Genomic DNA, 126,023 nt, shown 5'->3' on the forward strand with positions numbered 1-126,023 from the left:
CTGATAAGGATCCTTTGGCCCAGAGACGGTGAGTAACTTGCCCAAGATTATCCAGCTAGTAATTGACTGAAGGGCTTCCCTTGTGGCTCAGCTGGTAAAGAATCTGCCCACAATGAGGGAGACCTGGGTTCGATCCCTGGGTTAGGAAGACCTCCTGGAGAAGGAAAAGGCTACCCACTCCGGTATTCTGGCCTGGAGAATTTCATGGACTATAGAGTCCATGGGGTAGCAAAGAGTTGGACACAACTGAGCGATTTTCACTTTCACTTTAATTGACTGGATTAGGATTTGAACTCGGGTCTGTCTGTCTTTGTGGCTCATTCTTTGTCAGCTGAGCCATCTTGCGTCTCTGGAATGACACTCCTCAACATTAGGACTGCTGTAACTTCTCCTAGGGGAAAAAAAAAATCCTTGCTAAACAAATGGAACCGTGTCCCAGGAGTGGTGCTTTCTCAGCTTGTCTCTTCCTTTCTAGGACAACACAGATCTGGAGCACAGAAGTTAAGAGCAGACATTATGGCTTTGGGCTACGGAGAGTAAGCAAACCAGTCAGGCAGTGTTCCTGGGTCCATAGCTTTCCCTGGAAAGAGAACTATTTTCCTTATAGGAGTATTTTTTATCTTGAAGGATGGGTCAGCAGTAGTGTTGCTCCATGGAGAAGAAAGGGCAATGTCTGCTGGTGGTGCTCTGCAGAAGACCCACTCTCTCGGTGCTCAAGCAGTGAAGGGTGATGAGTGGGTGGATGAACTGCTCACAGTCCACCTCTGAGATCTGAATATCAGTGCATCCCCACTGAGAACCTGATACTTCCCTACGCTGGCCAGGGCTCCACAGCCATCGTGGTCCCACCCTCTCCTGCCCCAAGTGGGCACACTCATATTTTTTTTTTTTTTCTTTTTGAAAAGTGTGTGAAAATTCTCAGAAAGAGAATATTTTAAACCAGATTTACATTTATATATTTAAAATAACCAAGCTGCAAATACAAAATAAAAATAATAGCCTAGTCTTATTGAGAGGCTTTGTAGCCCAAGCTTTACATGTATTATTAACCCATTGAAGGCTCACCATAACCCTGTGAGGTACTGATCTAATCTTTCAGCTGAGGAGACTACAGCCCAGAGAGGTTAAATAATTGCCAGGTGAATTCTGTGGTTGATTTCTGGTATCTATCAGATCCCAGCAGTAAATAGAAGAGATACTAAATTGGGTAAATCAGGAAGAGTTTAATATTGGAACTAGATATGCTAGCTGGGCTTCCCAGGTGGCACTAGTGGTAACGAACAGATGTGCCTATGCAGAAAAACTCAGTCCCTGGGTTGGGAAGATCCCCTGGAGGAGGGTATAGCAACCCACTCCAGTATTCTTGCCTGGAGAATCCCATGGACAGAGGAACCTGGTGGGCTATAGTCCATAGGGTCACAAAGAGCTGGACATGACTAAAGCAGCTTAGCACATACATACACTCTAGATAGAGTGGACAGGGTATAAGGAAACTGAGAAAGCATAGGCAATACCTTGGCCCCAGACATAAAAGGAAAGAGCTCTGCCAGGAGCTATGACTTTGAGTGGGGGGAGGTACCAAATACCCACAGTTACTCTCCTCCCTTCTATCTCCCTCCAGTCTCCCACAGTGCTTTCCATCAGCCGAACCCAACTGCAAGTAAGAGGACAAGAGACCCGTGATTCAGTCCATACAGGTTGACCTCCCTGGGGCATGGGAGAGGATGGAGGAGAATAGAGAATGGATCTGGAAAAGAAAACAGAAAACATTCAGCGCACGTGTTATCTCAGTTTGGACAATTAGCTCTTCTTGCTCTAGAACTTGAAATTGAAAACAGAGAGACAGAGAAATTGTCATTAAAAATGAATACCGTTAATGGTGCATGACAGAATGTCCACCAGTTTCTGCTGCCGAAGAATCTTGACCTTTTCTGCTTCCATTTCTTCTACAAATTGGTTGCTCAGCGATCCAGGATGTTTCCAATATGTCTCTTACTTCTGCCTAATACGATGGAAGTCATTTACTGTCACTTATAACTGAAAGGTCCCTAATGAAGCAATGCCCAAATTTTTAGTATTGGCATTTAGATCACTGCATTTATGGCTACATTCCCAACTGTACTCAAGAAAAGGACTTATGTAGAAGAAGAGGAAGCGGAGGAGAAAGGGGAGGAAAGAGAGGAGATCGGGGAAAGAAGGAGAAAGGAAGGAGGAGGAAGGGTGGGAAAGGGAATAGAAAGAGAACAAGAACACAAATGATTATAAATACTTGGAAAGTAGGAACTTCTTCAATATGATCCTGCTGAGAACCACTGTCCCATCACCCACATTCTCAGATGGCTCTTTTGGAGAAAAACTTAATTATTGGATTGTAATTTTTTAGAGTTAGCTATTTTGCTTAATTGAATTTGCTAGTTAACTGTCCATAACCTTTGAATTTTAATCTAAGCCATATTACCTGAAATCTTATATAGATCTGCAGCAGTTGCTTGAGATCCCTAAAGGGCAGATTGGAGAGAAAGAACTCAGTTGGATTTCTTGCCTCTCATTGAGAGAAATCAACCAGGCAATCATTTAGTTTGCAAACATTTGTCAATTACCTTGTTGTATGTGCGTGGAGGGTTCCAATCAGGACATATAAAAATGAAATGACAATGTCTTTTCATGGGAGGTGACTTACAGCCTTAGCTTTTAGTACCCTCTGCCTGGCGATATCTATTTTATACTTAGTGTTTTAATAAAGAGCTCTTTTTCCAAATTATTTTAAGATATGTCTGAACAGAAAAACATTTGTGTGTGTGTGTGTGCATTTCACTTTCTCTTAATTGCACCTGTGGAGACACCTTGGCTCTTTAAACTCCAGGTTTCTGACCAAGACCTTTCTGACCACCTGGGGGCAGCATAACCTTACACAGAAAAGCACCTTGAAGGAACCAACTGGCTTTCTGAACTCCTGGCTTTCAAACACAAGCCTTTTAAGTAATGTTTCCCAAATGATTGACTCGAGAAGTACTATATTTGAAGAAATGGTTCTACAATTAAACAAGTTTAGGCAACTCTGGTTTAATCAAAGTTAACATCTGAGATTTTACCAGAAAAGCGTATGAAATGTTCTGAGAAGTCTTGCAGGGAAGACATCTTCTAACTCGGATGGGAAGTTAATTTGATGAGAAGGCTCTTGTCATTTAATCTGTTCTCAAAGTTAATACTACTCAACCAAGACTAAAGCGTATATTTAAAGTATATCTCATGTTGATGTTTGATAGAAAACAACAAAATTCAGTAAAGCAATTATCCTTCAATTTAAAAATAAATTAATTTTTTAAAAAAGTATATCAAGTACCAGTCAGAACTGAGTTTTCTCTAGAAGAAAAGGAAAGGTAGAGAGGTAAAACTAGAAATTCACAGGCTTCAGCAGGGAAGCTAAACAGAAAATCGAGTGTTCTGAGAAAATGGGGAAATACCTCTTCATGGGAATCCAAAAATAAGACTGAGATTCTAAATAATGTTGGAGAATTAAAGCTGGAATAAGACTGGTACCTCTGACCAACACAAGGCCTTTTTAGAATAAAGTTACAACATCTGCAAAACAAAAAGTATTGCTCACCATCCAATTATACAAGGATCAAGTCATTAGCCACTGTAGTCGCTGACCAACAGTGCACCCTGAGAGGCGTGAGCATATGTGCTCAGTTGCTCAGTTGTGTATGACTCTATGTGACCCCATAGACTGTAGCCCACCAGGCTACTCTGTCCATGGGATTTCCCAGGCAAGAATACTGGAGTGGGTTGTCATTCCCTTCTCCAGAGGATCTTCCCAACCCAGGGATTAAACCCAGGTCTCTTGAGTCTCATGCATTGGCAGGCGGATTCTTCACCACTGGGCCACCTGGGAATCCCTGAGAGGAATTCAGGACAAAAAGCCAGATGAGGCATTCTGTGTTTTGGGAAAACAGGCCCCCTAGATAGTTGATATATATCTCAGGAAGAAGTTTAATGAGACGAGATTCTTGCATCTTTCCAAACATAGAAATACTCTAAAATGGTTAACTAATATATCTATCTTTATCACTAACAGTTATCTTTACTTAGATGTGTGTTTGAATGCAGGTATTCCCCAGCCGAAAATCATATATATGATGGCTTCTCCCGCTCCTGGGGACAGTTTGCTCAGAGCTATTGAGAGACTGTTTCCCAGGCTATAGTCTTCAGTAAAGTCTCTGAGTCCCTTGGACTGCAAGAAGATCAAATCAGTCCATCCTAAAGGAATCAATCCTGAATATTCTTTGGAAGGACTGTTGCTAAGCTGAAGTTCCAATACTTTGGCCACCTGATACAAAGAACTGACTCATTGGAAAAGACCCTGATGTTGGGAAAGATTGAAGGTGGAAGGAGAAGGGGATGACAGAGGATGAGATGGTTGGATGGGATCACTGACTCAACGGACATGGGTTTGAGCAAGCTCCAAGAGTTGGTGATGGACAGTGAAGCCTGAGGTGCTGCAGTCCACAGGGTTGCAAAGAGTCGGACACGACTGAGTGACTGAACTGAACTGAACTGAAAGTCTCTGAATAAAACACCAAAACCCACAACTCTTACATTGTGCATTTTATTTTTTTCAGTCAAAAGTTTTGGGTGACCATAAAAGAACCCAGAGCAGATTTCTCTTCTTCTCCACAACTCTATGAGGGTCCAGAGCCATGGTACCAGCAAGGGACCCTTATGTCCATCTGCCTCCTCGTCAAGTCCAAGTAACTCAGTAAGTCTTTCCTGTCTCAGATCTTCCATCTTGGTTGATCCTGAGTTTTATTCTGTGATGGTCAAAGAGGTACCTGAATCTGATCTCTCTAGAATTTGAAACTCTTAGTGAGTATTCTTATTTTTGTGACCATATTGTTATTTGCATTAAGTTCAATAAGAATCTGTTCTTCCTAGGACATAATTGGAAACATTGTATCACCAAGGTTTTGAATGCAATGATATATTTGAGAATATATGCAAAACCAAGTATGACCAGTTAAAGAACTAAGGTAGACTTTGGGAACCAAAAAGCCCCTTTGGCAAAACAACCTGGTAACTTGCTCACAGGATTCTCTGCATCCTTACAAGGTGAATAATGAAGGTCACTTCTTGGCAAATGTAAGAACCTCAAAATAGTTGGGGAACCTCAAGAAGAGAAGAATTCACCTAAATATGCAGGCACTGTAAGCAAAATCTGATGGCAAGTATTTGTCATAGCTTTCCTTGCCTTGAGAGGCCTTTTAAGTTCAATTTGAGATTCCTGATGAAAAGTTCCAGTGAAGACAATTTAAAAGAGCTTATATGATCAATTACACTTGTGTAGTAATCAAACCAAATTTATTGAAACCAGAATTACTTTGACAACAAATAGTCTTAATCTGGCTATATTTGATGGAAATAAGGGTCAATTTTAGAGAAAAAAAATGTTTCAGTGAATATTAAGTTCCACTGTTGTTCAGTTCAGTTCAATTCAGTTGCTCAGTCATGTCCGACTCTTTGCAACCCCATGAATCACAGCACGCCAGGCCTTCCTGTCCATCACCAGCTCCCAGAGTTTACCCAAACTCATGTGCATCGAGTCAGTGATGCCATCCAGCCATCTCATCCTCTGTAATCCCCTTTTCCTGCCCCCAATCCCTCCCAGCTTCAGAGTCTTATCCAATAAGTCAACTCTTCGCATGAGGTGGCCAAAGTATTGGAGTTTCAGCTTTAGCATCATTCCTTCCAATGAACACCCAGGACTGATCTCCTTTAGGATGCACTGGTTGGATCTCCTTGCAGTCCAAGGCACTCTCAAGAGTCTTCTCCAACACCACAGTTCAAAAGCATCAATTCTTCGGCGCTCAGCTTTCTTCACAGTCCAACTCTCGCATCCATATATGACCACTGAAAAAACCATAGCCTTGACTAGATGGAACTTTGTTGGCAAAGTAATGTCTCTGCTTTTTAATATCTAGGTTGGTCATAACTTTCCTTCCAAGGAGTAAGAGTCTTTTTTAATTTCATGGTTGCAATCACCATCTGCAGTGATTTTGGAGCCCCCAAAATAAAGTCTGACACTGTTTCCACTGTTTCCCCATATATTTCCCCTGAAGTGATGGGACCAGATGCCATGATTTTCATTTTCTGAATGTTGAACTTTAAGCCAACTTTTTCATTCTCCTCTTTTACTTTCATCAAGAGGCTTTTTAGTTCCTCTTCACTTTCTGCCTTAAGGGTGGTGTCATCTGCATATCTGAGGTTATTGATATTTCTCCTGGCAATCTTGATTACAGCTTGTGCTTCTTTCAACCCAGCGTTTCTCATGATGTACTCTGCATATAAGTTAAATAAGCAGGGTGACAATATACAGCCTTGACGTACTCCTTTTCCTATTTGGAAGCAGTCTGTTGTTCCATGTCCAGTTCTAACTGTTGCTTCCTGACCTGCATATAGGTTTCTCAAGAGCCAGGTCAGGTGGTCTGGTATTCCCATCTCATGAAGAATTTTCCACAGTTTATTGTGATCCACACAGTCAAAGGCTTTGGCATAGTCAATAAAGCAGAAATACATGTTTTTCTGGAACTTTCTTGCTTTTTTTCATGATTCAGTGAATGTTGGCAATTTGATCTCTGGTTCCTCTGCCTTTTCTAAAACCAGCTTGAACACCTGGAAGTTCACAGTTCACGTACTGCTGAAGCCTGGCTTGGAGAATTTTGAGCATTACTTTACTAGCGTGTGAGATGAGTGCAATTGTCCATTGTTGTTAACTGCCTTTTAATTGTCTTTGAGTTTTGTATTTAGAGGCTAAGACTTATTTCCATGAAATTAAAAGCCGCTTACTCCTTGGAAGGAAAGTTATGACCAACCTAGACAGCATATTCAAAAGCAGAGGCATTACTTTGCCAACAAAGTTCTGTCTAGTCAAGGCTATGGTTTTTCCAGTAGTCATGTATGGATGGGAGAGTTGAACTGTGAAGAAGGCTGAGTGCCAAAGAATTGATGCTTTTGAACTGTGGTGTTGGAGAAGACTCTTGAGAGTGCCTTGGACTGCAAGAAGATCCAACCAGTCCATTCTGAAGGAGATAAGCCCTGGGATTTCTTTGGAAGGACTGATGCTGAAGCTGAAACTCCAGTACTTTGGCCACCTCATTCGAAGAGTTGACTCATTGGAAAAGACTCTGATGCTGGGAGGGATTGGGGGCAAAAGGAGAAGGGGACAACAGAGGATGAGATGGCTGGATGGCATCACTGACTCAATGGATGTGAGTCTGAGTGAACTCTGGGAGTTTGTGAAGGACAGGGAGGCCTGGCATGCTGAGATTCATGGGGTCACAAAGAGTCGGACACGACTGAGCGACTGAACTGAACTGATTTCCTAAGTGACTCCTTGTAACTATGTTGCATTATTGTAAAGTTTAATTGAATTATTAAAAGCACATTCTAAGCTTGTTTTTGAAGCTTATCTTTTTTTAAAAAAAGTATCTATCTTTAGATGAGGATTAGATGCCCATGACCTGCAACCAGGAGAGTATATATACTGGAACAGATACCATGTAAAGAACTCCCTTTGAAAGGTCCTTAGCAAGTACTTTTAACTAGCTCAAGTGCAGTGGGGAAACATGAAAGAAACTGACACCTAGGTTTCTATTTTCCCAATTTAAAGGGGACCCTGCACTGGACTAGTCTATAGCAAGGATGTGCATGCATGCTAAGTTGCTTCAGTTGTGGTTGACTCTTTGAGACCCTATGGGCTGTAGTCCATCAGGCTCCTCTGTCCATGGGACTCTCCAGGCAAGAATACTGGAGTGGGTTGCCATGCCTTCCTCTAGGGGATCTTCCCAACCCAGGGATCGAACCTGTGTCTCTTATGTCTCCTGCATTCTTTACCACTAGCGCCACCTGGGAAGCCCATAGAACCACATAGGCGGGTTCTTTACCACTAGCGCCACCTGGGAAGCCCATAGAGAGGACTGTTGACCTCAAAATCACCTTAAAACAATGTTCATATAGAGGAGAAATGACACTTATGCCAGGACCAGAAGATGACACCAGAAGTAGACAGTTATCCCAAGGTGCTAGACTTGACCCATACAATTATTTACACTATTTTCTTGATTTCTCGAACATCTTGCATATGAATCGAATGTTTTTCTATCATGGGCATGACCCTATGCAGAGCTTAAAAATGAATCCAGTTGTTGACTTCATAGTAAATTACCTACGTCTAGTATTTCTGGTTTACCTTGGTGGATTTCTCTTCTCCAAGGCTCTGATTAGATGGTTGTCAGAAAGTTATTTTAGAAATAAGAAGTTATACTTCTTTTCAGGCCACTATTGATATTACTAGATAAGATCCTGTTATTTGGCTAGTCAATCATGCTTGCTATGACTCTGGCCATATATGTGACTTTTCTTTAAAAGTTACTGAAACTAAATTAGAGCAATGAGCTAAATTTCAGTCAAAAATCATAACCACCCACTTATTATGAGGGACTCCCCCTAAGTTATGGGATGGATTTGTATGGGTAAGACCAGGTTATAGTATTTAGGTTTAAAGGCCCCATTACATCAGGGTAATTAGATCATACAAAGGATAATCAGCCTAATAACCCTAGGAAACTGGGCTGGATGCCTTATAAACAATGCAAATATATCATTATCTTTAAAAATAGCAATGGGTACAGAACAGACTGGATCAGACAACTGGGATTATACTGGACTGCATCTAATGAAAACTCTTGGCTTAAATTCTTGTGTGTGACCTAATTTGTGCTACTAGCTATATTATATATTGTATTTTGCCAATTTTATAATATCGTTGTTTTACGTATTACCTAATGCATGACCAAGTCTCTGACAAAAATAATGATGACTAAGATACTTAAAATGATTGCCCCAAAACATAGTTCCATTTACAATTAAGATTATTGTAATAGTATAACTCTAAGTTATACTTATAAATTTATACTTATAAATATGGGAAGAAGCAACTAGGGAGAATCATTTCCTGGACCATAACAGGCTAGTAAAGACAGGTGGTCCAGAGATTTTTATGGCTACTACTAACAGAGTCCAGTCCCATTGTAGCACATTGAATAACCTATCAAAGAAACCCTTACCTGATTTATGAAGTAGCCTTCCTAGCACTATGAGACAAATTGGTCATGAAGTGCCTTCCATATGCATTTATGACCAATAGGGAGGACTGTAAAATGAAGACCGTTGCTCTCCATCCTGTTCTACAAAGACTAAGTCATGAGCCAGTGCAGCTGCAGACCTACAGTGCACCCTGAAAGGAACTCACGCCCGAAAAAATCCCAGATGAAGCACTCTGTGTTTTGGAAAAATAGGTCCCTTAGATGTATATCTCAGGGAGAATTTTAATGAACTCAGGTTCTTGCATCTTCCCATACACAGAAACACTCTAAAATCATTAACTGAGATATCTATTCTCTGTGCCCAGCAGTAATCTTTTACCCAAATGTCTGCTTGACTGTAGGTATTCCCTAGCTAAAAACCATATATATGCTGCTTTCTCCCCTCCCTCTTGGAGAAGTCCCCTCAGAGCTACTAAGAGGTTGTTTCCCAGGCTATAGTCTTCAGTAAAGTTCCTACATAAAACCAAACCCCACAACTTTTACATTGTGTGTTTTTCTTCCAGTCATCACATGTAAGGGACAGTCTGATAGACTGTATTTTCTAAGAGTAGTATTTTCTAAACCGTAGTCATTCATAAACATACTAACTTCCTGGTTTTTTTCTATCAAGATTTATCCAGTATTTTTCATAAATTGTCTTATACTTTTGTATAAATTATTTTTAAAAAACTTAATATCTGAAAATTCATTGTTTTGGAGGAATAATTATTTTTCTAATGTGTAAATTTAAAAATAAATAATTGTCTATGTTCCATCTAAAGTAATATGTATACCATTATTTTGGAAATGCTTTTCTAAAGGATAAAAACTTTCCAGTGCTGTGAATAATGAAAAGGGTACAGTTGAGACTGAGTTGTAAAAGGTTAAAACAAACCTGAAGAATGAGACTATTGGTGAGAGATGAAATAATACACACACACACACACACACACACACACACTCTGAGGTATAATTTTAAATTCCTTTCTAATGTTCTAAAAATACTAGTTATACTTTTGCTTATATTTTAATATTGTAGTTGAATAAGCAGATTATCTACTTTGATAAACAGATTATTTTTCTTAGTTCTAATAACTACAATGAAAATATAAACTGTCAAGTCAAAAGAATGACCATTATATGGAATATTTTATATATGACAATGCTGGGCTGGAGGAAGCACAAGCTGGAATCAAGATTGCTGGAAGAAATATCAATAACCTCAGATATGCAGATGACACCACCCTTATGGCAGAAAGTGAGGAAGAACTAAAGGGCCTCTTGATGAAAGTGAAAGAGGAGAGTGAAAAAGTTGGCTTAAAGCTCAATATTCAGAAAACTAAGGTCACGGCATCTGGTCCCATCACTTCATGGCAAATAGATGGGGAAACAGGAGAAACAGTGTCAGACTTTATTTCTGGGGGGTCCAAAATCACTGCAGATAGTGATTGCAGCCATGAAATTAAGAGATGCTTACTCCTTGGAAGGAAAGTTATGACCAACCTAGACAGCATATTAAAAAGCAGAGATATTACTTTGCCAACAAAGTTCCGTCTAGTAAAGGCTATGGTTTTTCCAGTGGTCATGTATGGATGTGAGTGTTGGACTATAAAAAAAGCTGAGTGCTGAAGAATTGATGCTTTTGAACTGTAGTGTTGGAGAAGACTCTTGAGATCCCTTGGACTACCAGAAGATCCAACCAGACCATCCTAAAGGAGATCAGTCCTGGGTGTTCTTTGGAAGGACTGATGTTGAAGCTGAAACTTCAATACTTTGGCCACCTGATAAGAAGAGGTGACTCATTGGAAAAGACCCTGATGCTGGGAAAGATTGAGGGCAGGAGAAGAAGGGGATGACAGAGGATGAGATGGTTGGATGGCATCACCAACTCAATGGACATGGGTTTTGGTGGACTCTGGGAGTTGGTGATGGACAGGGAGACCTGGCATGCTGCGGTTCATGGGGTCGCAAAGAGTCGGACATGACTGAGCAACTGAACTGATATTTCAGCTTTGTGTCAATTTTAGCTTTATGGTTTTTCAGAAATCAGTTTTCAGTTTTTAAAAACATCTTTTGCTTCTAACAAGTACAATGTGTATTCATATACTACAAAGCTCACTTTACCAAGCAGCGTTTCTTCTATCCATAGATTAATCTTGGTGCTAAATAGTCTTCCATATTGTTATTTCACCCAGAAATTGAGATACAGATAATTAAACCTGTTCCAACAATATCAACCAGAAGATTATTTGATAAAAAAAACAAGACATTCCCTGTAAGAATATTATCCAATAGAACTTTCTTTGATGATGGAAAAGTTTGACATCTCCATGTGAAACAGGTAGCTATTGAAATGGAATTGGTATAATGCGATGTAGCCCAGGATCTAAGCATGAGCAATAACTGTTGTTGTTGATGTTCAGTTGCTAAGTCCTGTCCAACTTTTGCGACCCCATGTACTGCAGCATGCCAGGCTCCTCTATCCTCCACTATCTCCTGGAGTTTGCTCAAATGACTATTGAGTCTGTGATGCTGTCTAATCATCTCAGCCTCTGCTGCCCCCTTCTTCTTTTGCCTTCAATCTTTCCTAGCATCAGGGTTTTTCCAATGAGTCATCTCTTCGCATTAAGTGGCCAAAGTATTGGAGATCAGTTTCAGCATCAGGCCTTCCAATTAATATTCAGGTTGACTTCCTTTAGGATTGACTGGTTGATCTTCTTGCAGTCCAAAGGATGCTCAAGACTCTTCTCCAGTACTGCAATTCAAAAACAATTCTTTGGTTCTTAGCCTTCCTTATGGTCCAACTCTCACATCCTAACATATGGAAAAACCATAGCTTTGACTGTATGGACCTTTGCTAGCGAAGTGATGTCTCTGCTTTTTAGCATGCTGTCTAGGAGATGCAGGAGACGTGGGTTCAGTCCCTGAGCTGGGAAGATCATCTGGAGGAGGAAATGGCAACCCACTCCAGGATTCTTGCCTGTGGGATTCCATGGACAGAGGAGCCTGATGGGCTAGAGTCCATGGGGTCACAAAGAGTCAGACACAAGTTAGTGACGGAGGACACATACACACAGATGTTTGTCATAGCTTTCCTTCCAAGGAGCAAGCATCTTTTAATTTTATGGGTAGTCACTGTCTACAGTAATCTTGGAGCCCAAGAAAACAGTTTGTCACTGTTTCCAATTTTTCCCCTTATATTTGCCATGAAGTGATGTGACTAGATGCCATGATCTTAGTTTTTTTTCTTTTTTTAATATTGAGTTTCAAGCCAGCTTTTTCACTCTCCTCTTTTACCCTCATTAAGAGGCTCTTTAGTTCCTCTATACTTTCTGCTATTAGAGTGGTATCCTCTGCACATCTGAGGTTGTTATTTCTCCCGGCAATGTTGATTCCAACTTGAGATTCATCCATCCTGGTATTTCGCATGTTGTACCCTGCCTACAGGTTATATAAGCAAGATGACAACATACAGCCTTGTTGTACTCCTTTCCCAATTTGGACCAGTCTGTTGTTCCATGTCTGGTTCAAGCTGTTGCTTCTTGATCCACATATAGGTTTCTCAGTGGGCTGGTACTCCTATCTCTTCAAGAATTTTCCACAGCTTGTGATTCACACAGTCAAAGGCTTTAGCCTAGTCAGTGAAGCAGAAATAAGTTTTTTTCTGGAATTCCCTTGCTTTCTCCATCATCTGATGAATACTGGCAATTTGATCTCTGGTTCCTCTGCCTTTTCAAAACCCAGCTTGTACATTTAGAAGTTATTAGTTCATGTACTGCTGAAGCCTAACTTGAAGGATTTTGAATATAACCTTGCTAGTATGTGAAATGAGTGCAACTGAACAGTAGTTTGAACATTCTTTGGCATTGTTATTCTTTGGGATTGGAATGAAAATGGACACTTTCCAGTCCTGTGGCCATGCTGAGTTTTCCAAATTTGCTGACATATTGAATGCAGCACTTTAACAGCATCATCTTTTAGGATTTTAGGATTTTGCTAGAATTCTGTCACCTCCACTAGCTTTGTTTGTATTAATAGTAATGGTTCCTAAGGCCCATTTGACTTCACATTTCAGGATGTCTGGCTTGAGGTGAGTGACCACAGAATCCTAGTTATCTGGGTTACGAAGATCTTTATTGTATAGTTTGTCTGTGCATTCTTGCCGTCTCTTCTTACTCTCTTCTGCTTCTGTTAGGTCCTTATCATTTCTGTACTTTATCATGCCCATCCTTGCATGAAACATTCCATTGATGTCTCCAACATGATAGTCACATACAAATCACACAATTGCATAACCAAAAATTAACCTGAATAACCAATGAATTTTTCACTATTTCTGTCTGAACCTCAGATTGGTAGAACAAATTCTAACCTATTTAATTGGAGTCATACATCTGTCTCTTGTGGTAATGTTATTTTCAGGTTCTCTAACAGCAGTTAAGTTCTACTCATTTTCTTTACTACCACTTGATTGTAGTATAAAAATTGCAAATGCAACTTGAGTTCAATCACTTGATAAACATTTATTGCAAGCCTATTCTTGGCAAGATCCTGGAGATGCAGTACTAAACAAGAAAGAAATGGTTTTTGCCTTCATAGAACTTAAAGTCTAGCTGGGTGAGGCATGGTGGTATTAAGTTTCATCAATGAGAAAATGACCTTGTGAAAGCAGTGCCCCAATAATTCAGAAACTAAGGTGCCCAGAACTCCTCAGACATGTATGCTTAACTCTTGTACCCATGTAAGAGGAAACTAATCTGAAAGTCAGAATCTATTTACAATCTATTTACAAATGTGTTTTCTCTTTTCCCTACGTTTCAAGTGATGATCCCTTTCCAAGAGCTAATTATACACCCCAGAAGATTTCAACCTAGTGAACATACTCCATTTTTTAACATTTTAAAATTTTCTTTTCTTTTTTCCTTCCTTTCTTTCTTCATTCCTCACTCCCTTGCTTCTTCCCTCCCTCCCTTCATTCCTTCATACATATTGAGTTTATATTTTGTGAAGAGAGTTTATGAATATATTATATATATGAGTATATTCTTATATATATTATGAATATATTCTTTGTATAACTTTTTGATGGCTCCAGCATGCAGGCTTAGAGAGTTTGTTGCTCTATGTGTCAATCCCCTTGGCATTTTAAAGCAAGTGAATAGAGAGGTTAAGGCTCGGATCTAGCCAAGCATGTCCTTTGTATCACCAATGGATAATCTTATATGGCAGAATAGAGCCAAATTGTGCACCTCAGATATACTTGTCAATTTGATGTGTAAGACCTGTAGGCAGGGAAGTTACAATTTATAAAATAACAAGAGCTTGGCCTGGAAAGCATATTAAAATTTTGATCTTGAAGTATAATATATCACAATTACAGGGCTAGGTAGGAAATAAGAATATGTAAAAATGACTGAGCTCAAGGCCTCTGAGGATAAACTGCTTGTATTCCTATCAAGCTAGCTCCTGGCTAGTTTTGCTGTCTATTAAAATAATTTGTTGATGAAGCAAAATTAGGGCAGCTTCATCTAGCTGTTGCTGTTCAGTTGACCTGATGGATTGTAGCACACCAGGCTCCTCTGTCCATGGCGTTCTCCAGGCAAGAATGTTGGAGTGGGTTGCAGTAGGTACTGGTAAAAGCATAGTATTTAGGACCTAGTTTTTTTTTTAGAGACTATAAACATGTTTGAGAGCTAAAAGGAAAAAAAGTTTGACTCCAAAACATAAAAAGAAAATATCAGAATCAAAATTAATATTTAACTATATTCCTACAGAGTGTAACATACCAATGAATTAACTGCAATTCAACTATTTTATAGACAATTTATTTAGTTTGGGATGTGGATTATGGTTGACTTTAACATGCTTGATAGATGTGATGGGTAAAAGAGTAAGAGTACCTAGAACTCAGAAAAGAATGTCAATACCAAACTTTGCTGGCTGTCAAATTGAGTCACTGAGTTGCTAATTTGCAAGCTCTAATTATATGATGGTTATCCAGATAAGACAGTCATGTCTAAAGAGATCAAGTGAATTGGACAAGTTCACATAGCTACACAGAGGCATGTCCCTGACTAGAACTTTTATCTCTTGAGTCCTGCATGAGGTCTTTTGCACCCAATGTCATCTACAACTGATTTGTTGGGATACTTGTTAAAATGCATACTCACAGACTCTACTGGGCTCTGTAGAGTCACAGACTCTACACAGACTCTACTCTACTCACAGAACATCCGGGTTCAAACTCAGAATCTGCATTTTTCCCACATAACACTGCCTATCATTTTATATTTCCAGGGACACAGCTATTTAGCTAGTCAGCTTTGGTCAGTTGATTGAGCCAATTTATTGCCAGCGAGTTGATGACTTGGATTCAGTCGACCTGTTGGTATAATGTGGACATGAAAGCCTAAAATTGGTTTCCTCTTTTTTTTATATATTTATTTGACTGCGTCAGCTCCTAGTTGCACCATGCAGGATCTTTTATTGCAGTGCAACAGACTCTCCAGCTGCACAGAACATGGGATCTTAGTTCCTTGACCAGGGATCAAACTGACATATTCTGCATTGCAAGGCAGATTTTTAACCATTGGGTCACCAGGCAAGTCCCTAAAAATGGTTTCTTTTTTTTTTTTTAAAAAGACCCTAAAATGGAGAAACAATATTGTTTAGATTCTTTCCTCAACTGTGACGTTAAATGAGGTATTTCAAAGCTGTCTTGGAAGAAGACCTTTGGGCATGCTAGTAAAAAAAATACCAGAGGAGAACTGTGATAGAGGGTAATTGGGGGCTGAGGTGAAAATGCTGAAAGGCTCAGAGATAAGCCAGTCACCCTTCTGGTCTCTCGTCTTTTTGACTTTTTTCCCCTAAATACATTAGTTCAAACTAGTGAATGTACAAATGTATGGAATGTTTCAAATATGTAAGTACCAGGCACTGTCCTAGGTGCTGAGGAACCCATGATGTCCAGGTCAGACACAGTCCTTGACTTAAATTTGCCTACAGTCTAGCTCAGAACAAGATAAACAAGTATTTAATCCCAGCTCTACCACCAATAAGCTGTGTGACCTTGGATAAGCCTCCTCACCTCTCTGGACTTGCATTTTCTTATTTTAACCTCTAGCTCTGCCTAGCCCTTATAGGAAGCACCAATGACCTTAGAAAGTGAGAGGCTACCATCTACATGGACATTTCATTGCTGCTCATGCCTCTGTCTTCCTACCAGTCAATTTTTGTTTAATTCAGAGGTAGGCCATGCCAGGCCAGTGAAATGGCTGTCTTCTCCACATGGCCCCACCCAGGGACTCGTGGGACCAATTACATCAAAGTTTTCTTGAAATTTGCTCTCTAAATTAGCTTGTATGTGCTCTGGCTATGAGAGAGGGTCACATCCATTACCTCACGGCTGTGATGGCTCCAGCAAAGTCCCCAGGGAGCTGGGCAGCCCACCACAACCTTCTCCAAGGACTTTCAGAGGAGCAGTGGCAGGGAGCTTCCCCCGTGCTGCCCTACCGGTCCACAAAAAGAAAAAAAAAATGACCCTAGAGTCCAAAGATTCACTTCCAAAACAGCCCTGAGGCTGAAACCAACCATGGTGGCCGACTGGTGGGAAGAAGCGGGTAAAACGACACCACGGAAAAACTGACATTTGTGGATATTAAGGGAAAATGTGCATCCTTCCAATTACAAGCTTAACCAAGTCAGGAAAATTATGATGGGAGCATTTCATGAACATTTAAGTTTAATCTGGGCTTTCCCATTATTGAGTTAGTCCAGGATACACACTCTGGAGAATCCTGTATACTCCAGAGTGTCTAACTATACACAGGAAGTAATAGTGATGCATAATCGATGTTGATTTAATCAATCTGTGTTGAGCAACCATTATGTGCTTGGCATCATCGTGGGCACCAGGGGTACAATAATGAACAAAGCACTCTTTGCTTTCATGGGGAGACGGAAAATAAAACCAAAGTGGTTAACAAAAAGCTATATACACAAGTTTAGGTAATGATAAGCCTGTGAAGAAAAGGGAAGCCGGGAAGGGGTAGGAAATAAAAGAGAGGGGGAAGTGAGGGGTAGGGAAGACTGCTTGACCGAGACATACTACGAGCAGAAACTTGAGTGAAAGGAGGGGTGACCTAGAGGTGGGTATCTGAGGAAAGAGCTTCACACAAAGGGAAGAACCTGACCCAGTACCTGGCGGGGCTGCTGTGTGTTTTAGGTTCAGGGAAGTGAAGAGATGTGTCCAGGGCCACACAGCAAGTTAAGTGACAGAGCTGGAAGGTGCCTCTACCTCAGTGCTGTTTCTTCTAATTGTTCCTGGGGTTAGTCATTCCTAAACTTCACTTGACTCCCCCCGTATCAGGCACACCACCCAAAGCTTCCAACAGCTCTGAGCTCTGGAATTTGATTCAAATCCTTGGAGACAGAACTTGGTATTAATACCTGGCTCTCATAAAAGATTAGATGAAGCCTGTGCCCAAAGATATTCGGGTCTGAAAGCATCTGGAGGCAGTGATGGGATTTATTTTCATTGTACTGTGGGAGCTCAGCCTCTCCCAGGCACTCTTTTAGGCTGCTGTCTCCATTTCCTTCTTTCTGGGGAGAACTGGATGCGGGAGGTGGGGTGTCAGTTACACCCTCCCTGACTAAGGAAATGTGCAGAGTGGAAAGACAGCCATTACCCCAGGCTGGCCATCGCCTCCTTAGCAACAACAGCCGTGTACACATTCACACACAAACACTGCACCAAAACAAGCAAAGGTCACTCTCTCTGGTCACTTCCAAGAATGATCTCAATTTTTCATAAAACAATGTTTATAAATTAGATGGAATCCCGGAGCAATCCGGGAATAGAAATAACCATTTTATGAGGCTTCTTGCCATTACATTATTTCTTGTTTGCCTCGAATGAGCAAAATAGTGTGCAGCCCACCTCTTTCAGAGCCAAGCAAAGACCTTTTACCAAGGATCCAGCCAAGTGAATCTGAATGGAGAGGTATCCTTGTTCTAGCAGGAGCTTCCATTTACAGCCTTTTGACAAGAAGCACCTTGAGGTCAAGGGCTCTGCCCTAGTCATTTTTCCATTCCAGCAACAAGCACAGTCCCTAGCACACCATGAGCATTTAGGAAATAATTTTGATTGTTGAATTACTGAATAAGTAACTGAATCAATGAAAATGAAATAATGAATGAATAGTCTGATGCCCAGGGCTAGTTCCAAAGAAAATGAAGATACTCAACAAGACTACAAACACTTTTGAGCCCTTGTTATATGCCTGGGCTTTATGTGAGATGACACTGAAGAAGTATTCCATGTTCTCCAACCTGCTTCCTGCTCTCACTGGCTTTTCCTTGGCCCCTCCAGACTTCCATGCTGTTCACCTGTGACACAGGCTGCTCTTCAACCCTAACTCAGAATATATTTCCCCTCTCTACCTAGAAAATGTCCACTGTTACAGCCTCCTGGATTTAATTGGCTGGCATGTTGATGAACTACACACATTAGTTGAGCTCCCTCAGAGGCAGAGCCTGAGACAAGGATTCAAGTGTATGTGGTTATTTGGGAAAAAGGGATAGAAGAAAAGACAGTCAATGAAGAGTACATTATTAAGCAAGTTATCACTATAGACAATCAAACTTCAGTCGTATGTAAAAATTTGGAAAAAACGGTATAAGAAATATGTCACCTTGCTTAACGTTATCCCACCTGGAAGCAAGAAAGTGGTATTTATTCACCAACTTAGTGATTGTTACCTGTTGCTGTCATTGTTGTTCAAGCACTTATGTCTGACTCTTTGTGACCCCATGGACCACAGCACACCAGGCCTCCCTGTCTCTCACCATCTCCCAGAGTTTGCCTAAGTTCATGTCCATTGCATCGGTAATGCCATCCAGCCATCTCATCCTCTGACACCCTCTTCTCCTCCTGCCCTCAATCTTTTCCAGCATCAAGGACTTTTCCAATGAATTGGCTGTTCGAATCAGGTGACCAAAATACTGGAGCTTCAGCTTCAGCATCATTCCTTCCATTGAGTATGTAGGGTTGATTTCCTTTAAGACTGACTGGTTTGATCTCCTTGCTGTCTAAGGGGCTCTCAAGAGTCTTCTCCGGCACCACAGTTCAAAGGTATCAATTCTCTTGCACTCTGCCTTCTTTACAGTTTGGCTCTCACAACTGTACATGACCACCGGGAAGACAATAACCTTGACTATATGGACCTCTGTGGACAGAGAGATGTCTCTGCTTTTCAACGCCCTGTTAATTCTCTGGCACTTTCAAGCTCCTTGAACATGAGCAGATTGGCCTTCCTTGACTTTGGAGAAAGCACTCAGACAAGCAGTGCTGATATTTACAGTCAGAAGTTACCAGGGCATAGTGAAGTGGTAAAGCTGAAGATGGGCCACTGACCACATTGGCCAACCTAACTGTTAGATGGAGAAATGGATGATCACATCCACCATAAACACCCTCCTAAAGGGACCTGACTTCTAAAGAAGACTTTGAATGGGATAATGTCTTAACACAAATGAATGCTTCTCTTATCCAGTTGGAAGACAAAAGAGGAAGTTGAGATTTGGTGGCGGAAGTGGACAGATGAGTCTCCATTTAAATATGGCAGGTGCAGGAGGCTTTCCTGGAATTTTGGGTGAGGTGAGCACTACTTTTATAACAGAGTTATAATGCAGCCAATATTCTTTACAGGCGAGAAGTTGACCAGAAATTAACTAGCCTCTATCAAACCCATTCATGTTAGGAATTTTGCCTTTCAGCTACCAGAGAAATTCTGTGTCTACTCAGAGCACTACATCCCTCAGTTGCAGGACATATCTAGATTATCAAAAGGCTAGTTTCCCTTCCTTTCTCCTCCTTGTTTGCTTACAAACCTGTAAGAGAGAGAACTGATAGTTTCACGGAGCTTTTTAACATGACATTAAAATCAAGAGGAAACTGAGAGGTCATCCTACAAACCTGTCATTTTATAGCCTGGAAGCTGAGGCCCAGAATGTGGAGGTCACTTGCCCAAAATCACGCAATGATGAGTGCTAGGTTTGTTTTGTCAGGCAGAATTCAGTCATGAAAACTAAATCACTCTAGGTTTGTCAAGCAAAAAGTGATGTAACGCAGGGAAATACAAAACCACTGGAAAGGTTAAGGGGGCAAGAGTCAGAAATGGGCTGTCACTAGTTTGTAAGCTGTGGTTTCAACAGCCATAGAACTTTGCAAGCTGTCCAGAACATGGAAACCAGTTCCTTTCATGGACCTGAGGCATGCAAATGTCAAGAGACAACTTCAAAACCTCCTGTGCTTACTTAGCATCACATGCTGATCCTTCCAGAAGGAAATGATGGCTTCCGTCTCTTTCACCTTCCACATTTGCCACTCCATCTGGCTGGCGGGCTGTAAGCCACACTTAGCAGTGTGGTGAGCTCCCGTTTGTAGGCATATATGCAAACCTAGGTGATAGAGAGTACCTCTGCTCAGTGGTGAATGCATCTCCCAAATAACAAGTGGGAAAGAGAGGTGAGAAAGAGGGCTGGCATTGGCTGGAATTCGGTACCTGATCCCACCCTTGACAGCAGTTTTAGAGACCCTGACAGTGTAGAATTTTCAATGTCATCATTTGGTCCATCACATTCCCTGTCTTTCTGTCTCCCCCATGTACGTCAGTCTGTATTGCTGTATTACAGGTGTGTAGTGACAAATCTGGGCTTCCCTGGTAGTTCAGCTGGTAAAGAATCTGCCTGCAATGCAGGAGACTGGGGTTCAATTCCTGGGTTGGGAAGATCTGCTGGAGGAGGGCATGGCAACCCACTCCAGTATTCTTTCCTGGAGAATCCCCATGGACAAAGGAGCCTGGCAGGCTACAGTCCATAGGGTCATAAAACAGTTGGACATGACTTAGTGACTTAACAACAACATTGTCCTGAACCTCAAAGCATGTTAGTTTCACTACAATCTGGAGTTTTCTACCTTCGGGGGGAAAGCTCTGTCTAAACAATTTCCACCTGATCCCCTCTCCCTTAGCCAGAGTTAGAATTGACCCATCAAATGCCAATGGGGTCATTTCAGTGTTTGGTTCACAAACAAGTGTGCAAATTATAGGACACAGTATAACTGCAAGTCATCCATTAGAAACCACTACAGGACTATGAATTCTGTGTTCAGTGCAGTCCTTGTACCAAACTTGGTGACGAGGCTTTTAGGAAGTCAAGATTCTCAATTCTTTTTAAGCATCCCCAAGCTTCCTGTTACCTTGTTTTAAACTCTTCTGCAGGCAGCACACATTCCTAATGTCTTTCTCACTCACTAATCCACACTTACTGACAGTCACTTCTTCCTAGGCTATTGCTCTTTGTTCTGAGATGAGGATGGCATTATTACATAATTAAATTCTTGTTAACTTCTTACTGAATTAATGTTCAATCTCATCTAATTTATGAAATACTAGAATCAATTTAAAATGTGGTGTTCCTCGTGGATTTGTTAGTGCTATTATTATTACTAAATGATACTATTAGTAATAATTATTAATGATGATGGTGATGATAACACTTCACCTTTGCACCTCTGCAGAGTCTTGGGGTCATCAAATTATTTAACTATTTATTTTCTAAGGAGGGAACGAAGACTCAGATTAGTTAAGACATTTGCCCAAGATCATCCAACTGATTGGCTGCAGAACTGAAAATAAAACCTATGTCTTTTGGCTTCCAGTTCATGTCCTTTTAATTGTGTACATCACTGCTATAAGGAAAAGCTTACAGAGGTTCTTGGGTAAGGATGACTGAGGAAGAAGGGTAAACTGAGTAAAAGGACTGATCCCATGGTGGGTCCCTCGGTGCCGTCAGATAGACTAGCAGACTTTCACAGCAAAATATCCATTCTGGTTCACAGAGTGGTCTGATTTCTGAGCTTTAGAGGTAGTTAAACACTCATTTGGGGGGCTTCCCCAGCGGCCCAGCAGGTAAAGAATCTGCCTGCAATGCAGGAGATGCAGGACACTTGGGTTAAATCCCTGAGTCAGGAAGATCCTCTGGAGAAAGTGAAAGTGAAAGTGAAGTCTCTCAGTCGTGTCCCACTCTTTGTGACCCCATGGACTGTAGCCTACCAGGCTCCTCAGTCCATGGGATTTTCCAGGCAAGAACACTGGAGTGGGTTGCCATTTCCTCTGGAGAAGGGCATGGCAATCCATTTCAATATTCTTGCCTGGAGAATCCCATGGACAGAGGACCCTGGCAGGCTATGTTCATAGGGTCGCAAAAAGTCAGACACGACTGGAGCAACTTATCATGCATGCACACAAACACTCATTTCTAAATCCATCAGTCTGGCTTCCTGCCTTAAGAAGCATAGTCAGGGCTACCATCTCCATGCAGACTGGACACTGCACAACCCCAGGTGGTACCATTCCCACAATTAGGCACTGTAGATGCATGTGTTCATCAAGAAAGCTTCCTGGATGATGACAGTAAAATGTTGTGTTCTAAAAAAAATTGGTGAATTCTGATAATTTTCTGAGACCTGGAGGTACAGCTTTTTGAAGAAGGGGGGTTTTTCCTTTTTAATCTTATTCACTCAAAGCTGAATAGGTGAACAGTTGTCATGCACACAATCTAGGGTCCAGATAGATGGAAGAGATGGAAAAGAAATTTGCCTCTCATTTGTGTCTTTATCGATTTACTCATAGTTCATCCACCCATGCATTATGCATCTGTCAACTACGAATCAGCACTTGTCAACAGCATTGCCGGAGACTGAACAACAAGGGCGTTTGTCATCTGCCTCTGTTAAGATTGAACCCTGTGTTGCTGCAGCTATTGACCTTCAACACTCCCTGAGGGAGTTGAGGGTGGAGTGAGTTACTCTGTGCTACCAGGAATCTGGTGGGACAGGTCTTTAGACAGTTGGATGTTTTCAGGAACTGATTTCATGATCCCAATCTTTGCATTTCCTCATAGGTAGAAGAGCACTAAATTCCTTCATGATGACATCTGATCTTTGTGACTAGCAGAAAATCTTGTAAAGTAAGCACTTGATTGCACTGAACTCTCCCTTCACCAAAATTTTATATAGTGACCTTCCCCCACTACCTCTTTGGAGCAGTCTCTCAGAACTAACTGAGGTGCTGTCTCCTGGGCTGTAGTCCTTATTTTGCCCCCAATAAAACTTAACTCACAACTCTCAAGTTGTGCATCTTTTTTTAGTCAACATATTTTTAAAAACTAGACTTCAGGGGTTAGTCTGTGCTGGACAGTGTGCCCGACACTGGGATGCTTCAGGCCCAGTTTCTGCTTTCTGAGAACTCAGTCTCATGGAGAATCAGACCCTATAGTGCGTGCATGTATAGCTGTTCATTCATGTCTGACTCTTTGCAACCCCATGGACTGTAGCCAGCCAGGCTCTTCTGTCCATGGGATTCTCTAGTGAGAGTATTGGAGTGGGTTGCCATTTCCTTCTTCAGACCTTTATAGCAGTGTAGGGTTTTACAGACACCCAGAGGCAGGAAATGTAACCTAGCCTCACATGGGAACAGACAGAGTGAGGAAAATCAGCAAAAGTCACTTTCCTACCCAGGTGGCATGAGGGGGCTCCAGGCTGAAGGAGCAGCATGTGCAAATCCCTGGAGGTAACAGGCTGTGTCCTCAGTACCTGCCATGTATTAGCTCATATAATCTCAGAGCAATCCTATCAGCAGAGCACTATTATTTCTCAATTAACAGATAAGGAAAGAAAGGCACAGATAAATTAGGTAATCTGCTAAAGGCTCAGTTCAGTTCAGTCACTCAGTCATGTCCGACTCTGCGACCCCATGAATCACAGCACGCCAGGCCTCCCTGTCCATCACCAACTCCCGGAGTTCACTCAGATTCATGTCCATCGAGTCAGTGATGCCATCCAGCCATCTCATCCTCTGTCGTCCCCTTCTCCTCCTGCCCCCAATCCCTCCCAGCATCAGAGTATTTTCCAATGAGCCAACTCTTCGCATGAGGTGGCCAAAGTACTTGAGTTTCAGCTTCAGCATCATTCCTTCCAAAGAAATCCCAGGGCTGATCTCCTTCAGAAAGGACTGGTTGGATTTCCTTGCAGTCCAAGGGACTCTCAAGAGTCTTCTCCAACACCACAGTTCAAAAGCATCAATTCTTCGGCGCTCAGCTTTCTTCACAGTCGAACTCTCACATCCATACATGACCACTGGAAAAACCATAGTCTTGACTAGATGAACCTTTGTTGGCAAAGAAATGTCTCTGCTTTTCAATATGCTATCTAGGTTGGTCATAACTTTCCTTCCAAGGAGTAAGCATCTTTTAATTTCATGGCTGCAGTCACCATCTGCAGTGATTTTGGAGCCCAAAAAAATAAAGTCTGACCCTGTTTCCACTGTTTCTCCATCTATTTCTCATGAAGTGATGGGACCAGATGCCATGATCTTCATTTTCTGAATGTTGAGTTTTAAGCCAACTTTTTCACTCTCCTCTTTCACCTTCATCAAGAGGCTTTTTAGTTCCTCTTCACTTTCTGCCATAAGGGTGGTGTCATCTGCATATCTGAGGTTATTGATATTTCTCCCAGCAATCTTGATTCCAGCTTGTGCTTCTTCCAGCCCAACGTTTCTCATGATGTACTCTGCATAGAAGTTAAATAAGCAGGGTGACAATATACAAACTTGATGTACTCCTTTTCCTATTTGGAACCAGTGTGTTGTTCCATGTCCAGTTCTAACTGTTGCTTCCTGACCTGCATACAATTTTTCAAGAGGCAGGTCAGGTGGTCTGGTATTCCCATCTCTTTCAGAATTTTCCACAGTTTATTGTGATCCACAGAGTCAAAGGCTTTGGCATAGTCAATAAAACAGAAATAGATGTTTTTATGGAACTCTCTTGCTTTTTCGGTGATCCAGCGGATGTTGGCAATTTGGTCTCTGGTTCCTCTGCCTTTTCTAAAACCAGCTTGAACATCTGGAAGTTCACGGCTCACATATTGCTGAAGCCTGGCTTGGAGAATTTTGAGCATTGCTTTACTAGCATGTGAGATGAGTGCAATTGTGCAGTAGTTTGAGCATTCTTTGGCATTGCCTTTCTTTGGGATTGGAATGAAAATGGACCTTTTCCAGTCCTGTGGCCACTGCTGAGTTTTCCAAATTTGCTGGCATATTGAGCACAGCACTTTCACAGCATCATCTTTCAGGATCTGAAATAGCTCAACTGGAATTCCATCACCTCCACTAGCTTTGTTCATAGTGATGCTTTCTAAGGCCCACTTGACTTCACATTCCAGGATATCTGGCTCTAGGTGAGTGATCACACTATCGTGATTATCTGGGTGGTGAAGATCTTTTTTGTACAGTTCTTCTGTGTATTCTTGCCACCTCTTCTTAATATCTTCTGCTTTTGTTAGGTCCATAATATTTCTGTCCTTTATTGAGCCCATCTTTGCATGAAATGTTCCCTTGGTATCTCTAATTTTCTTGAAGAGATCTCTAGTCTTTCCCATTCTGTTGTTTCCCTCTATTTCTTTGTATTGATCACTGAGGAAGGCTTTCTTATCTCTTCTTGCTTTTCTTTGGAACTCTGCATTCAGATGCTTATATCTTTCCTTTTCTCCTTTGCTTTTTGCTTCTCTTCTTTTCACAGCTATTTGTAAGGCCTCCCCAGACAGCCATTTTGCTTTTTTGCATTTCTTTTCCATGGGGATGGTCTTGATCCCTGTCTCCTGTACAATGTCATGAACCTCAGTCCATAGTTCATCAGGCACTCTATCTATCAGATCTAGTCCCTTAAATCTATGTCTCACTTCCACTGTATAATCATAAGGGATTTGATTTAGGTCATACCTGAATGGTCTAGTGCTTTTCCTTACTTTTTTCAATTTCAGTCTGAATTTGGCAATAAGGAGTCCATGATCTGACCCACGGAAGATAAAGACCAGACATAGTGCTTGAACCCAGAGAATCCATCTACAGAGTTCACAGTCGAGAGACACCATAGGTGCTTATTGTTTGTTGTCCAGTCTCTAGGTCCTGTCTGACTCTTTGTGACTCAATGAACTGCAGCATGCCAGGCTTCCCTGTCCTTCACTGTCTCCTGGAATGTGGTCAAACTCATGTCCATTGAGTCAGTGATGCCATCCAACCATCTTATCCTCTGTTGCTCCCCTTTTCTCTTGCCCTCAATCTTTCCCAGCACCAAAGTCATTTCCAATGAGTTGGCTCTTTGCATCAGGTGGCCAAAGTATTGGAGCTCCAGCTTCAGCATCAGTCCTTCCAATGAATATTCAGGACTGATTTCCTTAAGAGTCTTCTCCAGTACCACAGTTCAAAACCATCAATTCTTAGGTGCTCAGCTGTTTTTATGGTCCAAATCTCTCATCCATACATGACTACTGGAAAAATCATAGCTTTGACTCTGTGTTTAAGAGAACCCAGTTTGGCAATTGCTGAGCATTTGAGGTGGTAAGATATGAAGCTGGAGGACTCCTGGGATGTGAGTTAAGGGGACCCTTCATGGCCTGGGTGGTCTAACTCAGGGCTGCCTGTAAGAACATGAGCCTTATGTCTTCTTTAGCTCTATGGTGACTTCACCTTTGTTTCCTGCTGCTTCCTGGAATCCACTGCCCAGTCCCCCAAGAGGCACATACCTAACAAATTGTGAGGACCCCAGGAAATGATTCATCTTCCCCATTCTATGTCTGTACTGACTCCAGAGACATTTTCCAGAAGTTGCTTTGTCAATTTTTAACTAAATTTCCATCTCTTGTTTTGTTGCTATGAAGCTTTTTTCCCCTAAATGTTGAGTGATGGGAAGGGTGACCCGAAAACCAAATTTCAGTTCTTGGAGGGCTCTGGTTTAGATTGATTCCAGTTAATTGTGAGTCTACTCTGTTGGGTTATTGCATTACTCAAGTTCCAAAAAAGCTGAAAGGAATGCATACATTTCAAAAAAATCTGTTACTTGCTCTCTCAGAACTTTTTGTCAGAGTCAAAATTTATCCTTGAGAGATTATTAGAGAAAAATAAGATTAAAATTTAACTGAAAAATAACTTACTCTGTACATGTCCTAAGTGTAATAGTCCATTAAAATCACTATGCAAGTTCTTGCCACTGTTCCGAGGGTTTGATCGAATGAACAGAGAGCACTTAATTTATTTTTTTGGCTCTATCCTGGGTTCAACAATTGTTCAACCATCAGATATAAATACTCCAGCTATTAAAACACCAGGTCACTGCACACACAAGTTACAAAACTTATTTTACCAAACACTAAAGTATTTCCATGCAAAACATAGCAAAAAGAGCTTAAGAAAAAGTCCCTCTGAAAACCAAAGTGGATATTTTGCTACTGACCATGGAAAGTGAAGGGCTTCCCTGGTAGGTCAGTTGGTAAAGAATCTGCCTGTAATGCAGGAGACTCCCGTTTGATTCCTGGATTGGGAAGATCCTCTGGAGGAGGGCATAGCAACCCACTCTAGTATACTTGCTTGGAAAATCCCATGGACAGAGGAGCCTGGCGGGTTACAGTCCATGAGGCTGCAAAGAGTCAGACATGACTGAGCAACTAAGCACAGCACATGGAAAGCTAAGAACTATCCCTTTGATCCACGGCTGCTTGGATGAGCCCCTTTGTTGGAGAGGGCACTGGCCTGGGGGTCAGGGGAGTGGGGAGGAGAACTCAATACTAACCCCATTCTACCATTACCCAACCCTGAAGAGTCCCTTTACTTTGGGAACATCAGTTTCTTATCTAAAATGGATTGAATGCTATGATCTCTTGTTTCATTGGGGAAATAAGACCAAAACTTTGATACTAATATAGATAGGCAAGCCTCAAGTAAGCCTACATTATATTTAATCAGGTTTTATAAACTTTTTTTTTTTTTTTTTCCGTAAAGGACCAGGTGGTAAATATTTTAGGCTTGGCAGATGTAGCACTGTGTTTTGTTATATATATGTGTACATATATATATATATATATATACACATACATACATACATAATCTTCATCTACAGTTAATGGCTCAAAGGTTGCCAACCAAACCCTTGGAATTTCCTGAGCCATAAAAGCAAGGGGAATATCTTTTGCTATGATGTTTGCTCTCTTGTCCTCAGTTCCTGAAAATGCTTCAGAGCCATACAGGTAAAACAACAGTATCTTGTTATTCATAACTACTCCCTTTCTATAACTGGGTTTATGCTAATGAAATGACTTTGCCATGTGCCTAAGGATAGAGGCTGGTTGCCAAGGGAACCAAATGGAAAAAGAGGTTGGAACTTTCAGACCCACCTGATTTCTGGGGAGAGGGGAGCAGCTAGAGGTTGCACCTAAGGTCAGTGAGTTAATCAATCATGCCTATGTGATGAAGTCTCCATACAAACTCAAAAAGTATGGGGCTCAGAGAACTTCCATGTTCCATCATGGGAGGTCCCAAGCTTCATGAGACAGAAGCGTCTTTGTTCAGGACATTGTCCTGTGTATCTCTATATCTGGCTGTTGATTCATAGTCTTTAATATCCTTTGTAATAAGTTGGTAATGTAGGGAATAAACAGGTTTCCTCAGTTCTATGAGCTGTTCTGATAAATTACTCAAAACCCAAAGAGGGTGTCATGGGAGCCTCTGATCGACAGCCTGTCATTCAAAAGTATAAGTGACAGTGTGGACTTGCAAGTGGCCTCCTGAGTTGTTGGAACCTCCAACTTGCAACTTGGGGTTGTGACTGGTGTCTAACGTGGAGGGCACTCCTGTGGGACTGAATCCTTTACCTGTGGAGTCTGTCTGTATATCCAGGTGGACAGTGACAAAACTGAGTTGAATCCTCAGACACCCTGCTGGTGTCCAAGAATTGCTTGCTGGTATGGGGAAGCCCACACATACACACAGACACAGACACATACAGACAAGCACATGTGCATACATGTGCACACATTAGAGTTAGGCCCAGAAACATAACTTAGCAGGCCATAGTGTTCGTGTCACCACTACTCAACTCTAAGCCATCAAGAAAGCAACCATAGACAGTATATAAGCAAATAGGCATGGCTGTGTCCCAACAGGACTCTAAAAAAGCAAGCCACAGGCAGGACTCTGTTTACAACCTGATGGAGAGGATGGCTGCAGGGATCTCATTGGGAAAAGAGAGGCTCCAGCACCCTGCTCCAGCCCCACCTCGCAAAGGCCACCAAAGCTGCCCAGCCCAGCCCACCTCCGAGGAACCAGAGAACAGACTTGGGGTATGTCTCCCTCAAGAATGGGGATGAAAGAGTTAAGGAGCCAGGGACAGGCACAATTGTTTCTTTCTAGGGAAACAATTCAGACTTGGGAGCTTGCTCTGCCACACAGCTGGAAGTCATTACTGCAGAAGTTTTTAAAGTGAAAACGTTTTATTTAGGCCCCCGTGAAGGTTTTCTTAGGCCAAGGGTGAACTCTGTGCTCACGCTGCTGCTGTCCCCAGCCAAGAGCTTTGGTCAGCCCTGCCATGAGCTGTATTCTAGAGCCCTCCTTGCCCTCTTACTGACCCTCTGGCCACCTGGCCTCATCCCTCTCTCCTCCAAGCCTCTTTCATAAACTATCAGTCTGCTTAGGTCCTCTGGCAAGCAGGGCTGGCCTGTGCCAGTAATATAGAAAACTGTGTAGCTCAACAATGGGAACGTTTACCTCTCATCAAGCTGGGATCCAAAACTGCCAGTGTTTTAAATGAACTTAAAAGTCTCTCTTGATGGACATGACTTGGGCAAACTTTGGGAAATGGTGAGGGTCAGAGAGGCCTGGCATGCTGCAGTCTACGGGGTTGCAAAGAGTTGGACATGACTGGGTGACTGAACAACAACAAGAGTCTCACAAGGCTTCCCAGCTGGCGCTAGTGGTAGAGAATCTGCCTATTAGTGCAGGAGATTTAAGCGACACAGGTTTGATCCTGGGTTGGGAAGATACCCTGGAGTAGGAAATGGCTACCCACTCCAGTATTCTTGCTTGGAGAATCCCATACAGGGGAGCCTGGCAGGCTACAGTCCATGGGGTTGCAAAGAGTTGGGCATGACTGAGCGACTTAGCACACGTGTCTCTCACCCAGAGCCTTGGGTACAGATAGAGTGGGAGGGGTTCACAGATCAATGAAAAAGTCAGGTCACCACACACAGTGAAAATCAAGTGGTAAAAACAGACTCCTTCTTTCAGGCCGATTCAGACAAAGGAGACAAAGGGGTGGTTTGCCTGGTATGAATGAGTGTAAGTCTCTAAAAGTAAAACTTGATAAGCAAATGCCTTTATTTAACTAGACACCTTTTTTCTCTTTTTCCCTTACATTTAGGCTAAAGAAATTACAGTAAGGAAGTGGCTGGTGTCTGGGCTTGATAAACAGTGTTTACAGCTAACCTCCTAGTACCACAATGTCTGGGATCCTGTCAACAGGTCCATCTCGGCCACAGTTGGGTAGAATGGTGATGGTTTTAAGTTCAGGGTAACTCTCCTTGGCACTGCAGGTTCAGAACTGTCACAATTCAGTGGCATTTTTCATCTTCTGTGTCACCAAAGCAGGGGGAGGGGACTCTCAGACCCCTGATAGGATCATTTATAAGACTGGCAGTGCTGGCTTCTCTGGTGAATCTCCTAGTTTATCAGAAAACTGCTAAAAGGAGCAGCCCTTCCTCCAAGCACTAGGTTCAAGATCTAGTAACTTTAGGTAACAGTGGGTAATTCTGGTGAGGTCAGCTGTCCTTTCAGAAGCCCAGTGGCAGAGCTACATGCGGCCAGCATAGAAAAAGTGTACAGAGGATTGAGAGGCACAGACTTGGGTCTGAGCTCTCAACCAATAAATTCATCATTCAGTATGCAAATTTTGAGTAAGTCAACCAAAATATCCCAGAGTCAGGAAGGAGATAATAAGAGCCGTCATGTAAGTGAACATTTGCTGAGTTCTTACAATGTGCCAGGAATGGTGCTACATGTCTTCCAAGCGTTATATGAAGCACATGCAGCTGCTCCCATTTTACAGAAAGAACCCAAGGCTCAGAGAGAAGATGTTGTGCATCCTTCCAGGTGAGCCCCCAAGGTTGTGTCTGTGAATGCTCCTAGGAAGGGCTCCTGACTTATGGCAGCACCAGGCAGGGCTGTGACTCAGCCAAGAGCCAAGATACAGACATACTGGTTGTTAAAATTCATAAATAATCTGAGCAGCTGCTATAAGCTTTGTGCATGATCCCTTATGATCCAGTCGCTCTCCTGGTGTCCCAGAACATTCTAGAATCCAGTTACTGGAGAGTTAATACCTGGCCCTGGGACCTGCTCCAGTCTACCACTGATATCATAACTCATGAGTGGATTCCACCAATATTTGTGCTCAGTTGTGTTCAACTCTTTGTGACACCATGAGCTACAGCCGGCCAGGCTTCTTTGTCCATGGGATTTCCCAGGCAAGAATACTGGAGTGGGTTGCCAGCTCCTCCTCCAAGGGATCTTTCCAACCCAGGGATCGAACTCATGTCTCCTGTATTGGCAGATGAATTCTTTACCACTGTACTGCCTGGGAAGCCCCGGACACCATCAATATGTCTGTGTGCTCAGTTGCTTTAGCCATGTCTGATTCTTTGTGACCCCATGAACCACAGCCCACCAGGCTCCTCTGTCCATGAGATTTTCCAAGTAAGAATACTGGAATGGGTTTCCATGCCCTCCTCCAGGGGATCTTCCCGACCCAGGGATTGAACCCAAGTCTTCTGCATCTCCTGCATTGCAGGCAGATTCTTGACCACTTGAGCCATCGGGGAAGCCCAGAGCAGTTGTTAACTAGTTTGAATATCATCCCTGGCCCCAAGCATGGGCAGAACAAGAGGTAGTCTCTAGGAAATTTGTCCAAGGATATCAGAAATATTCCTTTCTCTATCCACTTGCTAATGCTTAAAATTAGACAGAACTTTCTCTGCAATTTATTCATTTATTCCTTCATCACTGCTATTGTCTGAATGTTTATGTTCCTCTAACATTCATGTGTTAAAGTCCTAACCCTCAAGTTGATGGTTTTAGAGGATGGGAGGTACTGGATCATGAAGGCAGAGTCCTCATGAGTAGGATTTAGTGCTCTTATAAAAGAAGGCTTTTCCACCATGTGAGGATATGACAAGAAGGTGCTATCCATGAACCAGAAAGTGGGTCTCCATCAGACACAGAATCTGCTGGCACTTTGATCTTGGACTTTCCAGCTTCTGCTGTTAAGTCGCTTCAGTCGTGTCCAACTCTGTGCGACCCCATAGACAGCAGCCCACCAGGCCCCTGTCTCTGGGATTCTCCAGGAAACAAAACTGGAGTGGGTTGCCATTTCCTTCTCCAATGCATGAAAGTGAAAAGTGAAAGTGAAGTCACTCAGTCGTGTCCGACTCTTAGCGACCCCATGGACTGCAGCCTACCAGGGTCCTCCATCCATGGGATTTTCCAGGCAAGAGTACTGGAGTGGGGTGCCATTGCCTTCTCCTTCCAGCCTCTAGAACTGTAAAAAAAAATTTTCTATTGTTTATAGGTTACCAGTCTATGGTATTCTGTTATAGTAGCCTGAACAAACTAAGACGATTCAGTATTTGAGACATTCCTATTATATGCAACTAAGCACACAGCACAATACGTGCCATGCACCTGATTAGGCTCTGAACAAACAGCAGAATACAAGAAAAAGAGCAAGAGAGAATAGAAATAGAAAGAGAGGGCGAGAAAGGCAGACCCAGACAGAGACAGGGAAAGGAAGAGAGAGACTGGAACTTATCACCTATGGTCAAACATGCAAGCACTTGAGGAATGTTCAAGATTGATTCATTCAGCAAAAGTTACCAGCCCCCCAAAATGCAGCAGGCTGTGTTCTAGGCACAAGGAAACTACAGGAAATGAGACCAGGACCCTCCATGACTGAAGCTTCTTTTCTCATGGAGACAGAAAAACGATAGACATGAACCACTTGCAAACACAGTTAGCCATAGAGAGTGAAAGAAGAACAAGGAGGGGACCTGAAGTTCAGGGTGTCCAGGGATAGCTGTTTCATTATGATAAAGATGATCTTGTATCCCCTTTCAATATTTCAGCTATTATTTAGTAATTATTAACTGGTAGTATCTATAATGTGACCATATCATTCCAGGGCAACGTGTCACGGTAGTTTATAATCTAGCCTTGTAAAACCTCATAGACTTCCCAGTTACTCAATTCACGATGCAAAGGTTTCAACAATAAATCGTAAGATGCATGAGGAGTTGGTGAGTGTCTGCATTTCCGATGGCTCTGAATCATCGTTTTGAACCATAGTTGCTATTAATTATGTCAATTGCATGGAAGGCTGAAAGTACAGAAAAGACTGAGCTGAAAGGATGTTTGGCCCTGGATACTCTTTGTAAGTAGTCTTTTCTCCTTACGAAAATATTTATGTCATTTGGTTTTCTTATCACGTCATTTTTTTAATGTAGGACAAAAAGTGTCTGTCTAATGGAAAAGGTCCTATTACTTTGGTTCTACTTAATCAAGATGTTGCTGTAATTCAGATATAAGCAATCTTCTTGTTCCAAAATTTGAGGCAAACCTCCTGTACTTTTCTTACGAAAGCTGGTCAGAACTATTGCTCAAAATCTGGCAAGACGTAGAACAAGACGTAGAACAAGCTTTTTAACTGTTGAAAATCCTGGAGCCAGCTCCAGAAAATGCTGGGCAGAGAACCTCATTGTCATCTTTGAGTTTCAGTATTGAGAATTCTCACTTCAGTGTTTCTTAATTTTAGCTTTCATAATACTGGCACTACCAAAGGGTGCCAAATTCAGTTGATAATCTTAGTGTTGTTTTTTCTTTTGCTTCTTTCTGGTTGTCATGCCCTGGCTTGAGAGGAGAGCTTAAGGAAGAGCAGCAGCTTGGTGCTCCTTTAAGTGTCTAGGTTTCCAAGGCAGATTTTCTGTTCAAAAGGCATTTGCCGCCATGTCTGTGGGCAGCCTGATGGGTAGAGCATAGATGAACTCATTAACTGTCTGAGACTGGACTGATTTATTCCCTTTTATAAACGTTCTTTGGCCACAAGTAAAGACTACTACTAGACAAGGCAAAGCCTATGAAAACTAATTTTAAGCCGACAGACTTCCTGCATTCTAAAAATACCTGAGATTTTGGCTGTGTGTAGGAAATGGAGATTTCCTTACAAGACCATCAGACTTGAGATGGATACTCTCTTTCCTGACAGCTACCTACTTTGAGCCACTAGGAAAATGTACTCATTCACTCAAATGGATACACTATTCTATTTTCGCATGATGCAGAGACATGATCTTTAACCCAACTGGGAGTGCTTTTATTACCTATTTCCTTTTATAAATATTGGAACATTCATTAAATAGTTTTTGAATGCCAGATCTATGCCAGCACTAATTCTAGACCAAAAGTTTCCAAACATTTTGGTCTCAGAACCCCCTTACATTCAAAAAATTTTGAGGACCCTGCAAAAGCTTTTGTTTATGTGGGTTATATCTATAAGCATTTACCAATTTCTAAATTAAGATGAAGACAATTAAAAGTTGATTGAAGTTAAAACGTCCATTATATATTAACAAAAATAATGATAAAATTTAATAAAAGAGCTCTATTAAAAAAATAACTAGTGAGAAAAGTGATATTGTTTCACCTTTTTGTGAAGTTATTTAGTACCTGTTTTCATCTGACAGTTTTACCTTCACTCTGCATTCAGCCTGTTGGGATATGTGTTTTGGTTAAAGCATATTTTAAAAATCTGTTCCTCATATACTTATGTAATTGGAAAAGGGAAACTGATATGATAGCCTTTTTGGATAACTATGTATAATCTTCTTTGATGCTAAACTAAAACTCAATTAGTAATAAGTTCTTAAAAGTTAGCAGATTTTGAAACCATATCAATTGATTTTTCATACTCTATTTCATTAAAATCCATTGGTCTATCTTGCACTTAGAATGTATCCTTTAACATCATTTTGTAACTTCATGCATTGTCCACCATGAAAATGACAGTTCCCTGTGTTATTCAGGTAGACTAAAAGTTGACACATTGCGTTATATGATATATTCTATTTTTTTAAATCACACATTTGTTAGTATCACCAATTTCACCAGAAAGTGTCTCAAAGTATTGGGAAACTATCAAAATGAGGATGGCAGACGCAAAATTTCCAACATTCTAATTTTCACTTTTCAATTATATCACAGGGCAACTACACTATCAGCTGTTTTCCTTGAAGTGACATTTTAATTCATTTTTGGGAAGATGTCTGTTGGATCCTCAGATATAAATAACCATAGTTTGACTATCAGTCATTCTTTAAAGTAACAACGGTGTTTCATGAAAAACGCACCTAGTACAGCTCATGCCAAAAACCTAAGTGGAAGTGAAAGTCACTCAGTCATGTCTGACTCTTGTGACCCTGTGGACTATAGCCCGCCAGACTCCTCTGTCCATAAGATCTCCAGGCAAGAATACTGGAGTGGGTAGCCATTCCCTTCTGCAGGGGATCTTCCCAACCCAAGGATTGAACCCAGGTCTCCTGTATTGCAGGCAGATTCTTTACCATCTGAGCTTATACCGAACAATCACATAAATGCTTTTCTTCAGCAAAAACGTTCTTTGTCATGCAAGGGGAATACTTTAAGGTTGCTTTTTTTCCACCACATAGAATGTTAAAAGGATGTGTACTCAAGGGTCACAATTTTAAAACAATAATTTTTCTTGCTTCATCAAGGACATTCTTTAATGAAACTGGCTTTCTGCACCCCCTGGCCCCCGCCCCTACAAGGACATTATAGCGAGGAACACATGACTTATTCATGGAGTTTGATAGCACCCCTTGACTCGTGCTGTGGAGCCAACAGCTTTACCCACCAGTGCCTTCATATAATCATTGCAAAATATCAACATAATGAAAAAGACATTTAGTGTCTAAGTAAGGACAGAAATGATATGGATCTAACAGAAGCAGAAGATATTAGGAAGAGGTGGCAAGAATACACAGAACTACACAAAAAAACTTAATGATTCAGATAACCATGATGGTGTGAGTGATCACCTAGAACCAGACACGCTGGAGTGCAAAGTCAAGTGGGCCTTAGGAAGCATCACTACCAACAAAGCTAGTGGAGATGATGGAATTCCAGTTGAGCTATTTCAAATCCTAAAAGATGATGCTGTGAAAGGGCTGCACTCAATATGCCAGCAAATTTGGAAAACTCAGCAGTGGCCACAGGACTGGAAAAGATCAGTTTTCATTCCAATCCCAAAGAAAGGCAATGCCAAAGAATGCTCAAACTACTGTACAATTGCACTCATCTTCAGTTCAGTTCAGTTCAGTCACTCAGTCGTGTCCGACTCTTTGTGACCCCATGAATCGCAGCACGCCAGGCCTCCCTGTCCATCACCAACTCCCGGAGTTCACTCAGACTCACGTCCATCGAGTCAGTGATGCCATCCAGCCATCTCATCCTCTGTCGTCCCCTTCTCCTCCTGCCCCCAATCCCTCCCAGCATCAGAGTCTTTTCCAATGAGTCAACTCTTCGCATGAGGTGGCCAAAGTACTGGAGTTTCAGCTTCAGCATCATTCCTTCCAAAGAAATCCCAGGGCTGATCTCCTTCAGAATGGACTGGTTGGATCTCCTTGCAGTCCAAGGGACTCTCAAGAGTCTTTTCCAACACCACAGTTCAAAAGCATCAATTCTTCAGCGCTCAGCCTTCTTCACAGTCCAACTCTCACATCCATACATGACCACAGGAAAAACCATAGCCTTGACTAGACGAACCTTTGTTGGCAAAGTAATGTCTCTGCTTTTGAATATGCTATCTAGGTTGGTCATAACTTTCCTTCCAAGGAGGAAGCATCTTTTAATTTCATGGCTACAGTCACCATCTTCAGTGATTTTGGAGCCCCCAAAAATAAAGTCTGACACTGTTTCCACTGTTTCCCCATCTATTTGCCATGAAGTAATGGGACCGGATGCCATGATCTTTGTTTTCTGAATGTTGAGCTTTTTTTTTTTTAATTTAATTTTATTTTTAAACTTTACATAATTGTATTAGTTTTGCCAAATATCAAAATGAATCCGCCACAGGTATACATGTGTTCCCCATCCTGAACCCTCCTCCCTCCTCCCTCCCTGAATGTTGAGCTTTAAGCCAACTTTTTCACTCTCCACTTTCACTTTCATCAAGAGGCTTTTTAGTTCCTCTTCACTTTCTGCCATAAGGGTGCTGTCATCTGCATATCTGAGGTTATTGATATTTCTCCCGGCAATCTTGATTTCAGCTTGTGCTTCTTCCAGCCCAGCGTTTCTCATGATGTACTCTGCATAGAAGTTAAATAAGCAGGGTGACAATATACAGCCTTGACATACTCCTTTTCCTATTTGGAACCAATCTGTTGTTCCATGTCCAATTCTGTTGTTCCATGTCCAATTCTAACTGTTGCTTCCTGACCTGCATACAAATTTCTCAAGAGGCAGATTAGGTGGTCTGGTATTCCCATCTCTTTCAGAATTTTCCACAGTTTATTGTGATCCACACAGTCAAAGGCTTTGGCATAGTCAATAAAGCAGAAATAGGTGTTTTTCTGGAACTCTCTTGCTTTTTCCATGATCCAGCGGATGTTGGCAATTTGATCTCTGGTTCCTCTGCCTTTTCTAAAACCACCTTGAACATCAGGAAGTTCATGGTTCACATACTGCTGAAGCCTGCCTTGGGGAATTTTGAGCATTACTTTACTAGCATGTGAGATGAGTGCAATTGTGCAGTAGTTTGAGCATTCTTTGGCATTGCCTTTCTTTGGGATTGGAATGAAAACTGATCTTTTCCAGTCCTGTGGCCACTGCTGAGTTTTCCAAATTTGCTGGCATATTGAGTGCAGCACTTTCACAGCATCATCTTTCAGGATCTGAAATAGCTCAACTGGAATTCCATCACCTCCACTAGCTTTGTTCATAGTGATGCTTTCTAAGGCCCACTTGACTTCACATTTCAGGATGTCTGGCTCTAGGTGAGTGATCACACCATCGTGATTATCTGGGTCATAAAGATCTTTTTTGTACAGTTCTTCTGTGTATTCTTGCCATCTCTTCTTAATATCTTCTGCTTCTGTTAGGTCCATACCATTTCTGTCTTTTATCAAGCCCATCTTTGCATGAAATGTTCCCTTGGTATCTCTAATTTGCACTCATCTTACACGCTAGCAAAGCAATGCTCAAAATTCTACAAGCGAGGCTTCAACAGTACATGAACTGAGAACTTCCAGATGTTCAAGCTGGATTTAGAAAAGGCAGAGGAACCAGAAATCAAACTGTGAACATCCGCTGGATCATAGAAGAAGCAAGAGAGTTCCAGAAAAACATCTACTCCTGCTTAATTGATTACGCCAAAGCCTTTGACTGTGTGGATCACAACAAACTGGAAAATTCTTCAAGAGATGGGGATGCCAGACCACCTTATCTGCCTCCTGAGAAATCTGTATGCAGGTCAAGAAGCAACAGTTAGAACCGGACTTGGAACAATGGACTGGTTCCAAATCAGAAAAGGAGTACATTAAGGCTGTATATTGTCACCCTGCTTATTTAACTTATATGCAGAACACATCATGTGAAGTGCCGAGCTGGATGAAGCACAAGCTGGAATCAAGATTGTCAGGAGAAATATCAATAACCTCAGATATGCTGATGATACCACCCTTATGGCAGAAAGCGAAGAGGAACTGAAGAGACCCTTGATGAAAGTGAAAGAGGGGAGTGAAAAAGCTGGCTTAAAACTTAACATTCAAAAAACTAGGATCATGGCATCTGGTTCCATCACTTCATGGCATATTTCCCATCTATTGACGGGGAAAAAATGAAACAGTGAGAGACTTTATTTTGGGGGGTTTCAAAAGCATTGCAGATGGTGACTGCAGCCATGAAATTAAAAGACGCTTGCTCCTTGGAAGAAAAGTTATGACCAGCCTAGACAGCATATTAAAAAGCAGATCTTTGCTGACAAAGGTCGGTCTAGTCAAAGCTATGGTTTTTCCAGTATTCATGTATGGATGTGAGAGTTGGACCATAAAAAGCTGAGTGGTGAAGAAATGATGCTTTTTAAACTATGGTGTTGAAGAAGACCTTTGAGAGTCCCGTGGACTGCAAGGAGATCAAAACAGTCAGTCTGAAAGGAAATCAGTCTTGAATATTCATTGGAAAGACTGATGCTAAAGCTGAAGCTCCAATAATTTGGTCACCTGATGTGAAGAACTGACTCACTGGAAAAGACCCTGATGCTGGGAAGGATTGAAGGCAGGAGGAGAAGGGGATGACAGAGGATGAGATGGTTGGATGGCATCACTGACTCATCACCGGCCATGAGTCTGAGCAAGCTCCGGGAGCTGGTGATGGATAGGGAAGCCTGGTGTGCTGCAGTTCATGGGATCGCAAGGAGTTGGACATGACTGAAGGACTGAACTGAACTGATTATTATGAAAATAGTTTCATCTGTGGTCCATGGACCATACTTTGAGAACTACTGTTCAAAGCACTGAGGATATTTATAAAGTACCTGCTATCATGGGGATTATATTTTTCTGGAAGCCAAGCCTTGAGGGAGAAGATGATACACAAGTAAATTCATAAGCTAACTGTCAGAGAATTAAGTGCTACTATGAACGTATACTGGTTTTCCAGGTGGCACTAGTGGTAAAGAACCTGCCTGCCAATGCAGGAGAGATAAGAGATGTGTGTTCTATTCCTGGGTTGGAAAGATCCCCTGGAGGAGGACATGGCAACTCACTATAGTATTCTTGCCTGGAAAATGCTATGGACAGAGGAACCTGGCCAGCTATAGTCCATAGGGTCACAAAGAGTCAGATTCGACTGAGCGACTTAGCATGCACACATGTATGACCATACAGCAGAATGGTGTGCTACAGAAGAGAGATTATAATAAGAAGGTAACCTTACACTGCATGGTCAGGGGAGGTATCTTTGAGGTGATGACCCTGTAGTGGAGCTCTGATAGATAAGAAATGACCAGTCATGTAATGATCTGGAGGAAGAAATTTCCAGACAGAGGGAAGTGGTAGTGCAAAGCTCTGATGGGACTGAGTTTGGTGTGTTCAGGAAGGCAGAGGAGGCCATTGTGACTGAAGCTAGTATATGAGGCGCCTAGTGGCAGGGGATGTGGATATAGAGGTCACCATTCAGAGGTCCACCTGCTAAGTGGCATATTGGTGTGCTGACTAGAGCATGGAATTTGCATTCAAGTTCTGGTTCTGTTATTTGCTAGTGGGGTGACATTGGTCAAGTTAGAGTCTTTAGGTTGGTTTTCTGGGAACCAGGCTCTGAAGTCGAGATTTGCATGCAAAATGTTAACTGAAGAGGCCCCAGGGATCCACACCTAAGGGAAAGGAAGGAACATGGACTAGGAAAAGGCAGCAGTTCAGAAACTGTGATGAACATGTTAATGTTGATTGAGAAACTGTGAATCTGGGGTAGCTTTTCAGAGATACCCTGAATTGAGGCAAGGGGCTGAAACTTTGTGCCAGTTTCTTGACAAGTCAGTTGATGTGGACTATCCCCAGAGGGAGGTCTGACTTTGTGCAAGATAACTCCCTTCCCTGGGGACAGACTCAGAGGTGACCCATCAAAAGCCTATAGTTTTGGCAGGAGGAAGGGGAAGTCTTAGTGCTAAGGGGAATCTGGGTGGCACACTACAACATCCACTACACTTAGCCTCTCAGAGTTTTCGTGTCCTTATCTATAAACTGGAGACAAAAACTGGAATAATGGAGTGACTCAAATAGGATAATGTATAAGGAATTATATAAATCGCATTTACTGACAATGTGATTATGCAAATGGGGATTGTTGATATTGCAAGGAGTTTATATGACTTTAGTGTTTCTGCCATGAAACCTTTATGATATTTGAACCTACTTGTAGTATTTTTATTATACAGTAATTTATCTTAATAGCTGGACTTTTGGAGACAACACTATTTTAACAAACTAGCAGGTAGACTGCTGTCACAAATTACTGGATCACATTCTCATGTTAAGGGCTTCCCTGATAGCTCAGTTGGTAAAGAACCTGCCTGCAATACAGGAGACCCCAGTTCAATTCCTGCATTAGGAAAATCTGCTGGAGAAGGGATAGGCTACCCACTCCAGTGTTCTTGGGCTTCCCTGGTGGCTCAGCTGGTAAAGAATCCACCTGCAATGCATGAGACTACGCTTTGATCCCTGGGTTGGAAAGATCCCCTGGAGAATGGAAAGGCTACCCACTATAGTATTCTGACCTGGAGAATTCCATGGACTATATAGTCCATGGGGTTGCAATGAGTCAGACACGACTGAGCAACTTTCACTTTCACTTCATTCTCGTGTTAGCAGATAGGAGATTTGCCTGGTTCTCACCAGTAATTATTCTTTTCAGTCATTATTGTCTTGCTAATAAATTTAGGAAATGTATGGATGTGAGAGTTGGACTGTGAAGAAGGCTGAGTGCCGAAGAATTGATGCTTTTGAACTGTGGTGTTGGAGAAGACTCTTGAGAGTCCCTTGGACTGCAGGCAGATCCAACCAGTCCATTCTGAAGGAGATCAGCCCTGGGATTTCTTTGGAAGGAATGATGCTAAAGCTGAAACTCCAGTACTTTGGCCACCTCATGGGAAGAGTTGACTCATTGGAAAAGACTCTGATGCTGGGAGGGATTGGGGGCAGGAGGAGAAGGGGACGACAGAGGATGAGATGGCTGGATGGCATCACTGACTTGATGGACGTGAGTGTGAGTGAACTCCGGGAGTTGGTGATGGACAGGGAGGCCTGGCGTGCTGCGATTTATGGGGTCGCAAAGAGTTGGACACGACTGAGCGACTGAACTGAACTGAGGCTAGGGATTTCTTGAGAGGAAAGAAAAGATTCCATGATAAATAAGTTTAAGAAGTTTATTTACTGCAAATCTTCTTGGGGCCTTTAATAAGCTAATATATTTTGATCTCTAAGTATGGAATATAGCATGAGGCATAAGACACTGAATAGTACAAGAATGCATATATTTTTTTCTGTTAATAACTAAAATTCTGAAAAGCTGACTTTGAGTCATTTTGATTAAAATTGAATAAAATGATTATAGGACTTCAGTGTATCTCAAAGTTCAACCTGTCATCTAGTTCGTCCACATACCTACCCACCCTAATGTTATAGACATTCAAACAAAGGCAAATCCAAGGGTTAGTACAGTGAGGTAATTCTATTTCCAGGAAACAATTTCTGGAGAAACATACTAGACTGAGCATGATCCAGCATTCAGCCCATCACGCTGTCAGGCACATCATCACCTCTTGGTCCAGGCAAATCACACTGACAAGTGATTCCTGATCTGTATGGAGGCACAACAATTTCTCTATCAGTATATTATTTGGCTCCTCTCAATACATCAAGCAGAAGTTTAAATTTTTTTTTAAGATGTGAACTATAAAAACAAATTTCATTGCAATCAAGGCCTAATCAATTCTAGTTTCTTAAGGAAATACTTGACTGTTGGCAAGCCAGGACCTGGTCATAAGGCCCAGATAAGGTGTGGACAGGGCCTGGAATGAAGACCTTCTGATTAAATAATGGGTGAGAGGGAGAATGGGCTTCCCCAGTCAGTTCAGTTCAGTCACTCATTAATGAACCGCAGCACGCCAGGCTTCCCTATCCATCACCAACTCCCGGAGCTTGCTCAAACTCATGGCCAGTGATGAGTCAGTGATGCCATCCAACCATCTCATCATCTGTCATCCCCTTCTCCTCCTGCCTTCAATCCTTCCCAGCATCAGGGTCTTTTCCAATGGGTCAGTTCTTCACATCAGGTGGCCTAGGTATTGGAGTTTCAGCTTCAGCATCAGTCCTTCCAATGAATACTCAGGACTAATTTCCTTTAGGATGGGCTGGTTGGATCTCCTTGCAGTCCAAGGGATTCTCAAGAGTCTTCTCCAACACCACAGTTCAAAAGCATCAATTCTTCAATGACCAGCTTTCTTTATAGTCCAACTCTCACATCCATACATGACTACTGGAAAAACCACAGCCTTGACTAGACGGACTTTTGTTGGCAAAGTACCGTCTCTGCTTTTGAATATGCTGTCTAGGTTGGTCACAGCTTTTCTTCCATGGAGCAAGCGTCTTTTAATTTCATGGCTGCAGTCACCATCTGCAGTGATTTTGGAGCCCAAGAAAATAAAGTCTATCACTGTTTCCATTGCTTCTCCATCTATTTGCCATGAAGTGATGGAGCCAGATGCGATGATCTTAGTTTTCTGAATGTTGAGTTTTAAGTCAACTCTTTCACTCTCCTCTTTCATCAAGAGGCTCTTTAGTTCCTCTTCACTTCCTGCCATAAAGGTGGGTCATCCACATGTCTGAGGTTATTGATATTTCTCCTGGCAATCTTGATTCCAGCTTGTGCTTCATCCAGCCTGGCATTTCACATGATGTACTCTGCATATAATTTAAATAAGCAGGGTGACAATATACAGCCTTGATGTACTCCTTTTCTGATTTGGAACCAGTACATTGTTCCAAGTCTGGTTCTAACTGCTGCTTCTTGACCTGCTTACAGATTTCTCAGGAGGCAGATAAGGTGGTCTGGTATTCCTATATCTTGAAGAATTTTCCACAGTTTGTTGTGATCTACACAAAGACTTTGGCATAATCAATAAAACAGAAGTAGATGTCCCCAGTGGCTCAGTGGTAAAGAAGCTGCCTGCAATGCAAGGTGCTGAGGAGATGCAGGTTTAATTCCTGGGTTGGGAAGATCCCCTGGAGAAGGACATGGCAACCCACTCCAGTGTTCTTGCTTGGGAGATCCCATGGACAGAGAAGCCTGGTGGGCTACAGTTCAGGGCATTGTGAAGAGTTGGACACAACTAAAGCAACTAGCAGGCACAAAAGGAAGAAGTGGAATTTGAAGGGAAAGTGGAGCAAATGTGGAAAAAAAGCAGGTGTCTTTTGGTTTCCGGCTGTAGCAAAGGCAAGTGTAGATGCCTGTGTTAATTCTTGTTCCTCTTGTCTGCTCACTACAATACTGGAATTAATTTTCTTAGATCATTTAATGCAGATTTTAAAATTTATCAATAGGAAGTGTGCACTGTGGTTGATTCACATAAGAGGAGATGGGATAAAACATGTAATAAGGCTTTTTTTGGTTCTATGATCCTAAGATGTGCTGTCTGTTTCTGAAGAGGCCTTGGTTGGGTAGGATACCAGACCAGGAGCCAGAGACCTGAGTTGAAATCTTGGTTTTATCATGGATTGACTGACATAGTCTTTTGGGCAAGTCACTTCATTTCTTAGGACCTTGGGTTTCCTCCTCAATCCCAGGTAGAGGCTGAACTGGATGAAGTAACTCCTAGCTCCAGCATTCCAAGTGTCTTTCCCTCTTTGACTCTTAAACATTTCTTATATTCTTAAACATTGATCCACTCCCCCGTTTATTATAGGATCAAGGCCAGAGTCCTTCACCTGCTGTTCAAGGCCCTCTAGCTTCTGACTCCATTCTGTCTTGTCAGCCTTATCTTTTAAGCTAGCCTCTTCCTATGTTGCTTGGTCATGTCTCTTTGTGACCCCATGGACTGTAGCTTGCCAGGCTCCTCTGTCCATGCAGTTCTCCAGGAAAGAGTACTGGAGTGGGTAGCCATTCCCCTCTCCAGGGGATCTTCCCAACCCATGGATTGAACCTGGGTCTGTTGCATCACAGGCAGATTCTTTACCATCTGAGCCAGCAGGGAAGCTTTCTTGCCATCTATTCAGACTCAGTTCACATGTAAGACCAGCCCAAAGTACCATCTCCATTCTGAGTTGTCCTTGACTACGTTTTCTGGGAAAGATCCCTAATCCTCCACTGCTGATGACCATTACCTTGTCTTTGGCCCTCCTTGCTTACTGGAGAGTACTCTTAGTTCTTCTTCCCCATAGAAATGTTTATCTTCACAAGTCTACTAATATATTGGCAAGATAAAATGGAAATTGTTCTTAACTCAGGACCTAGTAATGAAGAGAACATAGAGGAAGTTTTTTAACTAAAGCTTTTTGACTGATTGAGGATTTTTAAGGTTTCTTATTGGTTTTAGCCACAGTGATGGATTAATTCACAAATTCTAACTTGGGTTGATGGGATGGTGACAAGCAACTCACCTCATGTGGGCCTCTTTAGATCCTTATTAATTATACTACCATTTCCTTATCATATCTAAGTTCTATGCATTCTCATAGTATTTACCAGTGCTTCATAAACACAATTTCATCCACTCCTTACAATCACTCTCTACAGTAAGAACTATTTGGTGGTGGTCAGGAAGTCTTGTCAAAGAGATGTTTAAGTCACTTGTCTTTGGTCACACAGCAAAGTTGAATTTTGAGGACTTTCTGAGTTCAGGGTCAACATTCTTTCCTGGAGTGGCCTGGAAGAACATACCATTTTTTTGTTGTTCAGTTGCTCAGTTGTATTTGACTCTTTGTGACCCCATGGACTGCAGAATGCCAGGCTTCCCTGTCCTTCACCATCTCCTGGAGATGCTCAAACTCATGTCCATCCAGTCAGTGATGCCATCCAACCATCTTGTCCTCTTTCATCCCCTTCTCCTCCTGCCTTCAATCTTTCAGTCCTTCCAGGGAATATTCAGGATTGATTTCCTTTAGGATTGACTGGTTTGATCTCCTTGCAGTCCAAGGGACACTCAAGAGTCTTCTCCAACACCACAGCTCAAAAGCATCAGTTCTTCAGCATACAGCCATCTTTATGGTCCAACTCTCACATCCATATATGAATACTGGAAAAACCATAGCTTTAACTATATGGGCCTTGGTCGGCAAAGTAATGTCCCTGCTTTTTAATATGCGGTCTAGGTTTGTCATAGCTTTTCTTCCAAGGAGCAAATGTCTTTTAATTTCATGGTTGCAGTCACTGGCCGCAGTGATTTTGGAGCCCAAGAAAATAAAGTCTGTCTACTTCAGCATTCTTGCCTTGAGAACCCCATGAACAATATGAACACACAATAATAAGGCATTATAAAGTGCATGTCATATCCAAAATGCTACAGAAAATCTACCTACAGTGTTCTCATTTGCAGGCTTTTAGTATCTGACGAGGCTGGGCTAAAGGAGCACTCCTCATCTCATGGTACCACTGTGGACAGAGAATGATTTATAATATGGAAAAGTATGGCTCTCTACTTTGGAAAGCCTAAGAGAAATTATGCAGTAAATGCCGACAACTTCAGTCTGTAGGAATTGGTGTGGAAGAGACTAAGGATTATAGAAGTGGTTGGACTACACCTGAAAGCTACTGATTTGAGGAGACTTCATATTATGCAGGAGAAGCAGTACAGGGATGCCCTGCAGTAAGTGATCACTGGTGACTGTCAAAGGAACATTGACAACTGTCAGTGTGACTTTGGGCAAGTCACTTAACATCTCTAAGCCTTATTTTTCTCCATCTGTGAAAGGGATACAGCAAAATCTGCTTCACATGTTTGTTGAAAGGATTAAATGGTATAATTCATTTACTGGCCATATATTTGCTGAGTGCTTATTATAGACCCTTAGATACTAGTACAAGACTGAAGCAACTTAGCAGCAGCAGGAGCAGCAGCAGATATTGGGAATTCAGTAGGGAACAAATTAGACAAAAATATTTGCTTCCAGAGATTGTCCAGCAGAGACAAACAATAAATAAAATAAATAAGTGAGGGCTTCCCTGGTGGCTCAATGGTAAAAGAATCCACCTGCCAATGCAGAAGACATAGGTTTGATCCCTGATTCTGGAAGATCCCGCATGCAGTGGAGCAAGTAAGACCGTGAGCCACAACTACTGAGTCTTTGCTCTAGAGCCTGGGAGCCACAACTGCTGAGCCCACACGTCACAACTACTGAAATCTCGCCTGTCCTAGAGTCTGTGCTCCACAACAAGAGTAACCACCACAACGAGAAGCCCGCACACCATGACTAGAGAGAAGCCCCCACTTGGTGCAACTAGAGAAAAGCACATGCAGCAACGAAGACCTAGCATGGCCTAAATAAATAAATAAAAATTAAAAATAAATAAAGCAGGTGGATTCTTTACCAGTTGAGCCACCAGAGAAGCCCTAAAATAAGTAAGTAAATCATATACTACGTTAGACTTTGATAAATGTTAGGGTGAAACAGTAGATAAGGAAGTGAAGGAGAGGGTGCTGGTAGGTTAGGAGGGGTCAGAGAAGGTCTTTTTAAGAAGATCACATTGGAGCAAACCTAGAGTGTATACGGGAGCAAGCTATGTGGATAGCAGAGAAAAAGTAAGAGGGGTGGTCCTGAGGCAGAAATGTGTTCACATAAGAGTGAGGAGGTCACTGTGGCTAAGCAGAGTGGATAAAAGTAAAGAGTAGTAGGTGACGTTACAATCAGGTCTTACAGGTAATCATGAGGACTCTGGCTTTTAATTTACTGAGTGAGGTGTGATGCCTTCGGGAGGCTCTGAGTAGAGCAGTGATGTGATCTGACCTAGGTCTGAACAGCATGACTCTGGCTGCTGTGTGGGGAACTGACTGAGGGAACAAGAGAGAAAGCAGGAAGGCCACTGAAGACTGTGGTAAAAATTCCAGCCAGAGACGGGAAAGAGCCTTAGTGCAGTCACTCTGAAAAGGAACACAATTCTCCCACAGTGTTCTGTGTGGACACCCGCTAAGTACACGTTAGTGTTTTCTTGTGTATCAAGGTATACTGAGCAGCTGTGGAGACAGACTTCCCTTGCTGTTTGGTTGGGACCAGACATGGAACACCAGACGCCAACCCCCATAGGCCAACTATAGAACATTCTCTGAGCCAGCTAGCCACTGTTAAAATATTCTGGGAACTTCAGCCAGAAATAAACACTTCACTTCAGTCGTGTCTGACTTTTTGCGACCCTATAGACTGTAGCTCACCAGGCTCCTCTATCCATGGGATTCTCCAGGCAAGAATGCTGGCGTGGGTTGCCATGTCCTACTCCAAAATATCTTCCAGACCCAGGGATTGAACCCACATCGCTTATTCTTCTGCATTGGCAGGTGGGTTCTTTACCACTAGGGCCACCTGGGAAACCCAGTGGCACCATTCAAAGCAGGGAAGATGCCCTGCACACCCGAGGGATGCCAACTCAAGCCTTTCTCTTGTTGGGGAGAAGGCATGCCTTCTTTGTTTCAGCAATCAAGCAGATCACATTACAGATCAAGTCAGATTTCAGTTTCCCTGGGGATCAGGTTGGCACTGGCATCGTTGATGTAGTAACACCCTGGGAAGTCCTAGCCTGGTCTCAGTTGGGAGCATAGCGACCAGACCACAAAAGAAAACAACATTCACAAGACAGTTTCCACTGTAATGAAATTCTCATTACATAGACTTGGCTCCTCTGCTACTGAGAGGCAGGTGGAAAGGTCTTTTTAATTAAATTACTATTTTAAAATGTTTCAGATTACCTTAAACAAGCATGGGCAGATGACTGGCTCCCTCCCACACTGCTTAGCCATCTGGTCTGACCAAGCCATTCCATGCTTTCAGCTGGACATACCTTCCATGAGGTCTTCACCATGGCAGCTACGTAGTTGGCTTTGCCAACCCCGACTGAAAAGCCAGGCACGCTCGCCCCATGTTCCCATGCTAAAGCACTTCATTTCAGGATTTGGTGAGCAATGCAGCCTGCCCCAGGTTATCCCAGACCTAGCAACCCACAACCACGCAAAAACACAGAGGTTCCCCTAGAGGCCTTCTGCAACAGTTCTGTGGCCAAGTGCATTTTTTGGCACCTGGAAACACAGCCTTCTACTGGAAAAGTTTGCTTGCTACCCACTCTCTAAAAGCTAAGAAATAGGGCCAAGGTTGCAGAGAGGCTGTACCCATTGAAAAGCAGCCATCTCAACTGTCTCCCAAAGGGGTGAATGTCCAGGAACAGAAGTTCATGTGGCACAGCACTGGTCTGTCTTTCCTTGGGGAGCCATTAGTCTCCTTTGAAATGGTTCCCATGTTGCCTGGACTTCTGTAGCCTGTGTAGGATTGGATGAAGAATGCAATGCCATTTCTAGAACAGAAACTCTTAAGGGAAAGGACCTGGAATTGCTTTTGTGTCCATGAATGTGGTTGGAGAAGTCCGGAGAGATGGCATTACTGTGTTACTCATCCAGAGGAAGCAAAATATTGGTAGCTATAGTGACAGCAGTGGCAGGACCAGGAGAATCAATCTAGACGATATTTATTTCTTCTCCCCATGGAATTGTGCCATGACTAGAGACCATAAATAAACTCATTTAAACTTCTAGTTTCTGGAATTCACCAACCTTCAGAAGTATGGCTGTAATAGGCAAAATTAAGCATACGCCCCTCCTGATGTTCTCTGCTCCTAGCTTCCATACTGAGACTCCCATGAAGTATGCCTCATCTTTACTTCTACATGAACCTCTCTTCTGTGCACATTATGTAACTAAGATTTTCAGTCTTTCCAGATCAAAGCCCTTAGCAGAAGATTTGATATTTTCCCAGGATAACTTTTAACATATTATCTTCACAAATGCAGTTACCCTACTGAGCAAACTCAAGAACAGACATGTCTATCTGTCCAAACCCAATTCCCATACTGAGTCTACCATCTTAGAATAAAAATAGATTGTGGGACTTCCTATCAGTCTAGAGGCTAGGACTCCATGCTCCCAATGCAGGGGGCATGGTCTGGATTTGATCCCTGGTCAGGGAACTAGATTCCATATGCCTCAACTAGGAGTTTCCCAGCTGCAACTAAGATCAAAGATCCTAAGTGTCACCACAAAGACCCAGCACAGCCAAATAAATTTAAAAAAATCTTAAAAAAAAAGACTGTGCTTTGATGTCAGACAGACCTGCATTTGGATCTCAGCTTCTCTAACTACTAGATGGGTTGCCTTGATGGTTTTATGACCTTTTAGAAACTCCTCCTCTGTATCTCAGAGACAGTTATGCCTACCATTATGAGTTGATTACAATAAAAATACTCAGCATATGTCAAGTGTTTTGTTCAGTGAGTAGATAAATACTCAATGCAGTTCGTTTCCTGGGTCAGGAAGATTCCTGGAGATGGAAGTGGCAACCCACTCTAGTATTCTTGCCTGCAAAATCCCATGGACAGAGGAGCCTGGTGGGCTACAGTCCATGACATCACAAAGAGTTGGACAACTGAGCATGCAAGCAACAACTAAACCTTACTATGGCATCCAGAAGTGAACGATCTTTAAGAAATGCATTAATAATGCCACAAAAGTAAAAATGTGCATATGGAACAGTATTTAAGTATGTCAGAAGTAATTACCAGAATATTACATAGCCACATTAAATGACAAAAGTCTCTAGAAGATTAATAATGAAGAAACATGGATTCAATAATAGAAAGTAGTACCCAAGGTAAGATGACTGAATTAATAACCTAGAAGCAAGGACCACATTCCAGTCAATGATTTGGAGTAAGATACAGAATGCATGCTTATCATATCTGCAGATGGCTAGAGGTTAAGACAGAGAGTGAATATTTTAGGTAACAGAATCAGAATCAACAAGCATGTTGACAGTTAAATTGACAGGCCAAGAGGAAATATAGTAAAGATCAATGCAAGTGTCTGCACTTGGTTCCAAAATAATGAACAAGGTCCATCCATGTTATTGCAAATGGCAGGATATCCTCCTTTCTCATGACTGAATAATATTCCATTGTTAACACATATGCCACATACTCTTTATCCATTCATCTGTCTATGGACACTTAGGTTGTTTCCATGTCCTGGCTATTGTGAATAGTGCTAGAAAGGACACGGGGATGCAGATATCTCTCCAAGATTGTAATCACATTTACTTTGGATATATAATCAAAAGTGGCATTGCTGGATCAAATGGCCGTTCTATTTTTAACTTTTAGAGGAAACTCCATAGTGTTTTTTGCAGTGGCTGTATTAATTTACATTTCCACCAGCAGTGCACAAGGGTTCACTTTCTTCACATCTTCATCAACACTTGTTATCTATTGTCTTTTTGATGATAGTTTTTTAGTTTGATGAGTTCCACTTTTTTTTTCTTTTGTTGCTTGGCCTTTTGGTGTCATAGAAAGAATCTTCTCCCTATAGCTTATTCTAGGAGTATTGAAGTTTCAGGTCTTATGTTAAATCCTTAACTTCTTTCCATGTAATTTTTGTTAATGCCTCATTTTTTGAATGTCTGACTCTTTGTGACCCCCTGGACTGTAGCCCACCAAGGTCCTCTGCCCACAGAATTCTCCACAGGCAAGAATACTGGAGTGGGTTGCCATTTCTTTCTCCACTCATTCATATAAGAGGGGTAGAATTTCATTCTTCTGCATAAGAATATCCAGTTTTCCTAACACCTTTCTTTTAAGAGACTGTGCTTTACCCATTGAGTATTCTTGACTCCCTTGTCAAATATTAGTTGACTGTACATGCCAGGATTTATTTCTGGGCTCTCAATTATGTTCCATTGGTCTAGGAGCCTATTTTTATGCCAGTACTATAACATTTTGATTACTGTAGCTTTGTAGTACAATTTGAAATCAGGAAGTGATTCCTCCAACTTTGTTCTTTCTCAGAATTGATTTGGCTGTTCATGGTCTCTTGACATACAGGTTTCAGAATTGTTTTTCTATTTCTGTGAAAAATGCCATTGGAATTTTGATGGGAATTACATTAAATCTATAGATGGCTCTAGTTAGTATGGGAATTTTAACAATATTAATTCTTCCAATTTATGAATACAAGAAACCTTTCCATTGATTTGTGTGTTCTTAGTATCATTTGGCATTATACTACGTGATATAAGTAAGAAGGGGGAAAACAGTGTACAACATCACTGTATGATATCACTTACATGGAATCTAAAAAAGCCAAACTCATAGAAACAGAGAGAAAAATGGTGGTTTTCCAGGGGCTTGGGCATGAGGGGAAATGGGAAGATGTTGATCAAAGTCTACAGACTTTCATTTATAAAGTTATAAGAGGAGTACGTTCTGGGGACCTACTGTACAACATGATGAGCGTCGTTAACAATACCGAACTATATACTTGAAAGTTGCTCATGGTGACCTTAAACGTTTTCATCACGTTAAAAAATGATAGGTGTGTGAGGTGATGGATTGGCTAATGTTATGCTGGTAATCATTTTGCAATACATATGTTATATCAACATGTCCATCTTAAACTTACAGAATATTATGCATCAGTTTTGTCTCAACAGAGCTGGGGAGTAGGAACAACATTCTCTACTAGGAAGAAAAAAAAAAAAAGGAATGAACAAGATGGGAAAGGATATTATAATGCTCATGTGGATAAAAAAGGCTTATGGATCTTAAGGACCAGTGAGCTCTTTAGAAACACATACAGTAGTTCAACTGCACAGAAAGCTAATGAAAACACAGATTGTATTAGGAAAATCAGAACAGATATAATGAGAGAATTTTATATGAAACTGGTGTCCCCAAACCTAAGTGGGCATATAGACAAATCAGAGGCAAAAAAATAGGATGGTAAATTAATTTTGCATAATATTATATGATTGAAAGTACTGGGAATGTTTGAAGGCTGTCATTCTTTTCAAATACCATATATAGAGAGGGAACATGTAAGGTGTTTCCCAGAATGGGATAGTCATACCATCACCAAAACATTAATAATACATTAATAATAATGTTATTTAGTAATGTGCTAATGCAAGTAATTCATATCATTAATAGCATACTGATAATGCAGTTAATATTTATTAGAAAAAATAGAAAACAACCATATCAAACCTACGATTTCATGGATATTATTGCTCCGTTTTGATATTAAAATAGGTGTTTCAGTTACAATGAGTTGAAAGAGAAAACAGTAACCTTGTAACAGTGTTGAGTGTGGCGGGGTGGGGGGGTGGCGCTTCCCAGGTGGTGCTAGTGGTAAAGAATCCACCTGCCAAAGCAGGAGATGCAAGAGAAGCACGTTCGAGCCCTAGGTCGGGAAGATCCCCTGGAGTAGGAAATGGCAACATGCTCCAGTGTTCTTGCCTGGAAAACTCCATGAACAGAGGAGCCTGGCAGGCTACAGTCCATGGGGCCGCAAAGAGTTGGACATGACTGAGCGACTGAGCACACAGCACCATGTGTGGTGTGAGTACTATAGAAGTGATATAGAAACACGAACCATGTGGAAGCAGATCAGATTTCTGGGTGACCCCAGGGGAAAAAGTGAAAACAAATGGGTGGAAACTGCCTGAAGCAGATTTTAGCTCAACATATAGTACTTTCCACTCAGTACACCACCCTTATGGCAGAAAGTAAAGAGGAACTCAAAAGTCTCTTGATGAAAGTGAAAGTGGAGAGTGAAAAAGTTGGCTTAAAACTCAACATTCAGAAAACGAAGATCATGGCATCCGGTCCCACCACTTCGTGGGAAATAGATGGGGAAACAGTGGAAACAGTGTCAGACTTTATTTTTCTGGGCTCCAAAATCACTGCAGATGGTGACTGCAGCCATGAAATTAAAAGACGCTTACTCCTTGGAAGGAAAGTTATGACCAACCTAGACAGCATATTCAAAAGCAGAGACATTACTTTGCCAACAAAGGTCTGTCTAGTCAAGGCTATGGTTTTTCCTGTGGTCATGTATGGATGTGAGAGTTGGACTGTGAAGAAGGCTGAGCGCCGAAGAATTGATGCTTCTGAACTGTGGTGTTGGAGAAGACTCTTGAGAGTCCCTTGGACTGCAAGGAGATCCAACCAGTCCATTCTGAAGATCAGCCCTGGGATTTCTTTGGAAGGAATGATGCTAAAGCTGAAACTCCAGTACTTTGGCCACCTCATGCGAAGAGTTGACTCATTGGAAAAGACTCTGATGCTGGGAGGGATTGGGGCAGGAGGAGAAGGGGACGACAGAGGATGAGATGGCTGGATGGCATCACTGACTCGATGGACGTGAGTCTGAGTGAACTCCGGGAGTTGGTGTTGGACAGGGAGGCCTGGCGTGCTGCAATTCATGGGGTCGCAAAGAGCTGGACACGACTGAGCGACTGATCTGATCTGATCTGACTCAGTTCATTCCAATGGGTTACCACAAACGTGAAGCAGCTCTCCAATCCACAGGCTAGAGAGCACTTGGTGGGATGGAGCAGGGGAGATTAAACAGTCAAGTAAACAGCTGAACTAGGTGACTTTCAGGCCCCCTCTGGGCCTGTTATTGTGGGACTGAGTTCTCTATCAAGTTCACTCAGCACAGAGACTCCTGGCCTTTTGGTGTTAAGGAAATCTGTTGTTTGTTTCACTTTATTTGGAAAATTTTGGGAGGAAATCAAGACTGCATTATCAGAGATGCTCTGGGTTTCTATTAGACGGGCTGGTAATGACTGCCTTCAGGGCATTAATTTCAGCTAATAGCCATGGTACCCATATCCAGCTGTGACATATTAGGGGGAAGTCATCACCTCATCCATCCCCACTTAGTTTAGTCTGGAAAAGAAGACCATGTTCCCCAATAATAAAAACAGGATCTGGGGAAAGAATGAAACTTCCCCTTAAAGGAGAAGAAAAATGTGTGTTCTCAGGCCACTGATTTTTTTACTATCTGTGCATACAGGTTTGAAGCCTTGGGCAAGTTACTTTATATCTCTGAACTTCATTTTTTTTCTCACCCTTAAAATGAGAATACAATACCAAATACCACGGATGCTAGGAGGATACATCATGTCATTTATCACAGACTAGGAGTTCATTAATTCATATATATTCTCGTCAACCCCTTTTTTCTCATCATGATTATTATTTATGTAACAAATGGAATTTTAGTAATAATGCTTCTAATTAATTTGGCCACTCATTAATTTGTTCAGCAGACATTTCTGAAGGTCATGAAACCAGGCACAGTGCCAAGTAAGCACAATGATATTCTCCATTACAGAAACTAACAATCAAGCTTGACAGCAGTCCTGTTGGTAAGTTGTTAAATTGTAATAATGCTCTACATTTAGCCCCTGCCCTGTGTGTCACAAATACATTCCCATAACATAATCTCATTTAAATTGTCTCCCAAATCCTGGGATATAGCAGCTCCAGGAAGGCAGAAACCATGTCTGTCTTGTTGATTACCACATTCCCCATCCCTAGCACAGAGTCTGGGGACATAATGGGGACTCTGTAAGTATTAGTTGAAAAACATAAAGGAAGGAATTGATGAATCAATGAAATAAGCTGAAAAGAGAGTAGTAGCATCATTTTACAGGCAAAGAAATAAAGCGTCACTGGCCTTGGTATTTACTAGCCACTGAGTAAAGGAGTAATTTTGCCAAGTAAACCACTCCTGGGGGAAATGGCATCTAACCCTTCCATTTTCTTGCATACTAACTAAAATAAGAACCAAGTAATGAAAAATAAATGTAATCTTCAATAGCAGCGGTAGTAATAACGTCTACAGAATGCTTACCATGAGCCAGGCTTTGTTCGAGGAACTTCATGAGATCGTGGTGACACCCTCTTGGATGGTTCGGGTAATGTCTTTATGGCTTATTGTATCTTCATTTTGTTTTGGTGGAGCCTGTATTGTCCCTTCTTCACATCTTCTTTCAGTGGCAGAAATTACAAGCTGCTCAAAAGTAGGCTCTTTGTCTTATTCAGGTCTGCATTCCCAGCATCATGTTGTACCTATGAGCAGGTGTTCAATATACTTTTTATGAATAAATGAAAGAACGGTCTAACTGAAGGTCAGAAATGGAAATGCTCAATGGAGCTAAGAGTCATGAGAAAATCTGAAGAAGGGGCCATTTGAACAAAGCCTCAGTTGAACTTTGATCAACAGTGTGAATGATGTATTAGGGGAACTGTAAGAAGACCACACGTCCTGCCTAAAGACTGGGTTGAGATGTGGGGTGGGGCAGAGCTGGATGACCTCTTAGCCTCATATGAGATCTTCCAGTCCTTGGTGCCATGAACCAGATACTCTGTTTCAGTCATCACCCTGTTCTTTTGCCCTTTTGTGCTTTGTTTAGCTCTCCTGGTTTACTACTGAGTTCTATCTTTGCAAGCAAAGTGGAGTAATCAAGCCCTATGAGACAGATCTTCTTTCATCATATGAGAGCCTAAGGTAAGAACTGTGTGTTTTGCCCACTAACATTGGCCAATGTATGCCGCAGGAACAGTTGTCCCAGGGGACGTCATGGATTTGTGAGAAAACAAAACAGAAAAGGTTTCAGCAGTCAAATATGTGTGGGAACTGGAATTTCATCATTGCATAACTTCCCAGAGCCTTTACTACAGAAGCCTTCATTAACACTGCTTCTGCGAAGGGGGCTTGGGGAACATGGCATACAGAGAATTCCTAATTTTTTAACCATGGGCCCTAGGAGGGGTATGTGAATGGAATATGACATAGGACTGGTGATTTATAGAACTTTATATTCTACAAGAAGTACCATATTAGACCTTATCATTAGAAAAATATTTGTCTAATTTTTACAGTCATTGGATACTTATTAATTCATGGACCTTCTGTAAATACGGGAATGTTTCTTTCCCCATACCTTCTCCGATCTTCTTCCGGAGGTTTTGTCACAAACGCTCTCTGATCCCCGCGTCTGTCCATTTTGCACACTAGAGGGCAGCGTTGAGCCTGTTTAGAATTTCCCACACTGGGGACTAAGAAAAAGTATGATGAAATTGGCCTTCCTTTTCACATAAATCAGGGGGACTAAGCGCCCAGCAGCTGTTGCTCTTACTGTGAAAACCATTGTGATGGGCAGGATTTTGTTCAAAATCCCTAAATTCAAAAGTTCTCGAAAACCCCAGGCCAACAATTCTCCTTAAAAGTTTCTCTGTCCGGACTTGCGTGCCTGGGAGGATCAAGTCTTCAGCCGGGTTCTCTAGAGGTTTGCGGGTGAGGGCAAAATCATGACAGAGTATACAAAATGAACTGAATAAATAAAGAGATTGCCTTCTTGTAGCCTATCTTCAGTCTTACAAAGGTTGGAGTGGACTTGAAGCATGCAACAGAGTTTAGTCACAGAGATGCTTCTTAGCCTTTGTTTAGTTTCTGCATGAATTCTGTGTGTCTCCCTAGTTAGGCCCAATTATGGCCTTCTCATCTTCTACTCAGTTGTCAAGATTCACTCCCAACTCTGTATCTCCTTAAAAATTAAAACCGGGGGAGTTTCCATATCTAAATTTTTATGCTTAGCCCTGAACTCTTATGCTTAGCCCTGGATTATTAACATCTTAGTGTGACCTTTTAAGAGCTTTTGCTTATGTTCTTCTATTTTATCAACTATATTGTAGGGCCTATATGCCCCTGTAAGGACTCAGAAGCTTGACTGAAAGAAACAGACATCTTCTGAGTTTCTACTATGTAACAGGCCCTGACTTAGGTTTTTCCATGCTTTGACTCAATTAAACTGGATTTCTACTGGCTATAATATCAGTGCCCTTTTCACAAAGTTGTAGATCATCCAAGAAGGGCATCTGAAACGGCAGGACACAGAGCGACCTTACCTCTAGGTTTGCCTATGATAGTCCTGGTTTGCATCTGTCATTGGGGCGTAACCATTAACAATGCCTCCTTTCACTCTCAAAGGCACCCCCAGCTTGGTCCAGAAGTTCTAAGGACTCAGACATTTCAGGTTTGGATTCTGGTTCTTCCACTCACTAACCGTGTGACTTCAAGCAAGTTACTTAACTTCTCTAGGCTTCACTTCCCTCCATGTAGAAATCAGGGGTGAAAATGCCTTCCGAATAGGGCTGTGATGAAGATTAATGCTGTTGTTGTTCAGTCCCTCAGTTGTGTTTGACCCTTTGCAATCCCAAGGACTGCAGCACACCAGGCTTCCCTGTCCTTCACTATCTCCCGGTGCTTGTTCTAACTCATGCCCATTGGGTCGGTGATGCCATCCACCCATCTCATCCTCTGTCATCCCCTTCTCCTGCCTTCAATCTTTCCCAACATCAGGGTCTTTTCCAATGAGTCAGCTCTTTGCATCAGGTGGCCAAAGTATTGGAGCTTCAGCATCAGTCCTTCCAATGAATATTCAGGGTTGATTTCCTTTAGGATGGACTGGTTTGATCTCCTTGCTGTCCAAAGGACTCTCAAGAGTCTTATCTCGTACCACAGTCCAAAAGCATCAATCCTTCGGCACTCAGCCTTCTTCATGGTTCAACTCTCACATCTGTACATGATTACTGGAAAAACCATAGCTTTGACTATATGTGTTTAGATGAATAGCTGGCACATAGTAAACATTCAAAAATGACAGTCATGATTGTCAAAATGTATTCAATCACGTGAGCAACCCTAGAAGGGCCCAAAGTGACTGCTGTGTGAAGTGACTCAGAAATGAGAGAGAAGCTAAGGAAGGAGTGAGTACTGATTTAAGAAGAAAAACATCATATGTAGTGAGTGGTGTGTTATAGCAGTGATTTTTAAGGTGTTAATCCTGGGCCAGTGGCACCATCATCCTTCAGGAGCCTGTTAGAAGTGCAAATTCTCAGAGCTTCTGAATCAGAAATTTGGGGGGCAGGACCTGGCAATGTGTATTTTAACAAGTCCACCAGGTGATTTTGATGTGTGCTAACTTTTGAGAACCTTGGTTTTCCTGGAAAGGTGAGGGAACAGCAGAGAAGCTTCAGTGAGCAACAGAAAGATTAAGCCAGAAAAATTTATATACAGAAAAATTTACATTAAAGTCCAGATTTCCAGCATCCCTCACAAATTCAGAATATTTGGTGCCTCTGGGTGATCTCCTCACTGGAGCACTTTTTAAAAAAATTTTAAATATATATATTTATTTATTTTTGGCTGTGCTGGGTGTCTAGTTGCAACAAGCAGGGGCTGCTCTCCAGTTGTGGTGCTTGAGCTTCTCCTTGGGGTGGCTTCTTGTGAAGCACAGGCTCCAGGGCACGGGAGCTTCAGTAGGTGGGGCGTAAGAGCTCAGGAGTTGTGGCCTGAGGGCTTAGTTGCCCCGTGGCAGGTGGGATCTTCCCAGACCAGGGATCAAACCCACATCCCCTGTATTGGCAGGCAGAATCGTTACCACTGGACCACCAGGGAAGTTCCCAGCCACAGTTGACTACTCTGGAGAAGCAGCTGCCCCTTTAACCAGAGCATGGGGCCTGCAGCTTCCCCTAACTTCCATCGAGCCAGCTGTACTTCCATGTGTGTTACCTGTCCCTGTTCCCACTCATGACTTAAGACACACCCCCTGCTTTTAGATGAGAAAGTGATGGGTTGGAGAGTTTCCATGATTTGCCTAAGTGTGTGACCCAGGCTCCGGACAGGACATGTGTTGGGGGTGGGTGGTCTCTGACCCTTTGAACAGGGTCTTGAAAGAGAAAGAATTTGAGACCCCCGAAGGCGGTCTTGCTTTTGCTGAGGTTCGTAAACTGTCCTGTGTATCAGAATCCACTGGGTCAAAGATTTTCGATGTAGCTTTCCATAGTCAACTCCCCAGTCTAGTTTAGTAGGTTGGGTGGACCCAGCTCAGGAATCCATCTGTAACATAAACTTCCTTTCTTCCTCCTACTTTACCCCCATCCATGTGATTCCAGAGAAGGCAATGCCACCTCACTCCAGTACTCTTGCCTGGAAAATCCCATGGACGGAGGAACCTGGTAGGCTGCAGTCCATGGGGTCGCTAAGAGTTGGACATGACTGAGTGACTTCACTTTCACTTTTCACTTTCATGCATTGGAGAAGGAAATGGCAGCCCACTCCAGTGTTCTTGCCTGGAGAATCCCAGGGATGGTAGAGCCTGATGGGCTGCCGTCTATGGGATCACACAGAGTCAGACACGACTGAAGCGACTTAGCAGCAGGAGCAGCAGCATGTGATTCCAAAGCAGGTGGTCCAGGGAACACACTTTGGGAAACATTGATTCCATGTGGAATCTATACTTCGGGATGGAGTATGCAGAGGTTGAGGTGAGAAGCCCAGAACGATATCTCATCACAGTCTGTGTGCAGAGAAGAGGGTCAGAGACATATGGAAAGTTGAGTACAGAGATTTTAATGTGGTATAAAGGTGGGTTCTAATAGCATGAGAAAGTTTTTTTTTTTTTTTTTTTTTAAATATATTTGGCACACAATGTTGTGTAAATTTAAGGTGTTCTCAGGGCTTCCCATGTGGCACCGTGGTAAAGAATCCACCTGCCAATGCAGGAGACACAAGACATGTGGGTTCTTTCTAGGTCAGAAAGATCCCCTGGAGGAGGAAATGGCAACCCACTCCAGTATTCTTGCCTGGAGAATCCCATGGACAGAGGAGCCTGGAGGGCTACAGTCCATGGGGTTACAAAGAGTTGGACATGACTGAGTGTGCACATGCAACGGCAAGGGTTCTCATGTTGATTTCATACTTTCATAGAGTGTAATATGATTGTCACTGCATCACAATTAGCACCTCCATTACATTATACAATTATCATTTCTTTTTAGCCAAACTTGTTAAAACAGAAAGTAATATGGTAATTATAATACTAGGGGATGCAGGGTTGGGGGCTCAGACAGGTATTGTTTAAGGGCACAAATTTACAATGAGTAGTAAAAAAGTCCTGGAGATCTTATGCATGGTATAGTGAATCTAGACAATAGTATTGTATTATACTCATCCAACCTGTTAAGAGACTAGATCTTAATCATTCCAACCACTAAAAAAAAATTTAACCCATAAAATGTAACTGCCCTGAAGCAGGTAGTCTAGGCTTTGATAGAAAATAAAAGAGTGATGGTGGCAAAAAAACAAAACAAAACAAAACCAGGGGGTGAGAGATCATGGTAAGTGTTAGCAGTGAGTTATCAAGGCTGAAAGATGAGACCAAAAAAACGTCACCCTCCGTGTCTCTTGCAGGACTTAAGAGTGGTAGCGAAGAGGGAATTCACAGGGCCTAGACTCCATCTTAGGCCTGTTCATGCTGATCATGCTCGGCCACCTCTCCAGTGGACTCTGAACTCTGTGTTTAGTACCTATGGAAACGACAACAGAAGGATAAGGCCCACTCTGGACAGGCCATAAATTTTTCTGTGACTATCGGAGTGTAACCTCAGGCTTATTGATCATTGGCCAATTGTTTAACTGTTTGAGCACACAACACGTGAATGATGGGGTTATTGGGATTGTATTTACCCTTCCTTTGTTTACGTAAGTCTCAAGGAATTTGGAGTGGTGGGTTCACACACACACACGGGATATAAAAGATTTTCACAAATGCTGGTTGGGGTCCTTGGCTAAGAGGAGACTCTGCCTTGGGCCCGCCAGTGTAATAAACTGCACTCCACTATCTGCATTGTCCTTCTGAGTGAGTTTGTTTCCTGGAACGCGTGGCTACAACAGTAGCATGTGAGTTCCCTTTGAAGGATACTCTGACCAGGTGTACACGCGTGTGTGCTAAGTTGCTTCAGTCATGTCCGACTCTTTGCGACCCCGTGGCTCCTCTGTCCATGGGATTCTTCAGGCAAGAATACTGTAGTGGGTTGGCATGCCCTCCTTCAGGGGATCTTCCCAACCCAGAAATAGAATTTGTGTCTCTTACGTCTCCTGCATTGGCAGGCTAGTTCTTTACCACTAGTGCCAGCTGGGAAGCCCACTCTGACCATCCTATAAAGAAACAAAACGAAGGGGGAGCCCTGGCCTGGGGTCCTCCCAGCCTCCGGCCTTCTCTGACTTCCTACCCTTTTCTCTACAGTTTTCTACTCCTTTCCATCTACTTACATGATTTTTTTCTCCTTCCCTTCTCTATCTCTTTGTCTCTCTGTGTCTCTTTGTCTCTTTCTGCTCTCTCTCTGTTCCTTTCTCTTTCTGGAACTCCTCCTAATACGTAACTCACAAACAATGCAAATAGTGATAGCAATTCAGGAACAAAACATCCATCACTATGCAGGGAGAATCCAGGAGAAGAAACCAAACGCCTGAAAAAAGTTTCTAAAGTAATAAGTCCTTGTCAGACTCCAACCAGCCTGGGCCTCCAAACGGAGAGGCAGAGGTATTTGTCTCCTGTTCCAAAGACAAGAGCCACAGCCCACAGAGAGGTTCCGCTCCCACTGTGCTTTTTCCTTTGACCACTGCTGTCAAATGTGCTTTGTCATGTCCTCTTAGCACCAGGCCTGGCGCATTTCTCGGTATAGTAAAAGCTAATGAGCCGTATGGCTTTTGGCAGTGTCGGGCAATATACATGCTCCATTTGGAGCAGAGTAAATCCTTGGAGTCTATAGCTGTGTGCGCAGCTTCAGGCTGTCCCCTGTGCTTCATGGGTCTGTAAATATCATAGCTGTGGTCACTGCTCAGGATTATTAATATTCCAAAGGCCTGCCTTGACCCTACCCCCTACAGAGCAGGCTTCAGTAATACACAGCTTCGCATTGGATCCCATCCAATTGGAATTTATGACTGGAAGTGGCAGAAGGCCCGAGCTTTAGAGCAATATCTCACCTTCAGCTGGCTCTGCAGCTTGGACCCTGAGGACATCATGGTATTTATTCAATTCGGATCCCATTTATTGTGCTTCTAACTGTGCTTAGCACTGAGCTTAGATGCTAAAGATGGCGCCATGGCAAAGACTCAATCCCTGCTCTGAAGAAAGCCATCTGGGAAGGAGGCAAGGACATGTAAATAAGTTCTCTTATATGCTAATAACTTTCAGGTCCAGCCCTTGGCAGGTTTTGGAGAAAAGCCACTCATTCTTTCATCTGCATCCCCTGAAACCACTGCTATTCGAGGGTGGTCCTCGGAAGGCAACAGCACCTTGGAGCTTGTTAAAAATGCAGTATCTCAGGCCCTACCCGTACTGAATCAGATTAAAGTTCGAGAGGCCAGCATCTAATCAGGCTCTCCCAAACCTAGATAAGTTAAAAAAAATCACCAGGTGCTGCCACTCTTAAATGCTGACACAGCAGATTTGATAGCAGGTACTTACGATTTGGCTGATCTGTGGACTGGCATTTGGGAACTAGTGTCTAACCCTATGGTTCTCAAACTTGTTTGAATATTAGAATCACCTGGGGAGCTTTGAAAAGTCTTGATGCCCAGGCTTTACTCTGAATAATGAAATCGTAAACAAAGGGCATGAGGCTGAGGCAGCAGTAATTTTTTTCCCAGTTTTATTGAGAAATAATTAACATCCACCACCATATAAGTTTAAGGCATGCAGCAGAAGGGTCTGATTTATAGATATTGTGATTTACATATCACCATAGGTTCAGCTAACATCCACCTGCTCATATAGGTACAATAAAAAGAAAAGAAGAAAGGGAAAATTTTTCTCCTTGTATTGAGAACTCATATAATTTACTCTCTTAAAATTTTTTATGTATCTCATGCAGCAGTGTTATGTATAGCCCTCATGCTGTAGATTACATTCCTAGAACTTATTTATCTTCTAACTGCAAGTGTGTATCTATGGACCACCTTCATCCAACTTTCCCCTTTCACCACCCTCTGCCTCTGGTAACCACAAGTTTGATCTCTTTTCTATAAGTTTGTTTTTTCTTTTTATTGAGTTAGATTCCTCATGTAAGTGAGATCATATAGTATTTGTCTTCCTCCATCTGACTTATTTCACTTAACATAATGCCTTCAAGGGCTATACGTGTTGCTGCAAATAGTATGAGCCTCTCTTTTTTATGGTCAAATAATATTCCATTATATATATTACCACACTTCTTTGTTCATGTATCTATTGATGGGCTCAGAGGTTATTTCCATGTCTTGGCTATTGTGAATAATAGCAGCACTGATTTTAAAATTTCTCCAGGTGGCTCTTGCTATTGTTCAGTTGCTCACTCATGTCTTTGTAACCCATGAACTGCAGCACGCCAAGCTTCACTGTCCTTTGCTTTCTCCTGGAGTTTGCTCAAACTCACATCCGTTGAACTGGTGATGCCATCCAACCATCTCATCTTCTGTTGCCCACTTCTCCTGTCCTCAATCTTTCCCAGCATCAGGGTCTTTTCCAATAAGTCGGCTCTTCGCATCAGGTGGCCAGAGTATTGGAGCTTCAGCTTTAGCGTCAATCTTTCCAATGAATATTCAGGGTTGACTTCCTTTAGGATTGACTGGTTTGATCTCCTTGCAGTCCAAGGGACTCTCAAGAGTCTTCTCCAACACCACAGTTTGGAATCATCAATTCTTCGGTTCTCAGCCTTCTTTATGGTATAACTCTCACATCCATACATGACTACTAGGTGAGTCTAATGTGCAGCTAAGGTAGAGAAGGCCACTGCTCTAAACCAGTGCTACTAAAGATTTAACCAGTATAAAAGCCACTGGACACACAATCCCACAGGCTCAGCAGAGTTTCAGAATTTTCAAATTGAAAAAGGTATTACAGATCTATAGTCAAACCTAACTTTCCTCCCCTAACCAGGGCACTTGTCATCTGAGAAACTGCCAGGAAACATGGTGAAGGCTGCCTTGGGACTACCTACATCTCTAGCATGGGGCCAGTGGAGGAAACTCAGACCTACAGTTCAATAACCTTAGTCCAGCTGGTCTTAGCTTGGAGGCGCGTTTCAATGGCTTGCTCCTTCTCTTGTTCTCCAGCCTTCCCAGAGTCCCAGAGGTATTTTCCTCAGCACCCTGGGCTGTAGACATGTTGGCTTTCTTTCATTTTCTCAAATGCATCCCTTTCCTTCCACCTCAGGGCCTTTGCACAAGCTGTTTCCTCTTCCAGGGATGTCTCCTCTCCTTCCTTCTCTCCAGTTTTTCCTTCAAGAAAGCCTTTCCTGATCCTCCTAATGAGACTACATTCCCCTACTGTACACTTATATGGCATCTTGTACCTTTCATTCATTGTATCTATCACAGCTTTAAATTGTGTATTATGCTAATATTTGAATACTTTTCTCTAAACAATTCGAATTAAGAGAGAAACCACATCTCTTTTGCTTAGAACTGTATTGCAGCCACTTGCATTGTGTCTGGAACATGGGAGGGGATCAATGAATGCCTGAGTATCCATGCACCACTCTTCTCAGCATTGGAGGTCCCAGATCCTTACATATCTTCCCTATCTCACCCCAGAACACTGCTGTTTTCCAAGGTAACCACTTTAGCCCCTGCGTCCCAGGTGGCTCAGCTGGTAAAGAATCCACCTGCAATGCAGGAGACCCCGGTTCAATTCCTGGGTCAGGAAGTTCCCCTGGAGAAAGGATAGGCCAGCCACTTCAGTATTCTTGGACTTCCCTGATGGCTCAGATGGTAAAGAATCCACCTTCGATGTGGGAGACCTGGGTTCAACCCCTGGGTTGGGAAGATTCCCCAGAGGAGGACATGGCAACCCACTCCAGTATTCTAGCCTGGAGAATCCCCATGGACAGAGGAGCCTGGCAGGCTACAGTCCATGAGGTCACAAAGAGTAGGACACAACTAAGCGAGTAAGCACAGCACACATACAATCTTTAGGTATATACCACTTCTTTTTTGGGTCATCATGGGCTCCTAAATTTTAGACATGGTCAGTCTATCTGAGGCCCCTCCTCCATGTCCAGATATAAGTATTAGCATCCTCCTTCCAACCACCCAGGCATCTGAACCTCCATGGACCCTTCCTGTTTCTGCCACTTTGGCAGTGGCCTGGCAGTCCTCCAGGTGTTCTGTCTTCATCATAGTATTAAGCAGGAAATATTATTAATGTTCTAGGATATCCTGTGCTCTTTATATACAAAATGAGAATAACAGTAGCCATTGCAAAGGGTTGATTGAGCATTAAATGAGATATTCTGCATCCACAATACACTGCTCAGGCAATAAATGCTTAGAATTTTTATTACTACTAATAACTGAAAAAATTCTATCAGTAGTCACTTCGGCAGCACACCTACTAAAATTGGAATGATACAGAAAAATTACCATGGCCTCTGTGCAAGGATGACACACAAACTGGTAAAGCATTCCATATTTTTAATGAAAAATATCCCACTGGACCCCAAAAAATATTTTATTGCTTCAGTTTGTACTTACTGAACAAGATGATGGGAAGCTAATATGGATTCAATAATAATCTTAGATGAGCTCACACTTTATTGGTTGCAACAACAATAAATCCAATAGTATGTCTAGAAGTGGAAAACCATGCTTATTTCCATTCTCAGAAAATGCACAACATGTCTAAGGATTTAAGGGTTCTTTGCAACAATTCCATGCCCTATTCCTCCCACACTGGGTCCTCAAGCTGAAAGTACAAGTTCGGGAAATGGTACCCATAGAGTCTCTCCTCTCTTATTTTCATTTTTTCTTAGTATGCTCTGTCAAAAGAGCTGGGATACTACCCCTTTGGTCAGAAGTTATTGCTGTTCAGTCATAAATAGGTCAGAACTCTCAGCCCATCTACTTTAGGGCCGAAAACTTGGAAGAGGTCAAAGCTGAACCCTAGTAAGGATGAGAGTTAGGGAAGGGAATCTCACTGTGGTTGTTATCCCACCAGAGAGGTTGTGACAAACTAGAGAGGAAAGCAACTCATGTGTTAATTTTTTTCACTCAGCAAGCCTTTATTGAACACCCTACCATGTGTCAGGAACTTAATTTAGCTAAGGACTTCCTAGCAGTGTGACCTGAGGCAAGTTAATTGATTTTCCCATTCTCAGATTGTTGCCTGTGAAATGGAGATGATCACTGTGCTGAGACAGGTATTCACTAGGATAATACGCACAGGGAGTGACACACAGTCCGGATGTGATGCAGTGAGTGTTCACTGCTGCTGTTCACGTGGAACAAGATGGACGCAGTGTTGCCATCAGGGCATTTTGAGTCAAATGGGACACAGAGAAAAGCATGCAGGAAACTATAGTAGCAACTGATAGAAGGAGCAGAGGGAGTGCTGCAAACACGTAAAAGAGACACCTAATTCAGACTTCCTGGGAAAAACATCTAAGGCTTAAACTGAGACATTAAGGGTGAGTAGTAGTGTTAAAGAAAAGATTATTCTGGTAGTTGTTAAAAATGGTAAGGAAGACTTTTCTTCAAGAGGATCTATTGGCAGAAGGGGAGAAAGCTCAGGCTCAACTCTAAATACCATGGGAGTGGAGATTTATAGCCAAGGAGCAGCACAGGGGGCAGAGGATGGAAAATCATGAAGAGGGTAGGATAATTCTTGCTAAACTAACCAAACAGGATTCTTGATGAGGGCAGGCCAGGGGGATCAGATACCACTGGGAAATGGTGGGTAGGGGATGAGGAGAGGTGATCAGATATTGAGGGTGATCAAATATCAAGGGTGAGGGAGTACAGCTAAATCAACTTCAGAGGATTCCAGCTAAAATTGGACTCTATGAGGATAGAGACCAAAGCCCAGGGCCCAGTCCAGCTGAGTAGAAGGCTCAGAGGAGGCCAACAAAAGCCTGGTTAGAAAGGCAAATAGAAACACATTCTCTCTTCTCCTACAAAGAACACCCCATTTCCAGAGAGGGAGTAACCTCTGTTGCACAATGGAATTACCCAGGGATCTTAACATACACTGATGCCTAGGTCCTACCCCAAGAGGTTCTGAACTAACTGGTATGGCAAGCAGTCTGAGCTCTGGGTTGGGTTTTTGTTTGTTTTCCAGATTTATTGAGATATAATTGACATATAATGGTGTATAAGGTACAATGATTTGATCTATCTATCTATCTATCTATATATATATATAGTGAAATGTTCATGGCACTAAAGTTCCTTAACACATCCTTCACCTCACGAAATTACCATTTTGTTATTGCTGTTACACAATATTGTTTGGAGAAGAAAATGGCAACCCACTCCAGTATGCTTGCTTGGAGAATCCCATAGACAGAGGAGCCTAGTGGGCTACAATCCATGGTGTCACAAAGAGACATGACTGAGCAACTAACACACAATATTGTTAACTACAGTTACCATGCTGCACATTAGATCCCCAGAACTCACTGCTCTTATGACTGGACATTGGACATTGGTATCCTTTGACCAACATCTCCTCATTTCCCCCACCTCTCAGCTCCCAGCAACCACCAATCTGCTGTTTCTGAGTTGGCTTTTTCAGATTCCACACAGTATTCGTCTTTCTCTGACTTACATGACTTAGTATGATGAAGTTAACATTCACCCATGTTGTCACAAATGTCAGGATTGCTTTTTATGGCTGAGTAATATTCCATTGTGAAGGGAAAATATGCATATATACATGCATGATATTTTCTTCAACCATTCATCCATCAATGGTCATTTAGGTTATTTCCATGTTTGGACATTGTGAATAATGCTGCAACAAACTTGGGGTGTAGATATCTCGATGAAGTAGTAATTTCATTTTCTTTGGATTAATACCCAGAAGTGAAATTACTGGATCATATGGTTGTTCTTTTGAGGAATCTCCTTACTGTTTTCCATTGTGGCTATACCGATTTGTAGTTCCACCAAAGTGTACTACGGTTCCCCTTTCTGCACATCCTTGCCAGCATTTGTTATTTCTTGCCTAGTAGAAATGGCAATTCTAACAAATATGAGGTGATAGCTTGTTGTGGTTTTGGTTTGTATTTCCTTGATGATTAGTGATGTTGAACATTTTTTCATGTACTTATGGGCCATTTATATGTCTTCTCTGGAAAAAAATGTCTATTTAGGTCCTCTATTTTAAAATCAGATCACTTGGGGTGTTTTCATCTTGTTTTGTTTCTTATTAAGTCACATGAGTTCCTTACATAGTTTGGATATTAACCCCTTATCTGATATATGATTTTCAAATACTTTCTCACATTCCATGGATTGCCTTTTGATTTTGTTGACTGTTTCTTTCACTGTGCATAAGCCTTTTAGTTTGATATAGCTCCACTTGTTTATATTTTGCTCTTGTTGCTTGTGCTTTTATTGTCATATTTTTTCAAAAATCACTGCCAAAACCAATGCCAAAGAGCTTTTCCCCTAAGTTTTCTTCTATAAGTTTCATGATATCAGGTTGATGCTTAAATTCTTAACCCATTAGAGTTAATTTTTTAAGTGGTGTAAGATAGGGATCAAACTTCATTCTTCTGCATGTGAATATTCAGTTTTCCAAACATCATTTATTGAAGAGACCATATTTCCCCCATTGAGTATTCTTGGTTTCCTTGTCAAAAATGTTTCTGGTCACTCAATTCTATTTCACTGGTCTATATGTCTGTACACCAGTACTGCACTGTTTAGATTATTATAGCTTCATAATATAGTTTGAAATCAGAGAGTGTGATGCCTCCAGTTCTTATCTTTGGGAGGTAAGGATGGTACCACATGCAAATAAATAAATGTGACACACCACTTTAATAGAATGCAAGATAAAAATTATATGATCACTTGAATATATGCAGAAAAAGTATTTGACAAAATTCAGCATCCTTTCATGATCAAAACTCAGCAGAGTGGGTATGGAGGAATACTTTGACATAATACTTTACACTTTGACATAATAAGGCCGTATATGACAAACCCACAACTAACAACATACTTAATGATGAAAAGTTAAAAGCTTTCGATCTAAGATCAAGAACAAGACAAGGATGCCCACATGCACCACTCTTATTCAACATAGTAGTGGAAATCCTAGCCAGAGCAAATAGGAAAGAAAAAGGAATTAAAGGCACTCAATTGGGAAAGAAGCAACATTGTGTCTGTTCACAGATGAGGTGATCTTGTTTACAGAAAAATTTAAAGACCCCATCAAAATTGTTAAAACTAAAAAATAAATAAAGAATGAAATTGCAGGACTCAAAATCAAAATATAAAAATCACTTGTGTTTCTATATACCAAAAATGAGCTATCTGACAAAACAATCCCATTTATAATAGTATTGAAAACAATAAAACAAGAATACATTTAACCAAGGAAGTGAAAGATTCAAACACCAAAACTATAAGACACTGATGAAAGTAATTGCAGAAGATAAAAATAAATGGAATGATATCCTGTGTTCATGGATCAGAGAAGCTAATATTATTAAAATGTCTATATTACTCATATTACCAAATTACCCATATTACCCATAGAATCATTGCAATTCCTATCAAAACTCCAGTGGCATTTTTCACAGAAATAGAAAATACAATTATAAAATTTGTATAGAACCACAGAGGACCCTGAGTAGCTCTGGGGTTTTTAAAAGTTCCCCTGGTGATCCTATGTTCAATCAGAACTGTGAACCTCTAAGTCTTTTCAAAGCCAGGATGGGGCCTTTGCCCCTAGCATATCAAGCTCTTATCAAATTGACCCATTACCTCCAGAGATACAGAATACAGTTAGCCCTCTATATACACGGGTTCCAAAGCCTTAGATTCAACCAATCTCAAATTGAAAATATTCAGGGGGGAAAAATTCCAGTGAGTTCCAAAAACCAAAACTTGAATTTCCCCACAATGTCAAGTATTTCTATAGCATTTAAATTGCATTAGGTACTTTAAGAAAGAGCTGATCTGAAGTCTATGGGAGGATGTCCATGGGATTTCCCTGGTGGTCCAGTGGTTAACAATTCACCTTGCAATGCAGGGGACATTGGTTTGATCCCTAGTTGGGGAAGTAAGATTCCACATGCCACGGAGTGACTAAGACCGCATGCCCCAACTACTGAAGCCCGCACGCTGTAGAGCCCAGGTGACACAACTAGAGAGCCTGTGAGCCACTACGGAGTCCATGTGCTGCAACAAAATATTCTGCATGACGCAAGGGACCATTCCTGTGTGCGGCAGCTAAGACCTGATGCAGCCAAATAAGAAAGGAAAGAAAGAGAAGTCCATGGCAGACACTCAGAGCTTAAATGCAAATACTATGCCATTTTATATAAGGAACGTGAGTATCCATAGATTTTGGTGTCTGTGGGGCGGGGTTGGGGTGGGATCGGGGGTTCTAAAATCAACTGTCCAACAGATACCAAGGGGCTACCGCATTCTCTCTTGTGAAGTCAATGATAATCACACTGAAGTGGAAGAGTACATGCTACTCAGACTTTAGTGCATAGGAATCACCTCGTCATTGTGTTAAAATGCAGATTTTGATTCAGTAGGTCTGGACTGGGGCCTGAGAGAATTTCTAAAAAGCTTCCAGATGTTGATGATACTGAATTTCAGACTGGAACCTGAGTAGCAAGGACCTACATCTAAAACCATTCCAGTATTTCCAAATTTGAAATAATGTTTCTTAATTACACAGAAAAGCACAACAGAAAAGCATACTCCTCAAAGACAATGGGGTATGGTATGACCATCCCTGTTTGAATGCTGAGCTTTGTTTTACGGAGGCCAGTAAGTTTGCTGTAAAACTAAGAGCTATACAACAAACTAGGTTTGAGCTATTGGTCTTCATTACAAAAGTGGAAATGTACATTTTCAGGAAACAGCTCCTTATGGAATGTCCTGAAAAGCACTGAGGAGGAAGAGGCCAGAGACGCATCCACAGAGAAATCAATAGAACATAATCGTAAATTTTAATCTTTGGATTCAGACTTCTTGGGTTTAAAACTGTCTACCATTTTCTAACTCTGTACTCCAGGCCCAGGTAATAAACCTCTCTGCTTCAGTTTCTTCATTTATGAAATAAAGAGAAGAACCTATTTCCTTGAGTTGTTGTGACAGTTAACATAATGAATGTTTGCAAGGAGCTGAGAAGAGTGTGTCTCTGGCATATCCTGGGCTTCCCTGGTGGCTCAGATGGTAAAGTGTCTGCCTGCAATGTGGGAGACCCAGGTTCAATCCCTGGGTCAGGAAGATCCCCTGGAGAAGGAAATGGCAACCCACTCCAGTACTCTTGCCTGGAAAATTCCATGGACAGAGGAGCCTGGTAGTCTACAGTCCATGGGGTCACAAAGAGTCAGACATGACTGAGCGACTTCCCTTTCTTTCTTTCTTATCACATCCTATATGATCATAAAAAGGTGGCCATGATTACCTGGTTTACCCTGGTTGTATTTTCACTTTGTAAGGTACAGACTGTGATTTTTGTGAGTTCACTGCTGGTTCACCCCATCTTTGAGAGCACTCTGCCCAAACTCCTCTGTCTGTGGCTGCTCCCCTGAATCTCCTATGATTAGATCATTCAACTCTTTGCCACATGGCTCTGCATTCAGCTACTACTGTGTACCTACTAATACTAACCACTGTGCTAAGCACCAGGCCACAGAAGACACACCTTCTGCCCTCAAGAAACTCAGGCAGCAAAGGTGAAGCAACAAGAATCATGATGATCTCTTGTGATCAGAGTTGTCAGACAGGAACAGACTGAGGTTGGAGGATCGCCGAACAGCCCCTCCTTTTGCCTTATTTAATGACTGCCTTTGGCTTTCAAATTCAGGACTGCAACAGTGTTTTATTATAAAGAGTTACCATTTGACCCGTAAACTCCTTATCTGCAGTTTTCACTTATGTAAAATTCAACAATGTAAAATTTTATTAATACTGTACCACTGAAGTCATATGTTTTCAGTCCGCTGAAAATGATTGTTATAAGATAAGACTCAACGTCAGATATGCTATTTTTTCACTGCCATCTAAATCAGGAGTCGGCAAGCTTTTTTTGGAAAGAGCCAGATGGTAAATATCTCAGACTTTGTGGGCCATATTCTCACTGTCTCTACTCCTAGACAATCCATAAATGATTGGGTGGGGTTGTGTTCTAATAAAACTGTTGATGAAAGCAGGCAGTTGGCCTGGAGGTCTTGGTCTGTTGATCTTTCAACCTAAGTGCCCATTTTTCACTTCACATATTCCTCACTCAAACACTGGGAAACAGTATTTCCTCACCTTCAAAGATAAAATGGTCTCACTGTCTCATTTGCATTTGTTATCTTCATTACTCATGAAATGCTTATTTACATAAATCTGTAAGCTGATATATCTAGAAAACAAAGTGTTTTCATCTTTGTCTTGAATATGATAATTCTAATAGTTAGAGCTGTTTCTTACAGTGACCAGAAAATTTTCAGAAGGAAAACTCTAAGCATTGTAAGAGAATTCAACATTTTTTTGAAACTTAAATGAGGAAACTACAGAGAGATCACTTACCTTTACAGGCCTCAGGGAACTGTGGTTACAAAAGTGAACTTTTGCTAAACCACCCAATCCAATTCTGGTTTCACCATCTAGTAGCTGGTGACCTTGGGTGAGTTGTTAACCATTCAGTGCCTCATTTCTTCACCTATAAAATGGGGATATTAAGGTTCCTACTTCATAAGGTTATGGTGGAGATTATCAGGTAAACTGCATAATACAAATAGAAAACAATGTGTACAGTAAGCTTACCCAACAAATGTAGCTATTGCTTTTGTTCTTTTCATTCCTGAATGTGAAGCGTGACCTTACCCTGGGCTTACTTTACTTTGTCTCTACTAAGAAATATGGGGACCTTCTTCTCATGCTGCAACCCCATCAGGTGCAGCAACGATGTGTTGGTTTTACTGTGGAAAGTTAAAATTGTCCTCAACCAAATGAAAGTCAATTTGTGATCCCTCTGCTCTGACCTTGAGAACATTTCTTAAGCTTCAGCTATGCACCTTGGGGTGGCTTTCATCTACATTGGGATGTTTCTAAGGCAGTTAAATGAAACATTAAGAGGGTCATATGCATATCAGCATTAAGACCACATTGAGTATTTGGTGGATATTCTTAGAGATTTGTTTGTTTTTGTTGTTATTTTTGTTGATTCCACTTCATTTCTACTCCTGTTATCCCTACTGAGATGTGTTTTGTGGTTGGAGTTAAGGCCTAGTTCAGTTCAGTTCAGTTGCTCAGTTGTGTCTTACTCTTTGTGACCCCTTGGACTGCAGCACTCCAGGCTTCCCTGTCCATTACCAACTCCCAGAGCCTGCTCAAACTCATGTCCATCAAGTCGGTGATGCCATCCAACCATTTCATCCTCTGTCATCCCCTTCTCCTCCTGCCTTCAATCTTTCCCAGCATTAGGGTCTTTTCCAATGAGTCAGTTCTTCGCATCAGGTGGCCAAAGTATGCATTTGGTGTCTTTCAACTAAAGACCCAGAAATCCTCTCTCTGTGTACACTATGATTTTCCAGCAATCACCATGCTTTGCAGACTTGAGTCAGGTTAGAATACTATAGAGAGAGAGTGTGATATCTAAGAGAAAGGGCAGCTTTGCTGGATAGACAGCCCTTTAATCAGGTCCTATGTGCAAATGTGCTTTGAACTATTAAGCAGGAAGCAACAATTATATATAATGTACCTATTTTTGCCTCTGGCCTATTCTCAGACAGTACTGTCTAGTAAAACTTTCCACAATAATGGAAATGTTCTATATCTGTGCTGCCCAACACAGTAGCCACAAGCTCCATGGAATTATTGAGTACTTGAAGTGTAGCCAGTGTGAGTAAGGAACTAAAGTTTTAATTATTTTCAGTCTAAATCATTTAAATGTCACTGGCCATGGTGCAGGGCATGTTGCATGTGTTAAAACAAAACAATCTTGTAAGGCAAGTCATATGTGCCCTCCCCCTTTAAAAAAGAGGGTGAAATCTCAGAGAAGTTAAGGAACTTTCTAAGAGTCACAGAGCTAGCAAGTGGCATGTGGTCAGAGAGAATTCATATCCCCGTTTCTCTGATGTCATGCCCAGGGGTTCTTCTTCCACATCAAACTATATAGCACTATGCTATATTGTATTATATTATACTGTATTATATTACATTATATTCTGTTAAGTTGTTGTTGTTATTCAGTCACTAAGTCGTGTCCAACTCCTTGCGACTTCATAGACTGTAGCCCACCACGCTCCATGGGGTTCTCTAGGCAAGAATACTAGAGTGGGTTGCCATTTTCCTCCCCAGGGGATATCTTCCCAGGCCAAGGATCAAACCTGTAACTTCTCCATTGGCAGGCAGATTCTTTACCACTGAGCTACCAGGGAAGCTCTTATGTTATGTTACAGTATGTTATATTTTACTATTATTCCCTTGAAATCTATCATTACAACTAAATATTGTTATATGGAGATAAAATATACTCTAACCCATTCTCTCTAGCAAAACAAGATTAGCAAACTTGACATGTACCAAAGGAAAGAATTCACAATTGCCTATGGATAACCCAGTAGCCCCTTTTCTCTGAAGAGACTTCAGAATAGGTCCTGACCTTGCTTTTTGATTCTTGCCACTGAGACAATGGAAGATGACCCCAAAAGAACAGTCAGCTATCACAGCAAACTGGTAGTTTGGGGGCAGTAGCTTATTTCTTCCAGCAGACTTAGATGGATTTGATTTCCCAACACATGTTTATGGATGTGCTCTCCTGCGTCCCACACACACAGAGCCATTTCCCTTTTGAACAGCTTGTCTGGTTACATCTTGTAGTAATTTATCTGCATGCTCCCTGCCAACTGGTTTGTAGGGAAAACATATTTGATGCATAACAATAGATCATTTGGGGATAAATCAAACTCTTAATGAAGTCCTGCTTCTCTTCAGCCAGGCATTTTACTCAGAAGTCTCTCTTGGGCTCTGGTGACTTGAGGAAAGGGAATGTGGGTGCCCCAATCTTCGAGACAAGTAGGCGCATAGAAAGCTGAATTTCTCTAAGACAAGGCTAACGACACGGCATCCCTAGGGTCCCTTCTCGTGGAGTCCAACTGAAACCACTGAAGTTGGATTGGAGACTAGAGCCTGGAGACAGTTCAGATTAGACCTATGTTTGGAAGAAATGAGAGATCTATTTTGCCCAAAGCCTCACACTTTCCTTGGAGGGAAGCCATGGCCGCCCACACACCCTTGTCTTTCCCAGTTCCTGTAAGGAAAAAGAAAGTTACGAGGAGATAGAAAGTATAAAGAAAAGGGGGGAAGGGGCAGGGGGAGAAAAGAGTGAGCTGAACAGAAAATCTTTTTTAAAAAAAGGAAGAAGGAAATGAAATAGTCAGGAGACACTGAGCAGGAAGGATGAGGGAAAGAAAGGAGAAAAGAAATACATCAAAAGCTTCCATTAAAAACCATATGTATCAAAAATACTGTTACTAGTTGGTTCGAGTTGCGTGTCGGCCATGTGCCAAACTAGGTGCTCCTAGGCACTGCTAAGGCCCCAGTGAGACCTACAAAGTCCACAAAAGCCACAGTTACTGTCACCAAAGCCCTTATCCTGAGCATCTACACCACAGACGCTACTAGCGAACTATACAATCTGTCTTACAGCTATTTTTCTCTGGATATCCAGAATTGGAGGAGTCAGAGGGGGAAGGCACACTGGGAGAATCGGAGTAACTGATATAAAATGTTTAATCATATCAGTCTGTCCTCATTTGAGGACATGCATCACCCATAGACAGACTTAAATGCCAAGTAAAACACGTCTTGTGCTTTGAGTCTGAACTCATGAACTCCCCCCGGGAGCCCTGTAGGGGCTGGTATATGCTTTTCATAGAGTTGGGGGGTGCATTTAAAGCTAAATTCTGTGATTGTTTTCTAAGGAGAAAAATGAGCTGTGTTGGTGCTTTTCTTTAGCAAATGAGGAACTCTTTCATCAAGTCAACCCCTTTCCCCAGTCTTCTCTGGCTCCACTGCCTCCAGGATCAAGTCCAAACCCTTTGTCCTGAAATCCAAGGCCTTCCACAGGCTGGCTCCAGACGGCCTTATCAACAGTGTTTTTCCACCGCTCTCCACTGTGAATTATCAAGTCCAGTGAAGCTGGTCTGCGCCCTCTTTCCTACCCCAAGACACACATGTACTGGCCCTGAGAGGACAGTTGCTGAGAGGATGGCTGCTTCAGCTTCCGATGCCTTTGGTCCCAGATTCCTTCCACATGGAGTGCCCCTCGCTTCCATTAAAACTCACCCTCTTCTAAACCCTATGTAAACTTCAAAGCCCTACTTTGAAGGCCAGTCTCCTTGGGAAGAATTCTCTGACCATCCAAATCCACAGTGACCTCTTCCTTCTCTGCCCCTTCATGATATTCAGTTTTAGTTCCACTATGAAGGCGTGGGCTGCCGTCTATGGGTTCGCACAGAGTCGGACATGACTGAAGCGACTTACCAGCAGCACCAGCATGAATAGACGGCTACAGGTTGTCATTCAATGATGCCTCAAGTCCCTGGGAAGGAGATCTCTCTGTCCTGCTATGCTTCCACTTCTCGGGCTTTCCTTTCTGGTCTCCTCCCTTCATGCCCATCAACACTGCCCAGCTGTCAGTGCCTCCTTGTAAACTGGTCTCCATCTGTCATCTCTCCTTCTCATTTGCTAGGAAGCCAGATTACCAAATTGCCCCCAACCCCAGTGTGAGAGAGTCACTTCCTCACCTCTCTTCCCTAAGGATGACAGGATGGGCAAGTATTGACTATAGTGTTTATTTCACTGTTTTGTTATAAAAATTCATGTATGCTTTCTGTCTTCTCCAAGGGATCATAAGTTCCTTGAGTGTAGGGATTCAGCCATGTCTGTTTCCCACTCAGTGCCTCCAACAGTACTCAATACATGATGTACTCAATACATGTTTATGAAAATAATACTCAATAAACATTTATGAAATATATTTTTATCATGATTGCATTACTCCACTGTGCCTTAAATATAGGCATATGCTGAATGAAGGCTCAGAGAGCCTTTCTGGGAGCCATTTCTCATTTCTCCTGTCATTTCTGGAGAAATAAGAAAGATCTGAAACATTTAGGTTAGGGGGTCTTCTCTCTCCTGTGCCTGGCTTCATTCTCACATGGGCTTTTCTCTCATGCTAGTGTGGTTCCCCAGAGGAAGTTCAGGGTATTATTTCCCTAAGCACAGTGGATATAGGACAAGTGGGGTGACTGTCTCCTAGCTCATCAACACCCAAGGAGGAGAAACCAAGTACAGCAGGTCACCAGAACTAGAACTGAGCGTGACATCAAGGGGCAAGTCTGTGCTCTCAACCTCTCAGGGCCACCTCATGTCTCATCATTGCCTCTTTTGGTACACAATTTAGTCTCCTCCCTAAGTGGATTTTCTCCACCAGGCAGCTCAGCTCACTCAGGCTTTGTCTTGCTGTGATGCTAAATGCATTTCGTAATCTCTCAGTTTTCTCCCCCACTAGCTGGCAAGGGTTGCTCAATTTTCTAATTCCAACACTGTGAGTGAAGGATGCCATTATCCTTGCCTGCTTTTCCTTGCCAGGCCAGAAGTCCCTGGCAAGCTTCAAGACGGGCCAACTTTGATTCAGGTACCATCCAGGGTGAAGTCAGCTATGGTTGAGACGTGGGTGGGCTGGAGGGAGAGGGGACATCAGAGAAAATATGGCAGCCTAAGCCCACCCTGTCAGCAGAGCCCATGGGCAGGTATAAACCCCCTTTCATTGGACATTGGACTTGTTTCTGAAGACAGACACTGTCATAGCAGGGTAGAAAACCTGATTCCTACAGACAAGCAGTATAAATGAGTACAGCAGGCTGGTGCAGAGCAATGGGAGATGGTGGCTCCAGCAATTGTTAACATGTGGAAATGTTGCCAGAACTTTCCATTTTTAAAGAGAAGCCGTAAGCATGGATTTTAGTGTGAAGTTCCTGAGTTTAAAGCTCAGCCAAACTTATCTGTTCAAGCCAAACCAAACTGATCTGAGGGCCATTGTTAGCTCCAGCTGTCAGTTTGCAGCTCCTACTTTAAAAACTGAGGTCCCGAGGCAGATCGCCTGAAAGTTAGGTAAATGACCTCTGAGCAAGTGGCCCCTTATTATAATTCATTTCCTTTTACTCTAGTTATTTGCATAGTAACCGCCCACCTCCCATTTGGTGTCTATTGACTAACTTATTAAAATGTTACTCACTTTGGATTGCTCTGCTTTTGCATCATTTCAGAACCCTTCCAACTTCTTGCCCAAGTTCCCATGGTACCACCTTCAACCAGGAGAAGACAAGGCTCCAGGGGGATTTTAGTTTGAGGTTTCATGAAAGGTCAATTTGGGAATATGATTCTTTGTTAATGACCTTCTTGTCAGGTTTCTCAAAGACCACCCAGGCCTCTGGCTTGAAGATAAAGCCAGGACTAAGGGCCAGCTGGGTAATCAGAAAAAGCAAATCTCATGCCTTGGGAGCTGTGGAAGGTAAATTTTGCAAGGTTGGATACAGAAGCCAGAAGAATAGGCATGTCTGTTTGTCTCGGGAGGGGGTGGAGAGATGGAAAGCGGAAACATGTGATTACTGGGTTGACTAGTCACAGGATTTATCAAACTTTATTGATAATTCTCTGTAATGCCCAATGATTACGGCAAATTTCCAGCAGCAATGAATCTTGGCTGTTCCTTTCAATCAGGAACAAAACTAGTCCACAGGGTAAGTGATGTTTAAGTGTCTCTCCAAGAGAAAGATGGATGTGGCCCTTGGCTAGTTTCTTCAGAAATATCTGGTTTAGGAAGAACCAATGTCTAACATTATTTTTATATGATAAGATTGGGGAGAATGAAATCCTTGAAGGCCAGTTCAATGTCATATCCCTGAGATGAGCCTTGAGAAATATAGTCCCTGCAAACCTCTCCTAGAGCATACCTGGGCTGTGGTCTCTCCTCTTCTTTTTCAAACCCTGTGGGTGTGACTGTGTGTGTTTTCTTGAAACATGGTATTCATATATTTGTATAGAAAAGAGTACACACTTGTTAAGTGTTCCTCTGAATAAATAACCACACAATGAACATATCCATATAACTACTACCCAGGCTAAGAAATAGAATACTATCAGTACTTAAGTTCCCCTACTAAGTCCCTTTCCAGACATGGGGCCCTCCAACTCCCCACATATAGTCACATCTCGATTTCTAATGCCATAGATTTAAAAATGCCTATTTTTGAACTTCATATAACAGAAACCATATTATGCATATTTTGTGTCTGCTTATTGCAATGGTCAATTCATTTCATTGCTGTGTAATATTCTACCATATGACTACAATACAATCTTTCCATTTTACTATTGATGAAGATACGACTTATTTCAAGTTTGGGACCATTACAAATAACGCTGCTATGAAATTTTTGTTCAGACTTTAGGTACCCTTGTGCATGAATTTCTATTTGGTGTATATCTAGGAGTGAAAGTGCTGGCTTACAGGATAGATGTATTTCAACATGGGAAGATATCATTAAACAATTGTCCAAAATGGTTATACCAATCTAAACCGATGTGCAAGAATTCCTTTTGGCTTGGCCTTTCATTTTTTAAAGACAAACTTCATCTCCTACCTACCTCCCCATCAAGTCCTCCTTCACTCCATTACCACTCATTCGCTGCCTGCTTTTGCAATTTCTTTAGCACTTAACAGCATTTTCCAAAATTCTCTGATACTGAGTCACCTAAAGAACATGCTAAAATTAAAAATTTCTGGAGACCACCCTGGTAAAGCACCGGGGGAAGCTGCATGGTTCATCAGAGCCCCAGTTGATTCTGATCATCAGAGGAGTCTGAGGAATAGCAAATATCATAGAATTTAAGAGAAACAGATAAAAGTGGTCCCAAGGTATGATCAGGAGAAGGGAGTACAGAGGATGAGATGGTTGGGTGGCATCATCGGCTCAATGGGTATGAGTTTGAACAAGCTCTGGGAGATGATGAAGAACAGGGAAGCCTGACATGCTGCAGTCCATGGGGTCGCAAAGAGTCGGATACAACTGAGGGACTGAACAGCAAGGTATGATCACTCTAGTTAGGAATAATACCTAAATATGATTGGTCACTTATTCAGCTTCACTCAATATTCTTTTCCTGCCATCCTCCTCACCATGCCCATCTCCAGCCCCAAGAATTTCAGAAAATGTAGATCCTAGAGACTTCGCCTACTAATCTACCAAGCTATGTGGCCTTGCTGTCCTTGGATAGCAGCAGCAGCACTTGGAAGCTGTTAGCAAAGCAGAACCTCAGGCCTGCCCCAGACTTCCAGAACCAGTATCTGAAGTTATTTAAGACCCCCAAGGGATTTGTATCCACAGAACAGTTTGAGAAGCATCACTTTGTTCTGTGTGTGAGGGGAAGTGCACCAGATAATTTGGGTGATCCTAGGACCTAAGCAATATAGAAAGGCACGAGCTTTGGAACCAGACAGTTTTCAGTGAGCCCCAGCTGATAGGGAAGTTACTTAATATCTACCTTATCTAAAATCATCTGTAAAGAGGAGCTAATAATCCCTACCACACTGAGATGTTATGGGGATTAATGAAGTGACCTCAGTAAAGTATCTGCTTCATAGTTAGGGCTCCCCCGTTGATGGCAATTTGCTTTGCACAGTGCCTGGTACAATAAAAAGCACTCCAAATGCTGTAACTACTGTGGTTTTGGTGGAAGTGGTACAGATAACATTATTATTATTAGCCTCAAGGAACTTACAATTCAGGAGAAGGAAACACAGTTAAGCACATAAAAAGTTTAGGGAAGATGAAAGATTATAACTACAAAGGGTTGTTATAGTTCAGTCGCTCAGTCATGTTGCGACCCCATGGACTGCAACATGCCATGCTCCCTATCTCTTGGAGTTTGCTCAAATTCATGTCCATTGAGTCAGTGATGCTATCTAACCATCTCATCCTCTGTTACCTGCTTCTCTTTTTGCCTTCAATCTTTCCCAGCAACAAGGTCTTTTCCAATGAGTTCGCTCTTTGCATCAAGTGGCCAAAGTACTGGAGCTACAGCATTCAACATAAATCCTTCCAATGAATATTCAGGGTTGATTTCCTTTAGGACTGACTACAACAGGATCCTTCTCCAAATTGGAGATCCTACAAGAATCAAGATTCTAAGCATGTAAATATTAAATATATTTCAAGGCAGGGCAACTAATATATCTAATCATTTAGCCTATGTAAGGCACACATTTAACATTACCTCATTCGATACACCCAACTACAAATGAGACAGATACTATTCAAATTGCTCCCACTTAGTAAAGGAAAACAATAGAGCCCCACAAGGTTAGCTAATTTGCCCAAGGTCACCTTAATATTAAGAGGTGGAGCCAAAATTCACTTCACTGACTCCAGAGCACATACTCTTAATGATGGTGATTCTGAACAATTTTCTTCACATGACTTAAGATTCTTAGAAAGCAAGGGAAACCACTGTGGCTGGAGTGAGTTGAGGGGCTTCACAGAAGAGACACTGATTCACCCAGAGCTACATAGACTCAGCAAAACTGGGCAGAGAGGTATTCAAGAAAAAGATACTCTCCTAATTCCAGCAGCATTTCGGATGCACAATTACATCTCTTCACAAAGTGTGTTCATAAACACTCATCCAGGGCTTGTTGTTGTTTAGTTACTAAGTTGTGTCTGGCTCTTTGTGGTCCCCATGGACTGTAGTCCGCCAGGCTCCTCTGTCCATGAGATTTTCCAGGCAAGAATACTGGAGTGGGTTGCCGTTTCCTTCTCCAGGGGATCCTCCTGACCCAGGGACTGAACCTTCATCTCCTGAATTAGCAGGCAGATTCTTTACCACTGAGCCACCTGGGAAGCCCCATTCAGGGCTACTGAGCTAGAATATAAATTTTCTCTGTCTTGATAATCTTAATGTCTATAGCTTCTAATTTAATCCTACGACTACCATATGAAGTTGCTATCTTTGTTTTGCAGGTAAGAAAAATAGAGGCAGATACTCAGAAACTCCCATTGAAACTACCGTTGAAGGCAACTACCATTTGTCCCTTTAGGAAGATCTGGAGGCTATAGAGTGACCTATCATTATGATGTGCTGGAAATGGAAGAGTTCCCTGGATGCAGAACCTACAAGAAATTCTTGGGATAAGCTGGCCACCCCGATAGAGATCTAAACACAACATCCATGCTTGCAGTAAGATGCTGCCACTGGTTAAACCAAAGGCTGTGTGTGTGTGTGTGTGTGTGTACATGCACACACTAAGGTAGGGTGTGCTACTCTCACCAGAGATCCAATACTCCACACCTTACCCACCCATGACCTGCTCTCTGCTTAGTCCCCAGTGACTTCATGGTCAAAGGGACAGACTCTCCTTCTCTGAACACTGACTGTAGCTCAAAATTTTCTCTCTACTCATTTCTTCCTTTTAAACTTGCTGCAGTGTATGTCTAGGGCATGTGATGTGCCAACACAGAGATGAATAGAACAGGTAAAATTCTCGCTTTCAAGGAAATTACTTTATTAGCAGGGCTTTGAAAATTGCTGGAGTGAGGTTGGGAGGGTTTTGGTGGGAGGGATTCTGGAAGAGCCAGAGATTGTTCAAGTCACATTAGAACAACTTTCTGACAATCAGAAATAAATCTTGGTTCTTTTTTTTTTTTTTAATTTTATTTAATTTTTAAACTTTACAGAATTGTATTAGTTTTGCCAAATATCAAAATGAATCCGCCACAGGTATACGGGGCTGACCTTGCATAAACAGACATTGTCTAGCTCCATGGTCTGACTACTGAATCTTTCAAAAAGAGAATAACCAATAGACTGACCTTTGCTTTCACAATGTGCATGCTGTGCTAAGTTACTTTAGTCGTGTCCGGCCCTTTGTGACCCCATGGACTGTAGTTTGCCAGCTCCTCTGTCCATGGGATTCTCCAGGCAAGAATACTGGAGTGGGTTGCCAAGTCCTCCTCCAGGGGATCTTCCCCACCTAGGGATCGAACCTGCATCTCTTATGTCTCTTGCATTGGCAGACAGGTTCTTTACCACTCGAGCCACCTGGAAAGCCCTTGCTTTCACAATCAGTTGTTTAGTCACTCAGTTGTGTCTGACTCTTTGTGACCCCATGGATGGCAGCACGCCGGGCTTCCCTGTCCATCACTAACTCCTGGAGCTTGCTCAAACTCATGTCCATGGAGTCGGTGATGCCATCAAACCACCTCATCTTCTGTCATCTCCTTCTCCTCCTGCTTTCAATCACAATAGATAATAGTAAATGTGAGGTGAATGTGGTATCTTAACAATGTTGGAAAGGGGCCACTTCTAGAGGATGTTTCTTGTGAGCAAATCCTTTCCCCAGCATCCCTCACCATACAACCCATGCCGCTGGGCATGGCAGCTCTTGTTGGATATGTTCCTGTGAGGACAATGGCAGGCAAAGCTAGTCTACATGCTAGACAGGATAAGTAAGTGGTAGTCCACGCAGGGGACAGTAATGGGAGCTTCTCAGAAGGGAGGGAGGTCAAGCTGCCTTGGTTCCCCTGCCTCTCTCAGGAGTTTGGGGGGCTTCAAAATATGAGTCCACCAATGTCTTTATGGACAAGGATCAAAATGATCAAATTCATGCATCACTGGCAGCAGCATAAGCAAACATCCAGAAGAGGCATCCCAGGAAACAGGGAGGATCCATTTCAAGTTCTGAGACGACTGAAGCTTGGCACTCCCTGACAAATGCACTCCAGCCGGTTTTGATCCACACGAGACACCAGCGTGTATGTGCACACGCGTGTTTATATATCTGCATATTACAGAAAATGCACTTAGTAAGCAGGAGACCTCCATTTCATCTTCCTTTTACTGAACGGCAATCTCCTGGAGAGGAAGATCCATGAAATGTCAGGGAAGATTATAACTCCGGCGGTCCAAGGAGATGAGGTAGGTAGCTGGCATTTGCACAAGGGAATTTAGATTATCAGAACACCTAATTGGAAGAGATTTGGTTAAGCTCTTCCTGCCAACTTTCCTATAGATAATGGTCAAGCCGTGGGGCCGTGTGTGCTCTGGATCTTGAGGGGAGCAGGCAGCCCAAAGCCTCCTTGGCCTGATGCACCCTTCAGCTTAGCAGACTCTAAGTAAACAACTGATTCCACTAATCTCGGAGGCCTCCCTCTGGTGTCTAATAAGTACAGGCTCCCTCTCGGCATTTGCCTCTTCTCCGTGGCTCCCTTATGAAATGTGATGCTAGCTGTAGAGTTGGAAGGACAAAGGAACTGAGTAAGTGTAATTTATTATCCAGGATTGTTTTCAACCTTTTTCCAATTATACACATTTTTCTTTTGGCTTTGGCAGACCTGAGTTATGAGGCTGTTCTGGTCACTAATGGGCTGAAAAAAATGGGCCCCAAGTATTCCTTAAGGGATGTGTTACTGGCCTGTAGTTATTTGCCTATGGCATTCACTCTGTTGAATGCAGTTAATTAAATGAGAAAACTAATACTGACTCCTGCTTCTCCCACACTGTCTGCTTTCCCTCCCTCCACGTGCACCAAGGCTTAATATGGGATCATTTCATTTAGGGACCAGAAAGCTGTCAGACCAACAGAGATGGAAGCCCAGACTGGGTTGGGTGCTCTCATTGGAATTTGTTTATTTGTTCACACCCACTGGGGAGAAATAAAGGGCTTAGGAAAGAGAGAAAGCCTGCACTTTTAAAACTGTGGAGCAAAAAACAATGGGCTGGGTGACAGGGACTCGTTTATGACCTTGGGTTGGAGGCTGATTTGATGTGTGACCTTGAATAAGTAATTTATTTCACTGGGTTTCATGTTCCTGACTTGAAATGGGGAAGAGTCATGAGACTACCCCTCACCTTGTCTATTGGATTGGTTGTGAATCCAAGGCTCTTTTCTTCATCCTGCCCACTTACTGGTGGGCATTCTCTTGGATTCAGGATTTGTGACCTGCTCTTTCCACGGTATCAGAGATCTCACACCTTCTCATAGCATTAGGCCTGGCATCTTTGCAGGGATCCACAAAATCCGTATCAACTTCTCTCTCAAGATCCAATCTAATTTAGCCAAACTATTCATTGGAAATTTTCTAGGTGGATGCTTTGCTTTGTGAGATTTACTCTTCTATCCAAACTCACCCAGGGCACACTTCAATCTTTATATAGGAACCACAGGCACAGCCTAAAGAGGGTGTGGGCTTTGAATATTAATCTAGTACTTCTAATTCTGACTTGCGTGAGCTACTCGTACATACCAAGCTTGGAATGGAGACGGTCAGACTGGAAATGGAAAACTCTTGGCAGACTACCTGTTACATTGCAGACACTCAATAAATAACATCCTTCGTCCTATCCTTGAGCTCTTTTGGAATTTATATAACACCTTCAACTCTCAGATTATCTTTTATGTCTGTTACACAAAGTTTTCAAATACAGAACAAAGCACATAAAGAGCTGACTCTCCAGTAACATTCTGGACATTGAATCTTGCTTTCTTATTGAGTTCCACTATTAATTTGGAGACATGTTCCATTGGAGACAAGAATAACTTTGAAGCTATACCAAATATGTAGGGATATATGTAATAAATACTATGTAAGAATACATTTAGGAATGTAGCAGTTTCTGAAGCACAAGAAGAACCATGAAATTTTTGTGATAAAATGCTAGTATTAACATTCAAAAATTCATTATTTGTATAAAAATATACAGAAATTGAAAATACCATGTCTAAACTGTGGAAAACAATGCAATACAGAAGGTTCCTTCTTATCAAATCAGGAAATTTTCTTGTTGATTTTAAGGTACTTTATTTAGCACTGGTGGTTTCATAGCTAGTCAAGGCATGGTCTATTTCACCTTTCTTTTTAAAGCTTCCGCAGACCTTTTAAAGTAACAATCTCCCCTCCGAGACTACATTTATACTTTTGGTGACAAGGTGAAAACAAACAAACAGACTAGACTCCCTATCCCAAGGAGAGAGGTCAAAAAAATAACTAAAAATGCAGAGACAAGTGGAATTGATCAAGAAGGCTTGGAACTCTCGAAGGGTGAGTAAAATTTTTAATTCTCCCCTGACCTTCCTAGAGCCAGTGCTGGGAGCAGGTTCCCGCCTAGGCCTTGTCTGTCTTTGCTACTGTTGTTGTCATTTTCTTGTGGTTTCAGAACTTTTCTACTTGTAGAAGCTCAGTGCTTCAACACTGACAGTAAATAAAGTTAAGGTGAACATATTTCTTTAGAAATAGGCTCTGCCTTCTATTGCAAAGTTGTAACAGAAATATAAATACTGAGATTAGTGAAATGAATCAGGGATAGCGATATTATATTCTTAGCAATCTCTCTAAGGGAGACAGAGAAGACATACATTATTTCTTTTATACAATTAGGAAAACAATGAAAGACCAGTTACAGTATGTGATCACAACAAAAATGAATATTATGATGTCTTCCTAAGTGGTACTTTTCCACTAGGATCAATCTGAAAGCTGTGATTTTCCTATGAGTAAGAAAAACACATAGAACACATATACACATATATCCTTAACTTAGACATGATGCTTAAAGGAAAAGTTAATGGGATACAACACCTTCAGCTTATGGTAGATGTCTTGCTTTCCTAATGAAAGACCTTCCCTAGATGAAAGAACCTTTAACACTGGAAACCTCTAACTTTAGATCTTTTAAGCTCTAGCAGGCATGAGAGCCATTTGCTTACTATAAATAGACTACAACCTGTGTGTGTGTGTGCTCAGTCATATCTGACTCTTTTCTACCCCATGGATTATAGCCCAGCAGGCTCCTCTGTCAATGGAATTTTCCAGGCAAGAACACTGGAGTTGGGTGGCATTTCCTACCCCAGGAGATCTTCCTGACCCAGGGATCAAACATGTGTCTCTTGCATCTTCTGCAATGGCAGGTAGATTCTTTACCACTGTGCCAACTGGGAAGCCTAGAGATTTTCTAGTGCCTAGCTTAATTTCAGTCATCTCTCTCTGTGTATTAACCAAAAATGTATCCATGTAAAATTTTTAATTAAGTTTATTTATTTTTGAAAGATAATTGCTTTACAGTATTGTGTTGGTTTCTGCCAAACATCAACATGAATCAGCGATATATATCTATACCTATGTCCCCTCCTTCTTGAACACCCCTCTATCCATGTAAATTTGTACCAGAATTTGTTTCTGTCTTTTATGTGGTTACCATTGCCAGTGCTTTCTTATATTCTGGAAGACTATGTTCATAGAGTGGCTGAACATTGTACAAGTAATGCAAGTATTATAAAAGTGATATGGTGTGATGAGCTTGGAGGTTCTTGTCCACCCTGCTGCTGCTGCTGCTGCTAAGTCGCTTCAGTCATGTCCGACTCTATGCGACCCCACAGATGGCAGCCCACCAGGCTCCCCTGTCCCTTCGAGTCTCCAGGCAAGAACACTGGAGTGGGTTGCCATTTCCTTCTCCAGTGCATAAAAGTGAAAAGTGGAAGTGAAGTCGCTCAGTTGTGTCTGACTCCTAGCGACCCCATGGACTGCAGCCTACCAGGCTCCTCCGTCCATGGGATTTTCCAGGCAAGAGTACTGGAGTGGGGTGCCATTGCCTTCTCCACTTGTCCACCCTAAGACACTGGAATTCTGCATCTTCCTCTTCTTCTTTATTCAGCTGTGATGACACCATTCATGTTTCCACATTCTAGAATGTCATTTCTTTAGTGCATGGGAAGTGGGAATGTGTGTCTGTGAGTGAGTTGTTGTTGTTCAATAACTAAGTCATGTCCGACTCTGCAATCTCGTGAACTGCAATATGCCAGGCTTCCCTGTCCTTTACTATCTCCCAGAGTTAGCTCAGACTCCTATCCATTGAGCCAGTGATGCCATCCAACCATCTCATCCTCTGTCACCCCTTCTCCTCTTGCCCTCAATCTTTCCCAGCATCAGTGTCTTTTCCAATGCCCTCAATCTTTCCCAGCATCAGTGTCTTTTCCAATGAGTCAGCTCTTCGTATCAGATGGCCAAAGTATTGGAGCTTCAGCTTCAACATTAGTCCTTCCAATGAATATTCAGGGTTGATTTCCTTTAAGATTAACTGAATGAGTTAGTGTATGCATAAAAACCATTCAGGAGAAAAATAACCAAGTTTTACATTCATTGGAAAATAACTGATTAATAAACTAATTTATCTTGGTTTAAAACATTCAGCTCCACAGGACACTGGGCAAACCTAACTCTGTCAACCTCACCCAGAAACCTGGGTGTCCTGTGTGAGGTGACAAGAGTTATTTTACAGTTGGAAAAATGGAAACGAGAAGAAGCTAGAGTCAAGAACCCAGGTCTCAGGCATTTGCGTTCCACAATGTTCTCAGCAAACTCCCATTTCTTCATGTTGTATTATACCTGATTTTGTTGATAGAGATCACTCAAGACCAAAGTTCCAAACTGCAAGGGCTGGTCATCATGAGGGCATGGGGGAACCCAGGACAAGACAGATGTTCAGCATAATACGGAGAACAGTTATGTAGTCTTCAGCAGATTTCGGTGTTATTTATATTTTGTCCACAAGATGGTAGCGTACACTTTCCATTTAATGTAAAGCTGGCCTGTGATTCTAATTTCCCAGAAAGTAGAGAATGGTTTGTGTTCAGTTGAGGTCAGCCGCTCACTCTGGATGTCCTTCAGTATTTGTGTGTGTGTAATGAACTGTTGATCTGGAGTATATTTAGCTCTGTTGTAGCAAGGTGGAGTTTCATCCGAAACAAAGAAAACCCAGAAATGTATTGCATTCCAGCTTTTTAAAGGAAATTTGAGAAGTGGGAATACTTTAGACATCTAAAAACCACACACCGAGTATCAGATACTGACATTTTCGAAAATACTACCTCAGTACATCATGCGAAAGACATTCAGGATGTCAAGTTCAATTAATCTTGGGTGAAATTTTTCACAGTATCGAAGTTCCTTCCATGAAACCAGTTCAAGAGGGCTATAGGAGGTTTCCCCTCAAATCCATGGGGAAAGCCAGACCTTAGATGCTATGAAATTTCCATGAGCTAAATAAGAGGGCAGCATCAGCAAATTGGCCTGATCCTCTGCTGTGAACCTCCCTTCCTCATCCAGCCCTCATGCCAGAGGGACAAGACACAGATGGGAAAAACATCTGGGCCTGTCTGCCTCCATTGACCAGAGGGCCTCCTTTGAGGTTCAGGTCTTGGGCTCACATCATCTTTTTTTTTTTTTTTTTTAAACTCTTTTTAAAATGAGAAGCTCAAGTGGGATTCCCTTTCATCTTTCTGTATTATTTTCAAATTAAACTAGGTCTAATGCTCTGTATCAGAACCACAAAAGCAAGGCTCCAGGGCATCTAAGCGACTTCCCATTCTGTTGTCCAGAACAGCTGAGCACCCCACCTAAGAAAGAGAGAGGGAGATGAGCCAGGAACAGAATCTGGGCCAGGATAATGGCAGAGGGGCAGGAGGGGAGCCCCTACTGTCCCAACTTTGTGGTTGCCTTTCCAGTGGGCTCCAGAACCATGTCAAGACTTCAGCCCTCCATGGTCATATGAGCTACCCATTCCATATTCCCTACTCCCCCAAAGGCCTCCTCTGATCTAAGCTAGAGAGCTCACCTCACTGCCCCGTTGATTTCCTCCAGTTTCTTGTCTGTCTGTTCTTTTCAGCTTCAGTAACTCTGACCTGAATCAGAAACCCCATAGCTTCTGCTTTGCACAGAAGAAGCATTCATGTGTCAAATGTTCTCTAAGAAGTGATGCAAATAGAGGGTGCGGTGAACTTTTTTTTTTTTCAGGAGGTAAAGGAATACAGAGATGGGTGAAGAGACCATTAAAAGAGAGAGGAGAGTACTTTAAGATATAGAAAATGCTACTTCAAGTGTAACCATGGTTATGATTTGGTAACTCATCTGCTTTCCATAAAAACCGGAAATTTTCTCTTCGAGGTGAATACATTTTATCATCACATCTGCCTAATTATATGGAAAAGTCAATGGTAACTTAATGAGTTTTTCTGTTCTCCATAATCTTGATAGGGTTTTTTTTTTTTTAATGTAGATCATACCTTAAATTATATGTGATGGACTGAATATCAGCAAGAAGAGTTCATCTCAATAATGCCCCATTCTGATACTTCTAGAAGCCCTATACCTGCTTCTGTAGAGGACTATAAGGATCTGTTCATGTTAGGATGGAGCTGAGATGCTGCAGAAATGTCCGAGGATGGAAAAACCATGGAGAGAGAGAGGAAACAATGGGGAAGGGAGACCAGTGGAGGAAGGGCTGGTTCCTGGTGATTACTGCTGACTCAGTAGATGGACTGGAAAGGAACAATGGTGTGGCACCATCCCCTGAATTCTCTGCATTTTTGTGTTTGAATAACTATAAGATTGTTTTCCTTCTAGAAGTCTCTACTAATCTTTCTAGATAGTGTAAGGCCAAATATGGGCTTCCCTGGTGGCTTAGATGGTAAAGAATCTGCCTATGATGCTGGAGACCCTTGATCCCTGGGTCAGAAAGATCCCTTGGAGAAAGGAATGGCTACCCACTCCAGTATTCTTTCCTGGAGAATTCCATGAACAGAGGAACCTGGTGGGCTATAGTCCATGGGGTTGCAAAGAGTCAGACATGACTGAGTGGCTACCACTACACGGGCAAAATGGAAGATTATAGAAACACAGTTCCTTAGGGTGGAGTTAACTGTTTCAAAGGACTCATCATTCTTCAAGTCCACTTGCTCACTCACTCAATCACCTATTTATCATCTATCTATCTGGACTGTGCTATACATATCACCCTATAACATGCTCTTTTTATTTAATAATATATCATAAACCTCTTCCCAGGGGATTCAATATTTTTCCCTAAAATGGGATCTTTAATACCTGCATTACATTCTATCACATGGAAGCACCAGTTTTTCATTTGCTTGGTTTTTTAGCCATTCCCTAGTTGGGCATCTAGGGCATTAAGCAGCAAATTCACTTGATTTAAGCAGGGCTTTCCTGGTGTCTCAGATGATAAAGAATCTGCCTGCAGTGCAGAAGACCTGGGTTTGATCTCTGAGTTGGGAAGATCCCCCAGAGGAGGGCAGGGCCAAACCCTGCAGTATTCTTGCCTGAAGAATTCCATGGACAGAGGAGCCTGGTAGGCCATATAGTACATGCGGTTGCAAAGAATCGAACATCACTGAGTAATACAAGCTGTCTGAAGATGAAGTGAAGGTAGATCTCAAAGACATCGCCACCTCCTTGCCCACAGAGAAGGGAAAACAGGCTGGACTGAACAAGCTGAGGAGGAATACTAGCTCTGGATGGGTGAAGAGGCCACACCTTCCAACTCTGAGAGTCTCAGATTACAGCTGCCTGAGGAGTGAGCTCCCGGGCACCTAAAGTGGAGCAGGGCAGGAGGAAAAGGCAGACAAGCAACAGGATCGTAAGCTATTGTTCAAATCTCCTAAAACTGTAGACTTTTTTCCTTTGGAAAGCGGGGTCTTGGTTTTCTGCTCCAAAGGACAATGTGTGCTTGGCCTCACACTCACCTATAAAGGCAAGTATCAGTGGACCTCAGTTCACAGAAAGATTTATGTGTGGGAAACTGGTACTGCATGAGGCCCACACTTGAGATTTGCAGATGTTCCACACACAGTATCATTCCTCTGTGTGGTGAAAGTGAAGAAAATGTTCCGTTCTTAATTGAGAATCTAGGTGGAGTCACCCTGCAGGAGGCATGGCCCAAAAAAAACCCATGGATGTGGGAGGTGGGCCAGTGCCTGCACAGAATCACTCATGCAAGGAAATGAAATGGATGCTCTTTGTCTATGTGGAATGTGGAACAGATTCTCAATCTTATTACTATTGTTGTTAGATGCCCTCATTTCCTCTTTCACTTCAAATTTTGCACTTTTCAATAAAATATAAATTCTCTTCCACAGTTCTTGAGGTGAGGCATGCAAACAGGAAATCAGTGGGTTCCCATCTCTCTCTAATTCTCCCACCCCCACCACAGGCACCAGGCTGAGAAGCAACACAGAAAAGTTCAGGTAGGGGGACTTTCTTGACAGTCCAGGGTTATGACTCCAAGCTTCTACTGCAGAGGCGGTACAGGTTCCACCCCTGGTCAGAGAACTAAGTGAAAGTCACTCAGGGAACTAAGTGAAAGTCACTCAGTTGTGTCTGACTCTTTGCGACCCCATGGACTATACAGTCCATAGAGTTCTCTAGGCCAGAATCCTGGAGTGGGTAGCCTTTCCCTTCTCCAGGGGATCTTCCCAACCCAGGGATCAAACCCAGGTCTCCTGCATTGCAGGTGGATTCTTTACCAGCTGAGCCATGAGGGAAGCCCAAGAATATTGGTGTGGGTAGTCCATCCCTTCTCCAGTGGATCTTCTTGACCCAGGAATTGAACTGGGGTTTCCTGCATTGCAGGTGGATTCCTTACCAACTGAGCTATTGGCACAGGATCAGGGAACTAAGATCCCCTACCAAAAGCAAACTAACAAACCAGTTCTGGTGGGCTTCAAGGGCTTCCCAGATGGCGCTCGTGGTAAAGAACTCATCTGCCAATGCAGGAGACATAACATACGCAGGTTCCCTGGAATAGGAAATGGCAATCCACCCCAGTATTCTTGCATGGAGAATCCCATGGACAGTGGAGCCTGGAGAGTTACAGTCCATAGGGTTGCAAAGAGTCAGACACAACTGAAGCGACGTAGCACACATGCAGGGTGGGCTTCAGTGGTTGTTTGTACTCACTCAGAAACAGGGAGTGCTGGGGTAAAGCACCAGGAAGAATGAATCAGAATATGCCTCCTGCCACCATCCCCATCTTTGAAATCGTAGCTCTGATTCAAATCAGTATTTGCTAATAAGCACCAGTTCCACGTCAGAGACTACTTTGGACTTGGTGATTGTGTCTCCTCAAAATTCATATGCTGAAACCCTAATTCCCAATGGGATGGGATTTGAAGATGGGTCCTTAGGGAGCTAATTAGATTTAAAGATGGTCAGAGATCATGAGAGTAGAGCTCCCAGGATGGGATTAGTGTCTTTATAAGCAGAGGAAAGGACGAGAGTTTGCTCTCTCTGCCTCTGTCTGTCTGTCCTTCTCTGCCACATGAGCATACAGCAAGACAGTGTCTGTCTGCAAACCACCCAGAAGGCCCTCGCCAGACACCAAATCTGCCAGCACCTTGATCCTGGACTTACTGGCTTCCAGAACTGTGATGATAAATGTCTGTTACATAAGCCACCCAGTCTACAGTGATTTGTCACAGCATCCCAGGCAGAGTAAAACAAGGGCTATACTAAAAGAATAATTAAAAGACAAATTCACTTATGTACTCTAAAATATATATTTGTTGCCTACTGTATACCAGGCACTATGATGGGCACTGGGAGGACAATGGTGAAACAAATAAATATAGGAGCTACGCTTTCCATGAACCTGTCAGTCTAGTAGGCAATATAGATATTAGATTGAAAATGACTTTATCATTTTAGGATGTCACATTATTATACCACTTTTCCCAGATCCAAGTTCTAAAGTACCTAAGAGAGACAAGGAGTCAGACAGGTAAAGTCCATGCACTGCCTTATGACAGGTAAAGCTGTTTGGAGCATGTGGTTCGCTAAATCACCTAAGCCTGCTAATATGCCCCTGAATTGAATTTTCATGAAACTGCAGGCCTCCTTCACAGGCGAGTACAGTAGTTTAATCATCTAACTGAGAATCCCTGCAGGAAGACAGAGCCAAAATCATTCAGATCCTCTGCCAATAGCATGCATGCTCAGCTGTGTCTGACTCTTTATGACCCCATGGTGTAGCCCACAAGACTCCTCTGTCCATGGGATTCTCCCAGCAAGCATACTGGAATGGGTTGCCATTTCCTTCTTCAGGGGATCTTCTGAACCCAGGGATTGAACTCATGTCTCTTGGTCTCCTATATCAGGCAGGTGGATTCTTTACCAACTGCAATACCTGAGAAAACCCCCTGCCAACAATCTGGGACCACCTTCACCTCCTATCTGACCAGGAGCTAACCCAGGATGGCCCTGCCCTTTCTCTGGGCTTCTCCACCAAAGGAAAGAGCCCATTCCCTGGGTAAGCCCAATTGGCTAAGAACAAAAAGCCAGATGGTATAAGAGACCAGGTTGATTACTCTAGTGGAGATCCTTCCACAGAAAGTCAAAGCGATGAGGACTATACCTATTCCTTGTTGGCTCAGCTGGTAAAGAATCTGCCCACAGTACAGGAGACCCCAGTTTGATTCTTGGATTGGGAAGATCCCCTGGAGGAGGGCATGGCAACCCACCCCAGCATTTTTGCCTGGAAATCCCCATGGACAAAGGAGCCTGGAGGTGCAGAGTCAGACACGACTGAGTGACTAAGCACAGCACACACAGCACATACCTATTCCTTACTATTCTGATGAGCGCTTCAGAAGGGGAAGCCCAGGGTATCATGGGAGGACATCAGTTGAGGACTTAACTTACTCCAAGTGGGAGGGTGTGTGAGCAAGGTATGGTTCCTAGTCTCAGGTAGTTTGCAGGTTAACTCACAAGGAGAGAGACTCTTCAAACAACAGTAAGGATAAATTCTGTACTAGCATCATAAGTTAGAAACACAAGGAGCATGGAGGGACACACAATTGATGTTTGGTGACCACTGTTTATTGTTCTTTTAACTGTTCTTATGCATGAGATAATGTCATGCACAGATTGTCTACCATCTTAATATGAGAATAGAACAACTATAAAGTAAAGACCTCAGTCATACTAGGCACAAATTCCAAGTCTGAGTGGGTTTTTTGTTTGTTTTGTGTTTTGCTATTAAATCTGTTGGTTGTCTAAGAAACTACCAAATCAATTGAGCTTTATGGCATCACATAAACAAAATCCTAAATCCACCCAAAAGTGCAAACACATCTGAAAATACTTTTAAGGAGCTGTTTTTTATTATGAAATTAGTGCGTATTGGTTAAACATTTTAGAAAATACAGAAAATTTCCACCAGTGAACCTCATCCACGGTGATGGCTTTGATGAACTACTTCCTTTGCTTGTTATTATTTTTTCCTGTGCATAGTATTTATTTTGCTCTTTCAGTGATTTTGTCTTGTATGCAACTTTCTATTACCTGCAGTGGCTTAGCTCATTTGTGGACTATTATAAAATCTAAGACAAAGAATCTGTGAGAAAACAGTAAAGCTATCACAAATCAGTGAAAAGCTGCATTCAACTGCATATCTATTGAACACCTATTCTGTACCAAGCACAGAATTGCAGAGCAACCTGCGGGCACACATGGAGTTAACTCTAACAAGAGGAAGCCCCGTCTCCTCCCCCAAACACTGGGGAGGGGCCAGCCCCCAGCTTGGTTCCCTGGCCCCTAACCCCTGCCTACAAGGGTTTGTGGCCCAACAAAGGAAATACTTGCGAGGGTCTGAGTTTTTATAAACTCAGGGCTGGAGACAGAGGGATTGGGTTAAAAAAAAAAGGAAGAGAGAGGGAGTAGACCTCAATTCCACTCCATTATGAAGAAAGGAGAGGAACAGGTAACAATTCCATTATTTAATCAGTTAATCCCTTGGCCATTTCCACCCAAGCAATTAATATGTTATGATTCTTATTTTATTTTATAATTTTTAGAATTTCAGACAGTATACATGGAATGATAACTAGATTCCTAATTATAGAATAGAAGTTAAGTAAATAATGTTTACGCTCAACCCACTTCCTATATTCTGTGGCTAGTATAGTTTTAACTTTGATTTGGGAATTCTGTATAAGATCTAGTTGTCTACCAGAACTACTCTCTGATTTCCTAGAGCTGCACAGGTGAGGTTTACTGGGAACCATCTACAGCTCTGATTCTTGGAATAGACTTTATTTATTATTTTTTGTAGACATGGCAGACACTGCTAGTTGTTGGCCCAATGCTGATTCATTCTCCTTTCTTACTGAGTCTTGATTTAGTTGGGTGTAGAAATAGTCACAGCTAAAACTACATTTCCCAACCTACCTTGCAGAGGAGGTTGCTTGTGTAACATGGTTCTGATCAATGAACTAATCACAGGCAGAAGTCACCAGGGGGGCTTCTCAGAAAGGCCACCAAATGGGGAAGAATCAGTAGGCAAGTGTCCCTTTTCCCTCATCTTCCTGCCTCCACGCAATGGCTGGAGTCCTGGCAGCATCTTGAGAGGGTCACATTAAGGACTGCAGTGGAGAAAGCTAGAAGGAACCAGGGTCCTTGAGCTGCCTCTCCAGCTCTGAACTGCCTGTCACTGAACTTCTTTTTATATGCGAGAAGAATAAACCTTATCTTATTTAGGCCATCACCAAATATTTGGATTTTCTGTTTTAGGTAGTCAAACAAGTTCATGACTAGTCAGTGGGTAATTGTTTTTATTGTCAATAGTTGTCAGATTTTTATTTACATGATTTTTAAAAAAATGTTCACTCCCTTGGAGTTTATTTTTATATTTGCTTACTTGGAGTTTAGTGGGTTTTTTGGAATCAAGGGCTTAAGACTTTTTCTAGGTAAAGAAAGTTTTAATTACTTTTAGCTTGCCCACTGTTCACTGCCCTCTGTATCTATCATCTTCACTTTCAAGCAGAACTGGACTGCAGTTAATTCGCAGAGCTACTGGCAAGCGCTGAGCAGGAATTCATCTAGGATAGCTCTCCTGGTCCACAATGTGTCCCACCTTTATGGCACGATTCTCTGAAACTCTGAACTGCACAGTTCGAGCTGTCACCCCAACTGCTGGGTATCTGTTACCATCTCCTCTAGAGTACTTTGTTTGAGGGAATTCTACTCCCAGAATGCAAAAGCACAACAGTAACCAGATGACCACCACCATCATCCCTGTCCCACCAGGTCCGACCCTGCTTTCTGGAAAGAACACTTTGCAAAATGATACTGAAAGATGGAGCAGAGGACACCTTGGACTGCTATACGAAATACTGCATACTGGGTAGCTTAAACAACCAACATTCATTCCTAATCGTTCTGGAGGCTGAGAAGTCCAAGATCAAGGTGCCAGCAATGTCTGGTGAGGGACTTCTGACTTGTACATGGCCATCTCCTCTGTATATCCTCACATGGTAGACAGAAGAGAGAGGAAACTCTCTATCTTCTTATAAGGGCACTGAAAGTAAAATGATAGTCACTCAGTCATGTCCAACTCTTTGCGACTATAGCCCACCAGGTTCCTCTGTCCATGGAATTCTCCAAGCAAGAATACTGGAGTGGGTTGCCATTTCCTCCTCCAGGGGATCTTTCCGACCCAAGGATGGAACATGGGTCTCCTGCACTGCAGGCAGATTCTTTACCATCTGAGCCACCCACCTGCCAATTATGAGAGCACAGCTACTGCTAAGTCACTTCAGTCGTGTCCGACTGTGTGACCCCATAGACAGCAGCCCACCAGGTTCCCCCGTCCCTGGGATTCTCCAGGCAAGAACACTGGAGTGGGTTGCCATTTCCTTCTCCAATGGAGAGAGCACTAATCCCATTGTAATAGCTCCACCCTCATGACCTAATTACTGCCCAAAGGCCAACCTCCAAATTCCATCATATTATGGTTTTAACTTGAATTTTGGGGAAAAGACAAATCTTCAGTCCAGAGCTGACAAGGAAGAAGACAACTATGGCCTCCTCAAAGCACAGAACCTATCTGATTTCAACATGGCTACCTGGTTTTCTAATGAGAATGAGATGGTTGGATGGCAACACCTACTCCATGGACATGAATCTGAGCAAACTCAAGGAGATAGTGAAGGTCAGGGAAGCCTGACCTGCTGCAGTTCATCAGGTCGCAGAGTCGGACATGACTTAGTGACTGAACAACACAAGAAAGACCCTGAGTCACAGAACCAGAGGGTAGAGAGTGGGAAAGGAATGAAATATTATCCCACCTTGCCCCATATTAGTCCAGGCTTTCTTAGTCTTGACTGGATGATGCATGGGTATGCCACTGATTGATTTTTATCAATCCAGTTCCACTGATCAGAAAATTATCAAAGATTCTAGGTTGTGTGTCAGTAGGAATGTTTAGTGTTGTGATTTTTTTCCTCCAGGTACAATACCATAAAACTTTCATGTCTTTTTCCTGGAAGAAAAATCATATCACATACTAATGCTGTGATTTTTAAATACATTGTATAAGTTGTCATTGTGTTTTTAAAGACAAGTTGGAAGAGACTCCATCAGGAGCTATAGAATCATAAACCCATATAAATAAACCCCATAATAACCCAAAAAATGGCAGCCTATTTTATTAATCATTAGTTAAATATTCACTGTAAAATATTTATAATTTATGCTATCAAAAAATAATCCCAAATATTATTTTTCTTAAGAAAGATTTACAAGAGGGAGATTATTGGGTAGGAGGTAGGATTATGATTAAAACTCTCAATATATATTAAAAACAATTGATCAAGCATCTTTAAAACTCATAATCTTACCTTTCTTAAATTCTTCTGGATCTTTTACAAACTACAGAAGTAGATGAAGTCTTTCTTGACTAGTTTTTAATTCTCCTTTACTTTTTAATCTTTTTAGTAGCATCGTAAGATGTCTATGTCAGCTGGCCAAAAAGTTCGTAAAAACCCAAACCACATTTTGGCATTCTGATATCATTCTCATTGTTTACAGATAAGGAAACTATTGTTTAGAAGGGCCATTTGCCCAAGATCACAGAATAAATGAGTAGCAAATTAGAGGCAACTGAGTTAAAGCTGTCTCGGGAAGCCCAGGTTTCTCTGGCCTCAGATCCGATGCTCTTCCACCCCTCCGTGACCACGTCTCAAGCGTTGTTATTTTGCACTTAGAGAAACTTGTACTCAGAAAGACACAAGAATTTGTCAAAGGCCACACAGCTAGGTAATGAAATAGATCCAGCTCTGCAATTCTTTATTGAATTGCTATTATTCAGGATCAATTTGTAATAACAAATATAAGTAATACGAAGAACTAGTCAAATGCAGTTTAGATACAACATGCTGGAACTCTATGAGGCATAATTATGCTTATAATTTTATGGTCCCTAATAAAAGTGTCTCCCACATCCTCTCAGTGCACTCACTTTTCACTTAACCTTTCTTCTCTCAACAGAACATGGTAGAGTTCGAATTCATCCCTTACCTGAATCCAGACTTAGAGGAAGGGGCAATCAAGAAGGCAGATTTCAATGACAGAAGAATGATGAAAAGGAGAGCAGCTTCCCCATGCACCATGCACCGTGTGAGGGCAATTGGCACAGCTTGCCCAGGGAAAAATCCATTTTTGGAGTAACCTTTTCTACAAAAAGAATTTTCTTTCCCACCTTCATGCACTTGTCATTTTTATATGACTATGAGGGGGGCTTCTCAAGATATCTCTCCCCTTAACCTTTGTACTCTCTTTCATGTATTGTCCACACTGTGCTTTGAAAAATGGGATTCTTGTTCTCAATACAATGACTAGCCAGCAATTTCAGAAGCGTTTCATATCTTCCCAATTATAAAACTTAACTTTGCTATGAAAACATCTTTACAAAGACATCAATTAGGAAGCTAATGTCACAATGACCTGATCCGCCCCTGCTACTCTCTCCATCTTTACGTGGTTAAAGATGACAGTATCAGTTGTAAAAAAATGACTCATCTGGAAAGCTGCAGCTCTGATGAAGACTGCAATGAGATAGCAAGGGGATTCCCACGTTACAGTTAAAGAGTTTGGGAGGTTTTCTCCCTCTCTCTGTCTCCAGGACCCACCCACCACTAGCCTCCCTTACTCCTTCTGTTCCCCCCACACACCAGATGCTACAATTGCTTGTGCTGTGCTGTGTGCTTAGTCACTCAGTCGTGTCCAACTCTTGCAACCCCATGGGCTGTAGCCCGCCAGGCTCCTCTGTCCATGGGGATTCTCCAGGAAAAAATAATGGAGTGGGTAGCCATGTCCTTCTTCAGGGGATCTTCTCAACCCAGGGATCAAACCCAGGTCTCCTGCACTGCTTACCGTCTGAGCCACCAAGGCAACTTAATGAGTGATTCCTAGACTTTCTGTTTACTTCCCACCTCCTTCTGTCACACTGAATCTTCATCTGAATTACATCTTTCCTACCCACTAAGTGAATACATATTATGATGTTCAACTTAAACTTCATCTCTTCTTCAAAGCCTTTTAAAAAACTTTTCATGCTAAGAACTAATCATTTCCTTCTTTATAATCTCATTTCCATGGTTTACACAATTAGAAAAAATATCTTCACTGCACTAGGTGGTTTTCTTTTCCAATCTCTACCCTAGTTTGCAAGCTCTTTGAGAGCAGGAAAATGATGTGACTAAACAGCCTCAGCATCTACCACAGGGGTCAGCAAATTTTTTTCTGTAAAGGTCTAGATAGTGAATATTTTAGGTTCTGTGGGCCATATGATCTCGGCTGCAACGACTCAACTCTGCTGTTATTAATATAATGTAAAAGTAGCCAACACATAAACAAGTGGGTGTGGTACCTAATATTTTGTGGCAGCCTGGAAAATCAAACCAAACTTATACCCATCCTATGGATTTGTGAGTTATAAATCAAACTATCTTATTCAAACAGAGTTGATGAAACAATTAAGTTAAAAGTGACATTCTGTCAGGTTATAATTCTTGCTTAGGGTACTTGTAATAGTTCCCTAATGATACTCTAATGACTAGTGTGAACTTCAGTCAGTTTAGTTCAGTCGCTCAGTCGTGTCCGACTCTTCGCAACCCCATGAATCGCAGCACGCCAGGCCTCCCTGTCCATCACCAACTCCCAGAGTTCACTCAGACTCACGTCCATCAAGTCAGTGATGCCATCCAGCCATCCCATCCTCTGTCGCCCCCTTCTCCACCTGCTCCCAATCCCTCCCAGCATCAGAGTCTTTTCCAATGAGTCAACTCTTCACATGAGGTGGCCAAAGTACTGGAGTTTCAGCTTCAGCATCATTCCCTCCAAAGAAATCCTAGGAGTGATCTCCTTCAGAATGGACTGGTTGGATCTCCTTGCAGTCCAAGGGACTCTCAAGAGTCTTCTCCAACACCACAGCTCAAAAGCATCAATTCTTCGGCACTCAGCCTTCTTCACAGTCCAACTCTCACATCCATACATGACCACAGGAAAAACCATAGCCTTGACTAGACAGACCTTTGTTGGCAAAGTAATGTCTCTGCTTTTCAATATGCTATCTAGGTTGGTCATAACTTTCTTTCCAAGGAGTAAGCGTCTTTTAATTTCATGGCTGCAGTCACCATCTGCAGTGATTTTGGAGCCCAAAAAAATAAAGTCTGACACTGTTTCCACTGTTTCGCATCCATTTCCCATGAAGTGATGGGACCAGATGCCATGATCTTCGTTTTCTGAATGTTGAGCTAGCTTATAAAAACACAAACTTTTGGTTGTATAGTTCTGCAAGAAGTCAAAGATCAGTCTCACTGGGCTAACATCGAGGTATAGACTGCACTGGTTCCTCCAGGGCCTTCAGGGGAGAATCTACTTCCTTGCCTTCTCCAGCTTCTAGAGGCCTTCTGCATTCTTTGGCTCATGGCCCCTTCTTCCATCTTCAAAGCCGGAAGCATAGCATCTCCATATCTCTCTCTGATGCTCTGGTTTCTGCTTTGCGCATCACATCTTTCTCTGACTCTGACTCTCCTGCCTCCTTTTTTTAAGGATTACATCATCATTACATTGGGAAAACCAGAATAATCCAAAATAATCACTTCATCTCAGCCTTCTTAATTAAAGCTCATCCTTGAAGTTCCTTTACTAAGTAAGGTAATTCATAGGTTCTGAAGGTGAGGGCACGAGCATCTTCAGGACACCATGACTTAGCCTACCACAGTAGCTGATACTAATCACTAAGAGCTCCTATAGAAGACACTGCTCTTCTCTCCAAAAGCTGACTGCCAGCTTTAGCTGTTAAGGAGAGGGGCTGTATCATGCTCCAGTTCTGTCTCACACAAGTCCACTCTGAATCTGAGTTCTCTGAAATGGCTGTGTGTACTTTCAGGACCTGGTCTTTTCCATGGGCATGCTCAGCTGGGATGTGCATCTTAGAACTTATCTGGCAGAGTCAGTACTTTTCTCCTTGGAGTTGCAGACAGAAACAGACTCCCTTCTGTGCGAAATCTGAATACCCTCAGACTTGCCATGAAAATACAATTAACCTCCTTCTCCCCTCACTTAACAATGTTGTTAAGTTTACACAGACTTGATAAGGAGAGTACCTTTTCCCTTTGCCTAAATTCTGAGCCAGTGAAGAAAGTAGACCAGCAAGAAAGGAAGAAGAGAACTCAAAACATCACCTTTATCATTATACTTCAGAATTTAGCTTGAGGCACTAAGCAAATGGGCTTTCTACCACTAAATTCCATAATTAGATGGATTTATCTGCCCTGTACGGCTTCCCAGGTGGCTCAGTGGTAAAGAATCTGCCTACCAATGCAGGAGATGCAGAAGACATGGGTTTGAGCCCTGGGTCAGAAAGATACCCTGAAGGAAGGTGTGGCAACCCACTTCAGTATTCTTGCCTGGAGAATTCCATGGATAGAGGGCCTGCCTGGTGGTCTACAGTCCACAGGATCACAAAGAGTTGGACATGACTGAGCATGCAGTCACATATCCACCTGTCCAAGCAGTATGGATTCTATTGGTCTCTCCAGGAGGGGGGTTGCCCAAGGAAAACTTAGGGCAGAGAGGCACAGAGCGAATGAAACACCTGTTTCTCCAGGCAGCTCACACCCAAAAGGGCCTGGTTGAACTATGAATATACAGCTCCTTTCCCAAACTCACCAATAAGAATAGTTACTCCACTTCCATCGTGGGAAGAAAGAAACAGGACAAGATCTAGGAGGGCTCCGTTTAGTAGAGCTCCGCCCTAGTGCCAGAAAACTTCAGCATGGTTGGAAGGAAGTTCCAGCACCATCAGTTTCCTACTCAGTTCAAACAGGTGGCCATAGCTAAGGAGTAGCCCAAGACTGTTACCACTGAATCAAGAGACTGGTAACAACATTGCTAAGAATTCCTCAAACATGGCATGGTGTTTATTTTTAATTGTTTATTTTTTAAAAAAGCAAGGACAAGGTAAGAAATGTCAGTTATCTATAAATTCACTCATAAGGGATTGAACCTTAATTCGTACATGAAATTGCTTAACAGCAAGCATGGCTTACTTGGAACTATTTGCTTTAAAAAGCATGAGTGTTATGTAAAAATATACAAAATTGAGAACTTGAATAAAGCATACAGAGCAGTCAAATGACACATTTTTACCCAGTCTCCCTGACCATACTCTCTTTCCTTACTGATGTTCCTGCAAGATTAATTTACCTAAAACATACTTAGACCACATCACTCACTCACATGACTTCCTACAGCATGAAAAGCAAACTTAGCTTGGATTTCAAGGTCTTAGTCTATCTCCAACCTTATTTCTTACGGCTTTTCTTTACATACGCTTTGCTTTATACACAGTCAGCCAGTTCATGTCCCTTTACAACTGGTCACTCTGTTTTCCTTTTCAAAGGCCACTCCCTGCACCCACTTCCCACCTGTCCCAAACCTACATCCACCTTAACACCCAATTCAAATGTCACAACCCCCCAGGCTAAAAAGAATCTTTCACTCCCCCCAGCTGTCATTTAAGTCCTCTCTAGGGCCTGGACTGTAAGTCTCCTGAGGGCAGGAACTATACCTCGTAGATATCTTTATGTCCCCTACTGCAAGAACGCTGCAGACGGATGCAGGCTGTGCATGGCAGCCCTGCCCTGGAATACCTAGCACACTGCCTTTACATGATAAGCATTTGACCGGTAATTCCTAATAAATGAGTGAGTATCAGTTCAGTTCAGTCACTCAGTCATGTCCAACTCTTTGTGACCCCATGGACTGCAGCACGCTAGGCTTCCCTGTCCATCACCAACTTCCAGAGCTTGCTCAAACTCACAACCATCCAGTCGGTGATGCCATCCAACCATCTCATCCTCTTTCATCCCTTTCTCCTCCTGCCTTCAATCTTTCCCAGCATCAGGTCCTTTTCTAATGAATGATTATAAATTAATTGACATTGTCATTATCCTCACATACCAATTTAATGAAAACTCAGTTCTTAAGATACCAAAAAGTCTGAAGTCAGAACTTAAGGAGTGATATAAAAGAGAGACAACTTGGAGAGAAGTTTAAGTTCTTCATAGGATGACATCTGGGGTCTAAAACACTCTCTAAAAGGGCATCTAATGAGAGCACACCTTCATCACCACCCCACCCCCGCCACCCCCGCCCAACACACACACACAAATACACAAGGTATACAGTTCCTCCCTAGCCTTATAGATGCATCCCTGCCAGGCCCACAGTGTATGGTCAGGAGAGCATGTCTGTGGCAGCCCTGTGCAGGCCCCACAGTTAGGCTGAGCCCTCCTCCTCCCCACCCTCACACCCTTGCCAGGATCCCTCTAGTGTGAGTGTTATCTTCCCACTCGGTTCCTATAGCCAGTACTAGGAAAACTTCTACTGGAACAACTTCCAGTGACAAGACCAAGATTTCTTTTCATGGGAAACTACCTGGCTTGGTAAAGAAAGGGTTAGAATGCATGACAATCACAATAATGCTGGGAGCCGCCATTGCCAAGAGATGAGATTCTGAGTATGTGACCTGTGTTTAAGCTGGGGTGAAATACAGCTTGCTTATTCAAAAGAGCTCTGTCCCAGAAGAGGTATCATCACACTCAGCAGACTGGGTAGAGGCCAGGCTCACCCAGTGAAACCAGGACCCTGACCCACTTTCAGTACCACATATGTAGCCAACTAACAGTAAGCAAAAAGAGGCACCCTGACAGGGTCTGGGGGTCATTTCATATCCAGATGGCCTGGGCCCCATCTGACCTCCATGACAGAATGTGGACCACACCCACCGTGCGGAAAAGCTAGCCAGAATCTAGGATGGGAGGCAGTGGTGCCCAGCATCACAGATTTCAGGTGTGGCAGCTGACAGACTTGGTTTGAATTCTGAGCCACTGCTCACAGGGGAAGTTCACTTTCACTCGCTCACCTCCACCATTTGGGAAAGTCCAGTCATGTGGTGGGGGGACTGAGCCAGTTTTCCTTTGTACCCACCAAACAGAGCAGTGGTTACGAGGACTGATTCTGGAGCCAGGCAGGCCCCAGTCCAACTCCAGTCCTGACGTTTAACCACTTCTCTAAACTTCCTCATCAGTTTTCTCATCTATAAAATGAGACTGCTTAAAATAGCACTGAATTCAGAAGGGTTTTTTTGTGAGGGTTAAATATATATGATCATGTGGGTAAGGTATTTGACACAAAGTCTTCAATTAATAATAGATACTCTAAGGAGGAAGAGTTCCAAAGAATAGCAAGAAGAGATAAGAAAGCCTTCCTCAGCGATCAATGCAAAGAAATAGAGGAAAACAACAGAATGGGAAAGACTAGAAATCTCTTCAAGAAAATTAGAGATACCAAGGGAACATTTCATGCAAATATGGGAACAATAAAGGACAGAAATGGTATGGATCTAACAGAAACAGAAGATATTAAGAAGAGGTGGCAAGAATATATGGAAGAACTGTACAAAAAAGATCTTCACGACCCAGATAATCACGATGGTGTGATCACTGACCTAGAGCCAGACATCCTGGAATGTGAAGTCAAGTGGGCCTTAGAAAGCATCACTACCAACAAAGCTAGTGGAGGTGATGGAATTCCAACTGAGCTATTTCAAATCTTGAAAGATGATGCTGTGAAAGTGCTGCACTCAATATGCCAGCAAATTTGGAAAACTCAGCAGCAGCCACAGGACTGGAAAAGGTCAGTTTTCATTCCAATCCCAAAGAAAGGCAATGCCAAAGAATGCTCAAACTACCACACAATTGCACTCGTCTCACACGCTAGTAAAATAATGCTCAAAATTCTCCAAGCCAGGCTTCAGCAATACATGAACCGTGAACTTCCAGATGTTCAAGCTGGTTTTAGAAAAGGCAGAGGAACCAAAGATCAAATTGTGAACATCTGCTGGATCATCAAAAAAGCAAGAGAGACTCAATGGACATGAGTTCGGGTAGACTCTGGGAGTTGGTGATGGACAGGGAGGCTTGGTGTGCTGCGGTTCATGGGGTTGGAAAGAGTCGGACACGACAGAGTGACTGAACTGAACTGAACTGAACTGAAGGAGGAACAAATGACATTCAATTAAATAAGCTGCCTTTTCTAAATGCAACAAATGAGGACCTGCACTGATTTCCTCTTTTATCATTTTTCAATGGTTCTTATTTTAAGAGGTAAATAGTCCCTGGCTTTTCTATAATTCTTTTTCAGCTCATATGGCTTGAGAACCTACTACTGGTCTGGCCAGGTGAACTTTAAACACACAGAGTATCTTTCAGTCCTTATGGAGGAGGATGATCTATATTATCCCCACCTCACAGTTGGGGAAAGTGAGGCTCAGGCATGCTGAATGACTTGCCAAGTACATTAAGCCAATATATTTGAGCCCGGGCATGCTGACTTGACATCTCCTCAGAGCATAAGACTATTTCTACGTAACCAAAATATTGACTTTATTAATGACCCAATAAATGTGGAAATCAGATACATGCGAGCATGCTCAGTTGCATCACTGTGTCTGACTCTTTGCAACCCCATGGGCTGTAGCACAGGCTCCAATGTCCATGGGAATCTCCAGGCAAGAAAACTGGAGTGGGTTGCCATTCCCTTCTCCAGGGGATTTTCCTAACCAGGGATCAAATCCTCATCTTCTGCAGCTTCTGCATTGCAGGCAGATTTTGTTTACCACTGAGCCACCAGGGAAGCCCATGGAAATCAGGAGATTTCTGTTCTGTTTCTAAATCCATACCTGAAACTTACTGTAATGAGAACTGGGCCCACAGGTAGCCCCTAAACCTACATATCGAGCCAGTCACCTTACCTCCTAGCTGGCCCCAGAAGAAAGCAGCCCAAAGAAGCTGGTGATTTTCCCCAAAACTCTGTGCTGTTCACATGGAGATAGGAGGCTGCAAATGGTTCCTCCAGCAGAAGTAAGGAACAGAACCTAGCTAAGAACTTTTTACCATATGATCCCACTTATATTTGGAATCTAAAAAAACCCAAATTGCCAGCATCTGTTGGATCACAGTAAAAGCAAGAAAGTTCCAGAAAAACACCTACTTCTGCTTTATTGACTATGCCAAAGCCTTTGACTGTGTGGATCACAACAAAATGTGGAAAATTCTTTAAGAGATTGGAATACTAGACCACCTGACCTGCCTCCTGAGAAATCTGTATTTAGGTCAAGAATCAACAGTTAGAACCGGACATGGAACAACAGACTGGTTCCAAATTGGAAAACGATTACATCAAGGTTATATACTGTCACCTTCTTTATTAAACATATATGCAGAGTACATCATGTGAAATGTTGGGGCTGGATGAAGCACAAGTTGGAATCAGGACTGCCGGGAGAAATATCAATAACCTCAGATATGCAGATGACACCACCCTTATGGCAGAAAGCAAAGGAGAACTAAAGAGCCTCTTGATGAAAGTGAAAGAAGAGAGCAAAAAAGTTGGCTTAAAACTCCACATTCAGAAAGCTAAGGTTATGTTATCTGGTCCCATCACATCCAGAGAAGTCAATGGCAACCCACTCCAGTACTCTTGCCTGGAAAATCCCATGGGCGGAGGAGCCTGGTAGGCTGCAGTCCATGGGGTTGCGAAGAGTCAGACGCAACTAAGTGACTTCACTTTCACTTTTCACTTTCATGCATTGGAGGAGGAAATGGCAACCCACTCCAGTGTTCTTGCCCTCCTTATCTTTAGGTTCCACATCCTTGGATAAAAGCAGCCCTAGATTGAGGACTGGGGCCATGGAACTTAAGCACTGGTGAATTTTTTTATCTATGTGAGCTCCTCCCAGCATCAATTCAATACCTCATGGATAATGAAGACTGTGTGTGTGTGTGTATAATCATTACCATGTACATCTTAAATTTATACAATTTTATGTTAATTATATCTCAGTCATGCTATATAAAAATAAAATAAATAAACACTATTTAAAAAAACAGTAATGTGGGTAAATTGTTATTTGCATAGTGTCATATGGAGTGATCCATATATTTTATAATTTTGGGTTCAGTTCAGTCTCTCAGTCATGTCCAACTCTTTGCGACCCCATGGACTGTAGCACAGCAGGCTTCCCTGTCCATCACCAACTCCCGGAGCCTACTCAAACTCATGTCCATCACGTCGGTGATGCCATCCAACCATCTCATCCTCTGTTGGCCCCTTCTCCTCCTGCTTTCAATCTTTCCCAGTATCAGGGTCTTTTCCAATGAGTCGGTTCTTCTCATCAGGTGGCCAAAGTATTGGAGTTTCAGCTTCAGCATCAGTCTTTCCAATGAATATTCAGGACTGATTTCCTTTAGGATTGACTGGTTGGATCTCCTTGCAGTCCAAAGGCCCTCAATAGTCTTCTCCAACACCACAGTTCAAAAGCATCAATTCTTTGGCACTCAGCTTTCTTTAAGGTCCAACTCTCACATCCCTACATGACTACTGGAAAAACCATAGCTTTGACTAGATGGACCTTTGTTGGCAAAGTAACATCTCTGCTTTTTAATATGCAGTCTAGGTAGGCCTTCCTTGGTGGCTCAGATGGTAAAGTGTCTGCCTACAATGTGGGAGACCCAGGTTCAATCCCTGGGTCGGGAAGATCTCCTGGAGAAGGAAATGGCAATCCACTCCAGTGTTCTTGCCTGGAAAATCCCATGGACAGAGGAGCCTGGTAGACTACAGTCCATGGAGCAAGTGTCTTTTAATTTCATGGCTGCAGTCACCATCTGCAGTGATTTTGGAGCCCCCAAAAATAAAGTCTCTCACTGTTTCCATTGTTTCCCCATCTATTTGCCATGAAGTTTTGGGACCAGAACTTAGTTTTCTGAATGTTGCGTTTTAAGCCAACTTTTCACTCTCCTCTTTTTTGGGGTAAAGAAGTTCAAAAATGTTTTTCATTTCTACTATGTTCCAGTAATATGACTCTTATCAGTAATTTATAAATGTATACATACTTTTCATTTTCCATTCATTTTTTATGAAGTGTCCAGATTTACACAAACATTTTCAAATAGGTAAAATAGTATATCAACTTCAAGTGCTTTCTTTCCTTTGTAAAAAAACAGAAAACACTCATTTCAACACATAAGCATTTGCTTTTTTCACATATCAAGAAGCAGAAAGGAAGTCTGTCTAGGGTGATGCAGTTGCCCAACAATGCTGTCATAGATTTAACCTCTTTCTCTCCTTCTGTTGCACTGCTTTTAAAGGAACAGCATCATTGTTGCTGTCCTGGTGGGTGGCTGTTGCACCAACAGGAATAAAATCCAGCATTTCAGCTGATTAACAGAAGGTGGAAGAAATAAATGCTAAAGAACCATGCTTTCTGGGTACAGTTCTTTGAAACAGCTTTCCCATTCAGCAACTTCCATTTAGAGCTCACTGAGTCACACACACACCTAATCAAAGTCTCTGGAGCTGCAGAAAGACAGAGATAATGTATGCCAAAGAAGACTGGGACTATGTGTGAGTATTAACAATAATAATAATGTAACATAGCTAGCAATAACAAATATTTATCTAGGACTTACTATATATTAGACACTGTCCAAGAGGCATTTTCATTAATTACTTCTTCAATACTTGAAACAACCTTATGAGATAGGTACTATCATTATTCTCATTTACCTATGAGGAAATGAAGGCACAAAGAAATTATGCAATTTGAAGAAAGTCTCTTGGTGAATAAGTGCTCAAGGTGCAACTGAAACAGATGGAAGAACAATTTTAACCTAGGTTTACTAAGAAATTAAAAAAGGGATCTTTTGCTTCTTTTACCTTCTATTAATAATAAGGCTTTTCACTGAAAGTCAACAAGTGTTTAACTAACCAATGTGAGTTGGGGATTTAAATTTCCAAAAGTCATGTGACAAAAAATACCAGAGTAAGAACACCAATAGGTCCATTATTTAGCAAAGAGCCCATTTGATTTGGCTTGGTTATCCTAAATGATGGTCCTGGGGATGAAATTTGCCTTGATTATGAAATTACTGCTGCTCATAATATTAATCAAAATTCTCCAAGCTAGGCTTCAACAGTATGTGAACCAAGAACTTCCAGATATTCAAGCTGCGTTTAGAAAAGGCAGAAGAACCAGAAAGCAAATTGACAACATCCATTCAATCACAGAAAAAGCAAGAGAACCCCAGAAAAACATCTGCTTCATTGACTACACTAAAGCCTTTCACTGTATGGATCACAACCAAATGTGGAAAATTCTTAAAGAGATGCGAATATCAGACCATCTTACCTGTCTCCTGAGAAACATGTATGTTATGAGAAACCTGTATGTTATGTTCTCAGAAGCAGCTGCTGTTGCCTTCGCCACAGAACAGCATTTATTTGCTGATTTGGGGACATTTATGTGCAAAGTTGGCTGAGCTGTGGGGATGGTGAACTTCTTGGAATACAAGGCTACAAGTCATGGGTCATAGGTCTGTGAGGCACCTGTAAGTATAATACCCTTGCTGGTCTGTAACCTCACAGCCCTGACTCTCTACTGACTATAGCCTAAACCCAGAGGAGGCTCTGGTGCTTTTACCTGAGATGCATAGACTAAAGTCCGGCCTTCACACACCTACCATGAAGCAAAGGTTTTCTACTGGGCTTCCTCAAAGATCTCAAGACTCACTACTTAACACATGTTTATTTGTCTGACCAACTTTTTTTGCTTAACTGAGAAAAGTGGGAGGCAGTCCAAGTCAAGTGGACATTTCTGGAATCTTGCAGTCTTGAGAGTTTTGACCCAAACTCAGTTGACTTCCAGAGACTTACTGCTGGCCTCACAAATTCAGAGTAAATGGTTTTCTATACCTCCGGCCCTAGGCAACTGCCATGGTTCAACATTATACTGTCCTGAGAACCTTGCTAAAGAACAGGAGAACTCTAATAATGATGTAGTGGGCAGTGCCACCTCTGATTTCCCTGTCTGTTGAAAGCCTTCAGAAGCTTGTGATCTAGGGGCCTAGTCCCTGCCGACCACCTCCATCGTATCTCTTATGACTCCTTACCCTGTGTCTTATATTCCAGCAATTCCAAGCCATGTAAATCCACATCCTCCCCAAAGACAGCCATGCTCTTCTTACCTGTCTGTTTTTAAGTTTCTTTGAAATGGCCTCTTCCCAGTAAATGCTCATCACCCCACTCCTGCACCCCACCCCTTTGTTCCCTGGCTTATTGTTAAGACCCTACACTGGTATCATTTCCTTCCTGAGCCCGGTCAGTCCAGTTAGAGGCTGTGCACACACCACACTGTTTCAGAACTGTACCAGTCATGTGTCTGCCTCTCCCATTAGATGGTAGCTTCTTTAGAGGAGATACGAGATACCAAGACACTTTTATCTTTATTTTTCTGATGCCTGACTCATGGACTACAGCAAAGTAGGCTCTCAAAATAATGCCGACTAAATTAAATGAATCCATAAGCGTTTCTGGATGGGTAGGAGATTATGGTTTTTTTGTCTAGAGTTTTATTCAAAGGCAGACAGAATAAACAATGTCACAATAATAATAGTTATAGTCTATCTGAACAACTATTATCAGACAAGTATTTTCAATATATGGACCCCTACAGTAATAATCTGAGGTAGATACTGTGATTATCCCTATTAAAATATAAGGGAGTAATTATGATGATGATAAATACTGCATATAGCAAAAATCAAGAATTTAAAATTAAGAAATTTAAGAGATCCACACAAGAGAGAAGTTAAGTATCTTTTTCAGGCCACACATAGATATACACGTGGAACCTAGGATTGCTATCCAGTGCCATTTGCAATATGCTTAATACATGACATCTTATTTGGAGGTGAATGTAGAAGCTGGCCATGTTGAAGACCAACTGAAATTCCTCCAAATACCATGAAATTGAATTGCTCTACTGGGAAAACTCTGACAGCAGGAGAATCAAGAAATACTCCATTCAGTCTGGGGCTGGCAGAATCTGTGTACACATGTACTCCAAAGGCAGGAACAGCTTGTTAATCTGGCATTTAACTACCAGAAATTACTATTAATCATTATTACTGGGAGGAGTTATTGATACATAATGATGGCCCTAGGGTATTGCTTAGTCATGAAGTACCTTCTGAATCATCAAAGAAAACTGAAGTTCTGTTCAGCTGAAGTTTAGTATTAAGTCTGCTTTATTGTCTTCAATATTTTTAGGTGTTAGTAATCACTAAATAACATAGATACATCGAACTCTCTTAAATATTTTATTAATAGTAACCAGAACCTTCCCCTAAAGAGAAAGTTTGATATTATTTCACATCTGTTTATTTTACTTGCAAAGATATGTAAATGTCTGTGTAATTTCAGAGATGCATATTTGTGAGAAAATACCCAATTCATGGTAGCTTTTGGTTATTACAAAATTTTCAACTACTGGGTATAATTTGCTTATTTAATAGATATTTGCCAAGCATTTACCATGCGGGCAGGAGCTGTATTGAGTACTGGAGTTGCAGATGTGATTAAAATGGGTACAGTCCCTGTCCTCCTATAATAAGGAAATCCATGAAAGTTTTTGATGTTAAGGTAGGAATTCTGATTCTCAAAGATGAATGCTATCACTAGTAAGACTAAGAGTCCCAGGTTGAATTAAATAAGTATTAAAATTGAACTATAAGCACATTTCTGAGTATAGAAAAGAAGTGATCTGAATTGGGAACTGAGAAATAAGACAGTGTGGTGATCTCTTGGGGGTGGACAGATAAGCAGGAGGCATATGGTCCTGTAATGGGAAGCATTCTTTGGTCAGATTGTTGGAACCCAAGGAGTTTGCACTTTATCCTGTAGAATAAATGGAAAATAGACTTTGGTATGTATGCAAATTCATTGGTAGTGTCTACTTGAAGCACTGTTTGGGGAGCTTTATGAGGTCCCCTCTGCCTTTCAGAAAAAGTGCTATGAATGAAATTTGAGGTCCATTGATGATATTGGAGGAGGAATGACTACTCCAGTGTGAATGTGTTTGTCATCCTGTCTATAGAAAATAGAAAACAATCAATCATTCCATATTTATGGGTCATCTTCCATCCCTTGGATAAAGTATTGCTCCAAACCAGACTCAACACTTTGAGAAGGAAAGAGTTCTAAGCATCTAGGGTCTAAGTACCTAACGTATGAGACATTGCTCTTAACAGTGTAGCTGCAAAGAAGCATATTCATGGTATAGTCAGTTTTCAGTACAGGCTCAAGGAGATATGAAATCCTGACGTTTCTTCATGTACCAGACTTTGATATATGGAAATGTGCTATTTTCTTACAGGACAATTCATAGACAAGGATGGAGAACTAGAGAGAGTGCTTGCATCTTTCCCTAAATCTCTGATGACAAGACACAATCAGGGCATAGGGGAAGGAGGTTAGCACCCTGAAACGATCATCCAAGCAGGCCCTCAGTAGCGTGCTAACCAACCAAATGCAGATGAAGTAGTGTGGGCAATGAATTACAGTTTTAGTTTCCCAGTTCCCTTCTCACTAAGAATCTCCAAATCAAGAGTCCACTGCTTGAATTGGCTCTAGCTGTGGACTGGCCGTCCTCTTAGACTGCTGCAGTGCTGGGATTTATTTGCTTTAAAGTTTTCTCCAAAACATCTTTAATAGGCAGATGTAAATCTGGTTTTAGAAAAAGGCAGAGGAACCAGAGATCAAATAGCCAACATCTGCTGGATCATGGAAAAAGCAAGAGAGTTCCAGAAAAACATCTATTTCTGCTTTATTGACTGCCAAAGCCTTTGACTGTGTGGATCACAATAAACTGTGGAAAATTCTGAAAGACATGGGAATAGCAGACCACCTGATCTGCCTCTTGAGAAACCTATATGCAGGTCAGGAAGCAACAGTTAGAACTGGACATGGAACAACAGACTGGTTCCAAACAGGAAAAGGAGTACGTCAAGGCTGTATATTGTCACCCTGCTTATTTAAATTATATTCAGAGTACATCATGAGAAATGTTGGGTTGGAAGAAGGACAAGCTGGAATCAAGACTGCCGGGAGAAATATCAATAACCTCAGATATGCAGATGACACCACTCTTATGGCAGAAAGTGAAGAGGAACTAAAAAGCCTCTTGATGAAAGTGAAAGTGGAGAGTGAAAAAGTTGGCTTACAGCTCAGCATTCAGAAAACTAAGATCATGGCATCTGGTCCCATCACTTCATGAGAAATAGATGGGGAAACAGTGGAAACAGCGTCAGACTTTATTTTGGGGGGCTCCAAAATCACTGCAGATGGTGATTTCAGCCATGAAATTAAAAGACGCTTACTCCTCGGAAGGAAAGTTATGACCAACCTAGACAGCATACTAAAAAGAAGAGACATTACTTTGCCAACAAAGGTCCGTCTAGTCAAGGCTATGGTTTTTCCAGTGGTCATGTATGGATGTGAGTGTTGGACTGTGAAGAAAGCTGAGCGCTGAAGAATTGATGCTTTTGAACTGTGGTGTTGGAGAAGACTCTTGAGAGTCCCTTGGACTGCAAGGAGATCTAACCAGTCTTTCCTAAAGGAGATCAGTCCTGGGTATTCATTGCAAGGACTGATGCTGAAGCTGAAACTCCAATACTTTGGCCACCTCATGTGAAGAGCTGACTCACTGGAAAAGACCCTGGTGCTAGGAGGGACTGGGGGCAGGAGGTGAAGGGGATTACAGAGAATGAGATGGCTGGATGGCATCACCAACTTGATGGACATGAGTTTGGGTAAATTCTGGGAGTTGGTGATGGACAGGGAGGCCTGGCATGCTGCGATTCATGGGGTCACAAAGAGTCGGACACGACTGAGCAACTGAACTGAACTGAAACCTATATGTTCTCCTTCCAACAAGTCTTGTAAATGTTAAAGAAGGGACACAGAAAGTTTTGCTAAATTCTACTCCTACAGGAAACTAGAATAAAAGTGAATTAAAACTCCAATGCGGGCTTCCATGGTCAATAACTCTTACCAATAAATATATACACCTTGTGTTTATGCAAAATAATGTGGAGAATTTGTGGAGCTCTTTGTGGAATTTGTGGAGTTCCAGATGATTACGGCCCACATTTTTTGAGCATAGTCACCTAAAATATTTGGATAATTGAGGAAAATAGCATTTATTAATTGAATTATCTGAAATGCTCCACTTCAGTGGACTGTATAGACCTATATGTAGGTCAAAAAGCAAGAGTTAGAACTGGACATGTAACAATGGACTGGTTCCAAATTGGAAAAGGAGTACATCAAGGCTGTATATTGTCAACCTGTTTATTTAACTTTCACCATGCGAAATGCCAGGTTGGATGAAGCACCAGCTGGAATCAAGACTGCAGGGGAGAAATATCAATAACTTCAGATATGCAGATGACACCACCCTATCGCAGAAAGCAAAGGGGAACTAAAGAGCCTTTTGATGAAAATGAAAGAGGAGAGTGAAAAGTTGGCTTAAAACTCCACATTCAGAAAACGAAGGTTATGGTACCCGGTCCCGTCACTTCACAGTAAATAGATAGGGAAACAATGGAAACAGTGAAAGACTATTTTCTTGGGCTCCAAAATCACTGCAGATGGTGACTGCAGCCATGAAATTAAAAGACACTTGCTCCTTGGAAGAAAAGCTCTGACCAACCTAGACAGCATATTAAAAAGCAGAGATGTTGCTTTTCCAACAAAGGTCCATCTAGTCAAAGCTATGGTTTTTCCAGTAATCATGTATGGATGTGAGAGTTGGACCATAAAGAAAGCTGAGTGCCAAAGAATTGATGCTTTTGAACTGTGGTGTTGGAGAAGACTCTTGAGGGTTCTTTGAACCACAAGGAGATCAATCCTAATCTAGTCAATCCTAAAGGAAATCAGTCCTGAATATTCACTGGAAGGATTGATGCTGAAGCTGAAACTCCAACACTCTGGCCACCTGATGAGAAGAACCGACTCATTGGAAAAGACCCTGATGATAGGAAAGATTGAAGGCAGAAGGAGAAGGGGCTGACAGAGGATGAGATGGTTCGATGGCATCAGTTTGAGCAGGCTCTGGAAGATGGTGATGGACATGAGTTTCAGTAAGCTCTGGGAGATGGTGATGGACAGGAAAGCCTGGTGTGCTGCAATCCACAGGATTGCAAATAGCTGGACACGACTGAGTGACTGAACAACACAACAACTAATATTAGTAATGTCCTGATTATAGGCCTTTTATACCAACAGGTCTGAGGACATTGCAGAGCACAGTAGATACAGTGAAAGAAAGGACCACTTTAATGAACGTGGCCTGCAACGAAAGTGCAGGACCAATTTTCACATCCTTGGGTAATACTGCCTGTGTTTAAAGTGATAGACTTACGACTTTAAAACTCATTCTGAGAAATGGGACTGCTTCATGGTGTCACCAAAATTCTAATAAGGGATAATATCCCTCCCCCAAACACTTCAGTTAAATCTTGCCACTCTCAATGTAGTAGTCATTACTGCTACCAATGCTTTTGGAGCATGCAGTTAAGACTGTAAACATTACCCCCATGTGGTTTGGGAAGTGCCATATGTATAAATCTGCCCGTTGTGCTGTAAGTGAAAGGATCACATATTACTTCCAGGCCAGAATATGCCATTGTGATTTAGAAACCTATAACTCTCTTGTTTCTACCATTCAAGATGAAAACTGCTTTCTCAGCCTTGGTTCCACAGAGAGGAGGTATAGTGTGGAGCAGAGCCCCCAGCTGACCTGCAATATACATGAAATAAACCACTAAGATTTGAAGGTTTCTTGTTATTGCAGCACAACCCAGCCTACCCTGATTGTTATACTGGGTCAGTCACTTACTCATTTAAATGAATAAGAACCCACTCTGTGCCAGACACTGTCTTAGGCCCTCCTAATATAACTAGGCCAGTGCTTGGCTTCCTGGAACTTAGACACTAGTGGAAGAATCTAGTGAGATCTAATTCAACAACTCTTCAGCCCAGAGAGGAAGGCATAAACTATAGAAGAAAATTAACCCTTCTCCTCAAAGACAAGGCTAAAATTAGAAAACTCCTGCCTGTGATATTCTCTTAATAATATTCTCTTAAAGGAAGCCAAGTCCAGAGGGCACTGGTCCCTCTGCTCCTTCCCCAGGACACCAAAGGATGTTCAAATCCTATTTGAATTTTGAACTTTTAAGTTAAATGATTTGGAAAGCTTACAGAAGGGAATTCTGGAGAAAGAGCAGGATTTAGGAAAGTGTGAAGGTGTGAAGGAGTCTTCTCGATTGCAGAAGATAAAAATCACAGAGATGTGAAAGTGTAGGTTCTTCTCCCTCAAACCAAATGGACCACAGAAGCATCAAGTTATAGGATGAATAAATTCACCAAAACATCAACTTGAGCTCCTGAAATAGTTATTTCGTTTTGTTTAAGACTTTATAGTAGTCACAAAGGTTCATTTCCCACAGGATGAAGCCCATTTTTCCTTGAGAGGAATCCTGAGCAGATACACAAATAATTAAACTGAAATAGACCATTTTAACCCCCACTGCAGTTCAAACACCCCAGCCATCAAAGCGGGCCAGCCAAAACCAGCTGCTTAAGATCATCCTTTGAGGTTCAATGAACTGGGGCTTTGTTAGACCAGGAGTGAGAAAGGATTTCAAAGACAAGGGCCCTCCTTGGGAAATGATTTCCTGATGACCTCTTCGAATTACATGCTTTTTCTCATAATACAGTTAGCCCCCTAATCCTTATTCCCTCCACTGTGAATCTCTCCTAAGCCCCTCAGTCAGCCCCTCAGAAGAGAAAGATGGGAGGAATGGCCACATCTCCCCAACCCATGACGAAATTTCACAAATTAACTTTGTCCTCCATAACACAAAATGAGCAAGAGACAAGTTTTTCTCTTGTTTCTGACTCTACAAGCTCTGGATAACTTGAGTCTGTGTTTTTCTATAATGGTTTAATTTGAAAAACAAAAAGATGCTAAATTTAAAGACTAGTAATTATATCACTCTGAGATGCCAGCATCACTGTCACTTTAATAGCTCCATTTACAAGAATTTCTGAAGTTTTTTTTAATATTTTGGTCATTTTGTCTGGATTTTTTAGCTAAAACAAACGTTTGAGCTTTAACATCAGGTGTTGCTTTTTTTCCCTGTAAATTATGATAACTTTTAAAATGATACTTACCATAAATTCAGCTGCCCAGCTTTGACCTAAGGCTATTATTATTGCTCAGAACTTTATCAAAGGGCTTTCTTACCTAAGGAGTTAATATTACAATACCAGAAGAAAAGGGAATAGGAGGAAATGAATATGAACCCAGTTCCTAGAAGCAAACACACACTCTGGGACTCAATATTAGTTATGCTGAGAGCGTTCATAATAATCCGTTGTTTAAAAAAAAAACAAATGCTTGCCTGGAAAACAGGATTGAGGGTGAGAATTCTGTTTTTGGACATTCACTTGTTGGATGACCTCAGGAAAGTAACTCTGTGCACAGACTGTCTGCCAGCCATTGTACAAACCATTTGTCATGAATTAACTCACTTACTCTTCATGTCATCACCTTTGTGGCAAGTATTACTATCATCCCCACTCATGAGATAAGGGAATCTGATGCACAGGGAAGTTAAATAAGTTACCAAAGGTCACAGGTTTCAAGGTAGGTCCTTGCCCTTAACTTCTTTATTTACCACTGGAAGTTCTGGAAAGTCTCATATAGGTTCACTAGTATAAGCTTCCAAAATCTTTACTTTTGAAGACACACCCTACCGCTTTGTTTTCTAAAATTATGTATAATTCCACCAGTGACTTCAGGTTTTCTGATTTTTTTTTCCCTTTTAAAAATATTTTTTTGAAGACTTTAATCAAGACCTTAGATGAAATCTTCGGCTTAGGTTAAAATTTTTAAAGGAGAAGATGAAAGATGAAGAAGGGAGAAAACTCCATCGATTATCCCTTTTTATTGTCTTGTTTTTTTAAGTTGGTTTATCATTAATTCTTGGGCATCTCAAAGGGGCCACTTTGAGCTCTATGCATGGTCTTAGTTTTCTCAAGGGGATTGAGGCATCATCAGTGCACTGAAAAAAGCTTAAAAAGATGGAAACCAACAAGAATATGTCATGTAAGTATATATTCATTCCTTTGTGTTGTTTTTGTTTTGAAATAGCCAACCCCATTAAAACAAGAATAATCTACCGACCTAACACATTTTACTTTTATTAATCTTGCGTAATGCCAGAAAAACATTACAGCATTGGGGCTCAGCTCAAGGACTCCAGAGGCAAATGCCTGGTTTAAAAACCTGTCTCTCCAACTTGTTCAGAGTGTGAGAATGTTATTTCACCTCTCTGTGCCTCAGTGAACTCATGAATAATATGACATCAGTACCTTTCTCCCAAGGTTGTTTTGAAGTCAGCATGCCATGGGATGAATATTAATCACATGATAAATATGTAATGGCTATTATTCTAATTATTTTATAATTATAAGAACCCAGTTACGGCTCTAATCATAACCTTCTCACTTTTCTGAAGCAAAACTTCTTTCATTAACTCTACACATAGGAAAATTAATTACTTAACAATTATTTTTCAGCATTTTCTGCAAACCAGGCACTATTTTAAGTGCTTTGCAAGTATTAACCTGGGTAATCTTTCTTCCCACCCTACCAAGTGGGTACTGTTACCACACCCATTTTACAGGAAAGGAAATTGAGGTGCAAGGAGGTTAAGAAATCTGCCCAACATCACTATGGTAATATATGATAGAGCTGGGGTTCATATCCAACCCACTGGTCCCATAGCCTCCAGTTCTGCCCCACTCTGCTCTGCTCTGAAAGCTCACCAGCTGCTTTGCTCCTCCCCCTCCACTCCATCCCCACTCAGGACCTTTGCATAAGCAGATTTGTCAGCCTGGAACACATGTGCACTGACCTTGAATACCTATTCACTTGGATAATACCCCTTTCCTCCCCCAGGACTGGACTGTCTCCTCTGTCACCTCCTCCTTTCCACCAGGTGCTCAGCAGGTCATTCATTCATACCTCCCCTAAGGTTCATCACTGCAGTCCAGCAATCACTCCTCATTATCGCTTCTGTGCTGTTTGCCAGAGGGCCTCGCAGTGCCCTGATCTCCACAAGGGCAAGAGCTGAGCTTTAGTTTTGTTCGTGCCTACAACCATAACATCTGGGAGCACATTAGCTTATATATAATATTTGCTCTTGTTGTTGTTCAGTAGCTAAGTTGTGTCCTGGGCTGCAGCATGCCAGGCTCCCCTGTCCTTCACTATCTCCTGGAGTTTGCTCAAATTCGTGACCACTGAGTCAGTGATGCTATCCAACTATTTCATCCTCTGCCACCCCCTTCTTCTTTTGCCTTCAATCTTTCCCAGCATCAGGGTCTTTTCCAATTATGCAATATATTGTATCATAGTATAGATAATACTGTTTTTATATATTACCTAGTATTATAATATTATTTATACTATTATATTATATATTATAATATATAATATTTTTACATATAATGCATATATATGCAACTCTTATGGAGTTGCTCTGAGGATTAAATGAGCTTTTTCATGTAAAGTGTGTAGATCAGTTTTGCCCCATTGTAAGTGCTCAGAAGGACAGTTCTTATTATAATTAACTGTCATGGACCTTATAATCTGGGGGTGGGGTGGGGAGAGGACAGACAGAGCCTGTCCCCAACTACAATGCAATGGGATAAAGAGATATTTGGTCAAACAATGTGAAGTCATTTGAAGTCATTTTTGTCAGTCAAAAATGGTTAAGAAGAGGCAGTTTTGTTTGATACAAATTATAGTGGTCAGAGAACACAGAGAAAGGAGTAGTTGGTTTTGCTTGGAGAAGTAAAGAAAAACTTCATGAAGAAGCTGGACCTTGATGGAATCCTGCAGGCTGAGTAGACAATCACTGAATACAAAAGGGGAGAGATGAGAAAGCAGGACCAATAGACCAATAGAGATGAGAAAGTAGACCATGCCAGAAATGAGACTAGAAGAAACCAAATTACAGCTCTTATTCAAAGTTCATTCACAATGTTATAAGATTTATTAGTGGCTTCTGAAGAGTTAAGAGCATTCTTTTGAGTGCCCATGGACTTTGGTGCCAGACAGACCTGGTTTGAATCCCAACTCCACTATTTACTAAGTGAACTTGATCAGATGACAACTTCTGTGAGCATCATTTTTTCTTATCTGCAAAACGAGTTCAATAGGACTCTATCTTGCAGGACTGCTATAAAGATTAGAGATGCTGCAGATACAGTTGTCCTTTGGTATCCAGTGTTCCAGGATACCAGGTATCCATGGACAACAAAATCCACTGGATCCTAAGTCCCTTACATTCCACCCTCCTGAACTGTAGTTTTGCACTGTGAATACAGAGGACTGACTTTATATAAAGTACTTTGTGGATTACCTAACATATTAATAGTTTTCAATTAAGAATGGCCTGTATTAATAGTATTATTAATGTCTTGGAGGACTCAGTGCTCTATAGGAACCAACTCACTGGCAACATTCAAGGACTAGTAGCATCACCTATTAAGTCCAGGCAACTAAAGATAAATACTATGATTTCCCAATCAGAAGGCTTTAAAGGCCAAGAACTATTATGTTAAGAAGATGCACTATCCTCCCCCAAAACATCAACTAATATTTGTGTAGCAGTTTTCCATATGTGAAGCACTTTCCTATGGATTAACTCATTTGCTCATCTCAGCAGCTTTATGAAGAAGTTTCTATTATTGTCTACATTTGAGGGGAAATAAATTTCACAGAAGTCCAGGCTTCAGAGAAATTCCCATCATAGCAAGTGGCAGAGTTGGGAGGCTCAATATAATTGAAAATGTAGACAATGTCTTTGTCTATTCCTTAAAAGACTGAACACAGAATTTATTTTGAAGGTTTAGGAAGCTGTAACCTGACAGTCTCAGTTAAGAATGATAATGTGGGAGATTATACAATCATAAAATTTTGTGTGGGGCCCATCAACAATCACCTCTCTTAGTCTTCTCATTTTACAAAAAGAACATTGAGAAAAGAGCAACTAAATGACTCTCCTGTAGTCACTTTGAAAATTCATAGCTGTGCTTCTAGGTAGAGGTGGCAGATTTAACATATGCTTTACATTACACTCCATCTCCCAAACTCACTAAAAAAGACAATAAAAGGATTGATTTTAAAGACATTAACCCATAAGGACAAAAAGAATAAGAAGGAAAACAACAACAACAACAACATTTTGGAAGATAGAAAGCAGATGGTTGAGGGGCAACAGGCTTAGCAGACCCATGAAGCTGAAATTTAAGTTGACAGTGGGGAAGCCCAGAAGCAACCTGATTTGCACTGCAAAATACCAGAAAGTCTCAGAAAGCAGCAGCAAGAAATACCTCTGAAAGTGGGTGTGCAGCCGAAGCTGATATAGGACTTGCTAACTGCGTTTGAGAAGTGGTCCCTTCACCCTCTGGCAGAAGACTGAAGACTGACTCTCCAGTAAGGCTGTTATCAGTAAGATTCCAAACCAAAGAATGACGGGCATGACTGAAACTAGGAATACCCAACTGACAACAAGGGATTCATTACAAGCACACATTCTGAATGATGAGAATCTCAGCCTCTTGTCTCAGCTTAGTTCCTGGAACTGACAGCCATGCCATAATCCCCTAGGCTAAAGGTTGAATGACTCTGGTCTGGGAACTCTGACCCAGCCCAACATTAAGATTTAAAGATACTGATGGCCAGGTATCCAGCTGATCCATTTAGATCAGCTTAGTGACACATAGGAGTCAACAAGCCTTATCCATGTACACAGATCTTTCCTCAGCTGCTCTGTGCTTCTCTCTTAAGATGGCCAGATTTAGCAAATAAAAAATGTGATATTTAACATATACTGAAAATGTATTCATTGTTTATCAAAAGTTCAAATTAAACTATTCTGTATCTCATCTGGCAACCTTATCCTCTCTTAAATAAGAATGGGCAGCCAAGAATCACCAAATATTTGAGGAAAGCCTCAACACAAAGACAATGACTAAATCACACAAATGGGAGAAAAGGGACAAAAAGACCAAAAAAGGATGCAAAGAAAAGAATAATTTCAAAAATTCTGCCATTTCTTTTCTCAGAAATTTAAGAAAGGATGTTGTACCTTTGAAATAGGATCAGCTTGTTTTTAAAAAAAAGAGTCAAAAAACACTGAAGAGCTATTGCTAATTAAAGTTATGATAGCAGATGAAAAACTCAATAGAAGGTTTTTTTTTTTTTTTAAACTTTACACAATTGTATTAGTTTTGCCAAATATCAAAATGAATCCGCCACAGGTATACATGTGTTCCTCATCCTGAACCCTCCTCCCTCCTCCCTCCCCATACCATCCCTCTGGGTCGTCCCAGTGCACTAGCCCCAAGCATCCAGTATCGTGCATCGAACCTGGACTGGCATCTCGTTTCATACATGATATTTTACATGTTTCAATGCCATTCTCCCAAATCTTCCCACCCTCTCCCTCTCCCATTGAGTCCATAAGACTGTTCTATACATCAGTGTCTCTTTTTTAAGGGAAAATACAGTTATAGAAAAAGAAAACATGGGGAATGGGGCAGGGGGAGAAATAATAAATGAAATAATTCAAGAAAATTCTCCAGAACTGAAGAATATGAGTTTCAGATGCAAAAGACCCTCTGAGCACAAAGGATGACAAAATGCCCTCAGTAATGGAAACATACAAAAAAAAAAAAAAGGAGGGAGGGATTGAGCTAAGAGCTATGTCTGTTTTAGTCCTAGGAGTTCAGGATGAAAGATAATATGTTAATATGTTTGATAAATATTAAACAATTTGGTTATAGTTGCTCTAGCCTAGGACTTTCCTGCTGGCTCAGACAGTAAAGAATCTGCCTGCAATGAGGGAGACCTGGGTTCCATCCCTGGCTTGGGGAGATCCTCTGGAGGAGGGCATGGTAACCCACTCCAGTATTCTTGCCTAGAGAATCCCCAAGGACAGAGGAGCCTGGTGGGTTACAGACCATGGGGTCACAAAGAGTTAGACATGACTGAGCAACTAAGCACAGTACGGCCTAGAAATAATACAAGAGTTTAATAAATCTATTAAGCTTTAAGAAATGAGGTTTTATAATAATAATGATATACATGAATAAGCACAATGTAGTGAAAAGAACTCTGGATCAAGAACCAGAGACACACATTCTAGTCCTGTGTCTGCCCCTGTGTGACTTCATACATATCACTTCATATCTCTGGACCCAGTTTTATCACGAGGGTTTAGAATTTCTAGAATCCTATTTGCTTAGGCAATCATGAAATATATGGCATTAAACATAACTGAGTACACAATTAAAATAATTTTAAAAAATCATATCCCAATAATATTTATTAAATATACAATCCTTTTTTCTTAAATTTTACATATTATTTCATTTTTATATAATAACAAATTTATATTTCTACGGTACTTCACAAGTTTCATTCATTCATTCATTCATTCTCCAAATTCCAAATGATGTGAGGTATACATAATGACAGAGAAGGCAATGGCACCCCACTCCAGTATTATACAGGCATTGCACATGCTCTCTTGGAGCTTTTATTCTAATAGGGAAGATAGTAACTTTTTAAAAAACAAATAAATACATTTCTATGTAGGATAAATGTTATGAAGGAAAATAGGATTCTATGAAAGAAAATAATAAAGGGAATCACTTTTAGAGCTGGTGATTAGCAAAGGAATTTCTGAAAAAGTGGCTTTTAAAATGAGAATAAATAAGAGTTTCGGCAGGTAAAGAGTAGGAGAAACAGCTTATCAGGTAGAGGAGGAAATACATATGAAGGCCTTGAGGGGGAAATTGTGCTTTCAGGGAAATGTTGGTTGGCCAGGATGGTTGTGTGATATTCTCCAGAGGAAGAATGGTGTGGGATAAAAGACAGAGACCAGATTATTCTGGGTCTTTGAGTCCATGAAAGAAGGTTAGGTTTTATTTTTAGGGCAACAGGAAGGCACTAAATTATTTTCAGCATGGTGTGACCTCTAATTTACAATGTATGATCACTCACCATTATTTTATCTCTGGATCTTCAATACTATGCTTTGAGATAAGCAGTGTGTTGATATATGGCACTGAGAAAATGAAGCAGAGAGAGGTTAAGTGTCTGTCTCATGAACAGGTCCAACAGTGAGTTAACATGGGCAGACCCAGAGCAAGACTTGGGTTTTCCTACACCACTTAGTACAGTGCCTGATGCATAATCTCAATA

The 126,023-nt window shown here is 41.8% G+C and overlaps 1 long non-coding RNA gene and 1 other non-coding gene across 2 annotated transcripts; one reads left to right on the forward strand and one right to left on the reverse strand.

Annotated features, from left to right (window-relative positions):
* Positions 1 to 938: 938 nt before the first annotated feature.
* LOC138987809 (uncharacterized) lies at positions 939 to 55,992 on the reverse strand. The gene is made up of 3 exons (XR_011464101.1): positions 55,587 to 55,992; positions 1,872 to 2,002; positions 939 to 1,747 (listed from the first exon to the last, which is right to left on the reverse strand). It is a non-coding gene; the product is annotated as an uncharacterized lncRNA (long non-coding RNA).
* Positions 55,993 to 65,931: 9,939 nt separating this feature from the next.
* Positions 65,932 to 66,037, forward strand: LOC138988015 (U6 spliceosomal RNA). The gene has a single exon (XR_011464364.1). It is a non-coding gene; the product is annotated as a U6 spliceosomal RNA (small nuclear RNA).
* Positions 66,038 to 126,023: the final 59,986 nt, after the last annotated feature.

Source organism: Bos mutus, chromosome 5 (assembly GCF_027580195.1).
Source record: "Bos mutus isolate GX-2022 chromosome 5, NWIPB_WYAK_1.1, whole genome shotgun sequence".
NCBI lineage: Eukaryota > Metazoa > Chordata > Mammalia > Artiodactyla > Bovidae > Bos > Bos mutus.